At 41.3% G+C, this 144,179-nt stretch overlaps 1 protein-coding gene across 1 annotated transcript; it reads left to right on the top strand.

Moving 5' to 3' along the window:
* Positions 1-62,281: 62,281 nt before the first annotated feature.
* Positions 62,282-141,006, top strand: GAB3 (GRB2 associated binding protein 3). Its single transcript, XM_072124895.1, has 10 exons — positions 62,282-62,477; positions 109,783-110,086; positions 118,702-118,915; positions 124,294-124,727; positions 125,115-125,170; positions 126,442-126,694; positions 129,092-129,173; positions 130,402-130,501; positions 136,094-136,207; positions 138,188-141,006. The coding sequence occupies exons 1-10, from the start codon at positions 62,403-62,405 to the stop codon at positions 138,302-138,304; spliced, it is 1,749 nt and encodes a 582-aa protein (XP_071980996.1). The 5' UTR covers positions 62,282-62,402; the 3' UTR covers positions 138,305-141,006.
* The last annotated feature ends 3,173 nt before the right edge of the window (positions 141,007-144,179 follow it).

Raw genomic sequence — 144,179 nt, 5'->3', positions numbered from 1 at the left:
TGTGACTCCGAATGGAAGAAGAGGACACAAAAGGAAAATGCAGAGAGTAAAGAGGGGAGGAGGGAGAAGAGGAAAAATAGAGAGAGAGAGCAAAGTCAAAGTGAGAGGTTTATTACAGTATTAAGAAAGGACATGTTGGATAAGGTTACTATAGACATAATGTATAAATATAAGGTAAATGAGCCAATACATCAATATGTTAATATGATGTCTTGCCTTTTATTCATGCCCTGCGGTACTCTGCTCTCCATCACAAAAATCCAATAACTCTATTTAATAATTTCCTCTTGATATTGCCCCCTCTTACTGTACGTGAGACTTTTTCAAAACCGGTCCATACAAAGTGGCAAGTGGATTTATTGTGTACCTCTCTAAAGTGTTTAGAGGCTGCCGATATACCTACTGCCTCATTAGTGGCATCTGACAAATGGCGTCGTATGTCCTATATATTGTATATTGCACTCTTTGCATTTAATTGAATAGATTGCATTACAGGTATTACAGTTGAGGTATGATCGAATAGGGTAATTCTTATTAGTAGTACAAGATGTTATACTTGTGTCAACTGCTAAAAACAAGCGTGCTTTACACTGTGTATTACCACATCTAAAACAACCTTTAGTATTGAGCCAGGTAACACTGGAATTTTGGCTTTTAAACAAACTGGGTGAAAGGACACCACCTAAAGTGGGAGCTTTCCTGGCCACACATCTGATGCCATCATCCAACACTGTACACAAACTTGGATCCTGTAATAAAATTGGAGTGAATGTTTGAACTATCCTAGTAATATCCTTAAACTGCCTGCTATAGGCTGTGGAGAATACTATAGGAGCTTTAGGCTTCCGTGTTATGGTATCACCCTCTCTTCTCCTGTTTCTAATCATTTGTTCTTCATGTTTCCTATCCAATAACAGATCTTGTTGTTTCATATTTTTAGTCTTGTCATCTGCTTTTTCAACATTAGACTTATAGTATCCTCTCTGATAGAGTCTGGCTTTGAGACTAGTTTTCTCTTTGTCATAATTGCCCTCATCGGAACAATTCCTTCTAAGTCTTATTAATTCCCCATATGGTATATTTCTAACTATGTGGAGGGGGGGGGGGGGGTTAAGAAGATGCCAACAAAGTGGTGTTCCTCGCCATTTCTTTTCTGTATGGGATACTTCTAACCCTATTGCCTTCTCTAATCAAAGTAACATCCAAAAATGGGATTGAATCCCCTCCAAACATGGAAGTGAACTTTAAATTTATGGGATTGTTGTTGAGATAATCAACGAAATCAGCGAAGGGTGCTTCCGAACCCCTCCACACCCACACCAGGTCATCTATGTACCGACCAAACCATACTATAGATGCCCGGTGTGGGTTGGAGGGTGAGAAGATGTAAGACTCCTCCCATTGTATATGTTCGCAATGGAGGGGGAGAATTTGACCCCCATCAGGGCCCCCTCCACTTGCAAGTAATACCTTGTTTTGAAGCAAGAAACTGGTGGCCAGACCTATATACTCTTTCAGGGCTGTTCTGAATGTGCTATATCTATCAAGGTGCCTGCGTAAAAATTGTAAACCCAATTCATGAGGTATGGATGAATACAGCGCAGTAACATCGCACGATACCCACTTATACTCTTCTTGCCATTCAAAGTCTCTCATAATCTGTAAGAGATGTTTAGTGTCACGCAAAAAGGAGGGAGTGACTCTAGTGATAGGTTGGAGAAAATGATCCAGCCATTCGCCCAGTCTCTCACCCACTCCCCCAATTCCGTCCACAATGGGTCTTAGAGGTGGTGGGAAGATATTCTTGTAGACTTTGGGGAGTGAATGAAAGACCGGCGTGATGGGGTCTTCAACATACACAGAAAGAGAGAGATTATTTGTAAGGGTGCCCAATGAAATCCCCTCATCTAATATCTTGGATAAACGTTTTTGAACCAAAATAGTGGGGTTAGACTCCAGGCATCGATATTTTCGTTAAGGAGTTTGTATAAGGGGGCATTCATAATCACTATAGGCCCCCCCCCCCCTATCAGCTGATCTAATGATCAAGTCAGGGGTCAGGGTCTTCTTTAAGTTGTTGTAAGGCCCTCTTTTCACCCCTGGTCAAGTTGTGATGCACTCGATGCGACCCCCTCTCCTTAACCCTTTTATGCAGCGCTACAAGTTCCCTCTCAACTATGTCTTGGAAATTGTCCAAGACAGGAACGCGTGAGTTGATAGGGTAGAAATCTGCGTTAGAAGTGTGATATTCGCTGTTGACCGAATCATTAACATCAAATTGCTCACATAGTAATGACCGTAAAACTAGTATATTTTTCTGTTCCTGGAAATTACAAATAGTTATGTCAGATCTCATCAGGTCTGCTATGTAGTCATTATGTTTATTTACAGTTACTAAACTCTCATTTGGCTCAGCCATGTCACTGAAATTTCCTAACAGTGATATTACGCGCCAATTTGTTAATGTCCAGTAGGGTACTGAATAAATTAAAGTCGACTGTGGGTGAAACCTTAAGGCCCTTGGCCAATACTTTCAATTGATTTTCAGACAGTATCCTACTAGACAGATTAACAACAGTCTCTGTTATTTGTCCTTCTTTGCACGGGTTTTCACTCCCATATTTCCTATGTTTGCGTCCTGCCCGTCTAATCCGTTTTTTTTCTTTGCATGTACCATACGGCTATGGATGGATTTTTTCCTTGCTCCAGAAGACTCTCAGTGTGTGTACAGCCGACAACGATCTGAAGGTTGGGTGAGCCGGCTTTTCTTTTCACTTTTATCTACTCTGTAGTGGAAGTGTTATATATATTTTTTAAATATAAGCCAAGGCACCTAATTTTACCACCAAAATCCGGGAAATGCTATTGACTAAGCCGAGGGTTGAAAATGCATTAGTCACAGCCTCCCATTATATAGCCCGCCAACCCCCAGTAGCAGGGTCAGACTAGCCCAGTGGAGGACCGAAGGATCCTCCGGTGTGCCCCGACACTGGTCCCGGTCCCCCCCCCCAAATTGAAAATGCACATATAAATCAACCCAAAAAGAAACTTAAAGTGAATTGTCTATTACAGTAGATTCTATAAAAATGCAATAGGTGGCAGTGTTTCATTCACTTTCATTATGTGTGACATGAACCAAGTAGGTTTCGATGAGTCTAAATGCAAATATGCAAAGCATTTGTTAAATTACTTCATAATCCATCTATAGAACAAAATAGTTTACTCTAAGGCTGAGTTTTTCACAGTCCAGAAACCACACTCAGTCGAAACTTTGACATTTCTAGGCATTTCTATAGTGAAAATAATCGCCCTGTAAAAATCCACCTAAAAAATTGCATGCAAATTGTGGAGTTCTCTGTACAGGCTAAATGTAAAAGAATAAACGGAAACGTTACATACAGATGTGCATATAGATGCGTTACTACTCTTAATTCAAGATATTCCAAAATAATTAATATTGTTACGCATATTGCAAAATAATGGCTGTCCGTTTTGTCCATCATATTGGAATATTGCATATTTAAATGTGTTGTCCACTTTCAGCAAATATTTGATATGGTTTGTGTTAGGGAAAGTTATACAATTTTCCAATATACTTTCTGTATGAATTCCTCATGGTTTTTTAGATCTCTGCTTGCTGTTCTGCTAGCAAATCTTTTATTTCTATGACGTCCCACTTGGAGGCTGCCCCTTGACCTCTGTAGGGAAGATAGAAGAGAGGTTAAAGGCCTCCCACGCACATCCTCCTGCCAATGTTCTTCCTCTCCCTATAGCGGTCAGTTTAAGAGCGGTTCTCTCTCCTCCTAAGTGGGGGAGGGAGTATCGCAAGCTTACCTGGGGTTATGCCAACCTTCCGCGGTCCAAATTCCCCTCCGGATCGGTCTTGGTCGGCATGTCCAGTGGCGATGTAGGATGCGGCTTACGCAAGGACGTCAAGAAGACTGACCTTCTCTTTGAGGACTCACCGCAGCTTAAGGATCCTATGGATAGTAAGTCCAATGCTCCAAAGCCTGGGAAACTTCCATGCTTAGCCTTAGCAAGAACTCTTTTTTTTTTTTCTGGTTGAGGGAACTAGAGTTTCGCATCCGGGAAGGAACTCCCAAAGCTACTCTTCTAGAAGGTGTTCCCCTTCTGAAATCCGCTCTAGAGTGGTAATTCCAGTTCCTCACAAACAAGAGAAGTCAGGTTTCTATTCTCCGCTGTTTCTGGTCAAGAAGCCCAACTGTTCAAATCGTCTGGTCATAAATCTGAAGCTTCTCAACAACTATGTTGCCTACAGGAAGTTTTGTATGGAGTCGGTAAGATCCGCTACTCAACTTATTCACACCAATTTCTGCATGTGCACCATAGATCTTCTGGATGCTTACTATCATGTTCCAATTCACCTCTCATCTCAAAAATTTCCCAGATTCTCAGTCCTCTCTCCAACGAGCTCTACTCTTCATTTTCAGCTTCGTGCTTCCCTTTGGTATTTCCTCAGCTCCGAGAGTTTTTGCAAAGATTATGGTGGAGGTTGTGACCTTTTTAAGGCTGCAGAATGTCTCCATGATTCCTTACTTAGACAACCTCCTTATTGTGAGGAGAGACAAGCCAGGTCTAATTGTTGCAAGAGAACTTACCCTGAAGAAATCTCAGATCTGGGGTGGTTAGTCAACACACAGAAGTCAGACTTGGCACCTTCCACCCATTTCTAGGAGTATTGTTGAACTCTACTTATCCTCAGGGAAAGGCAAGCAATATAAGAGATCAGATCCTTCAGGAGGAAGGCTTCTATATCTGTTCGTGGGGCAATGAAGATCCTGGGCCTTCCCATTGGTAGCCTGGAGCCAGAGTCACTCTCGAGTCTTGCAGGGATGGATTGTCCGGTCGTGGAGGAGGTACAGGAGGTATTCAGGCCTGGACAAAAAGGTCATCATTCCGACCTCTGTAAAAAGGGACCTCCAATGGTGGCTAAAGGCATAAAACCTGGAAAGAGGAGTTCCTTGGCACTGCCTCCCGTGTGTCACTATCAGGACCGACGCAAGCAGTGTGGGTTGGGGAGCAGTCTTCCCTACTCACTTCGCCCAAGGATTCTAGACTCCATCCCAGCCAAGGAAACCTTCAAACTTCTGGGAGCTAAGGGCACTTTCATTTACTTTTGAAATATTCACTAGTATCTGACACATAGAAATAGGAATGAGACAGATCAGAGATGATGAGATCCAAGAGATGCCTATTACACACAATAACACACTCCAGCTCTTGCTACATGTTACACACACGATCTGATGTGCTTCCCACTCCATCCCCGGATAAAGAACTTATCTTCCTGTAGCTTGTATTTCTTCTCAGGCTTTGTACTTGCCAGCATGATGTCAGTGTCTGTGTCATTGTGAGCTCCGTCCTGGAATGGAAGGGGAGGGTTGGCTACAGGGAGAGAGAATAACTCAGCTCCGTTGCGACAGGCAGAAAAGAAAGATGTCTGCTGACCCTAATAGAAAATAAAAGCGAAAAAACTCTGAGCACTAGTGGGGCGCTAAAAAGTAATCCAGGAACAAAGTTGTGCGTCCAAATAAAAACAATTTATTCTTAAATCCGCATAAAATAAACAGGCATTAAAATGCCAATAAAATGAATATAAAATGTCCCTATAACGCGTTTCGGGTACTATGACCCTTTGTCAAAATTACGGACAGTAATATAACATAATAATTAATGTGACAGTGGAATAAATACCTTAGGAAAGACAAACTGGCGGGATGAATGGCGCGAAACCGGAAGTGAGTCCCGGAAGTGACATCATCATTTTTTTTTTTTTTTTTTTTTTTTTAATTTAAAATTTTATTAACTTGACACAAAACCAGCAAATAACCTAAAAGATAGCAGGATAGTAGTAAATAGGTAGTAAATCAATAGACCCCCTCCAGACTCTCCTTCAAACCAATGGGGGTAAGGCATTGGAGCTTGAAAATCCAAAACATCTCCCTCCTTTTGAGATGGTTGAATCTCTGTGGGGTAGATGCATCAATGAATTCTATTGGGGTCAAACTAAAGTCCTTAAAACACTTGTTATGGTGAGTAGCAGCATGTCGGGATACGCTGTGTAGGGCAAAACCATTCTCTATATTAGACCTATGTTTATTGAAGCGTTCCCTCAAGGGTTGGATAGTCCTACCAATGTACTGGAGTTTACAGGTACATTCTATGAGATAAATCACATAACTTGAGCCGCAGTTCATAAAACTCTTAATCCCAAAGGATTCTCCTGTAACATTGGATGTGAAATGTAACTGTCTATGTCTAATACTAATGCAACATTTACATCTATTATGGCCGCAACGGTAACTGCCAAGTACCTTGGGAAAGAAACTAGGGTGTGATTTGCTAGATTCAGGCCGGAGCCGGCTAGGGGCCAAGATGTTCTTGATGGTACGTGACCTCCTAAATGTCAGTTTGGGTCTTTTTGGGATGATTTCCTTCAAAAACGGGTCATGTAGCAAAATCCCCCAATGTTTATTGATAATGCTCCGAATTTCTGCACTATCTGAGGAATAAGTAGAGATAAAGTTGACCCCTCTAGTTTCCATGTCATCAGTGGTTGTTTTCAACTTTGGTTCAAGGCAGGTTTCTTGGCTCAAAGAACCTGCTCTTGTTTGTGCTGTAGCCAGAAGATTAGGGGGATAGCCCTTAGCTTTAAAACGATTTGTTAGGACTTTACTTTGAGATATGAAGTCACCATCCTCAGTGCAGTTACGCCTTATTCTTTTATACTGTCCATACGGGACATTGGTTAGCCATTTCTTGAAGTGACTACTAGAGAAATCCAGATAACTGTTACTATCGACCTTCTTAAAGAAGGTCTTGGTCTTAATTTGCCCATCAGGTGTATGAAAGACAGTAACGTCCAGAAATTCAGCATTATTAAATGTAATTTCACAAGTAAATTCAAGGCCCCACTCATTTTCATTGATGTCTCTTACGAACTCGAGTGCTTCATCTTTATTACCCTTCCAAATTATAAAAATATCATCAATGAATCTCTTATAGAGAAGGCACTTACTAAAAGCATTATGTGGGTAGATGAACTCTTCTTCAAAGAGGCCCACATATAAATTGGCGAAGCTGGGTGCAAATTTGCTACCCATCGCGGTACCCCTTTTCTGTAGGAAGATTTTGTGAAGAAAAGAAAAATAATTATGTTCCAAAATAAAAGAAATAGCTCTCAAGAGAAAGTTAGATTGAAATCCAGGAATGGAAGCATCATTTTGTAAAAAATGGGAAACGGCATGGATGCCTAAATCATGGGGGACTTTTGTATAAAGGGAGGAGATATCCATGGTTATGAATAGGTAGTTATCCTCCCATGTCTCCTTTCTAACGTATCTTACTAAATCCGAGGTATCTAGTAAGAATGATTTGAGATCTCTCACATATTTCTGCAGGAAAATATCGGTGTAATGAGAGAGGTTAGACGTTAAAGAATTAATACCTGATATTATTGGTCTCCCTGGTGGCTTGGTGTCATTCTTGTGGACTTTAGGTAAATAGTAGAAGAGGGCCGTTGCTGGCTCTTCTATCTTAAGATATTGGTATTCCTATTTGTCAAGAATCCCTATTTGGAGACCCTCATCTAAAAGGTTATACAATTCCTTTTTGTATTCATTGGTAGGATTGTGGTCCAATTTGGAATAGAATTCTGTATCGGACAGCAGCCGCATTGCCTCTGTAACATAGTCAGTCCTATCTAGGATTACGACCCCCCCCCCTTATCGGCAGATTTAATAACCAAATTCTCATTGGAGGCTAGATCTTTTAGGCTTTTCTTTTCTTTAAATGTTAAATTATCTTTCTTGCCAGGGTGCTTTTTCACATTGTTGGTGTTTGAGTGGAGTTTCCGGAAATCCGTCGACACCAGAGTATAAAAAGTGTCGACGAAATTACCCCTGTGATGGGAAGGATAGAAAAGGGACTTGGGTCTAAGACCAGTATGTACCGGGGCTAAAGTATCAAGTATAAATGGCTCCTCGGAGATAGGAGTGGTTTTGGTATTGTCAATAATATTAAAATGTCTTTTTAGAGTGAGCCCTCGGACAAATCTATTGAGGTCCAGAAATAGTTCGAATTCATTTGACCTAGAAGATGGACAATATGACAAACCCTTTTCCAGGACCTTGGTTTCAAAGTCTGACAGTGTGTGAGATGAAAGATTAAAAATTTTAACCAGATTAGTGCCCTGTACATCCTTACCAGTTGTTGGTTTCGTCAATGCCACGGTTACCTGATTTTCTTGTATTTTGGAGTTTCTACTATAGAGTCCTCCTCCGATACGGACGTGTCTGGGTCGTTTCTTACCGCCTCTTTTGCCTCGCCTGCAAGGTTTTTCCGTTTTATCCCTAAAGGGGAGGCTGGGTGGCTTATTTCCTTCACAAAGGGGTCTAGAACATAATGTTGTACTATCCTTTTCTTTCGGAGTGCCCCTGGTAATCCTAAAAAAGAAACTGTCTCATCTGGTGAGGGTAAATCCTGTGTGTTGGGTAGTTCCAGGGGTATATTCCCTGTACGTGCGCCTGCTGAGGGTGTATAAAATAACTGATGGGATTCTTCAGTATGACTATCTTCATCACAACTGATACTATGTGTAGTGAAAATAGTATCCTCATGTGATGAGGATTCCTCGGGTATGCACCTCCCTGACGGTAAATTAGGTTTTGAAAGATTCTCAATGTTAACCAGATTAGTAGAGTTTGTTGGGGGGGGGGGGATCAACCCAGGGATAACAGAATGGGGATCAACAGAAAGAGGGTTATGCGTAGTAGTTTTATTATTGTATTTGAGTGTCTGTGGAGTGCTCGGCTTGGCTTTTGATGTGGTGGTAACTATATTACCTTCTGGTGGTATTTTCATGTTTGAGTGGTTAGTGTGTCTGATGGTGCTTTTCCATGTCCTATTTGCCCCATCCCTTTTATCGGTCTCTCTGTTGACAACCTTGGGGTCCCTGTTCCTATATTTTGAGTGTTTGGAATTATTGCCTCTACTCATCCTAGTAGGTTGCGTAGTGGGACCAGTCCAAGGAGCAGGGTCCACTGCCGAGTTAGCAGTAGTTTTGCCTCTATTTTAATTTTTAAGCCAATATTTGATGTTCCCGGTGCAATAATCTGTTCTATCTCTATCTAGTTTTTTTAGTTTTTTCTCTAGGATTTCTTTTTCAAATACATCAATAGCTACATTGAGCTTTTTGTTTTGTCTACCATAGCTCTTATGTTGCTCAAATGCTGATAATCTGTCCATTATACCATCAATTTTTTCAGAACAGCTTACAGATAATGCAAGTCGTTTTACACATAAACATTGTAACAGAGTTATTGAACAGTTATGTAAAAGCAGGTCCCATTCTTCAACAAATGAAGGATCATTCCTAAAGGCTGGATCTGGATGTAATCTCAAGCCTCTTGGAATGATACCCTCTTTAACCCCTAGGCGCACCAGGACGTTATAGTACGTCCCCGGGGCTAGATGCTTAGCGCACGGGGACGTTCTATAACGTCCTGCTTCTGGCACCGGCTCACGAACGGAGCCGGTACTAGAAGCAGCGGCTGTCAGCTGTCTAGTACAGCTGACAGCCTGCGCTAACACCCGCGATCGGAGCCGGCTCCGATCGCGGGTGTTAACCCCTTACACGCCGCGGTCAAACATGACCACGGCGTGTAAGGGTGTTTGCGCTGTGGATCGGATCCCCCGTGCCGCTTACCGGGGGATCCGATCCACTTCTGGGCAGCTCCGAGGACTGGCATGTGCCCTGGAGCTGCCCGGTCTCCATGGCAGCCAGACCCCTTCCGGGTCTGGCTGTAAACTGTCTGAGCATGCGCAAGCTTGCTCAGACAGTTTACACTGCTCTACAATAAAATAGTATTGTAGAGCAGTGTATTGAACTTAAACCAGTGATCAGAGCATCACTGGTTTAAGTTCAAGTATGTATAAGTAAAAATATGCAAAAACACTTAACACTACACATTATAATAAATAAAAAATAAATACATAAAAATATAAGCCCCTAAAATGTCACTTTCCCATAAAAACACTTAATAAAGTATAAAAAACACAAAAACACAAAAAACCCCGCATATTTGGTATTGCCGCGTCCATAACAATCTGTATAATAAAACAGAATCGTTACTGGACCCGCACGGTACACGCCGTAGAAAAAAAAACGCAAAAACATTCTGAAAAAAGATAATTTTTAATTATACCCTATCAAAAAATGCTCTAAAAAGTAATTTAAAAAATGTTATGCACTCCAAAATAAGCCCACTAAAAAGAACAACTCTTCTCGCAAAAAATAAGCCCCTAACCAGATTTGTCAGCCGAAAAATAAAAAAGTTATGCATATGAAAAGATGGTGATGCTAAAATGAACAAGATTTTCTCCAAATTGGTTTTTATTCAGTACAATTGAATAAAATACACAAAACCCCACATATTTGGTATCCCTGCGTCCGTAACAATCTGCATAATAAAACAGAATCGTTATTAGATCCGCAAAGTGAACCCCGTAAAAAACAAAACAAAAAAAAGCTCCAGAAAAAAGATCATTTTCAATTAATACCCTATAAAAATGCTCTAAAAAGGGATTTAAAAAATGTTATGCACTCTAAAATAAGACCACTAAAAAGAACAATCCTTCTCGCAAAAAATAAGCCCTTAAACAGATTTGTGAGGCAAAAAATAAAAAAGTTATGCATATGAAAGACGGTGATGCTAAAATTAACAACATTTTTGCCAAATTACTTTTTATGCAGTAAAAATGGGAAAAAAATAAAAAATCTATATAAATGAGGTCTTTTTGTAATCGTGGCGACCCATAGAATAAAAATAATGTACTATTTTTATGGTATGGTAAACGGGCAAAAAAAAAAACCCATAAAAATCTTCCTGAAAAGTGATGATTTTCATTTCCTCCACCAACAAAGAGTTAATAAAATCTCACCAATTAGCCTATAGATTCCCCCAAATTACGTACCAGAAAAGTGCATCTCATGTGGCAAAAGAAATAAGCCCCTATAGGTCCACATTAAAAAAAGAAAAAAATTATAGCCTGTACAATGTGACATAGCAAATCTGATCTGGATGGCGCCTCCTTCCCTTCTATGCCCGGCCGTGCGCCCATACAGCAGGTTACCACCACATGTAGAGTATCCGTGTACTCGGGAGAAATTGGGTAACAAACTTTGTGGAGCCTTTATTCATTTAATCCATTGTAAATGTTTAATTTTCCACCCAAAATGGGTGTATTGTGAAAAAATATTACAATTTGCAGACTGCACCTCCATTTTGTTTTAACCCCTATAAAACACGTAAAGCGTTAACAAACTTCTTAAAAATGGTTTTTCATACGTTGAGGTGTGTAGTTTCCACAATGGGGTAATTTACGAGTCTCACTATTATTTAGGCCTCTCAGTCTCAATTAGAAGTTGAGCAGGTCCATCTAAATGCGGGTTTTGGTGGTTTTACAAAAAATGTGAAAAATGATACCTAAATTCTGAGCCTCATAACATTCTAGTAAAATATGTGGAATCTTAAAAAACCATGCCAACATAAAGCAGACATTTGGGAAATGTAAGTTATGAATTTATTTGGGAGCTATGACTATCTGCATCAAAAGTAGAGAATTTAGAACGTTGAAAATAAAGAATTTTTCCAAATTTTTTCCAAATTTTGTTTTTTTTCATAACTAAACACAAAAGATATCATCCAAATTTTTAAACTAATTTGAAGTACAATGTGTCACGAGAAAACAATCTAAAAATCCCCTGGATATCTCATAGCGTTCCAAAGCTATAACCACTTATAGTGACACAGGTCAGATTTGAAGAATGGGGCCGCGTCCTTAAGGCCAAAATAGGCTGTGTCCCCTAGGGGTTAATATATATATCTAAAAAGAGTTTATCAAGATGATGTTGGGTCTCGAACTTGAGATTTTTCTCCAGTTCAAAGAATAGGTCAGAAATCATTTTCTCATCAGACTGGGTAACAGTTCTTTCTGAGTTACCAACTGGGATAGACTCCTCCGGTACAGATTTAGTAAACACGGCGAAAGTCTGTTCCCTTGTACGAAATCTCTTCTCACCATTATGCATGGTAAAGGTACTCAGTGGATATCAGGTGAGTCAGCCAAAACAGTCTCCAAGTGCCAAGAACCGGAATCCGTATGAAAACCGGGAAAACTGTAGAATACACAAAATCGAAAAGAGGACACAGGAGGCGGCGCCTCGGGTGATATCGTTGAGTGAAGTAGAGGTAGGTATGTTGAAAGGTGCTCACCTTATAGATGCTTCAATAGCGCATGTATATCCCAACCCGGGGTCCAGCCAGAGTCGTCCAGGGGATGAGGAGTTTGAACAGCACTAGTCTCCAGGACACACGAAGCAGCTCCCAGGGCTCAGATGACCTGCTAACAGTGATTGTTTATGAGTAAAACGACTTGCATTATCTGTAAGCTGTTCTGAAAAAATTGATGGTATAATGGACAGATTATCAGCATTTGAGCAACATAAGAGCTATGGTAGACAAAACAAAAAGCTCAATGTAGCTATTGATGTATTTGAAAAAGAAATCCTAGAGAAAAAACTAAAAAAACTAGATAGAGATAGAACAGATTATTGCACCGGGAACATCAAATATTGGCTTAAAAATTAAAATAGAGGCAAAACTACTGCTAACTCGGCAGTGGACCCTGCTCCTTGGACTGGTCCCACTACGCAACCTACTAGGATGAGTAGAGGCAATAATTCCAAACACTCAAAATATAGGAACAGGGACCCCAAGGTTGTCAACAGAGAGACCGATAAAAGGGATGGGGCAAATAGGACATGGAAAAGCACCATCAGACACACTAACCACTCAAACATGAAAATACCACCAGAAGGTAATATAGTTACCACCACATCAAAAGCCAAGCCGAGCACTCCACAGACACTCAAATACAATAATAAAACTACTACGCATAACCCTCTTTCTGTTGATCCCCATTCTGTTATCCCTGGGTTGATCCCCCCTCCCCCCAACAAACTCTACTAATCTGGTTAACATTGAGAATCTTTCAAAACCTAATTTACCGTCAGGGAGGTGCATACCCGAGGAATCCTCATCACATGAGGATACTATTTTCACTACACATAGTATCAGTTGTGATGAAGATAGTCATACTGAAGAATCCCATCAGTTATTTTATACACCCTCAGCAGGCGCACGTACAGGGAATATACCCCTGGAACTACCCAACACACAGGATTTACCCTCACCAGATGAGACAGTTTCTTTTTTAGGATTACCAGGGGCACTCCGAAAGAAAAGGATAGTACAACATTATGTTCTAGACCCCTTTGTGAAGGAAATAAGCCACCCAGCCTCCCCTTTAGGGATAAAACGGAAAAACCTTGCAGGCGAGGCAAAAGAGGCGGTAAGAAACGACCCAGACACGTCCGTATCGGAGGAGGACTCTATAGTAGAAACTCCAAAATACAAGAAAATCAGGTAACCGTGGCATTGACGAAACCAACAACTGGTAAGGATGTACAGGGCACTAATCTGGTTAAAATTTTTAATCTTTCATCTCACACACTGTCAGACTTTGAAACCAAGGTCCTGGAAAAGGGTTTGTCATATTGTCCGTCTTCTAGGTCAAATGAATTCGAACTATTTCTGGACCTCAATAGATTTGTCCGAGGGCTCACTCTAAAAAGACATTTTAATATTATTGACAATACCAAAACCACTCCTATCTCCGAGGAGCCATTTATACTTGATACTTTAGCCCCGGTACATACTGGTCTTAGACCCAAGTCCCTTTTCTATCCTTCCCATCACAGGGGTAATTTCGTCGACACTTTTTATACTCTGGTGTCGACGGATTTCCGGAAACTCCACTCAAACACCAACAATGTGAAAAAGCACCCTGGCAAGAAAGATAATTTAACATTTAAAGAAAAGAAAAGCCTAAAAGATCTAGCCTCCAATGAGAATTTGGTTATTAAATCTGCCGATAAGGGGGGGGGTCGTAATCCTAGATAGGACTGACTATGTTACAGAGGCAATGCGGCTGCTGTCCGATACCGAATTCTATTCCAAATTGGACCACAATCCTACCAATGAATACAAAAAGGAATTGTATAACCTTTTAGATGAGGGTCTCCAAATAGGGATTCTTGACAAATAGGAATACCAATATCTTAAGATAGAAGAGCCAGCAACGGCCCTCTTCTACTATTTACCTAAAGTCCACAAGAATGACACCAAGCCACCAGGGAGACCAATAATATTCTTTAACGTCTAACCTCTCTCATTACACCGATATTTTCCTGCAGAAATATGTGAGAGATGTCAAATCATTCTTACTAGATACCTCGGATTTAGTAAGATACGTTAGAAAGGAGACATGGGAGGATAACTACCTATTCATAACCATGGATATCTCCTCCCTTTATACAAAAGTCACCCATGATTTAGGCATCCATGCCGTTTCCCATTTTTTACAAAATGATGCTTCCATTCCTGGATTTCAATCTAACTTTCTCTTGAGAGCTATTTCTTTTATTTTGGAACATAATTATTTTTCTTTTCTTCACAAAATCTTCCTACAGAAAAGGGGTACCGCGATGGGTAGCAAATTTGCACCCAGCTTCGCCAATTTATATGTCGGCCTCTTTGAAGAAGAGTTCATCTACCCACATAATGCTTTTAGTAAGTGCCTTCTCTATAAGAGATTCATTGATGATATTTTTATAATTTGGAAGGGTAATAAAGATGAAGCACTCGAGTTCGTAAGAGACATCAATGAAAATGAGTGGGGCCTTGAATTTACTTGTGAAATTACATTTAAAAATGCTGAATTTCTGGACGTTACTGTCTTTCATACACCTGATGGGCAAATTAAGACCAAGACCTTCTTTAAGAAGGTCGATAGTAACAGTTATCTGGATTTCTCTAGTAGTCACTTCAAGAAATGGCTAACCAATGTCCCGTATGGACAATATAAAAGAATAAGGCGTAACTGCACTGAGGATGGTGACTTCATATCTCAAAGTAAAGTCCTAACAAATCGTTTTAAAGCTAAGGGCTATCCCCCTAATCTTCTGGCTACAGCACAAACAAGAGCAGGTTCTTTGAGCCAAGAAACCTGCCTTGAACCAAAGTTGAAAACAACCACTGATGACATGGAAACTAGAGGGGTCAACTTTATCTCTACTTATTCCTCAGATCTCGCAGAAATTCGGAGCATTATCAATAAACATTGGGGGATTTTGCTACATGACCCGTTTTTGAAGGAAATCATCCCAAAAAGACCCAAACTGACATTTAGGAGGTCACGTACCATCAAGAACATCTTGGCCCCTAGCCGGCTCCGGCCTGAATCTAGCAAATCACACCCTAGTTTCTTTCCCAAGGTACTTGGCAGTTACCGTTGCGGCCATAATAGATGTAAATGTTGCATTAGTATTAGACATAGACAGTTACATTTCACATCCAATGTTACAGGAGAATCCTTTGGGATTAAGAGTTTTATGAACTGCGGCTCAAGTTATGTGATTTATCTCATAGAATGTACCTGTAAACTCCAGTACATTGGTAGGACTATCCAACCCTTGAGGGAACGCTTCAATAAACATAGGTCTAATATAGAGAATGGTTTTGCCCTACACAGCGTATCCAGACATGCTGCTACTCACCATAACAAGTGTTTTAAGGACTTTAGTTTGACCCCAATAGAATTCATTGATGCATCTACCCCACAGAGATTCAACCATCTCAAAAGGAGGGAGATGTTTTGGATTTTCAAGCTCCAATGCCTTACCCCCATTGGTTTGAATGAGAGTCTGGAGGGGGTCTATTGATTTACTACCTATTTACTACTATCCTGCTATCTTTTAGGTTATTTGCTGGTTTTGTGTCAAGTTAATAAAATTTTAAATAAAATAAAAAAAAAAATAAAAAAAAATGATGATGTCACTTCCGGGACTCACTTCCGGTTTCGCGCCATTCATCCCGCCAGTTTGTCTTTCCTAAGGTATTTATTCCACTGTCACATTAATTATTATGTTATATTACTGTCCGTAATTTTGACAAAGGGTCATAGTACCCGAAACGCGTTATAGGGACATTTTATATTCATTTTATTGGCATTTTATTGTATCTTAATGCCTGTTTATTTTATGCGGATTTAAGAATAAATTGTTTTTATTTGGACGCACAACTTTGTTCCTGGATTACTTTTTAGCGCCCCACTAGTGCTCAGAGTTTTTTCGCTTTTATTTTCTATTGTCTACGGCTATCAATCACTGTTAGCCGGTCATCTGAGCCCTAGGAGCTGCTTCCTGTGTCCTGGAGACTAGTGCTGTTCAAACTCCTCATCCCCTGGACGACTCTGGCTGGACCCCGGGTTGGGATATACATGCGCTATTGAAGCATCTATAAGGTGAGCACCTTTCAACATACCTACCTCTACTTCACTCAACGATATCACCCGAGGCGTCGCCTCCTGTGTCCTCTTTTCGATTTTGTGTATTCTGCTGACCCTAATGTCAGAAGTTCCAGGGTCGGAAACCAGGGGCAACTGAAATTGTGTACATCAGGACTGCTAAAGACAAGTTGGACTGTATTTTTTTAATAACAGTGAATTAGAGAATGTGTTATTTTGGATATCCTGAGTACATTTAAGAAAATTGTCTTCATGGAAATACCCCTTTAACATGGGTCATGCAACACATTTCTATCATACTTTGCATTGTCAACCTGGCGCATGAAGCCCCAACTGAGCACCGGAAGCCCCATTCTGTGCAGAAATTTGTGTCCCATGATGACTGGTGCAGCCACGCCACAAAAGGGTTGTGTTGTGGTTGTGGTGTGGTTGTGGACACATCATGAATACATGTGCAAGCGGTTTGCACTGAAAAGAACGTGAAAAGTCTTCCCATTAATGACTGTGCCCCATTATTTTTTATTTTGATAAAACTATAACCCTGTTACAAAAGTGTCTACTGAGCCGAAAGTCTGTTACTTCCTGTTTCCTGGAGATGGATTATGGCCTACAGACACAATAGACAGGAGCTGTTCTCATTGACTTTGGTGCGAGACTTTTGCAGTCCTGCTGTGAGACCATTGCAGAGGTCATCATGCAGGGAGGGAGAGGAGATAAACTGTGACATATTGTGAATGGTGAATTCTGTGTCTTATCTAAATATATATGAGAGCCATCATTGTTATCACGCTGCTGATGAGTGAGGTCACTGCTGCGAAGAAATCATCTACAGAACAAAATATTACAATGTTATATGGCTTAGTGGCTAATGTGGGAACTGCAGTATTTCCATTATTTATTTTTAACGCAGATAATGGAAAATGGAAAAACATTGTTTAATGAAGCACTTGATTTCAACACAACCTAGTCTTTGCAGATGTGAAATATAGACTGGAAATCAAAATTAGCTGTCTATTCCTATGTGAATATATCGTAACATGCATAAAATAGCAGTATTTTAAGCTTGTTTCATAAATTGTTTATATTCTAAAGCGCAGAATAAAAATCTAAATGAGATAATTGTACAAGGACACTGATAAAAATTAAGGAACATTTTCAGAAACCTGCAAGTTATTGGTGTTAATGTCCTTAATTATCTGACAAACCCTATTTTCACTGACTTTGCAAAAATGTTGTGCCATTCCAAAGTGACTGAAACCCTCTGGCAGCAGGTTGTCCAGAAGAAGGCTAAAAGGGTGACCCTATCAGCCATAGCACGAGAAGTTTGTTTTTACAATTCTGTGATCTTTATCATGAAATTATTTTTTATTTTATATGCTGGCTAAATGCTGAAAACTAAGAGGATGCTCAACTGTGGATGAAGATTGATAACAGTGTGATAACACTCTGCTGTGCAGTGAAAGAATGTGGGCTTTGGATGATTTACGATAACACCCACTCCAAGGAGAACAGAACCTTTGTTCCTGCGATGCCTATGTTATAATTTACCAATTTATAATTATAAATTTATAATTTTACCAATGAACTATAGACATTACTTCTTATTTTTAACTAACCAAGGCCAGGTCCTACCCGACTGAAAGTTATGTATAATCCTTTGTGATGAAAATAAATCATCCCACATCTGCCTAGCCTTCATGGCATCATTGCTTCGCAAATATTGAGATAGTATAACATACTTTGTCTTGGTGGGATTTCTTTGAGCTCATTTTGGGGATTTTATTAGTAATTAGAGAACCTGAGGTTGTGTGAACAGGGGCAGAACTTGACATTTAGAATATTTACAACATCTTTACAACATCACAAACTCATTGGAGATCCTGAAGAAGGCTGGTCACCCTCAAAAGACAAATGCAGGAGAGGACAAGATAATGCAGAGAAGCTCAGTGGGTAATAGTTTCAACGCTGCAACTAAAATTGGTAGCCACTTTAGCACTGGACAAGGCAATGATCTGTCTTGTCATACAGTGTCTTGCTGTGTAAGAGCATTTGGAGTGAAAACCCACACTGCAGTGACCAAACCTCTCATTAGCATATTTGGGGAATATTTTCTGCAGCAAAAATTGGACCTCTCATACAGCTACATGGCAGAGTGAATGCAAGTGTGTATCAGTACCTTCTTCAACAATGTTTTTTCCCTTGTGTTCATCCCTCAATCAGCCAGCAATTTCATGGAAAACAAAAATCACTGAAACAATGAGATTTCCAGCCCGGAGACTTGATGTAACCCAATTTGAAAAGCTCTGAAAAATCCTTGTGACAATGGTTTGGCCAAGAAACCCACAACAGTCACAGAACTGTAGAAGAGTGGACCAAAATCCCACCAGAACAGTTTGCGAGACTAGTGATGTCCTGTGGCTGCAGATGTGCTGAAATCATTCAAAGCAACACATTTCCTACTGATTAGTGACTGTTGTAACCTTTAGAAAATGTAATTATAATATTTCTCAGTCCTCATTGTTCTCTAATTATGATGATCATATTTTTGTCAAAATAAAGGGTTTTTTTCTTGATATACTTTGGTAATTTTTTAAAACTCTGTTCAAGTTGCAGGGTGTTCTCCTTACAAAAAAATCATCAAATGTTGATCAATGGAGATTGTATTATTTCTGAAAGAAATCAAGTATTCATACATTGTTCTTTACTTTTGATCTCACTTGTACCTTACACATGCCAGCACTCCCAAATCTGTGAGGATCCAGTATATTTGAGTTTATTATTTTCACCACCACTTGTTATTCATGAAATTTAAAAAAAATGCTTTTAAAAGGGAATCAGTCAACAGTTTTGACCATACAAGCTATAGACACTATTAGGTAGTAGCCCTGGAGATCTGTGTAACCATCCCTTTTGTGTGTATTTATAGTAGCAGTAGGACTGGGAAATTTGTATTTATATTCTAGGATTGTAGCTGGACATACAAGCCGACTCTATCAGCTGAACAACAGGAGGCGACTCTTGTCTAAGAGCTGATGGCTCATTTACCCCCCACCAAATAAACAGTGAGCTGAAAGAGTCGGCTTCTTTTAGTAAACTGAAATGATCCAGCTCATCATTAACTTGGAGCACTCTAGTGCACAGGTGTGTGTTGACTAAATACACTGCAGGCTTCTGTTGGAATACTACAGCAGTTACTAAGACAGGAGGGATTCTTAGAGGGATTCAGTAAAGAGTTCTTGCAAAATAGTGCTCCAATCCCGATATATAAATTCATAGCAACGCACACAAGTTATGGTGACACAGATCTCTAGATCTTGTATGGTCAAAACTGCCCACAAATTCCATTAGCCGTTTATAGCTAAGTTCACATCTTCAGTCTCCTCCTGTGCAGCTTCCCTGTTCCTGAGTGGAAAAAGTTGGCCCTGGGTTCAAATCCCACCCAGGTCAACATCTGCAAAGAGTTTGTATGTTCTCTCCGTGTTTGCGTAGGTTTCCTCCGGGTCCTCCGGTTTCCTCCCACACTCCAAAACATACTGTTAGGTTGTTTAGATTGTGAGCCAGGGGACAGGGACCAATTTGACATGCTTTGCTGCGTAATCTGTGTGCGCTATATTAATAAAGAATTATTATTATTACATAAAATAAAAGCATGCCAACAGAAACCCATTGGGCCCAATTGTAGTCAGAGGAGTCTTTGCACACAGTTAGTGTCTGGAATGGATTAGCATGAATCGCATAGTAACATCTATCATCCACACCTTACTACATTTTTAGTTTTCTATAGCTAAATTTTAAAAAACACTTTAATCTCTGAAGTATCATTTCTTTTAATGTCAATGGTTTTCTTAGCGGGAAAGAACTGTGCCATAATGACTAAGGCCGTGTGCCTGCCGTACCTTAGCACGGCGGGCACACAGCGGCGCCCAGGAGAGGAGGAGAGGGTGAGAGCTGCTCCTCTCCAAAGCAATACATGGTGCACGGCACCGTATTACAGGGAAAGATAGGACAAGTCATGTTATGACGTTCTCACTCAATTTCTTATGATCCTCGGAGGGTCCTGTTATTGTGCGGCTAATACATTGGCACACATCTAAATGTGACTTTTATTATCTCATTAGAGGGGTTTATGGATATATAGTTATTTATTTGGGTTACCATTGTGTAGGGGAGCATACAATGATAGATCTGTGTGACGCTCAGTGCAATTTTCTGCAAAAATAGTTTGGTGTCCCCTGGTGTTCCCTTTGCTGCATATTTTGGTGAATATAAACATGTGGGGTATGTATGATCTCCTCACATCTTGCTGTTTTAGGAAAGTATGCTTTCTTTATATAAGAATTCTGAATTTGTACATATTTTAGAGGAAATTTTTAATTTTCATGCAATTTTGGCATTTTATTGCCATTTGCTGCAAAGTTGCATGAATGTGGTAGTGTGAATGAATTGAAAAGTTATTCTTGTTTACATGGTGATTTTTGGAAAAATTTTATTTTGACGGAATTGGAGGTTTTGTATTTTTTTGTGTGATATATTTTTAAACACAGTTGTGGATAGCAACCAAATATGTCGCGGTTTTTGTTTTAGCATTTTTGGGAGTGTAAATTCTTGATGTTTTATATTGTTGTATATATTAAATCTGCTCACTTTGTGTTATTTTTAAATCCCTATTTGTGTGTAAACCTCCACTTTGATGTGAGTTTTATGTAAAAAGTTACATTATCAAGGCAATTTCAATGCACTTTTTGTTTAATAATTTGTGTTTGTCACAAAGCTACATGAGGGTGGTCAAAAGTTACCGTAATTCCAAATGCATCTCCTGGTTGTCTGCTTTCAAAAATATATATAGGTTTTACGGGTGCCTATACTTTTTAATCGTTTTTATTGATATATTAAAATTTGATGTCTTAAAATTTCTAAAAGCAGATATTTAGTTTTTTCAGTTTTAGTGATATTATGATGATTTATTCATGTGAACATATATATATATATATATATATATATATATAAGGCATTTGTGAACTCTACACATGTCCATCTATTACATTAAGGAGATGTTAATATTTAGGAGTTAAATATTTTCTGTTAGGAGCACATTTTTTGCCGTCACATTTTAAGTATTTTTTTTATAACATTTTTTAAAAAGTTTCAATTTGAATCAAAATTGCACGAAGGCTCCTCTGTGTATAAACTCTTTAATGCAATTTTAAAAATGGCGCAAGTGTCTGCTTTCAGAAAATATGTTTGCTGCAGTTTACTCTAATTCTTTTTGCTGTAATTTCGATTTTATTGTAAATAATTGTAAAAATTGCTCTAGCCCATAACGTGACAAAATTTCCAGGCAGTGAAAGGGTTAAGGGGTTAACCCCTTGGTTTAATTCCCAGGTGAAGATGCTTCTCATCTATCTCCTGTCTATATATCTTTCTGTCTAGTTAACGAATGGAAAAGGCAGGCAGCACTCCAAGGTTCAAATCAAACGTGAGTGATTTTTATTGAAACGGGTAGCGACTGACAGCGCTGCAAGGCTGTAGTGCTAACCACTGAGCCACCGTGCTGCACATCAATCTTCCTATCATTTATCTATCTCATAAAATTCTCCCATATTACAGTTTGTTTTACCATACTAAAGGCAGCCTCTTACTGACTGTGACTGGTCATAAAGTAGTTTTATTTTGGGGCCCCACTGTTAGTTTTGCCCAGGGCCCCACTTTGTCTAAAACCGTTCCTGAATGTAGCCTATGTGAAAGTAAGTAAATGTAAGTGTGCTGGGCCTAATTCTGAGAAATAACACCCTTACCACCAGAAATACAACACTTTATACAGACATTATTACAGACCTAGGGTTTCTCCAACGCATAAAGGAATTGTACCAAGTGTCACAGTTCTCCTCTATCCACACCCCCATGGTAAGTGGCACAGATTGCCCTACCTCTTCCATAGCAGCTGAGAGCCCCTCATTGCAGCCAGATTGCACCCCCATAGCAGCCTCTGTTTCCCCTGAAGCTACATCCGTCTTCTTCATTACTCTTGTGTTCGGCAGTTGTATGCTCCAGCTCTGCAGATGTGCTGATGTCATCACGTCTTGTCTGCCAGTGTTTTAAACCCATGACATAGTTGATAAATGACCAAAGTTGATTCTGGGATAACCCATTTATGCATGGTTTCAATGTTCTGGTCTCTGCTGTAGTGATATCACTTACTTAATAATGTATTTGCCCCAGTTACTTTTATACAGAGTGCCAATTTTAGTGTAATGATTAACCAAAGTAATGTTATTTTGTGTTTCAGAATCGCACAAATACACTGCATTCACACGAAGGCTATATGCACGCAAATGTATATTATGAACATGTTCTATCTGTTACTTCAATGGCTGGCAAACGTCACCATTTAATTCTATTGGCTGATACCCATGGCTGTGGTTTTCATGCCCCAATGTTTGAGCCACACAACTCGGAGCAGGTCCAATTCCTGCCTGTGTTTGCGGCTTGGTCAGTCCTTTGCTACTGACAGCCCTTGATTGGCTCCAATCAAGGGCTGTCAACAGGGTATGGCATGGCCAGCACCAAAGCAACCCCAGACCATCACATAACCTCCACCATGCTTGACAGATGTAGTCAGGCATCTTCCAGCATCTTTTCAGTTTTTCTGCTTCTCACAAATGTTCTTCTGACGATCCAAACACCTTAAACTTAGATTCTTCCTCTGTCCAATGTCTGTGCTCTTTTACCCATATTAATCTTTTCCTTTTATTAGCCCGTCTCAGATATGGCATTTCTTAGCCAGTAGAGGACCAGTTGAGGACCAATGAGGCGTGGGTTTCTAAAACTAGAGACTCTAATATACTTGTCTTGTTGCTTAGTTGTACAGCGGGGCCTCCCACTTTCCTTTTTTACTCTGGTTAGAGCCTGTTTGTCTTCTCCTCTGAAGGAAGTAGTACACACCATTCTTCAGTTTCTTGGCAGTTTGTCACATGGAATGGCCTTCATTTCTAAGAACAAGAATAGACTTTTAAGTTTCACATGAAAGTTCTTTTTTTCTGGCCATTGTGAGAGTTTCATAGAACAAACAAATGTTCTCAACCAGCTCAAAAGAAGGTCAGTTTTATAGCTTCTCTAATCAGCCAAAATGTTTTCAGCTGTGCTAGCATACTTGAACAAGGGTTTTTGAGGATTTACTAAGCATCTATTAGCCTTTTTACACAATGGGCCTATATACACCTGTCACAATCTCAGTCTCAGGAGAATAGACAGTGGACTCCCTGGACCACTGTGGGAGATAACAGCCACAACCCGGGAGCGGAGTCTAAGTGGACTCCTGGTCTTCGCCAGAGCCCGCCGCAAAGCGGGATGGACTTGCTGCGGCGGGGAGCCACCAGGTCGCTCCACAGGTGTGATTAGGCCTGCGGTGGCAGCCAGGGTAGGGACACAGGGCAGACAGGACCACGGGAAGGCAGGACCTCAGAAGGACGGCTGGCAGGACCTCAGAAGGACGGCTGGCTGGACCTCAGAAGGACGGCTGGCAGGACCTCAGAAGGACGGCTGGCAGGACCTCAGAAGGACGGCTGGCAGGACCTCAGAAGGACGGCCGGCAGGACCTCAGAAGGACGGCTGGCTGACCTCAGAAGACCACCAGGATAACGGACCGCCACAGGACAGCAGGACCGCCACAGGACAGCAGGACTTCCACAGGATAGAAGGATCGCCACAGGATAACGGAACAGAGCAATCACCACAGGACCACGGGAATCACCATAGGAACACGGGAATCACCACAGGAACACAGAGGCGTATGGAAACGCTCAGGAAGGCTTTCACTCCAGTAGAATGACCTGAAGATCCGGCAGGGGATGCTGGGAGTCGCCAGGCTATATAGCCGAGCCAGGAATGCCAGAGCCAATAAGGAGGACGCTGGCCCTTTAAGGCTGGGAGAAGTCCGCGTGCCCCCCCTCTAGTGGCAGGAGCACGCGACTGCAGGGAAGAAGCATGCGGCCTACACGCCAGGAGCCAGAGTAAAGGCCAGAGCCAGGAGAGGTAAGTGAGGACAGGGGGAGCGGGGACCGCGGCAGCAGACACGGGTGCACCCGCGTTCCGTACCCAGGATCACGGGTGTAACCGTGATAGTACCCCCCCCCCCCTTAGGGCCCCTCTTCTCTTCTTCTTCAGCCCGCTGTTCTTCTTTCTTCGCCTCCTCCAATTCTTCTTGGTGATCAGACACCTTAGGAGGAGAGCAGGCACCAGGAAGACGGTTGGGACTCTAAAGCGGCCTTCCCAGGGCTGCTCCAGCGGTGCCTCAACCTCCGTAGCTTCCCAGAGCTGCTCCAGCAGCGCCTCAGCCTTTTGCAGCTTCCCAGAGCTGCTCCAGCGGTGCCTCAACCTCTGGTAGAGGCTCTGGAGCGGCTTCAGGGGAGGCCGGTGGAGGCTCTGGAGCGGCCTCAGGGGAGGCCAGTGGAGGCTCTGGAGCGGCCTCAGGGGAGGCCAGTGGAGGCTCTGGAGCGGCCTCAGGGGAGGCCGGTTGAGGCTCTGGAGCGGCCTCAGGGGAGGCCGGTGGAGGCTCTGGAGCGGCCTCAGGGGAGGCCGATGGAGCTGTGAGAAGCCGCGGAGTCACCAGAGAAGCACTGGCAGGCTGCGGCTTTCGGGTCGCCATCAAATTTGTCTGGCAAAAAATTTTCGGGTCCAATCTCTACTGCCAAAAAACATTGCAGGGTGACTGAAGCAACGGGAGGAGTTGTGGGAGCCTGCTGCTGGGAGGCAATCATCCGAAGAGTGGCAGCTAGTTTGTCCAAGAGTTCCTTTTGGGCAGCAATCTCTTGGGACTGCCGAGCGATGGTGCTAGGGAGATCACCCAGAAGCAGGTACAGATCCTTGGAACTGTCCAGGGCTTTTGTAGAGATCATGACCTTGGTGAAGCCCATGGCCGGATCTTACTGTCACAATCTCAGTCTCAGGGGAATAGACAGTGGACTCCCTGGACCACTGCGGGTATAACAACCTTAGCCGCAACCCGGGAGTGGAGTCTAAGTGGACTCCTGGTCTTCGCCAGAGCCGGGGAGACAGCAGGTCGCTCCACGGGGGTGACTAGGCCTGCGGTGGCAGCCAAGGTAAGGACACGGGGCAGGCAGGACCATGGGAAGGCAGGACCTCGGGATGGCAGGACCTCAGAAGACCAATAGGATACCGGACCGCCACAGGACAGCAGGACCGCCACAGGACCTCCACAGGACTGCAGGACCGCCACAGGATAGAAGGACCGCTACAGGATACACAGAGGCGTATGGAAACGCTCAGGAAGGCTTTCACTCCACTAGAATGACCTGAAGATCCGGCAGGGGATGCTGGGAGTCACCAGGCTATATAGCAGAGCCAGAAATGCCAGAGCCAATAAGGAGGACGCTGGCCCTTTAAGGCTGGGAGAAGTCCGCGCGCGCCCCCTCTAGTGGCAGGAGCGCGCAACTGCAGGGAAGAAGCTTGCGGCCCACGCGCCAGGAGCCAGAGTACTGGCCAGGAGAGGTAAGGGAGGACAGGGGGGAGCGGGGACCGCGGCAGCAGGCATGGGTGCACCCGCGTTCCGTACCGAGGATTGCGGGTGTAACTGTGACAACACCTATGTAGATATTGCATTAAAAACCATAAATAAGGAAATTTCTAAGTGACCCCAAACTTTAAAGCGGTAGTGTATGTGACGAGGATGCAGTCAAATAGTTTACCAGGGAATGCCCAGGTCTTTGGAGCTGAAGGAGTGCACACCATAGTCCACAATAATTTACAGCAGTCTGAAATGGTTCTACTCTATTGAGAGTCCATCTGATCTTGACCAACTTTGTAACTTATACCTATTAAAAGTACAGTGTACATACATCACATTACTATATTTAGGGACAAAGAGACAGAAAGATGCCTGCATTTGTGGGAATAAATATACTATAAAATAAGTTTGGGTGAAGGGATTTATCTTTTAGTGCTCAGTCCTGTGATCCTTTTGTGTTTGGGAGATATTTGTGTCTTTTATAACTTCACCATCCTGTCTGGGCACTGACCCCAGCCCAGCTTTTTCTCTCTACCTTCTGATATTGTTTTTGTACCTGACATACACTGGTCTGCTGCCAACTGATTTATTCTGGTTATTCGCTGTTATGAGGAAAGCAATAATTGGGACACAACAATGTGTTTCAGTATGGGTATCACGGGTGCTCCCGCGACCCACGACTTGGGTCGCAGGTGCACCCGTGCTCCTCTGTGTGCCCCCCGGTCACTCCTCTCACTTCTCCACGATCCAGTGCTGGCTCCAGCAAGCCGATAATTGGCGCTGGCCGGCTGCCAATTCTGATAAATTCTCATCCCCTACCTGTCTTCCCTGACAGATCTTTGTGCTTCACAGATAAAGAAAAGCTTGTTCCCATGTTCTCTGCGTTTATATTGATTTCCCGTTGTGACCTTGATTCCGTTCCTGACTATGCTCCTCTGCTGCTTACCTTGACCTGTTGCTACGTCCCTGATTCTGATTCCGTGCTGCCCATCCTGACCTCCATCCAGTCCCCGACCACGAACCTGCCTTCCATTTCTGTATCGCGGACAAAGTCGCACCTGTGGAACGACCTGGTGGTACCACGCTGCAGCAAGTCCAACTCGCTTTGAGGCAGGCTCTTGTAAAAACTGGGTGCCACTTGGACTCCAGTCGCAGGTGTCGGCTTACGTCATCGTCCGCGGTGGTCCAGTGGGTCCACTGGCAATGGGCAGCTCATTGTTACAAGGGTAGCAGTGTCTGGCAGGCAAACTGCCCTGGGTACCTGTAGGAGGAAAACTTTTAATGGCACAATGGCTGCAATAAAGGTCTGGGGATGACACATGCTGATGAGGCCAACATGGCCACCAATTAACATTTTTGCATTTGTGAGAAAATTGTAGTGATCCCCTACAAACTGCTGGTCTTCAGCAAATACACCTCAATTTAGTTATGCAGGTTTTATTCCTCTTCTGAACTTGGTGACTACAGCTCAGAAGGTAGAATCTGCCAAAATCTCAATAGATCCAGAATGATGCTTTTTGAAGTGCTGGACCAGAGAGGTAAGGACATAAGTAAACGTTGGTTCTTCTTTTTGATTTTATTTTATTTTTTTTAATTATCTGGGGCCACTAATAAAATTCATGTATTGACTAGTATCTTTAGAATATATAGAATATTATAATATTACAAGAATTCTGTACATTAGCATACAAGATAATGCTTTATTGTTATGACCTACCTGCCCATAAGCGGTGACATAATGGGCTAAATATAGGCCTTGACAGTGATAGTTACAGAACACGGATTTGCTGTAATTGAACTGTACTCCTTCAGTTTGCGTAAAGATGACTTCATATTCCTGTAAGGAGAGGGAAAGATTTTTCTGAACAGATAACATACAAGTGCGTATAAGAGACAGCTGGACAATGTCTGCCCAGTTAGGATTTTATAAATTTTTTTCCCTTTCTGTTGGAATTAGACAATAATGTAACAAGAGTAACATCAGTTATTATTGTAACATTTATCCACTAATAGTTTTCTTCATTGGTGTCATGTTTGTGGTTGGAAAATTTGTAAGAGACAATACACGAAATATGGACAATTCTGAAGAATTGGATTAGCAGTATTTTCCATAATACAGGCAGTCCCCGGGTTACATACAAGATAGGGTCTGGAGGTTTGTTCTTAAGTTGAATTTGTATGTAAGTCGAAACTGTATATTTTATAATGGAAGTTTTAGACAATTTTTTTTCTTTTGCCCAAGTGACAATTGGAGTTTCAAAATTTTTGGTGTAATTGGACCAAGAATTATCAATAAAGCTTCATTACAGACATCTTACAGCTGATTATTGCAATCTGGGACTATAGTAAAGCATCCAGAGAGCTTCACCAGAGGTCACATGGGGCAGAGGGGTCCGTCTGTAACTATGGGTTGTCTGTAAGTCGGGTGTCCTTAAGTAGGGGACCGCCTGTATATGGTTTTATATTCTTTTTACTAAAAGTTATGTACTGTACTGTTTGTATTGTATTTAAAATGGGGCAAGTAATCCTATCCAGGGGCGTAATTACAGGAATAGCAGCCACCGTCAGGGGGCCCTGGCATCTGAGTTAATATGTGTGTTTTGGTTATGTATATGCTGTGTGTGTGTATGTGTATGTTTCTTGAACATGACAATGAGTTCACTGTACTCAAATGGCCTCCACAGTCACCAGATCTCAATCCAATAGAGCATCTTTGGGAAGTGGTGGAACGGGAGATTCGCATCATGGATGTGCAGTCGACAAATCTGCGGCAACTGTGTGATGCCATCATGTCAATAAGGACCAAAATCTCTGAGGAATGCTTCCAGCACCTTGTTGAATCTATGCCACGAAGAATTGAGGCAGTTATGAAGGCAAATTGGGGTCCAACCCGTTACTAGCACGGTGTACCTAATAAAGTGGCCGGTGAGTGTATGTGATTTGTATATGTTGCATGGGTGTATATGATACTGTGTGTATATTTGGTGTTTTTATACTGTATGTATGTTTATGCTTTATGTTTGTATATGGTGTGTGTATATGCTATGTTTATGTAAATGAGTATATAATGTATGTAGATATGAGTGTATAAATGGACGTGAGTGTCAAATCGTTTAATTTTTCACAGTGAGTTATGTATTAGGTCGGCATCTTTAGACAGCATTGTCTATCTTTGCACTACCTTTTTGTTTGGTTACTTTGCCACAACTTTGGTGCACCGTGCTGCATATCAAGACATGGTACATTTCCATACAAATCACCAGGCACATTTAAGAATAAATGATTATGTGTGGAACATAATTTACTAAAATAAAAACTCCTCCAGGCAGCATGGTTGACAATTGTACTAAAAGAAAAATTCTGGTTATCAACATAGTCAAATCCATCGTATTCCACTTCATACATACATGAAAGGGAACACACAATAGGGTTTAAAAATGCAGTAAATAAAACAATTTTTATACCGCCCTTTCCAGAGTTTAGTTTAACGTATTGGCCTGGCATCTGTGAGACAGCCAGGTCAACATTAGATACATATAGAAATCAGTGGGTCCGTGTGATGTCTGTCGACAAAAATGACTGACTTGTACAAAGCCCTTGTCTATAGGGTCTCTGATCAGCTGTACATATGGAAGGTCACACAGCTGTCATTTTAGTTCTGTTATTCATTGGAGTCATATGAGTCAAGTAGGGATAAAGTTGCATAACTCGCATCATACAAGAGTTATTTCAGTCCTGAGATATGTCCTATGCTGACATCAGAAAACTGCAGTCACGGTTTAGTCATTGCATAATAACATATGATGTTCATGGCTAATAACACCTCCTTGTATGTATGACCTGTACAATATAGTGTTAAACAAGGGGCCTTCATACCTTCCTAGGAAATTTGCAAAGAATGGCGCAATGTAGCTCCTATATAAAGTAATTTCAGTATCCACATGCTTTGAAGCCTTACCTTCTCTGCTTATAATTCATCAGCATTTGTTACTGTGGCAATCTTATATTTTTTATATGGCCTCCTTCCTTCTAAAATCAACTTTTAAATTATAATAACGAGCTTGAGGGGCTACCCTTGTCCCTCTGTGATCTGACCTTACACTCTCTTAACCTTCGCCTGCTTCTGCAGCCCTTCGGGCAGGTTGGCTTGCAAAGTTCATTTTCTGGGGATAGGAACTATGCATTTCTTTAGCTAAAGACAGTATGGGCAAGTGTTAGTATAGAGCCATGGGAACCTGTCATTAGTCTTATGAGTAAAAGGTTCCTTTTAAGATGTACTTCATCCCTTATAAAACAAAAGTTATGATAAGTTTACATCATTTTTTTTTCTCTCTGTTGGAAGGATACCCAAAGATTACCCCAAGAATCCTTACGACGGAGGGCAGTAGCATATCCCACTGTACTCTCATACAGAAGGATACATCCTCTGCTTCCTCTCTTAATCCCTCAAGCGTGAGGAACTAACATCATCATCAGCAAGTAATTTAGTGCTTCCAATATGTTTCCCTAGTGACATAACTATCCTTATATGGGCACTTACATCATGTAGAACTACATGTAGAAATACCCATAGTTTACACTCAGTGAAGGCAGAGGATAGATACAGTACAGTTTCATCCATCCCCTACTATATTTTAGCCTCTGCTGAGCGTATTCTGTATTTTTTAGCTAGAACCAAGATGGAAAAAGCACAGACTGCTGTACTTTTTCATCCTGTGTTGGCTACTGGATATAATGTATATCAAGCAAATGGAGGGAAAAAAGGGATGCCTCCTTCTGATAGTATAAGTCTATTATCACGTTAAACATATACAACGGGAGCTTTTGTGGTGCACACACTAAATGCAAAAATGTGTCCAGAAATTAAATGTGAATGTAGCCTTAGAAATACCATAAACAATTCCAGGGAAATACTACCATGGCTCCTGACATGTTATGTAATGGAAACTTTCATTTGCTTTCTAGGTCATATTGTCCCAGCTACACACAAGATCCGTTCTTTGGGGTTGTTGCTGGCATATGATGTCACTGTCAGAGCCAGCCTTAATAACCAGTAATAGAGAAAGTGTTGGTTCAGTTTTTTTGGCGTTTAGCTCTTTCCCTTGAAATGTTATTAATTGGTCATATTTCTGTTTACTGTACTGTATATCCTAGAGTATTGTTTGTGCCCTGGCGCTCTGCTCTGTGTGTGGTTTATTCCCATAATATTGCACAAGTTAGCTGGAAAGGAAATTTTCTGCAATAAAAGAACAGTTCCACCAAAAATTAAGTAGTAATTTAGGGATTCTTGAGAAATTAAAACACAGAAATGTTAATTCAAACCAGGGGACTTTTAAATAGTTTACTTTAACACTTTACTTTCCCTCCTTATGCTGGACATTGACAGAAGAGAAATCTGTCACTTGTAAGATGTGAATTTGTGTCATCTTCTTGGTACCTCCAGCTAATGTCAAGCATGAACCTAATGAGGATACCATATTTACCATCCAGATTGCCTAGCCCTACCCCTCACCCCTAGCCATTCTTTCCATGACACTTTGGCACTTTTCGCTTTACTTGGGCTACATTCACATCTCCTTTTATATATAGGTTCGGTGTATATGCCAGGAAAGCACACATGGTATTTGCTGGGAGTATACATAGTATACATAGACTTATACTGGCAATATCTGCACAGTATACAATGTATACTGTGAAAGACACAGAAAGCTACATCTTTCCACCCTGCTCCCTCCTGCTGAGCAACATATACCCTCAGTGGATACCATTGGAGGCAATGGGGAATGGATGCTAATTATTGCATCCCTCTATCGGCCTCTGCTGAGCATGCTCTGTCCTTGTCCATAAAAGGTCAGTAAAATTACTGGGTGAAACTCCCTGTGCAACGGCAGCAGCCAATCACTCCTCCTCCTGCTTTTAGGGCAGAGAAACAGTGCATACAGTGGGATATGTATTAGCCATCAGTTGAAAGGACTCATCCAGAATCCTCCAAATGTATCCTTAAAACATACTTTGAAAACGTGATATAAAGCCAGCCTTCCCTTCATTTGCTCTGAAGTTAGAAGTCCTGCACAGGTTCTTATCACTTTGTAGCAAAGTAAATACAACATCCATGCTGGCCATGCCCACCACCACTTGGCCCTGCCCACCATAGGGTGCTAGAAATGGTGAGACAATCTCCATCTCTACAATATAAATGTAGAAAGCTGATGTAAGTATGGAAAATAGACACAAATAATCTGTGTTGGATCTGTCAGTACAGTAGACCTAATTTTTGAATCTCCAATAGCTATGAAATGCATTTTATGTCAGGGAAAGATGGGAAGAACATCCAAAATTCTGGATTAAAAATTTTTTAAAAGGTTTCGGATAGATCTGCATGAAGGGTCTTGTCACTAGTTCTCCATCACTAAACTACCAGCATTCACAGGAAGGAATGAAATATCCTTTCATAAAATATGAATCACGATAAATGAACCACTAAGCAAATAAAATACATGTACTTTACCTACAAATAAAACCAACACAACACTATTTTATGCAGTAACAGAGGTGCCTATAGATAAACTCCAAGTCTATGGGGCACATCTACTTACCTGGTCCTGTCGCAATCCCCGCTGTGCATTGTCAGACGATAATGCTTTCTGCTGCGATTCACAAAGATCGTGCGCCCGATATCCTGCATGTGTTGCTTTCCCGCTCAGGTCGGTCGGAGTTCACCTTTTCTTACTGGTGCATGTAAGTGCATTGTCTTGCGACACAATTTTAAAGTTAAATCCCGCGCTCAGTCCGAATCCATCAGATCGTCCGACGGCATGCTCCCCAATTTCTATTGCATGAAAGTCAGCACAATTGCACCAAAATCTATTTGCGTGAGACACAATCCCCTTCTAAATACCTGTCACAGGGCCGCAAATGCCGAAAATTTCTAACAGCTGTCGAAAGTGTGATCCGCGGCACCCTTAGTAATTAAGCCGCATATGTCTAAATATGTCAGATCATATGCATAAATTATATGTGTTGGATAACATGAACCAACTCTCTGAGTGTGTATGGCTACCTGTATGTAAAGTTGTGCTCGGCTTCTCCAAAAGTACAGAGTTAGGTGTATTCAAAGGATCCACAAGGAAAGAGAAGTCTTGAAGGTCGCAGCGTCCCAACAATCCACTGTATGTGTATTCACAGGCTATGCAACGTTTGTCACGGTTGGACTGGAGCCCCGGCCGGCAGCTAAAACTCCATTCACAGTCCTTCTGGATTCCGTATGGTGACGTCACTGGACTACGGTAGGTCAAGAGGAACAAAAAACTTAAAAGGAACAAAAGAGAAAGCCATTTCCAGCGTTCCCATACCCTCCTGTGTCTCCAGCGTTCCCATACCCTCCTGTGTCTCCAGCGTTCCCATACCCTCTTGTGTCTCCAGCGTTCCCATACCCTCCTGTGTCTCTAGCGTTCCCATATGCTACTGGTGTCTCCAGCGTCCCTACGCTTCCAAGTCACCAGCATTCCTCCGTGGGCCTGTCCGTTCCTGTCTGCCTGTGTCATGTACCAGCTCCTGCTTGCCTGCCGTGAGTTACAGCTCATCCTTCCAAGCCGTTCTACTGCTGCCACCCCAGGCTCGGATTGTGGCCTGCATCTCCTCCTTCTATCCCTGCAACCTTGGCTGCCACCGTGGGACTAGTCGCACTCGTGGAACGACTTGGTGGCACTCCGCCGCAGCAAGACCATCCCGCATTGCGGTGGACTCTGCGGAAGACCAGGTGCCACTTAGACTCCGGTCTCGCGTGTTGGCTAGTACCATCACCTCCTGCGGTGGTCCATAGGGTCCACAGACTCCTTCCCAGACTCTTCCCTAAGAGACTCTTCTCCTTCCCAGTACTCCCCAGTAGTACCCTCCTGCGTGACAGTCGTCCTGTGTGACAGCAAGCAATTCTTTCATTACAATAGAATAACAATATAGTTATCTGCCCTGCCGATAAAGGGGGAAGTATCATAGTCCAAAACACTTCAGACTACCACAAAGAATCAATGCATCCTTTGGGAGACAAACGCAAGTATTTGGTGATAAAATCAGATCCAAGAAACCAATACAAAAAAGATATAGGTTTGTAAAAATTGTTGTATGCTTAAATATTTTGAATAAAAAGGAATCTCAATACATTAATAATCTCACCCCTGGAATTCCTGTCATGTACCATACTCCAAAAATACAACAAGTCAGAAACAGCACCTCCCAGCAGATCTATTATATCGGGGGTAGCATGCTTAACTTCAAACTTATCAGAATATAATGATCATGTGCTACAGCTTCATGTACAGGAATTACCAGCCTATTTGAAAGACACTAAATACATTCTACAAATTTTATGTGAGATCAAATGGGAGCCACAGTTCATTATGGGCACTTTAGATGTGACATCATTATAAACAGTCATAAAACATACCAATAGAAGTAATGCAGTAGAATATTTTATTATATTTTATATTAAAGAAATTAAATATATAGTAGGCTGTATTACATTTATTCTGAACCATGATTACTTTAAATATGGAGATTCATTCTACTTGCAGACTTGGAGCATGGCCATGGGGACCAGAATTCGCTCTGATCTATGCTAGTTTGTATGTGGGAGGAAGGGAAGATACCCATATCTTTCCTACAGACGGGCTCGCTGCGAATCTGGTCCTCTGGCACAGGTTCATAGATGATATTGCATTTTTATGGTCAGGAGGTGAAGAATCCCTATTAACATTCCTTGGAGATATAAATAAAAATCACTATTTTTTGGAATTTACACCAACTTTTAGTCAAAAATCTGTAAATTTTAAAATGTATTGTATATCGGCACTGGAAAATCCTATCGCAAGATAAAGTGATAGGGTAATTTTTACCAAAGAAAACCAAATTCACTTTGGCAAGGAATATTGGTATACAAGTCGCGCCAACAACAAAGAAGACTACTATTACATGCACTAGTAATAATAAAAACCTTTTACAAAAAAAAAATTTTTCCCATGCAGATATTGCATTGCTTGTAGGACAACTAAAATGAAAAAAGTAGCAAAAACCTTTGGATCCATTTCGTGCATGGAGAAATACTAAATTAAGAGTCATATGAATTGTCGGAGCAAAGGAGTAATTTACTGTATTAAATGTCCCTGTAATAAACTATATATTGGGCGTACTAAAAGAATGTTAAAAGATCGCATAAGTGAACATAGAAAGAACATTATAAAGGGATTTGAGGGTCATCCCCTTTCAAAACATTATAAGTTACACCACCAAGGTAAATTTGAAGACTCAAATAGAAAAGGTTCATCGCAATAGGAGGGGAGGAAATTATATCTATCTATATAGTATATAGTTGTTTGCGTTTATGTAAATAGATGGTGTTTTCTATACATATTTTATTTTTATATATAGAAAATGTAAAAAGTATATATACTTTTTATGCAATATCAGGAACTTTAACGATCTATGTATTTGTTGAACTAGTTTTGAGACACTTATCTACATACATGTATATTTTTTTTTCATACCTATAATAAAAAATGTTTTTAACATTTATGATTGATAACATTTGACTATTAGCTGCTTTGTGCCTATGGATTAGTAGTAAAAGTAGCACAAAAAGTGTGGGTTTGGAATATTTGGTGCTATTTTCCATTGGGGGGTTAAATGCCGAGAATAACCATTATTATATTTTGATAGATCAGACATTTTGAGACATGGAGATACCCAACATGTTTATGTTTATGTTATGATTATAACGCACTGATACCCTACAAGTTTGTAAGGGGTTAATGTGGTGCTATTTAGTCCACAGAGTAGAACAAGATGGTTAATCCTTGTCTCTGATGCTGGATGATTAATCTGGTGCAGTATAAGACTCGCAAGTCCTATTTTGTACCACCTTTTAGTTGGTCTAGTTTGCTGCTCCTGGCACAACGACTAAATTTTCTGGCGCACTGGTTATTTCTGGCACAGACAAACCCTTTTTTTTTTACCGAGGACACATTATATACTTGTCCAGATATTAAGTGAAGAGAACTATCATACTGAACAGTCTGGATTTAGTTACCACTGGCTGTAATTGTGTGTTGCAAACATATTTGGCTACTAATGATTTTGGCCACTACCAATGAAAGTATTTTGTATCAATCAAGTAATAACTCTTGCAATCCACTATACCTTTAGGGTGCGGTCACACGTGGCGTTTACAGTGCATTTACAAACACTGTACAAGTGCCCCAGGGGCGGGCCTTAGCCAAATTGTTAGGCATTTTAATGGAAATGTATGTAATTGGAAACCAGCACCCGGGGTCTTGCATTGTTTTAATGTAAGACACCCCATGTTGGTTGTTGATAGGATGCATCTCCATGGAAATGCAAATGTTTTTGTCTGGAGTTAAATTATAAAATATACCGTTTTGACTCGCATACAAATTTAACTTACGGTAAGTTAAAGAACTTATCTTGTCCATGATCTGGGGACTGCCTGTACTTATACATTTGAGACCATGTACATAAAATGTAATCTTTGTTACCTTTGTACAGAGCGTGACTGTAGTCGGTGGAAGTTTGAAAACACTTCCCAATTTCTATTTTAGTGGAAGAAAGTATAAATATACTGTACTGACCTTAGACTTTACTTTTGACATCTCCTTGTTCTTTTACCTCACCATTACGCAATGAGCAACTGAAAAAACTGATGATGTCCTTAGATTCCTTGCCTGACCTACAAAATGAATGACATTATGCAATACTGAAATGTGAATACATTCATTTTACCAATAAATTGCAAAGAGAATTTTTATTTGTTTTTCAGCTCCACTCTCACGTGATTGCTCGTCTTCTTCATGTTGCTTGGCTCCTTACACTGCCGGCTCCTCTCTGTGCCGGGTTCCGCCTCCTGGCAGGACCCGGCTGTATGTAACTGAGCATGCTGAGTATTGCAGTGTAATGGCTTGAACAAGCGAACGGATGAACGCTTGTTCAAGCCAAAAGGTGGAAAATGTAGAAAAGTAAAAAAAAAAAAAAAGATTAAGTCATTTTATAATATAATTAAATAAATAATTGAAATAAAAGTCCCATAATCTCCCCAGTTGCACATAAAATGTATATAAAAGTATATAAAACACAAAAAAAGTACATATTTGGTATCTCTGCATCCGTATTAATCTGTACAATAAATCTAAATCAATATTGAACCCGCTCGGTGAACGAAATAAGAAAAACTTCCCGTGATATACAATTTTTCATCAGACTCCATCACAAAAAGTGTTCTAAAAAGCGATCAAAAAAAGTTATGTTCCCTAATATGAAAGAACAACGCTTTCCGCAAAAAATAAGCCCTCAACCAGATCTGACAACAGAAAAATACAGAAGCTATGGCCCTGAAAAGTTGTCAATAGTAAAAACAATGCGATTTCCTCCAATATTGGTTTTGCTCAGTAAAATTGAGCAAAGATAAGAAAAACTATATAAATGAGGTATCACCGCAATCGTAGTGAACCAGAGAATAAAGATATAATATTATTTTTACGTTACAGTGAGCTGGGGAAAAAAAGTGCTAAAAATCCAAAATAAAAATTGATGATTTTGTTTGTGTCCCCCTTGAAATAGTTAATAAAATCTCCCAAATAAGACCCCCCAAAATAATTATCTATACATTGTATCTCATCTGGCAAGTAATAAGCCTCATATGTTCGCATTACCAAAACAATTTAATTTTATAGCTTGTACAATGTGACAATACAAATCTGTTGTGAATGGCGCTGCTTTCATTCTATGCCCGGACGTGCGCCCGTACAGCAGTTTCCCACCACATATGGGGTATCAGTACACTCGGGAGAAATTGGGCATCAAATGTTGCAGAGCGTTTCATCATTTAATTTATTATGAAACCATCAGTTTTGGCCTAAATGAATTTATTTCCCAAAAAAATTCAAAAGTTTCTAAATCGCAGGTCCGTAAGGTTTTAACCCATGTGAAACACTTAAAGGGTTAATAGACTCAATAGAAGTTGTTTTACATATGTTGAGGGGTGAAGTGTCTATAGTGGTGTAATTTATGGGGTTTTACTATTATTTAGGACTTTCAAAGTCACTTGGAAGCTGAGTTGTCCCTCAAAATGTGAGTTTTGTGGATTTTCATGAAAATTTGAAAAATCACACCTAAAGTTCTGCGCCTCATAACATCCTAGAAAAATGGGAGGATGCATAAAATATCATCTCAACATAAAGAAGACATTCCGTAAATGTTAATTATAAAGCTTTTTAGGTAGTTTTACTTCCTGTCTGGAAAGCATAACATTTCAAACTTGGAAAATGAAGAATTTTTACGAACTTTTGCCAAATTTTCACTTCACGTAAAACTTGTCACTTAAATTTTACGACTAAAATGAAGTACAATGCGTCACGAGAAAACATAAATCACCTGGATATGTTAAAGTGTTATAACCAAATTGGGCAGATTTGACACAGGGCAGATTTGAAAAATCTGAAAACTAGTGTTGGTGATAAGGGGTTAAAAACTAGGGGAAGCAGCAGAGAGTGTTTACAAACATGCTGAGGTCAGGGCAGTTTGGATGGAGTACAAGACAAAGGTCATGGTGGGCTGCACTTATTTAAGGTCAGGTCAAATGGGAGTCTTCAATAGAACAAGAACAGTGGTCATAGATGTAGCTTAAAAGAGCACAGGTTCGGGAACACAGAGCGCAGGTAACGTTTTTTTTGGGGGGGGTCAACCCTTTGTCAACTCCTGGTAAATAGACCCCAGACAAATTGGGATTTCTAAGGGCCTATTATTGGTTTAGAACCTGGGCCCAAAAAAGGATCTGGTACCTTGGTTGGGCAGTCCGACGTATAGAACGATAGAACAGAAGCTAGAGATCTAGTACCTGTAAAGCTCTGCCGGTGGGGCCAAATTTTTTTCATTATCAGGGGCTTACAGTAATTAGCGGAGAACAAATTAATCTTTGGCACATTGGTCCTTTAAATGTCACTGAGGCAGCATGCACATGCCCCATGAGGGCAGAGGGTCCGCACATGCGAGGCTGAACCGATGCCTGGAGAAAAGGAACAAAGGGCATTGAGTAAGTATGGCCACAACTACCAGGGCTTCAGCAGCTACAAATACTGTATGTAAATTGCATTTAAACCCTTTACTTTTTAATTTTTATTTCAGTGGGTCTAAAAACGTATGCAAATATTTGAATTCATTCATTTTTTACATGCTGCTCGAAACCTAATTTTGCTTTTTTTATATGTAGGGGGAAGATGCCATCTGGCATCGCATATAAACCTAATAAGATATATTTACCCCTTTGTGAATAATATGACCGCTTCTTGCACAAAATTAGATTTACTATGTGGATAGTACTTCTGATTATTATGCTATATCTGTAGGACTAGTACACCACCGGTGTTTAAGAGACCTTTCTTAGTATCATAGTCATCTCTACAGATACCATGATGTATGGCATGTAAGCAAACCGGAGTTAATTATCATCTGTAACTGTCTCTAACTCATTCAGGCCACTCGTGTCTAAGACACCCAGCATTGTTCCACAAGTACATACTTAGTTAATGTATGGTTTACTGATCATTTCAACTAAATATTTGTATATACACAGTATTTAGTATTCACATCTTACATGAGAACTGATCTGCTGTAACCTAGAATGACAACTACACCAGTAATGCCAGTGTCTGCTCCTGTTCTTTTCTCTCCATATCAGCTGCTGAGAACCCATTTATATGTGTGCAGGGCCCTATTAAGGTTGGTGGGGTCCCCTGGGCGCAAAATCTGGTGGTGGCCCCCAATGAATGTAGTTGCGACAGGGAACAGCAATCGCTATATACTGCTCCCCAGCAATAATTATATACAGCTTCCCCAGTAATCACTATATAGAGCCCCCAATAATCACTATATACAGCCCCAAGTAATGACTATATAACATTCCCCAGAAATCACTATATATAGCCCCCCAGCAATCACTATATATAGCCCCCAGCAATCACTATATACAGCTCCCCCAGCAATCACTATATACAGCTCCCCCAGCAATCACTATATACAGCTCCCCCAGCAATCACTATATACTGCTCCCCAGCAATAATTATATACAGCCTCCCCAGTAATCACTATAGATAGCTCCTCTAACAATCACTATATACAGCCTCCCCAGTAATCACTATATACAGTCCCAGTAATCACTATATAAAGCACCCCAGAAATCACTATATATAGCTCCCCCAATAATCGCTATATACATTTCCCCCTGAAATCACTATATATAGCTCCCCCAGCAATCACTATATACAGCTCCCCCAGCAACCACTATATACAGCCTCCCAGCAGTCACTATATACAGTCCCCAGTAATCACTATATATAGCTCCCAGTAATCACTACATACAGCTCCCCCAGCAATCACTAAAGACAGCTCCCCCAGCAATCACTATATACAGCACCCAGTAATCATTATATACAGCTCCCAGTAATCACTATATACAGCTCCCCCAGCAATCACTATATACAGTTCCCCCAATAATCACTATATACAGCTCCCCCAACAATCACTATATACAGCTCTCCCATGTAATCACTATATATAGCTCCCCCAGCAAAAACTATATACAGTCCCCCAGCAATCACTATATACAGCTCCCCCAGCAACCACTATAAACAGCCCCTTAGTAATCACTATATACAGCTTCCCCCAGAAATCACTATATACAGCTCCCAGAAATCACTATACTGTATATACAGCTCCCCCAGCAATCACTATATAGACAGCTCCCCCAGCAATCACTATACACATCTCCCCCAGCAAACACTATATATAGCTCCCAGTAATCACTACATACAGCTCCCCCAGAAATCACTATATACAGCTCCCAGAAATCACTATATATACAGCTCCCCCAGCAATCACTATATAGACAGCTCCCCCAGCAATCACTATACACAGCTCCCCCAGCAAACACTATATATAGCTCCCAGGTAATCACTATATATAGCCCCCCCAACAAACACTATATACAGCCTCCCCCCAGTAATTACTATATACAGCTTCCCCAGCAATCACTATATACAGCCCCCAGCAATCACTTTATACAGCTCCCCCAGCAATCACTATACACAGCTCCCTCAGAAATCATTATATACAGCTCCCAGAAATCACTATATACAGATCCCCCAGCAATCGCTATATACAGCCCCCAGAAATCACTGTATACAGCCACTTCCAGAAATCACTGTATACAGCTCCCCCAGCAATCACTATACACAGCTTCCCAGCAAAAACTATATATAGCTCACAGTAATCACTATATACAGCTCCTCCAGTGGTGCTGTGACGTCATGGTGCAGTGATGTCACATGCTGCACAGCCATCTTGTTATACCTCTGATCAGCTATGGCAGAGAAGGGAACTTATGGCCTGGGGAGCCCATACCCAAATACATTGCGGGCAATGAATCTTGGTACAGATTCCGGATTACTGGAAATTCCGAAAAGTAGCTTACAGGACACATGTTGGAATAAACGAGTACGTTTTTATTCACATTGAAATCTTTTTTCGTAATATATATATATATATATATATATATATATATGTATATATATATGTGTGTTACATTTCCAATGACAGCTTATTATTTCATCCACATTAGTTTATTACAAAGAAAACAAAATTTAGAAGTTGTATTTTATCCTGTGTATCAATCTCTCTTAAACTGAAGATTGAGCAACTTCACAACATGTAATCCGACCTACCATATGCTTGAGACTTGTTGTAGCTGCTTTCTTAATAGTATAGCTTATGTAGCTTATGGGCGTCTCTCCACAAATATATTTAATAAGTAAGCAGAGACTAATTAGCATCAGCAATTATGACTTATCAACTTGCTCATGTCTCTCATGGCTTGATTGGGAAAGTAAAACTACAACTATGGGCATGAGAATAAAAAAAGATTAAAACTCCAGAGTCAAAAATAAATAAAGAAAAAAAATCACCTGGTCCTTTAAAAAACTTCTGCCACTTGTCGACAGCATTGAGTATCTTCTCTGTGCTTGTGCGATATCTCCGCGGACACTGGAATGGGGAGCAGACAGCAGGCAGAGGAATAGTACAGGTTTGTAAAATTTTATTAAAACCACATCCGTTTTTATTTTGATTGGAAATTTGTCTTCTATTTTCTGTCCATGGATAAAGTGCTGGCATCTTGCCTTTAGTAACAGCATTTTGTGATCTACTTTACAGCAGTCTCATGGCCATTGCCAGAAATAGACTGTAGCTGTCTAACACCAGGATGAAGGACACTTACATGCAGGTAAACAACAACAAAAATTGAACAAACCAAATATAGAGAAAACGGGAGTAACATGTGTGTTGTACCAAAAAAGTGTACTGCAAATTATATAATATCCCTATATAGTTTGACACCATGTGGCTTGTTGGTAGTCTTAAAGAAAACCTATTGTTCTTCCTCTCAATTGGGAAGAATTAATCCAACAATATAGCACAAAAAAGTAGTAGTTCAAAATATTTATTTTATTATAACAGAATGACAAATGTCAATAAAAAAATGGCCCCACCGCAGGGGGAACACAAGGCAGAGTTGTGAACCAGACAACAGATCAGGCTAGTAAACAGTGTGAATGTATAATGAGGAATCATTAGTCGTTAACACATATAAGTGATACTAATGGGAAGCATGGACGAATAACAGAAGACAAATAACAAAGAAAAATAATGGTCACAAGTCGCTGCCTGGAAGACAATGGCCCTGACCCGCGCGTTTCGGCTGGTTTGCAGCCTTCGTCTGGGGGTGGGGCAGCGAGCCACATTAAAAATGTGTATGCAGCCAATGGCCATGCATGGTGGTTGTCACATGACCGAGCTGGGGGATGAGTCCCGCTGTGACGTCAGTTTATCGCGAGTTTTGGCCCAAGGAGCAGCGCCGTGCATGCGCAGTGAAGAGAAAACCCGGAGCCGCACGGAGAATGAAGAAAAGGACAGAAGGTAAGTTCATCACGGACAGCGCCCCATGCGGGTGCAGACAGCAACAAAAAAACCAAAGCGGCATGTACAGATATGCGCTATAGTAGATAGCTGTGTGTAGAACCATTTCATATTGAAGTGCCTAAAATGTAAACTTACTATGGATACAGTGCTACTTAAAACATGAGAAATGTAAATTCATCAAACCTATGTTACAGGGTAAGATACATATATTCATCAAAGTTGTACATACAGCAATAAAATGCAAAAATGATGTGAAATATATATGTGAAATATATATACCATGAATCTTATTGATTTCAGGATTTTTGCAATGTAAAAATACTTTATAAAAATTTTTGCAATGTAAAAATACTTTATAAAAATTTTCCATATAGAAAAATAAAAAAATTAATGAATAAAAAATTATTTTACAAATATGAAGAGCTATACACTCACCGGCCACTTTATTAGGTACACCATGCTAGTAACGGGTTGGACCCTCTTTTGCCTTCAGAACTGCCTCAATTCTTCGTGGCATAGATTCAACAAGGTGCTGGAAGCATTCCTCAGAGATTTTGTTCCATATTGACATGATGGCATCACACAGTTGCCGCAGATTTGTCGGCTGCACATCCATGATGCGAATCTCCCGTTCCACCACATCCCAAAGATGCTCTATTGGATTGAGATCTGGTGACTGTGGAGGCCATTTGAGTACAGTGAACTCATTGTCATGTTCAAGAAACCAGTCTGAAATGATTCCAGCTTTATGACATGGCGCATTATCCTGCTGAAAGTAGCCATCAGATGTTGGGTACATTGTGGTCATAATGGGATGTACATGGTCAGCAACAATACTCAGGTAGGCTGTGGCGTTGCAACGATGCTCAATTGGTACCAAGTGCCAAGAAAATATTCCCCACACCATGACACCACCACCACCAGCCTGAACCGTTGATACAAGGCAGGATGGATCCATCCTTTCATGTTGTTGACGCCAAATTCTGACCCTACCATCCAAATGTCGCAGCAGAAATCGAGACTCATCAGACCAGGCAACGTTTTTCCAATCTTCTACTGTCCAATTTGGATGAGCTTGTGCAAATTGTAGCCTCAGTTCCCTGTTCTTAGCTGAAAGGAGTGGCACCCGGTGTGGTCTTCTGCTGCTGTAGCCCATCTGCCTCAAAGTTCGACGTACTGTGCGTTCAGAGATGCTCTTCTGCCTACCTTGGTTGTAACGGGTGGCGATTTGAGTCACTGTTGCCTTTCTATCAGCTCGAACCAGTCTGCCTATTCTCCTCTGACCTCTGGCATCAACAAGGCATTTCCGCCCACAGAACTGCCGCTCACTGGATGTTTTTTCTTTTTCGGACCATTCTCTGTAAACCCTAGAGATGGTTGTGCGTGAAAATCCCAGTAGATCAGCAGTTTCTGAAATACTCAGACAAGGCCTTCTGGCACCAACAACCATGCCACGTTCAAAGGCACTCAAATCACCTTTCTTCCCCATACTGATGCTCGGTTTGAACTGCAGGAGATTGTCTTGACCATGTTTCCATGCCTAAATGCACTGAGTTGCCGCCATGTGATTGGCTGATTAGAAATTAAGTGTTAACGAGCAGTTGGACAGGTGTACCTAATAAAGTGGCCGGTGAGTGTATATTTACATTATATTATCATAAATACATACCCTAAGTGTGACGGATTGCAACAATTTAAAAACGTAAATTAAGTTACTTATACAGTAATATATATATATTTTGTGGAGGCCAAACATACGGAATTTCAACTACGAGTAAGAATTATTGACCATGTCCCACCTCATAGATTAGGGGGAAATAGACTATATAGACTTCGTAGGAAAGAATTGGAGTGGATCCATAGATTGGACACTCTGAAACCCAAGGGTCTCAATATTGAATTTAGAACCACGGAAGTTGCTCTATAATGGGCGTAAACCTATGTAGGTTGGAATCTTTGTCACCTTATCTGAATCAGTGAAACATTGGTGTATGATATTGTATATTTATAATGATTATTTCCTACCAAGCCATATACTTACCACTTTTTCTTCTTTTTTAGATCTCGCAAACACTTCACTAGAGGCACCCCACTGTTTTCTTCACTCTGCAGATGTGATCTCCGCTGATTATCCTAAGGATCAGACACTACATATCATGATTCACCTCCTTCAGTAACCTTTATTGATCTATAGGGAGACTGCACTTATTTTGGGTTGCAAATGGTCTCTATTATGGGCCAGATATAGAGTGATAACCTGATCTGCATTATGCACCCGCTGGACTCCGGTCCTGAAAGGGTTGCTATGGATCGGGCAGTGCTGATAACTCAGTCACGATAATGTGACTGATGTCTGTGCATGGCACTCTGTGGACCCATTGAGACCCGGCACCCGTTTTAGAGACAATAATCTCGTATTTATTATACACTGCATGGTTCTCCCTTTCACAAGATGGCGTCATGTGACTGCCAGCTCTGTTTATATGAGTCACATGATTGTGTCAGAGGCGGTGCTCCATGGGGGCACGCCACTATTCCACATCCTGCCAGCTACTGATCCTTAGGTAGGCGCCAGATCTTCCTTTTATTATGCACATGACTGCACTAGGTCTCTAACTTAATGTTTATATGTAATTGTAAAGTCCTTTTTGTATTTAAATATGTGATTTAAACTTGGTATTGCTGTGATCACATGACCTGTAAGATGATGTAACTTCCTGTGTATTTTGTATAAATTTTTCACTGTGTTACATGCACCTTTGCTTGAGAAAGGCTCCAGATGCAAGGAGTCGAAACGTAGCCTTGACACATGTGTGAATAAATGAGTATGTTTTTCTGATTTCCACAAATCTCGGAGTGCTGCCTTTTTTTTGCTGTTCTATGGTTTGATGGACCTTGGTTCAGGTCCTGGGAATTGCACCCGAGTTCATAACTTTTCCCGAGTGCTGCCTCACCTCTTTGTATCTTTATATTTGAACCGAGTGGCTAGCACCATTTTTTGTATTTTTCTCCTATTTTTTTCTTTATTTTAGTCTCACGACTACATCATTTATTTTTCCAGTACCAATGTTCCAGGTGTCTTCGGTTTTTCTGAGGAAGAGAGGGACCGGATTCTACACAACCTCGAGGGAGACGCAGCTTTTTTGAGCATTCCATCGGTGAAAGACCTCAAGAGAAAACTTGAAACCGAATCCAAAAGGTTGGTCGCATTGAGACTGCATAAAACTACCTTAGGTGAATATTATAAATGCAATCGTATTCCGAGAGGCATGAGATCCACAATGAGACCGAACTTGTTTTCCAATAACGACTTGTTCTGTACCCGTTTTTCATAACTTTCCAACCAATATGCAAGAGATGTTATTTTATTAAACATTGACTTTCTACATCGAGAAATATTGTCTGTTTCGGAACGTATAACCAGTATTGAGGAGAATTTGAAAACACTTTTGAGTGAAGAGGAACTAAATAAAAACAAGATCACACTTACTAATATGTTGTCCAAATTCCAGATTGAGCAGGAGGATACTAAAAGAAGAAAGTGGCACCGTGACCTAGAGGACTACCAGTCGGGTAGAGTATATAATTGGCAATTTGAGGATAAGAAACCTAATGGATACCAGACTAAGGGGAACATCAAAAAACGTAAGAGGCAAAACAGCAAACCTAAATCTCTCACTGATCACAATTCTTTTTTGGAGGAGGTCTCATTGACCCCGGACCCAGGAGAAAAGCAACTAGAAGAGGGGGCAAGCACAACCAGAGGAGAAGAAAAGTCTCCACAGGCCAAACAACCACTGACCCTGACAAGAAGCCGCAACACGAAAAAGAGAACTTAGTCGTGAACATCTCTTCGACCCAACTGAATGAGGTACAACTTAGGACCTTAAATAAGGGCTTATCTTTTTGCCCTAAGAGACACATTGATTGGTTTCAGCTAGAGTTAGATCTACAGGCCTTCATCAGGTCTATTAAACTCAAGGTGTTTTTCTCTGAACACACTCCCAATATGCAACCTAGATTATCTGAATTAACATTGAGAGATGTGGATCTCTCGACCAAGAGTAACTTTACTCCTAACATTTCAGCTCCAGCTATTGAAACCTTTCTCATTGCTGTTAAAAGAGATTTGGATGTACTCAAGTCAAAGGGTAGAACTGGGTTCAAACGCCCTAACATGAGTCATGACGAAAGAGAGTCATTGAGGACTCTTGCCCAGGATGACAACTTGGTTATCAAACCGGACGATAAGGGCGGGCGGTTGTCATCATGGACAAGGCTCACTATATAGCGGAGATCGAGAGACAACTAATGGATGTGAATGTATATCAACAAGTGTCCTCTGATCCCAGATTTGCTATAGAACGCAAATTGAAAATTTTGATTGATGAAGCAGTGTCGGGTGGGATTATAAATGCTGACATCAAAAAATTTTTACTCATTGAGTCACCTAGAACTCCTGTTCTATACACCTTACCCAAGATCCATAAATGCTTGGAGAACCCCCCCGGCCGACCCATCGTGTCGGGGTCGGGGTCCATCTTCAGCAATATTGCGATCTTCTTAGACAAGTTACTAAGGAAATTTGCCATTGAAGCAGAGTCGTATGTGAGAGATACCTCTGACTTTTTGTTAAAACTAGGTGATGTTAGCCTACCCACCGACACAGAAACAATACTTGTCTCCTTTGATGTGGTGAGCTTATACACTTCAATAGACCACGCTAGGGGTATTGCAGCAGTGAAACACTTCCTCATTGAGTCTTCTCAATATTCGGAGGAGTGCAACACATTCATTTTGGTGCTCTTGGAGGTTATACTGACCTGCAATTATTTTCTTTTCAGAGATCAGTTCTTTATGCAGACCCAAGGAACTGCCATGGGGTCGAATGTGGCACCCACTTACGCAAATATGTACATGCGTTTTTTGGAGGAACATCATATTTATGGTTCGCATCACTTCAGACAGGTCTTATGTTGGTGGCGTTATATAGATGACACATTCGTCATCTGGTCTGGAGATGAGACACAATTACATACATTCTTTGACTATCTGAACTGTATTGATCCCACTGTAAAATTCACCTACATACACTCCAAGAAGGAGATTCAATTCTTGGATGTCAAAGTGTTACTTGAGAATAATATACTTACCACAGATCTGTACACAAAAGAAACGGACAGGAACAATCTTTTAGACTTTCATAGTTGCCATCCGAGACGGATGATTAAATCTTTGCCTTACAGTCAGTTGCTACGGGTGAAGAGGATTGTTGATGGGGACCCCCCATTACAAAACAGACTAGATGACATGGCAGATAAATTTCGCCAGAGAGGTTATCCTTCGCACATCTTAAACACCCATAAGAAGAAGGTGACAGATATTGATCAAAAAAAAACTCTTAAGCAGTACACCCCACAGATCGGAGACTGACAGACTCACATTTGTCACTACCTACACCGAGACTAGCCCACTTATTTCTAACATTGTTAGAAAACACTGGCCCATCTTGAGAGATGGTTTAGGTACTCCTACCATCTTTGACCAACCTCCTGTATTCGCATACAGACGAGTGAGGAACTTACAGGACGAGTTAGTAAGATCTGACATTGGCCCAAAGAAAAAAATTGTACAATCCTTCTTAACCACTAGGAAGAAGGGATGTTTTCCATGCTTGAATTGCGTTAATTGCAAAACCATTGTTAAAGGGAATACTTTCATCGACCGACATACTGGCAAGGAGTTCTTTATCAGACACTATCTCACTTGTTCCTCATCTTATGTTATATACCTTTTGGAATGCCCTTGTGGCTTACGGTATGTTGGGGAAACGAGCACAGAACTGAAGTTGCGATTGAATAATCATAGGCAGTCCATCAGGGACAGGAGAGTTGACTTACCAGTCTCAAAACATTTTGTGGAGGCCAAACATACGGAATTTCAACTACGAGTCAGAATTATTGACCATGTCCCACCTCATAGATTAGGGGGAAATAGACTATATAGACTTCGTAGGAAAGAATTGGAGTGGATCCATAGATTGGACACTCTGAAACCCAAGGGTCTCAATATTGAATTTAGAACCACGGAAGTTGCTCTATAATGGGCGTAAACCTATGTAGGTTGGAATCTTGGTCACCTTATCTGAATCAGTGAAACATTGGTGTATGATATTGTATATTTATAATGATTATTTCCTACCAAGCCATATACTTACCACTTTTTCTTCTTTTTTAGATCTCGCAAACACTTCACTAGAGGCACCCCACTGTTTTCTTCACTCTGCAGATGTGATCTCTGCTGATTATCCTAAGGATCAGACACTACATATCATGATTCACCTCCTTCAGTAACCTTTATTGATCTATAGGGAGACTGCACTTATTTTGGGTTGCAAATGGTCTCTATTATGGGCCAGATATAGAGTGATAACCTGACCTGCATTATGCACCCGCTGAACTCCGGTCCTGAAAGGGTTGCTATGGATCGGGCAGTGCTGATAACTCAGTCACGATAATGTGACTGATGTCTGTGCATGGCACTCTGTGGACCCATTGAGACCCGGCACCCGTTTTAGAGACAATAATCTCGTATTTATTATACACTGCATGGTTCTCCCTTTTACAAGATGGCGTCACGTGACTGCCAGCTCTGTTTATATGAGTCACATGATTGTGTCAGAGGCGGTGCTCCATGGGGGCACGCCACTATTCCACATCCTGCCAGCTACTGATCCTTAGGTAGGCGCCAGATCTTCCTTTTATTATGCACATGACTGCACTAGGTCTCTAACTTAATGTTTATATGTAATTGTAAAGTCCTTTTTGTATTCAAATATGTGATTTAAACTTGGTATTGCTGTGATCACATGACCTGTAAGATGATGTCACTTCCTGTGTATTTTGTATAAATTTTTCACTGTGTTACATGCACCTTTGCTTGAGAAAGGCTCCAGATGCAAGGAGCCGAAACGTAGCCTTGACACATGAGTGAATAAATGAGTATGTTTTTCTGATTTCCACAAATCTCGGAGTGCTGCCTTTTTTTGCTGTTCTATGGTTTGATGGACCTTGGTTCAGGTCCTGGGAATTGCACCCGAGTTCATAACTTTTCCCGAGTGCTGCCTCACCTCTTTGTATCTTTATATATATATATATATATATATATATATATATATATATATATATATATAATTAAAATAAAAAACTAAAGTGCTAGAAAGGGATGGGAGTGGGGGAGTGACAGATGTGACTGTGAAGGGAGTGATCGGGAGTGACAGAGAGGGTGAGATATACATAAGAATTGATGCAAAATGGAACATATGTATACATTAATACACGATAAAAATGTGGTTGATGCAATCCTGAACAGAGCGGAGACCCTTTGTAAGAAGCCCCTATAAACAGGTGCCCAATTTTATGGCATGTGCTTGTCAAACAGGATGCCTTCCAGAGGTTCATGAGAACCGCGCGTGCGCTTAACCTGGAAAATTAGATGGCTCGAAAAAGCTGTGGCAAGACAAAATAAAACATAAGTTAAAAACAAAGAAATACAACACCAAATAAGATATATAAAAGGGGGAACCATGGGGAAGGTTACCTCAATAGAACCCTGAGGAATGACTTGGGTCAAGATGGGTGGAATGTGGTACACAGAGCAGGAACAAACATGGTCCTATAAAAAAGGAACAAAGCTAAGTGTTTCATTTAATCCATTGGGTTGGAGTGTGTTCAATGTCCAAATCCAACGGGCTTCCCGTTGTGCAAGTTGTTTCTGTATTGGGCCGTCTCTAATGTTGGTCACAATTCTATCAATGCCATGCACAGTGAACCTACGGGGATCGGCATTGTGATGGATTTTAAAGTGTTGCGCTATAAGTCTGCCCTCCGTATTGTAGTCGTCTTTTTTCGCAGAGACAATGTCCCTCATATGTTTCCGTACGCGAATATTTAATTCGCGTGTTGTGAGGCCTATGTATATCATATCGCATGGGCAAGTGGCATAATATATGACTGCCCTTGTGTTGCAGGTAATTGTTTGAGTAATTGTGAATTCCTTAGTGCCCGTAGAATCATGGAAGGTTGTGGCACGTGCTATATTTGGGCAAGCGATACATTTGCCACAAGGTTTGCAACCCCATGCTGGTGGTTTTGAGTTAAAAATAGTTTTAGGTTTTGCGGTCTCATAATGGCTGCGGACCAACAAATCACGTAGATTTTTGGAACGGCGTGCCGTTACACTGGGTTGGGGATTGATGTATTGTGATATTGTGGGATCTGTTTGTAAGATCGACCAATGTTTTGACAAAAAAATGACCCGGTCCATTGACGACAAACGATCGCCAGCTAGTAGGTCCCTCTCCCACAGCCCCAGGAACAGATTTGCATATGAGGGAGCACATGCTGCCCCCATAGCTGTACCCTGGAGCTGCAGGAAGAAGGACCCACCGAACGTGAAAAAATTATGAAAAAGAATGAATTCCAAAAGTTGTGTTAAAAAATTGGCAAAATCAGGGGACAGGTTTTCCATAGAGAGAAAATAACATACTGCCCGTATACCACCAGCATGTTTGATGCAGGTATATAATGACTCAACATCGCAAGTCACTAAGTACATGTTGTCATCAATATGTAGCCCATCAATTTTACAGAGTAAGTCTGTAGTGTCTTTGGTATATGAGGGGAGACATTCTACAATTTTTTTCAGGTGATGATCAATGAACTTACTCACATTTTCTGTTAGGGATCCTCGTCCAGACATTATTGGCCTTCCCGGGGGTTGTGTGGAGTGCTTGTGGATCTTCGGTAGAAGATAAAGTGTGGGAGTTACGGGATCGGAGACCTGAAGACAAACGGATAATTCTTTACTAATGGTCTTATTATTCACTGCTTGTGTCAATATCTAGTTTAATTCATTTGCGAATTTGGTAGATGGATTGTAGGTCAAACGTTTATAGCATTGTGTATCATTAAGTTGACGGTAAACTTCCTTCTCGTACATTGTGTATGGCCAGACTACTACATTCCCCCCTTGTCCGCCTGCTTAATCACAATGGTTTTGTCACGTTGAAGATTATTTATACAATGCCTTTCAGAGGTCGGATCGAGTATCCGGCGCATTGGCAGTCAGACTTATTCATAAGGGGGCATGCCGACACACCCCCAGTGGACTTATATTACCGGCCGGCCGCGCTGCACTGTCAGCAGCTATGGCCGCGCCGGCTTATTTTCAGCGGCAGCGATGCGATCCGGAGAGCAGGCAGCGATGCGATCGATGCTGCCGGCTTCTCCTACAATGTGACCGCTGGCAGGGGTGTGCTGGGGGTGTGTCGGCACGCCCCCTAATGAATACCACCGACTGCCACGATCCAACCTCTTATTTAGTAAGAGGTCGGATCGGTTTAAATGAATTTACTGGACATAAACCTGGTGCTTTGGTTGCAATTCACGCCTGTACTGGCTCTACGGTTTGGTGCTCAATGATTTGCAGGCACACTTATGGTCTACTGGTGCTCCCAGTCGGCTACTGGTACTGGGGTATTGGTACCAGTAGGTGGCTTTGGAGCCTCATTGTGGCCTCCATGATGTGTGCTGCCATGGACCATGTGGTACTCTACGGAATTCAGCCATTGTCTTGCCATTGCAGCACCCATATGTGCTGGTCTCTGGGGTGAGTGCAGGGGTACATGACTCGTTGTTCCGCTCCGCCTTAGCGAATTGTGCGCCACTGAGACTGCTTATTGCTTTATGTGCGCTCTGTGTGCCGATCTCCGTGCTGGGGGTTGGGACAAGCTGCGCTGGGCAATGTTGGATGTGTTGCTGGGCTAGGATGCCCCCTCTTCTACAGTGTTCTCCTCCACACTAGTGGACACACTCCGGGTAATTTCAACACTGGGTAGCATCAGGAGCCACCAGTTCAGAAGGGAGCCAATGCTCGATCATCTTCCGTCAATTATATAGATCCATAGAGCTCTGTGAGGTGGATAGGCTACTTAGTCCTGGAGAGCCTGTTATACTGGAATAGGACGAGGAAAAAAAGAGGGGGAATTGTCGGAGCACGACATACGGCAGCCAACTGTCAGTGCCATCTTGGAATCATCCACCTGACCTGAGTGTCTGAATGGAGAATTTTTTTTCTATAGGCCAATGCGGTGATGTTTTGGTTAAATTTTGAAACGTTACGGTGCGTTGAATAAAGTTCAAGTTTCACTTCATATTGTGCAGCGTTACAGTCCTTTTACTAGATATTGGATTATATTTGGACCATCATGGCTCTGAGTCCTCTGACCGATGGCTCAATTCGTTAAGACAGCAAGCAGAACTATTCCAAATTAGGACCATTTACTCTGCGAAGCAAAAGTTCTGAATCCAGCCCTTTTATATCTATGGGTGAGTATCTGGTAGTTATGTATTTGGGCATTTGATCCAGGGACTATTTTCGGACATGCCATATTAGGAAGGAATGTTGTTCCTCTTGAAACCAGGACAAAATTGGCAAATCTCTTAGGGTACATTTAGACGGCCGTCTGTGGAGATGTATATGCGGACGCATATTTACAGCCACATATACACTCACCGGCCACTTTATTAGGTACACCTGTCCAACTGCTCGTTAACACCTAATTTCTAATCAGCCAATCACATGGCGGCAACTCAGTACATTTAGGCATGTAGACATGGTCAAGACAATCTCCTGCAGTGCAAACCGAGCATCAGTATGGGGAAGAAAGGTGATTTGAGTCCCTTTGAACGTGGCATGGTTGTTGGTGCCAGAAGGGCTGGTCTGAGTATTTCAGAAACTGCTGATCTACTGGGATTTTCACGCACAACCATCTCTAGGGTTTACAGAGAATGGTCCGAAAAAGAAAAAACATCCAGTGAGCGGCAGTTCTGTGGGTGGAAATGCCTTGTTGATGCCAGAGGTCAGAGGAGAATGGGCAGACTGGTTCGAATTGATAGAAAGGCAATATTGACTCAAATCGCCACCCGTTACAACCAAGGTAGGCAGAAAAGCATCTCTGAACGCACAGAACTTTGAGGCAGATGGGCTACAGCAGCAGAAGACCACACCGGGTGCCACTCCTTTCAGCTAAGAACAGGAAACTGAGGCTACAATTTGCACAAGCTCATCGAAATTGGACAGTAGAAGATTGGAAAAACGTTGCCTGGTCTGATGAGTCTTGATTTCTGCTGCGACATTCGGATGGTAGGGTCAGAATTTGGCGTCAACAACATGAAAGCATGGATCCATCCTGCCTGTATCAACGGTTCAGGCTAGTGGTGGTGGTGTTATGGTGTGGGGAATATTTTCTTGGCACTCTTTGGGCCCCTTGGTACCAATTGAGCATCGTTGCAACGCCACAGCCTACCTGAGTATTGTTGCTGACCATGTCCATCCCTTTATGACCACAATGTACCCAACATCTGATGGCTACTTTCAGCAGGATAATGCACCATGTCATAAAGCTGGAATCATCTCAGACTGGTTTCTTGAACATGACATTGAGTTCACTGTACTCAAATGGCCTCCACAGTCACCAGATCTCAATCCAATAGAGCATCTTTGGGATGTGGTGGAATGGGAGATTCGCATCATGGATGTGCAGCCGACAAATCTGCGGCAACTGTGTGATGCCATCATGTCAATATGGACCAAAATCTCTGAGGAATGCTTCCAGCACCTTGTTGAATCTATGCTACGAAGATTTGAGGCAGTTGTGAAGGCAAAAGGGGGTCCAACCCGTTACTAGCATGGTGTACCTAATAAAGTGGCCGTTGAGTGTACGTCCCCAGAGACGGCAATGGTGGCCTTGCGGTGGTAGGGTGCCACACATGTGTGGCACCAATCTGCGCCATACATGAGGAAAAGCTAGAGCATACTCTATCTTTCCCCGTGTGTGCGGGCCGTACGCTGCTTTTGCATTGTTTAAAAATGCAAAAACCAAGCAGCACTCCAAACGTCAAGGTTATGGTCTCCTTTATTTTCTGTGAGCCTTTTTCAAGCCAAACAATCAGTGAACAAGGTAGGTAAATATGCAAAAAAAAAAATAGCGGTCATGTGATTAATCTTCATCTCAGAATGCGCAGCGGGCAGCTTGGAGGGCGGCAGCGCAGTCTGAGATGAAGATGTGCATGCGCTTGAGTTCCCAAGAGCTTGGTGATGTCACCGGCTCTTGGGAGAGAGAAACGGAGTGAAGGGGGCAGCGATGATGCACGCAAAGGGCGTGCATAATTATGCTAATGCTGGATCGCAGTGTGCGCTCTGTGACACAGAAGCGCTGAAAGATAATTAGCATAATATATGAATCGATCTCCACATGAAAAAAAGTGTTTTTTGGGTCTATTCAAGCCATCTCCCTCCATCAGCTCAAACAAACCTGTGTAAAGGTATTTGTGGGTCAGAATATGCATTTTTAAATGTTAGGTTTCCTTCAAGTGTCTGGGTGAAGACTTGCCTTCCTGCGGCCTTTGAAAGCCCACTGAATGTTCCCTGCTGTCTCTTTTCCTGCACTTATACCTCCCATGCTGCAGGTGGCAGTGTGGTTATATGGATTCTGCCTTCCTCCCTTTCCCTCCCTGTGTTGTTGTTTTAGCAGTCGGGCACATGGAGGAGGAAGCAGCTACAGAACCTCCAGAATGTAAGTGTGCAATAGAAAAGCTTTCTTTCTCCAGTGATCTCTCTGTCTATCTAATCTCCCTCTCTCCTGTCTATGTATCTGTCTACCTATCATCTGTCTAATTATCTATCACCATTAATCTGTCTATCTATGTTAATTTATTTATCTATCTTGCTGTCTATTCTATCATCTATATCTGTCTGTCTCATATAATCTATCATCTTTCTCGTATTTATCTATTTTATATAATCTTTTAAATTTATCTATAATCTATCAATCTAACCATCTCCTATCTATCTATAATCTATTTTTATATCTGTTTCCATCTGTCTGTCCGTCATTTACAATCTATCTATATCATTTACATCTATCATTTAGTTATCTTTCTCATATCTGTCTTCTATCTTTAATCTGCATCATATTTATCTATCTGTAAGTAGAGATGAGCGGATTTAGGGTGCGTTCACACATTGCGCAGTAAAAATCATAAACATGTAAGGTATCGCCACGTCCGAAAATGACGTTCTATCAAAAAAATATAAAAACATTATTATTATTATTCCTGACCGTGAACAACGTAACGGAAAAATAGCTCCCAAATGTCCGAATCGCCACTCCCCCCCCCCCCCCTTTTACGTCCATATTTGAATAAAAATCATATAGGTCCCAAATGTATATAAATTAAAACACCAGCACATAACACAAAAAATTACACTTTATGTAGGTCTGTGAAACAGTTATTGGCCTCACAATTTGGCAAAATAGCGCAAAAGATATTTTGTACAAAACACTAAAAAAAGTTAAATCTTCTAAAACCTAACAAAACCTATATAAATTTGGTATCCATGTGATCATATCGACCCAAAGAATGAAAGTTGTAAAAACAGAAGCCACAAAAAAAGCCGCAACTGTGTTTTTTTTTCTCAATTTCACTGTACTTGGAATTTTTTTCCCAGCTTTTCAGTACATTGCATGGACAAAAAAATACAATTTGTCCCACAGATAACAAGCCCTCAAACATCTGTAAAAATAAAAAATTTATCGCTATTGAAACAATACAACACACCTGGTGCTGGTTACCGACCGCGCCCTAAATGTTTGGGTTTGGCCACCCAAACATATATCCCTAGCAACTAGCCATGGAAGCCATGGAGCTCCCCTGGCCAATCATAGCTATGGATAGTAGCTAGGGGAGTTCATTTACCACATTAGGCTGTTCAGACGCCAATCCGGCAATTTGTCTGTGTTGGGCGGCTGAACCTGGACATCAAGTCTGCTCATCTCTATATATGATCTATCATCTGTCTATCTATCTATCTTTCTCCTATAATCTGTCTATCTCCTATCTATATATCTATTTATATATATTACTGTCTATGTATGGCGCACATTTATCACAGCTTGTACACCCTCTGTACTGGTCGGGTGAGGAGGGGTTGGCGCCAGGCCATGCAAGATCCTGCGCACTACCTGTAACCTGCGCCCGTTCAGGTGCTGGATATGGCGCTCTTCGGATGACGGATTTATCAGGAGTCCGGAGCCTCCTTATAGATCTTGTAAGTACTTTGACAGGCCAAGCATCAGAGGGAGCCTCTTACGAAATGTGGCTGTTTATAAAATAGTTTTTATTTTGGGGCCCCACTTTTAGTTTTGCCAAGGGCCCCATCCTACATCCTGATGGTAGATACCCATACTACAGAGTACCTCACCATATTACTGTTTGGAAACTGCACAGTGCTATTATTGTGTAGGGCTAAAAGGAGCCTCTCACTGAATGTGAAGGTTCACAAAATAGTTTTATTTTAAGGCCTCCACTCTGTCTAAAAATGGTCCTGGATCTTGATAGCCCCTAGGCGCATGGCCGTTGGGCTAATGACTGCTCAAAGGTGGCTAGCAGTCCGAATACAATAAAAAGTGTGTGGCCCCTTTAATTGGAGGTTGCTCTACCCTCTCTCATCTTCATTCATCAGAGGGATGTGCTGGGGGCGTGGCTAGTAACTTGGGCGTTGCAAGAGGTGGGCACATGCTTAAACACTCTAAACAGCAGAGACTCACCCTCTTTTTCATCGGTTTTCCCTCCCTCCCTTTTTATATCTTTTGTGTATTTTTTGTCACGGCGGGCGGTTTTTCAGGGGTAACACTGCCCTACATGCCCTTACATATGGCAGGCATACAGGGTGTTATCTGGTGTTATGTAAAGTGGAATGGTTAAAAGTGTCTATATATTCAAACAAAGAAATGGTTAAATTATCAATGTTTTCAATAAAGCTGTGGCCGACCCCGAGCCAACCCACAATTGAGAATGGTTAAGCAATGGTTTCCGTGTGGTTATTTATATTTGGGTTATACGGTATTAAAGAGGCCAATCCGTCTCCGGGTTAGTAAGTGTTTATTATTTGAGCAGTCTAGCATATCCTTGAGGTATATCGAAAATATACACGTCTTGTGTACTTTAGGTCTATTCATTCTCTATCATATTTCTTGAGTCTATTATTCTCTGATACTCTATGATTCAGGCTGGTGGTATCTGCAGTGGAGTTGCTCCTCTTAGGACCATGTGATCATTGACATTGACAGGTCCTTATGCACCAGTACCTTGAGGTTTTCTTTCCATCAAAATTCTGTGTTTTATTTTAAAGGACTTTTTATGGACAAACTTGTGGAATTACCGTAATACTATGGAGCCACATGTAAAGCTGACATGCGCGATCATGTGAAGAAAACAAATCCACTATTATGGCAGGGTAGGGTTTTTATGCCGCAGCTTACTGTGGTCTATGATTGTCTGCATCGGTAGAGCTACGTAGAGGCAGGTATTGTTTGCATGACAAAGCGAGTATAGGGTTTGGAGACCATTTTTCAGATTTGTTCTACAACACCATCTGCTGTTTGTAATTCCAGTGCAACTTTGATAGTAACCATGGCATGTTTAATACTTACTAGGGGCGCCTTAGTAAGCATTGTTTATATTTTTTTATAGTTTCATAGTTTATACGGTTGAAAAAAGACACTTGTCCATCAAGTTCAACCAAGGAAGGGAAGGGATTGGATGAGGAAGGGATTTAGGGGAAACAATTCTATATAACATAACAATTAATGTTATTTAGGTGTAAAAAGGCATCTAGACCCTTCTTGAAGCTCTCTGCTGTCCCTGCTATGACCAGCGCCTGAGGCAGGCTATTCCACAGATTGACAGTTCTCATAGTAAAAAAGTCCTGTCGCCTCCGGTGATTAAACCTTGTAAAGTGGGAAACTATTTTACAAAGATTAGCCCCTCAGTAGGATATATTCACTATTCAGTGTGTTAGACATCCTTCAGGGAACCTGACAGAAGTGGAAGATTTCCCTTCCTGTACAGAAATTCTTAAAATTAAATCTGAAGCGCCCATCTGTCAACTTCCATTCTATTCCTTGTTTTTCTTTATAAAGTAAGCTTGGTTCTTGTAACAGCAGAATTTTTTTTCTTTAAAATTAGATGTTGGGGGGCCCACAGTTTTAATACAGCCAGGGGCCATAGTAGTCTTAATCCTAACCCTGATTGTGCTAAATGTCTAATTACTTGTTTGTCGCTGGAGGCGTCCTGGATCTTTATATGTGTACCCCCTTTATAAATAAAGAATTATTAAGAAAAAAAAAAATAGATTTCTCAATATTTAGCAGCTGAAATGCAAAATAGCATGTACAGGGCAGTCAATACAGTCTCATACAGACTTGGAGGCCTGCAATGGATACTGATATGTAATAGCCTGTCAATGGCAGGCTATTAAAGATCAGCAGTCAAATCCCCATATACTGCAATACAGTAGTATTGCAGTATATATGAGTGATCAAACCATCCAGGATTAAAGTACCCTGGGGTCTGCAATAATAGTAAAAAAACTAAATGACAAATATAAAAAATAATTGAAACTAATACGATTGCAATTTATATGCCAATTAACATTGTGGTCTACCGTATATACACGAGTATAAGCCGAGTTTTTCAGCACAAAAAAAAACAACCACTCACCTTCCATGTCCGTCGCAGGGATCGTGACATCAGCCGCACGCTGACGTTCTAATGTGTACTGCCGGAGTATCGCTGTATAGAAGAGGACCTGCCGGGGGGCATTGGAAGGTGTTTTTTTCCTACAGGCATTACAGTAAATTGGGGTCAGGAGCTGGCAGGCTATATATTGGGGGGACTGACAGGCTATACACTGGGGGACTGGCAGGATATATACTACAGTGGGCTGGCAGGCTATATACTACAGGGGACTGACAGACTGTATACTACAGGGGGCTGGCAGGCTATACACTAGAGGTAGCTGGCAGGCTATGTACTAGAGGGGGCTGGTGGCTATACACTAGAGGGGGCTGTCAGGCTATACACTAAAGGGGGCTGTCAGGCTATACACTAGAGGGGGCTGTCAGGCTATACACTAGAGGGGGTTGTCAGGCTATACACTATATGGGACTGGCAGGTTATATACTACAATGGCTGGCAGGCTATATGCAGGGGGTTGGCAGGGTATATACTACAGGGGGCTGGCAGACTGCATACTACAGGGGGCTTGCAGGCTGTATACTACAGGAGGCTGGCTGTCTATATACTAAAGAAGGCTGTCAGGCTATATACTACAGACAGCTGGCAGGCTATATACTACAGGGGGCGGGTAGGCTGTATACTACAGGGGGCTGGTAGGCTGTATACTACTGGGGGCTGGCAGGCTGTATACTACAGGGGGCTGGCAGGCTGTATACTACAGGGGGCTGGCAGGCTGTATACTACAGGGGGCTGGCAGGCTGTATACTACAGGGGGCTGGCAGGCTGTATACTACAGGGGGCTGGCAGGCTGTATACTACAGGGAAGGGAAGGCAGGCTGTATACTACAGGGGGCTGGCAGGCTGTATACTACAGGGGGCTGGCAGGCTGTATACTACAGGGGGCTGGCTGGCTGTATACTACTGGGGGCTGGCAGGCTGCATACTACAGGGGGCTGGCACGCTGTATACTACAGGGGGCTGGCACGCTATATACTACAGGGGGCTGGCAGGCTGTATACTACAGGGGGCTGGCAGGATAAATACTACAGGGGCTGGCTGGCTATATACCACAGGGTCTGGCAGGCTATATATAGGGGGGGGGGGCTGTCACCAATGCATTTCCCACCCTCGGCTTTTACTGGAGTCAATAGGTTTTTTCCATTTATTGTGTTAAAATTAGGGGTCTCGGCTTATACTTGAGTATTTACGGTAATTATGTATTCTTAACTTTTACTTTGCATACTATATTTGAATGTATCTCTGAAAACTTTAGAGTTGAGCGCTGTACCACTGAGCCATAGAATTTACTTACTGCAGAATCCAGATTTGGGCTTCTAGATTACTTTTCAACATGGAAACAGAGCATGACGTCTTGTTAGTGGCCATGATCAATTAAGTCACGTCCCAAAAAAATGGTGTGACTGGCACATAAAATGTATGACATATGAAATGACACAGAGCTGTGGATGCAGAATGATTTGGTCAAGATTGGGATGTGTCCATATTCTTCTGGGATTCGGAATGTCGTTTTTGTCTTTCGACATTTCAAGACAATTGATAAGGATGCCTTATGGCTTGTTACCCATTACTTAGACTGGAGGCACAATTCCGTGGTTGATCCGTGAAAAACTTCCAGCACATCTGTCTGTTATTCACAAACTGACCACAGTCACGTACCTTAGCCCAAGCCCTTAGTCCTGGCCCATACACATCTATTTGTGTTCCGGTCCATTCCCATCTGCGTTTTGTTTTCTGTTTTGCAATTTTAGATACATTAATAGCAAAGTATCCTTATTTTTAAAGGATACCTTTAGTGGATCAGCTTAACAAAAATAGGGATACCTTGCTTTGCGTAAAATTCTATTCTTCAATATTTTAATGCCATCTTTTTTTTTTCTAAGCACAAATATTGGAAGGTCTAATGGAAGATGTAAAAAAGGATACTAACGATCACCATTGAAAGCCCATTGAAATCAATGAGAAAACTGATCGATTATTCATCCATTTCTAAACACAAGCAGCAAAATGGTAGCCAAAACTCAGATGTACACTGCTCATTTTGAGGATAGCCATCCGTTTCCCAGTAGATGATGACAAATTCTGATCCAGACCATAATTCTCCGTTCTTGTAACCAAATGATGCCAAATAAACTGATGTAATCCGTAGCTTTTCCATTTTTTATGTGTTATAGTAGATTATGTTTGTATGAAGTTGACATGCACTTGTTTTACGATGGAAACCAGTGCATAGGCTTGTGACCGTCACTTCATACAAGAGCCAGCTTCATAGATCCGTGTGACATGCTGCGGAATATGGCGGACAGGCCAATAACAAAAACCCAGCGGTTTAAACAATGCTCCAATTTGTAGAAGGAATAGAATTGCTACATTCTATGGTGGCAGAGCCTTAGGAAGTCCTCTGTGCTGGCTCTCATTGGTATGCCACCCCCTGCCTCCCACAGCGGTGGCACTATGCGCTGACAATAGGCCTCATTCTTGTGTTGTAAACAAGCAAGTGTTAATGGTGCACGTGTTTGGTTTGTATTTATGAGGCAGCCAGTCCAGAGTGACGTGTAGGGAGGAGGGAGGGAGGGAAGGAGGGAGCTGCCTGTTCTAGTGATGTCTCCTCCACTTCCTTCTTGTGATAGAGCAGCACAGGAGCACAGCTGAAGGAAGCTGATAGCTCGCAGTTTGAAATTCACAGGAACAGGCAGCCACACACTGGATCCTCAGTGTCCTGGAAGGGGGGCAACATGAGTGCAGCAGGGGATGTGGTGTGCACTGGCTGGCTCATCAAGTCACCCCCAGAGAAGAAGCTCAAGAGATATGTGAGTCCTACTCTACAATAATGTAACGCCTGCATGCAATGTCATGTATAGATAGTAGGGATGATATACTACGCTCAGCGTGCACTGCCATGGAGACATGTCTATCCCATCTATTGATGCTGTGCTTCTTCATCCTGATTCTCCCATAGGAATGATAGATGCTGGGATGCATGTGTCAGATGCAGCAGAACCTAGTTTGACATCTGACATGGTAGTGTGTTATCTGTGTACTATAGTATTGTACTATAAGTAAAGAACGCTTTATCTTATCTAATGCGTTATACAATGGGAAGTAAGTGACCGACTCAGCTCTGCTACATCCGCGTTGTGATGTCCACAAGTTATCCTGATGGATGTATGTGCGTTGCAGAGCAGTGCTAGTAATTCCCGGCTAGCTCATAAACTAGAGTAGAGGATGTGAGAGAACGTGCACTTTGTCCAGATACCCTCATTTTTCTCACTGGATCAGCCTGTCTTTTTGTCTGGGAAAATAACAGGGTGTGTGTCTCACAAAGCATAGGAAACTCTATCAATGCTGGCCTGCCAGGAGACATTCCATGCACAAATAACCCAGGGACTTTCTATTCGGCCGATTAGATGAGAACGATGGATAGCGGCGTTCACTAGTGATAGCGCTAACAATAGCCGAGAACAGATACAGAAACCCAGATCTGACTTATTCGGATGTTGATCGATATATTGGGATTGATCAATTGCTAGAATGGACGGTGATCACAGTCCTCTATAATATTGCTATTACATCTTAGGCTAGTTTTTGTTTCACTGTGGTTATTGTGTGTTCTGTGGGAAATGTGTGGGGTGGATAGAGATAAAAGAGTAGAATGTAACAAAGTGCAGCCACAATGTATTCTTCATGTGTCCTCAGCAAGTTGTTCTTTTTTTTTCTGCTTAATAATGACTTGCTTGTTTGCTGATGTTGGTAACTTTGTCATTAGAATTAGGGAACAAATTTGTGTGTGACATGTTGTGTGTGTGACAGCACAATCGCCCAGTGACTCACAGTCATTTGTTTGTCCCATAGACGTGCAGTGTCTGTAAACATGTTCCACCCACTAATCTATTTTTATGATATATGTCTATATGGAAGTCAAAGGAGGCTCATTGTCAGGGATCAATGTCATATTCTTCATCACTGGGGCAGGGGAAGGGGTATGGTCTATCTTACTAAACACTTGCTTGTAATTGTTGATTATAGTAAAAGTATGTGACCCTTCATCCGGGATTATTTCATTTCCTATAAGTAGTCTCGGCTCATTTTTGTGGATTTTGTGTATGTTTTGTGTTTGATAAAGACAAAAATATTGTGGAATAAATTCTCCATATATTTATAAAAATATAAACACAAGAAGCTTATTTGCAGGATGTTGTAAGAAGCAACTTCCATGCTTGATGTAGTGGATGTAGTAACTCGGCAGGGCTGAGTTTGTTACATGTTGCAGTAAATAGTTTGTCTGGAGTATAACTTGTCAGCTGTGTCTGTCACGTCATACTTGGTTACTTGTGTTACATAGTGTCTTAATGTATGCCAAATGTGTGAGCTTATGTTATTTATTTCATATATTCTTTCACTCCATACCTAACAAGACTAAATTTGCGCAGTGTGTCTGATGTAGCAGAGCTGTTGGCATCTAATGTAGCAGAGCTGTTGACATCTAATGTAGCAGAGCTGTTGACATTAATGTAGCAGAGCTGTTGGCATCTAATGTAGCGGAGCTGTTGTCATCTAATGTAGCGGAGCTGTTGACATTAATGTAGCAGAGCTGTTGGCATCTAATGTAGCAGAGCTGTTGGCATCTAATGTAGCAGGGCTGTTGGCATCTAATGTAGCAGGGCTGTTGGCATCTAATGTAGCAGAGCTGTTGACATCTAATGTAGCAGAGCTGTTGACATCTAATGTAGCGGAGCTGTTGACATTAATGTAGCAGAGCTGTTGGCATCTAATGTAGCAGAGCTGTTGGCATCTAATGTAGCAGAGCTGTTGGCATCTAATGTAGCAGGGCTGTTGGCATCTAATGTAGCAGGCTGTTGACATCTAATGTAGTAGCATTCAGTTGGCCATTTGACTCATTCTCATGTTACATCAGGTACATTTAGCACATTATTTCCACTCGCTCTTAAACTAACAATACATATTAGATTGCTCACTATCCCTATAGACATATACACGTGGATCAGCCATTCTTGAACGTTTATTTTAATGGATAATAATATACTGCTGCCAGACACATCCTTTGAGGATACAAATGATTGGGCATGAAGGAGTCTACCGTTCCCAAACCTTGTTTCCCCAATGCTCACGTGCAAATTGGATCATCACCCAATACCCTCCAGGCTCAACACATCCAGCGAACTTTAGTTTACAAATGTTATCATCAAAAACAAACTTCTCTTTATGTGCAATTTTAGATAGGACTAGTTGAGCTGAGTTTGCCACTGCCACAACTTACCGTATCATCATCTATCTGTCTACAGTTTTGTGACTTACTCCAATGTAACCCAAAAAAGTGAATCTTTCATCTGTAGACTGGTAAATTGGGATTATTGACACCTTAACATGTGTAATGGTTGCTACTCGTCTTCTGTCAGTGTCATCATTCTGAGATGTGGTTTCTCGCCCTGTGTTGGTTATGAGTTATATTAACATTACAAGAACTGTGATGTCATTCATCACTGGGAGGTGCTGTGCCAGGCATCACGGGACGCCGGGTATTGAAACAATAGAATGACCACACAGCAGTAGTTGTATTGTTCCGAATTTGTCCACATCATTTGGAAAGCACCATGATAGCGAGTGACTTTCAGTTCCTTCTGCAGAGTACATGTTCTCCTTTATAAATGACATTTTGAAGAAACAAGCCATTCTTTTTATGGAACAAGCATGCGTTTCTGTGAAGGTTTTTCCATGGAAGGAGATGACAGATCATGTTAATTATTCATCATTACGGTTGATGAATATTGGTTTCAATGAGGCAGATGCTGTTCCCGTCTTAAATCTGTCTCATGATTTTTAGATTGAAATGATGACATTAATAATTTAAAGCACCTCTGTCATGAGGCTTCAATTACCGCATCAATAAATTGCCCATGAAGGGTTACAGCACCCACCTTATAGGGACCTTTAATTGTTATTACCCAGAGAAAACATTGCAACAAACTTGTGTCAGGCTGGAGATAATAGCTCTTATAATTGTCACTTGTAAGGTCACGGTGAGACTGCTGAACTCTCTTCACCTTGTCCTTCAGTTCTCAGTTTTAACGTTTAAAACGACTGGTTACCAAAACAAGCTGCTCTACACTGTGATCACAAGCGCTGAAGGACGCCACTTTGAAAGTTTGTAGGGAAAATGCGCTGAGGGGCGAGGTGCTGAACTTTATATTTACATGGTACATTGTCTATTGTTCAAGTGGTGCGATTCACTGCAAAACTAGAGGAAAAACAGAACACAGAGATATATACAGTGAATGTGATCTCTATACAAGCTACATAGAATCCTGTTATAGAGGAGAAAAAGAAGAGCACATGTTATATATTGTCATCTCTGTAGGCAGTGTGTTATAGAGCAGGAGACGCTGAGCACATTATATAAAGTGTATTATCTAAAGGCAGTATGTTATACAAGAGTAGCTGAGCAGATTATACAAAGTGGGCATTTGCAGCAGCATGTTATAGAGCACGAGGAGCTGAGCGTATTTTACACAATGTTAAAATACAATGTTATAGAGCAGAAGCAGCTAAACAGATTATACAAAATGTCATCTTCCGTAATTTATAGTGTAGGAGTAGACAAGCAGATTATACATACTATCCTATCTACAGGCAGCATGTCATAGAGCAGGAAGACCTGAGCAGATTGTACATAGTGTCCTATCTGCTGGCAGCATGTTATAGAGCAGGAGGACTTAAGCAGATTGTACATAGTGTCCTATTGTCAGGCACAATGTTATAGTGCAGGAGTAGCTGAGCAGATTATAAAAGGTGTACTATATGCAGACAGCATGTTACAATGTAGGATGAACTAAGAAGATTGTTCAGATAGCCCTATCTTCAGGTAGCATTTTATAGAGCAGGAGGAGCTTAGCAGATTGTTCATAGTGGGGCACATTTACTAACCCTGTTGCGATCCCCAATCCGGACTGTCCGACGAGGATAAAGTCCGCCGCAATCCATCAAGATCGTGCGCCTGATATCCTGCAAGTTCACCATCTTCTTCCCGGGGCATGTCTTGCAACACAACACATTTTAAATCCCGCGCTTAGTACAAATCAGCCGAGTTGTCCGACGGCCACGCCCCCCGATTTGTATTGCATGAAAATCTGATCGCGTGCACCCAAATCCCCTGTTAAATCGTAAATAGTCGGGAAACCCGGAAATGTGGTCCCCGGACCCTTTGTAAATGTACACCAGTGTCTTATCTGCAAGCAGCATGTTACAGAGCAGGGGGAGCTGAGCAGATTGTTCATAGTGACCTACATGTATTGTATCTACTGCTGTATTCTTATGGAATGATGTTGGAATATACAGGCAGTCCCCGGGTTACGTACAAGATAGGGTCCGGAGGTTTGTTCTTAAGTTGAATTTGTATGTAAGTCGAAACTATATATTTTATAATTGTAGATCCAGACAAAAAAAATTGGCCTCAGTGACAATTGGAGTTTAAAATTTTTTGCTGTAATGGGACCAAGGATTCTCAATAAAGCTTCATTACAGACACCTTACAGCTGATCATTGCAGCCTGGGACTATAGTAACATCCAGAGAGCTTCACCAGAGTTCACAGGGGTCTGTCTGTAACTATGGGTTGTCTGTGTAAGTCAGGTGTCCTTAAGTTGGGGACTGCCTGTATTGATATACGTTTATAAATGCTGATTCTTATTGTACATTTACAGAAAAACAAGAGCTGGGATCTGATAATTTGTGTTTATCTGTAGTATCTGTGATGTACATATAGATTGTTTCAGCAGATGTAATACATACATCTATATATATATCCATTTCTTATTACATCCACTTCTGATACAAATTTTTTATAGCCCCCACTGTTCCTGAAATATCGGTACCGATAGCTATAGCAGCCTTTATGCTATGGAGCCTCTCTAGGCACAGCCAGACATTAAGCTCCTGACAATTAGCCTAAGGCTGGATTCGCACTTCGTTATTTACCAAACATTGTAAGGACACGTCAGGAGGATTCTGACTTGTCCTTCCAACGTATGGCGCCGAAGGATCCCATTGTAGGCCTGTACCAGTGATGGCAAACCTTTTAGAGACCGAGTGCCCAAGCTACAACCAAAATCCGCTTATTTACCGTGAAGTGTCAACATGGCATTTTAAGCAGTAATTTATTGCTACCTGTTCCTTCACATTTTTCAATCGTATAAACCCCTGAAGCCACCAATACATTTGAAAGGAGGAGGGCAAATTCAGACTATCATTGTAGCTTCTCTCCAGGTTCTCTCTGTAGAGGAAGAATGGTTTTGTCGTGCAGGAGGACCTCCAAAGATAATACAGCCCTGTCCACACCTTCTCACTTTTCCTGCAGTTTCAAACAGCCAATAAAGTGTCGCTTTAGTGAGCAGCATCTCTTGAAGGGAATCTACCACCACGAAACTACCTATAAAGGTGGATCAATAAGATGTGAGGATAGCCGAAAATCTTTGGCGCGCAGCTACATGGAGCTGCGCGCCCTTGTCCGACGAATCTGCTGTCTGTGTATGCGCAGAACTGCTCCGGAGCTGCACAGGCACGGGCCTGCTGTTCTGCGCATGCACAGACAGCAGATTCGTCGGACGAGGGCGCGATTGGAGTAGCCGCCCCATGTAACCTCAGATGCGGCTACTCCATGCCCCAGTAGCCGCATAAGAAAATTTGAATATAGGGACAATAAAACTTTTCAAAACATTGCGGGGACATGAGGATTAGCCCTTAAAAGGGCTATCCTCACATCCTATTGAACCACCTACCACCCGATCTACCTTTTATAGGTAGATTCGTGGTGGTAGGTTCCCTTTAAGTTTCCTGGGACTGCAGGAAGATTTGGTGGATTTGTTCCTGGTGAACTCTGTCCTGGGGTGATAACCTGAGTGCCCACAGAAATGGCTCTGAGTGCCACCTCTGGCACCCGTGCCATAGGTTCGTCATCACTGGCCTATACAGTGGCATATATTGGACCTCCCCTAAATGTGGGGGAAGGAGTGTACATCGGTACCGGCCAGCGTTCGGCTTCTGCCGATGAACGGAGCCTTCCACCAGTGATGTCACTGTACTAATATGGATAGTGACATCACCAGGTCCACCCTCTTCCCGAGCGAGGTGAGTGCTCGCGGGGTTGTAGGAAGGGATGCAATATGCTGCATCCGCTCCCCATAGACTTCTATTGCCTCTGCTAAGCGCATACGTTGCTCAGTTAGAGGATGCAGGATACAAAGACAAAGTTTGCTATTGTATTTTCAGAATGTTTGGTGGACAGACGGAGGCAACAACTGCCTCCGCCCGCCACTAACTGTCAATGTATATATGATGTGAGCCCAGTCTAAGGTGTTTACTGCCCAGTTTTGTTTACTGTCTTTCTGATATTTTATATTTGGTTAAAAAATAACAATAAAATGAACGCAAACTTATTTGATATGAACCATGTGTGTTGGATTGCTAAAATATGTATTGTGTGGAAATACTGTTGCATCATTTTCATAGACTCTCCTAATAACACTCGAGTATTCCCCCAAAAATGAAAAGACCGACTTGAAAATAGAAGTGTAAAAGCTGTTCTCTTGTGTGAAGTATTTTAATATTGCTATCACCTGCAGTAACTTCTATAGCAGCCTCTAGGGGGCACCACTCTGAAATGCTTACACTGAAGATAATGGTGTTATGCTGTTATACATCCTTGGAGACCTTGCTTCATCTGTTCCCCCATAAACCCATGTGAACCTGCACAGATATTTGATAGATAAGGGGAGATCTAGAATTGTTTAGCTCACAAGAACTAAAAATTGACTTGCCCAAGCAGGGTCGCCTCCAGGTTTCAGTAGGCCTGTGGATGACAGAGCCTCAGTGGGCCCCTTTGCAGTGAACTCACGTGGCGGCAAACTTACAGCAACTCTAAACAGTCTCATGTTCCCTAAAATTTTCCCTAGTTCATCATCCCAAACAGCCCCCTCTAGGTCATTCAATATACAGCCCCCTCATGCATTATATTATATACTGCCCCACATTGATCTATTGTATACAACTCCCTTATAGTTTAATTTCTGTACATACAGACCCCTCATTGTTTAATTTTACACAGCCCCACCTGGTTTTACTATATACTGTGATTTGGCCGTGTGGGCACCCCCAGCAGCTCTGGTATGCCTGGTGCTGGCGGTGGCCCGGTGCCCAACCATTGCTTCTCCTCATAGCAGATGCTCTTCACATTACATTATCAATGGTTTCCATGATCTAATGTGTGGATCCATGTGTCATGGTAGCCTCATGAACTAGGCAGCTCAGGATGAACAGTGCTTACAGAAGGGTACCCAATGCACATTCTCTCACATCCCCACTATCAGAGATGAGAGAGGAGAGGTTTAAAGGGATGAAAAGAGCAGACCAGAAGTAACACGTTATATTGGAGAAGGCGTACTGTACTAGGGGATTACACAAAGCTATGTTTTAATAGTAAACACATTGAACTTAAAAGGAGATACATGGCTTTATGGGGCAGTTAAGGTCACCTTTAAAGGGGAGTGGGAATTATCCGGCATCAGAAGCGCCAGTAATTAGTCGACACGGTTTTATAATTATTTTGTTCTGTGTTCTGCCCTTAATTTCACATTACATGTGTGTTGCTCGGCAGCCTATACACAAACCTTTTATGAGAGTGACAGAGGGTTTGTCACTGACTTTTATCGTCCCATCTAATAATTATACCCTATGAGGCATATTGTAATGTTTAGATGTGGAGAGATGTCCCAACCTGCAGGTTTTATAGAAAGTCGGGATGATGCTGATGTCGGGGAAATGATGACTTGGCCATTACACATATTGAACAGGTCTACTGTATATCTTTAAAGGAGAAAATCCAATTATATTCCATGCATTGTAGATCAGTGGGATCCCCAGCTATGACAATAACCTGGGTCACCTGCACACTTGTTTGACTAGAGCAACAAGCCAAGCATGCATGCTGCTGCTCCTGGTCAAAGGCCAAGCCCTGCACCTAGCCATTTGTAGTGGTCCATATAGAGGTCATGCTATACCTGCTGCTCCGTACAGTTACACCGCAGTGGTCATATTATCACTGGTTTACAAGTTATCTATTCTGAGCATTGTTTTACTGGAATATACTTGTAATGCAGCAATGTCTATGAAGACACGGTTAGAATTCACAATATTAACATTATAGTGGATAGGACTAGTTTATTTTCCATGACACAACACCAACATATTCTAGAGTGCAGTACATCCTGACATCCATCTATTTTTGCAGCGGGGCTCTCTATGCTTTGCAGTTCCTTGTTGTTGACCATTTCCTTTAAGAGGCCCTTCCCCTTCAGGAGACCCCTTTTTACTACAGTTTGGATGTTTGTCACAAAAGAGTTTTTTTTTTCTTCTTCTTTGACTTCCCCATAACCTCTCAAAGCTTTTATTAACTTTTCCTTCTTCCTCTATTCTTGTTCCGCCCAAAACTTGCCAATTATTCATCCTTCTCCAGGTGACTATGGTCCAGCAGCCGCTCACCTCCAGCTATCATGTCAAAGATGGAGTAAGCAGCTCCATCTCCTGATGAGTGTTACTGACTCGCTATTTTCTGGCTATAGGTTTGCTTTTTCCAGTTTAGTGTTATTCTTGTTTGCCAACGGTTCAGCAATTTTACCTTGTTTAATCCTGAAAGAGGGTTGGTTTTGCATAACAGAGTGCTACCGAGGCAGTTTTAGATGGTTCTTGGGGCAGAAGTGATGATTTTACCACCAAAAATGTGGGTTACTGGGGAACGTTTACTAACCCAGTCCTGTTGCGATCCCTGATCTAAGGATGAAGTCCGGCACGAATCACCAAGATCATGCGCCCGATATCCTGCATGTGTCGCTTCCCCGCTGAAGTCCGCCGGAGTTCACCTTCGTCTTCCCGGTGGATGTAAGGGCATTGTCTTGCGACACAATGTGACATGTTAAATCCTACGCGTTGTCCGAATCCGTCGGATCGTCCGACGACCGCCCCCCTCCCCTTCCCCTCGATTTGTGTTGCGTGAAAGCTGGTGCCGATGTGCCAAAATCTGTTTGCGTGCGACACAATAACCGGCGCGATCCCCGGGAACATCGGACAACCCGACGGAAATGCGGTCGCGGGACCTTAGTAAATAAGCCCCACTATGTATTTATAGTTTGGGTGCTTATGCTCTGAGCACTTTCCTGGGAAATCAATGTAGTATGGAAATAAGCTGCTAAGCTCCACTGAGGCAGGGAGGGACTTGGATGAATATAATCATTGTACAGGGCTGCAAAACATGATGAGTGTAGTATCTGGTCCACAATGTATCTGGTTGTCAACTTTTTACATTTATTCGATTAATTCACACTTGTATTTATTGTAATAACAAACTCCTATCATTATATAATAAGGTGCTTTGTAAACTCTTTAAAGTAGAGCCCCATCCTCAAATAATTTTATATAATATACAGTATTAAGAAACTTTGTTCACGAACAATGAATTTATATAAAGAGAAGCTACTTGAGGTTAATTAAGATTAAAGAAAAATGGTGTAGTTGGTGTAGGTGTAGATTAGTAAATTCATATTGATCCTTTGTAATTAATTGTCACCATGATCCATATGTAGTCATTCTGCCACAGTGCTTGAATATTACATAAACATTGATACCTCATAGACCACCTCAGTTATTCAAATACACTTATATGAGCAGTCCTCCTATTGTACCCACTGACATCTTAGCTCCCAAAAGGACTGACCCGTGCTAATAAATGGAATCTGTGCATTAATGGTCACATTCTTATGTGATTTAAAGTAAAAATAAAAGTTCAATTAAATTGCATAAATGAATAGCGCAGCAGGCGATATTGAACTTTGTAATAGCATCTTTAAGCATTTGGGTAAATCTGTTTTCTGTCCTGGATTGACTAACAGCTGAGAAATAAAGGTCTGATAAAGTTTCTAATGTCCTAACTCTTTACAGACAGAACCTGAATAGTCTACTCTTTAACTGAGCTGGAGAGTTAATCTTTATCCTCCTTTCCTTTTCTCTATACTATTTAAGGAACTTCAGATACACTGCTCACTACAGGAGAAGGAATCAGAAAAAAGACATAGAGATGCTGCCTCACAAGTATATTACAAAGTTACCACCTGTGCTATTCATTTCTGTCATAAAAAATAGCTTCAAAGGTTTAGTTACTTTTAAGAACATTGTATGTGGCAGCAGCAGAATGCCAATCAGAGGATTTCTAACTTATTTTTTAGGATATGTCGTATGTCATTTATGATCCCAGCTATGAATATTAATGGTATTGCACTATTACTCTTACACTTACCTCCCAACCCTTTAAGCGGAAAGACTGCAATGTACTAGACAGCCATAGGGTGCAGATGGGCCAAGTGCCCTTGGGAGTCCATAAGGTTTCTCTTCCTCATAAAAATAGACCAGTACTACAGTATAAATGATACAATGTATTTGGCGGCTGGTACAGGTTTTGCACTCTCCATCAGCCAACCACTGATGAAAAATGTACCCTAACCCTTTAAATGACAAGTGGTTTAGGGTGCGTTTTTGCATGTTTGAATCCGTTTTTCTTTCTATGTTACTATGTTACAGGTGGCTTGTCTTGATGCTTGGTGAACAGACATGCAGAGCACTTATAGCTGGAATATAATGCACATGTGCTAGTAGTGAAGTAGCGGGGCTGGTAGCTTAGCTATTCTTTCACACTAGAATACAAACGAGAAAAAAAAGAAAACAATGCTTGAAAAATGTTGCTTTTCTTGGCAAGTGTGGTATCAGTATTCTGAGCACAATCATTTCCCTTTGATGATATAATTTGGGTGGAGTGGGGTTTGGAATGTCAGCCCAGTTAAGTCAAGCTTAATCTTCTGTTCCACATTCCCCACTGTGTGTTGCTTTTGAAAACAGGAGTTCAGGATTTTCCATTTCTGTAGCATTCCTTAAATTTAATATCATGATGATGATAAAGAAGGCTATAGATTATAATGTGGGGCTCTCTAGTTCCAGTAGATTGTATTGAATTGCTAAGTTCTGAGATATGTCAGTATTGTGAGGTGTACTGTAAGTCATGTACATATGTCCCAATGTGCGGGTGGCTTGTGCGGCTGGTTAGTCTAGCACAGTAAAGGCAAAAGTGTTGCAATTGCTGTCATAAAATAATAGCAACTGGGGAGTAATATACGGTAACTATAGAAGGTTTTTAATTAAATCTGCATACGTTCACATACATAAAATTGTGTAGGGAGCAGCGCTGTGAGAATGAGCAACACGTGTGACATGGCATTGTTTATCAGTTTTTCAGATGCAGTTTTTGGAGCTAAAAGCAGGTGTGGATCATAATGGGTTGAGACAAATAATTGTAAGGTGCTGCTCCTCCTAATACTTTTACTCCATTCCTGGTTCGGGCATCAAAACTGCATCTGAAAAACTGAACGTGTGGTCGCACCCTTAACTGCAACGTCTGAACGCACCCTCAGGGTGCTGGTAAAACGCCAAGTGTGAACACACCCTCAGTGCTACCAGAATGTCAGGTTATTGTCATATGGTCTCTCATATAGACCAACTGTTCGCATCACATTGTGTAATAGTCCCTTCGGGATAAAGGCAAAGCAGTCAAATTCCATGTAATATATCCATTTGTCCATGTGTGTAATATATGTAAATATGTAGAAAATATATGTGTCATTTGCCAGGTGACATAAGGTAATGTTGCTGTTGCCAAGTAAGAAAGCATTCATTTGCTCAACATATAATATTGATTCTGTTCCTTTAAGAATAGTTATTAATCTAATTAACAGACGGCAAGGTATCGGTTGAAGCCCTGCAGTGCCAAACAGAAAAAAGTCTCTCTGGATGATTTGCATAGAATACTTTGCATGCAAAGTGCTTGGAGCATGTGCTTGCTTCTTTGTTTTTATTCTCCAGTTATGTATTCTATGCTAGTAGTGTGTGATGCAAGTGTGTCTGTCACCATTTTTATATAACATAACTTTCATTGAGTAGAACTTCAGTTAAGGATGGAGCAATATGTATGTAATATGTACTGAAACCAGTATGTTACAAGGAGAAAACTCTAAATCTTCAATAGGCTTAGACAACAGCTTCTCAAAAAATCAGCTGATCACCACCGGTTCTTCCTCTGAGATGCTCAGCTCCTTTTGGCTATACATTTCTTTTGCGGCATCTACTTCAAGGGAAATGTCACATAACTTGTTTCAATATATGGTCATCTATTTGCACATGTACACAACAGCCCAAAGACCTAGTGAGGTGCTCATAAAAACAGCCAAATTGTTGTCTAGTGTATTATTCAGCGCTGCAAGTAGCACAAAGGTTGAACAATTTTTGACCCTATTGACTACTAGTAAGACCGGCTGCACAAAACTGTGGTCGGCCCTCAATTAAAGCCCCCAAATACTGGACTCCTCACACAAGGTCTGATTTGGGAGATTTGTGATTTGATGGAGAAACATAGTCCTATGGATTGTAGATGACTTTTTCTCATGTGATAACATCAAGGGTTTGCTTTGTTCTTTTCAGCGAGTTTCCATAAATTCAATGTTAATTAGATAGCTTTTGATGTCCTGGCCAATTAAGTAGTACATGAGAACTGAATTGCATGAATCCTTCACGTACTTGGAACTATACAGTGGTTATATATATTAAACCAAGAAGGGGGCTCTACCAGCAGCTCTATATTGCCCTTTTTGAGGGCAAAATAATATAATGCCTTAAGACCCAGATTTCAGCAATGTGTTACTTCATAGAGACAGCGGACACCACAGTATGCTCACTGCAAGAGGAGAACACTAACCTCGATAAAGTGTGATTTTATGAAAACTCCTCAGTGAAAACATGTAAAAGATGAAGTGGTAGAAACAGGGGGCGACATATATCATATGCTGACATTGTGTGATTGGAACCCTGCATCTCCAGATACGTAAAGAGGCTACTCACTGGTGTAGTTGTGCACAAAAACCATGCAAAAGTTCAAGGTAAACAATAGGGGGGTCTCGATGTCGGCGCAGAGCAAGATCGGCCCGTGGCGTCCCACTTCACCCCTGGCCGTGTCCCTCTCCGCACCCCCTAGGTGTGGAGATGGTGCAAAGGGAATAATTCTAAGTATTTCAGGGCTTTTGGGCCAGTTTTTTGTCCTCCAGAGTTGATTTTCATTGACCTGGTATCAAATTGATACAGAGTGTTATGTGCCCAATACATAGGGAGTGATAGGAGTCCACTAAGGAGTCCACTAAGCATTGTTTAGTATGCATATTTATGCATATTTAGTATGCATATTTATTCAAGACTCTGCAACTAATGGTAACTGAGTAATAGAAATTAAAGAACTAATACTGGGAGTAGACCCCACGTTCCCCATACTACCAATTCAATAGGAGATCATATTAGGCGTTAGTTGGGCAATAGGGGGAACTGGACCAAAGAGCAGAAGAAATCTTTATCTTTAGAGTTGAATAAAACAGTTTTGTTTGGTCTTCGTGCCCCGTCCTTTAGATTACGTCACAATAAATGTTGATACAGCTGAGCATCTGCCTGTGGTCCACATTTTTCCAGAAACTTGTGCTTCTGTCCGCTTGCAGTATGGGAATGACTATAGTATAGATTGAGATAAAAGATCTAACAACAAATTGTATAACCATATAATTTACTTCATACTATTAAATTACATCCTTCATGTTTCAAGCTTTCTGTATGGACCATTATCCAGAAAATATTTTTACTTGCCATATATAACTTTTGACCAAAAAAATAGAAATGGAAATACTGAATCTAAAGAGAGAATAAAAATAACTTATCAGAAAATCATTTATTCCTGTGGGTAGGAGATGATACAAGAGATATTGAGTGAGTATCACTTCTGCCTTGCAGTGCTGGGGTCCTGGTTTAGAATCCCACCCAGGTCAACATCTGCAAAGAGTTTGTATGTTCTCTTCGTGGGTTTCCTCCGGGTACTCAGGTTTCCTCCCACACTACAAAAACATACTGTTAGGTTGTTTAGATTGTGAGCCCCATGGGGACAGGGACCAATTTGACATGCTTTGTACAGTGCTGTATAATCTGTGTGTGCTATATAAAGAATTATTATTATTACATTGGGTTCATAATGGGCCTATAATGGAAATGTGCCCTAAAATGTGCAGGGGACTCATTATAGTGAAGTACTAAATATTGAGCTAGTTTATCGGACTTATGGAAGTCTTTTTTTTTACTACTTAGCACCAAGCACATAAACAAGAGATAAGTATCTAACAATATATAGTAACATCTGTCGTGACACATTCAGGATACATTCTTGAATTCTTCATTGGTGCCAGTTTGGTCTAAAATTACTCCACAGACATCTGAAAGTGCAAGCTCCTTCACATTTTTAGGAGCGAGTCCTGGCATCCTGTTTCCTTTTCCTGTTCACAAGATCCACAAAAAAAGGCGTCTGTAGCTTAGCGCGCGGTGATCTTTGCCGTGCACCAAGACAAAGGCAAGATGCAAGTCTCTTATAGATGAGAAAGCAGATATTGTAGACTGAACCTGTAATTTGTGGCTTGTCCTCTTGGCACTTCTAGATCTCCCATAATGCTGGATAGAGAGTGTGAAGTTGCTTGATGCTGGAGTAAGTCCTAATATTACCAGGATTTAGTTTCTCTAGCCCCACAGCTGCAGTTACAGAATTGTCATTGTCCCTGGAAACTGTAATTTGTACTGACAAGGCTGCCATATGCAATGAACGCTCCTTCTGTGGATGGTGATAATTGTCTTTTCAAACAGTATAATAGGCCATTACGCGAAAGTTAAAGCCTAAAGTTGTGGCTTGTGATTTCCTGATGGGTTTTACGTACTCGTATTTGATCATGGATTAGTAGAAATCACATTTTACAAACATTTACTATCTTCAAAATATTCTTATATGTAGAAAATAAATCATAAGTTATGGTAACTTCCAAAGTGAGCCAATTTCACAGCTCCAATACTAAAGGATTGCCCAGGATTTTAGCTTACCAAACACCAAGCAGCCAATACAAATTAGATGTAATTCAGTTCAATCCACTGGGGGTCCCCTGACTCCCCACCATTGGCAGTTGTCATTAGAGGTCAGTATTTTTTGAGTTCCGACCCCTTAATCCTAGATTTGGTCAGCCAAACGTGCATGTGAATGTGGGAGTTGGCTGACATCTACATATAAGGGGACAATTATCAAATGCTAGTGCTGTCATGCGCTACAGGGGGTAGGATCGCAGCGAGGATGGCACAAATGAAAATTTGCCTCAGCGATTCTCAGCATGATCAAAGAGCAGCCTAAACGCCTCCGTCTCATTTACATTTTTTAAATGCATTTTTTAGCAAAGGTGCCCTTTTTTATGCACTAAAAACTGTTCCAATTAGTGCATACCAAGCGGCCATGTAACGCTAAACTTCTGCTATCAGATGGTAGATGTCCTTCAAGGCCCCACTCAAATTATGATTTAGCATTGTAGTTGACATTTTAATAGAATATAAGGGGACCAACACTACAAAAGGAAAGTGCATCATTTTGGGCATTAGAAACCCAAATATAGACAGAAAAGCTCTTTAAGCAGAGTTCAGACAGGGACTTGGAATGTGTCCTTTGGAGTGTATCCTCGCTAGAAGCTGATGCATGTATTATAGGCCTCACTCTGGGGAAATGCTACACAAATAAAATGCAAGTAAGCATTTCAAATAGCGAAAAGAAGTCTGTGTTTTTCTCATTAAAAATGTATAATGGCTGCACCTGCTCACAGCTGTGCGCTCTCAACCATTACTCTATGCTTCAAAGAGTATTTGGAGGGCAAGCCGACAAATAGGGCGTGTGGATGTGTGTTATGTGATTTATACACGTCACTCATTTTACATATTCCCTTAGCTATAATTATATCATTGTATCTGACAGCACACAGTTGGCCGGGATGGCAACCCTTAACATGACTTGCTAAAACTGTTTATTTTTATTTGCAGAGAACCTGTCTCATTATGTAAGATAAGTGATCACTCGGAGGCTGCTTCTGCTGAGTCACTATGTAAACGTTCTTCCAGTACCACGAATTGGGAGATTTCTTTTAATATTCTCAAAATTTGGAATACATTGAAAACAAATGCATTTCTTGGCAAGGGAAATTCTGAATACTTGAGTTACATGGGTAATGATAGGCAGCTGTAATGCTACCGTGTTGGTCAAGAGGAAGGCAAGAAACCATTAGGCTACCTGCACAATATTGGAACCCAAAAAATCTACCTGTGTGTCTGGTCCGCTCATGCGCTATTGATGCAAACACGGGCAGGGATAGGGACCTGCTCTCACAAGTATATGTATGGCCCAAAAACACATAAATGTGCTAAAATCCATTTGGGATCGGAAAACCATTTTTTCCCCAAGTGTTTTCTGTGTGAAACTGATCTAACAGAACAATTTTTAACGATCGAAAACCTGTGAATGCTGCTAGCTACTCTCTTTATTGCAATGACAAGGCACAAGTCTTGTGAAACCAGTGCATGACACCTAAATTCTGGTGAGGACTGTCCCAAAACTGAATTCTCTCTGATGTGCTGATAATTGATCATTGCTGTATCTGAAAATCTCGGGTTGAATCAATAAGCAGTTTAATTCACACTAAATCTTCATGGAAATTCACATTAAAGTGATGTGGTAATTGTAATATTTCAGTAATTTTCATGAGGGTATACATGTTTATCCATATTAGTAGTTTTGTCTAATAACTGTACTTATATTAGAGAAGCTAAGGCGTACAATGTCTATCCGAATCTGCCCTTAAAATCCTAGTAGTGATTCATGCATCTGAATTGTATTGCTCTTCATATAATGTTATGTTTTTTTGTAACATAAAAGTTTGTAACTTTCAGAGAGTTGTTCAGATGAATCTTTAATTAGCGACTTTTTAGCTTTTGTAACATTTGCTACAAAGAGTGGAACAAGAAGCAGGTTGCTCCGTTCTCTGTTTAGTGGCTAAGCCAAGTCAATGCAGCTTCCAATCACATAAATGGGTGGTGATCTTCAGTAACAAGGTCTTGCCAGTACATAGACCAATGGTTCTCAACCTTTCTAATGCTGCGACCCTTTATAACAGCTGCTCATGTTGTTGTGACCACAAACCATAAAATTTTTTTGTTGCTACTTCATAACTAATTTGGCATTGTTAATAATAATAATAATAATTCTTTATTTATATAGCGCACACAGATTACGCAGCGCTGTACAAAGCATGTCAAATTGGTCCCTGTCCCCATGGGGCTCACAATCTAAACAACCTAACAGTATGTTTTGAAGTGTGGGAGGAAACCGGAGTACCCGGAGGAAACCCACGCAAACACGGAGAGAACATACAAACTCTTTGCAGATGTTGACCTGGGTGGGATTCGAACCCAGGACCCCAGTGCTGCAAGGCAGAAGTGCTACTCACTCAGCCACCGTGCGTTATGGATCGTAATTGTAAACTCATCAGTGATCGGGAGTAACTCCACCACGGTGCCTTGGTACTGCATTTCAAAACACGATTCAAAAGTAGCATGAGAACACAGCATTACCTTTTTTGTTCCTATGAGGGAAGGGCAGACCTAGGCCAAGGGGGGGGGTAATGCTCCATGCTATAGATAGGAAGCGGATGGAAGCCATGGAAGACAGCAAGAGGAAGCTGATCCCACCTCCACATCTCATGGTTTCACTGCGGCTCTGGAGTGATGTCTTCATAACTAAATCCATCGGAAAAACGTGTTTTGACCTCTCAGAAAGGGTTGTTCAACTCACAGATTGAGGGCTGCTGACATGGAGAATAGAGCTGGTTGCTATACTATAATAATGGTTGCTATTACTTTCATCTCCAAAAACCCCTTTTATGGTCACTTCATTACTACTCTGTCATGGCCCTTGTAACTAAACACTACATTCATACCTATTTTTTGGATATGTTCATTGTATACTCCAGGAAAGCTCCCGCTGTATATTCAAAATGTATCCATTGACTCATAATGGCAGATGGAGGTAACCTTTTTACCATCCGCACAGAGTATGTTGTAAACAACATCTTTCCATCCTGCTTCCTCCTGCTGAGTGACGTATACAGACAATGATGGCCATAATAGCCTATGGGTGATGGATGCAAAGTATGGCATCTGTCCCCGGCCTCTGCTGAGTATACAGTCAGGGAGGTCCCGAGTGATGTCATTGCCCATATAAGGACAGTTTCTTCACAAAAAAAAAAAAAAACCCTGAACATGCTCCTCCTCTTGCTTTCAGGGGCGGAGCGAGGAACAAGATGACATATCCTACTGTATGTGCATACAATCCTAACCCTCCATTGCAAGGACACGGTAATCTGTGTATCCTTACAACTGAGGGCAAAAAACACAATATGAACAGACTCATGGACACATTGTAGAAGTTACAGTCACTGTACCAGTACAAACAGCAGAGTGTTTACAAAGCACCCAGTTCATTATGGTAATGACAGTATCTTGGCTCAGATTATCACTGGTCGCTGTGACCGGCGTTAATTTGTGGCTTTGTATGCAAGTGCTCCCGAATTAATGAACACTTTGCCTCCGCTGTCTACGTAGGTTGTAGAAACATCAGCACACGCTGGAGAGGATCAGTAGTCATCAGGATAAATCTGGATCCTTGTTGTGTTCATGCCGAGGTTTGTTCTGGTTATTAAACATGTGATGCTAATCTCAAAATAGATTTCTACCGCCTTTGTTTTCTATAAACCAAGGGGAGATGCATTGACCTTGCGAGGAAGGCAAAGATTCCATTTGTGATTTCTCGCCTTGTATGAACTTTTTTATGAACTGAACTAAGGGTCAAGGACTTCAAGGTGTTGTTCTATGTAAGGTTTGCAGTTCAGTCAACCAACAGACCAAAAATGAAAAAGTAATGTGTGTAAAGCTAATGGAGTCGGCCCCATGAATTAATAGCTTTAAGGGGTTTCCCAAGAAAGAAAGTTCTCAAATTTTAATCCCCTAGAGATGTTTACACAACAAAGATATTAAAACTGAGTAAAATTGTGGTATGGGGTTAAAAATAGCTTTTTTTTGTTCCTGTTTCTCAGTGATGGTCAGTATAAAATTTGGCAGTGGGACCAGGCACTAGCTGAGCAGACACTTCATGGTCTCTCTGTGCTATAAGATACTGTGTGCTGACAATGTGCTTAGATTATCAGGGTACAGGTTTAGCTACACTTTTATTTAGCTTCTGTACATTCTGCTTTTATCTAACACATTGAAAAAGAGAGACGAGACAGATCAGAGTAATGAGATGACACACTCAGCTCTACTGACTCGCCTATAAAACACAGTCAGCTCCTCTATGTAACCTATGCAAGAGCTTATCTTGTTTGTAGAGCTTCTGATGTCTCCTCTCCACTTAGACGCTGGTGCTGCTGCCAGAGAGGAAGTGCCTGTGTCTGTAGTGTGCTCTGCTCTGCAATACAAGACAAGATAGAGGAATCTGCCCAACCATAGTCAGAAGATTTACGGTCGGATCCATGGACATCCAAAATTGTAGACACCAGGAATGATAGACAGGTTGGAATTGTATCTGTGAAATGCTGGGTTTTTGTTAAAAACATTGAATTAGGCAATGGGGCAGATTTCTAAAAAGGTTAGAGCAGAGGAAGACTAGACAGTCTAAAAGTGTCTTATGCTGTATGATAAATCTGGTGCAGTATAAGACTGTCTAGTCGTACTCTGCACCTCCTATTAGTTGGCTTACTTTACGCCAAAAAAGTAGGACAAAATTCTGTCGGGTCAGCAGTATTTCCCGTGAACGCACCTTTTTGGCGCAAGGCCACGCCTCTTTGCCGAGCTAGCCCTAGGAGAGCTAGGAAAGTGTTTAAAACCCTTTATAAATGGTATCCTGAGTATATTTAAAGAGAATCTACCAAGGGGAATCTATTTTCTGAACGGTTCCACGTGGTTGATTCCTCCTCCCCGCAGAAGCTACATCCCATTTCTCCCTAATTTTGGGATGCAGCTGCTGCAGAAAAAAACTTTTAATCCAAGTGTATGAAAATTCATTTCAAAGTCTACTGGGGGTAGCTGGAGTAGCCTCAGACAACTCAGAAGGGGAAAAGCCACTCCACTCCCCCTCCCGCCTAGATGCTCATTGCGTCCCTGCACGTCCATCACGTCCGTAGCACGAGTGGCGCCAGAGACATGTACGTGATGAGCATCTAGGTGGGTATTCAGGGGTGACTGGGGGCGTGAAGTAGCCGCCTCTCCCGGATCTGTATGAGGCTACTACATACCCCCAGCAGCCTCTTACATAAATGTTCATATACTGGAGTTAAAGTTTATTTCTGCAGCAGCTGCATCCCAAAATTAGGGAAAAATGGGATGCAGCTGCTGCAGGGAGGGGGAATAAACCACATGGAATCTTTCAGAAAATAGCTTCCCCATGGTAGATTCCCTTTAACAATCTTATCTTCATGGGAATACCCCTTAATTGGTAAAGGTAGTTATCTACCTATATCAGTCTTTTAGTTTGTTCAGGAAGACTTTGGGCCCACTCTTTTTTACTATGTTGCTTCATTTTCGAGGTTTGTGGGCATTCTGTTGTACATTTTCTGGTTTGCTTGGGATGATTGTCCTGCTGCATTACTCAGTTTCCTTTAGGTTCTAGGTGTTGGATAGATCGACTAGTATTTGACACTTAGAATACTTTGATAAACAGAGTTTGGTTTCACTGTAGTTGCACAAATATTTAATTTAATGTGGCTGAATTGCTCTTTGAATCTACACCCCCCCCCCCCAAAAAAAAAATATTTTATATAAGAATAAGTTATTCTGCATAAAAATAAAAACAATCTTCAAATGCCCACAGCAACAACCAAAAAAGTAGAAATCAAGAATGGAAAAACAAAAGCCAAACAGACCGGGTCATTAAGGGGTTATGGTGCTTTTTATCCCCTCTTTGTTGTTTTTTTATGTAATAAAAATCTGGCATGTTTTCATGAAGCCTGTCTATCGCTGTGGACTATTCCCTTGCCAAGGCTTTGCATTGAAAATGAGCTTAAACATCACATCAATCTTCAGACAGCAAAGTTGGGAGGAGCACTCATGACCTTAAATTGCTTTTTTTTTAGTGTATAATCCAATTATGGTCAATGCAATAAGAATATACAAGAATAATACTATGTGTATCTCCTGAGCAGTGATCTGCTTAGACCTCCCTCCCTCAACAATCACTAAGGCAGAGCTTTTACTCAACTAAGTCTGAAGTTATCAGTTTTGGGTGCTCATCAGTGAAGCATAAGGGGAGGAGGCCTGTATTCTTAGTAAGTGTTTTTCTTCCCTCTTTCTAAGAAAACGGATCAGAGGCTTCTTTTGTAATAGGATCGAGGTTGCTCATTTTCTGCCTTTCATTGAAAACACATAATCTTATAACTTTACATAACAGTTTTATGTATTCATGTCTTTTTCATTTTTCTCTACAATTCATTTTTTAATTTTTTTTACTTGATTCTATAATACTTGATGATCACAGCAGCAATAAGAGCATTTATACTCCTTATATTGTTATATATATGAAATAAGTTTATGCTTTATTAAAGGGAATGTCCTGGGGACTTGTCATCAGTATCCTAAACACTGGACCTGAACCTAACCTGCTGTTTTGGTATCTTTCAGGTTACAAAATGAATAAGTTCCCAGAAAACTCTTTAAACTAATACAGGTATTTGACACAATTTGGACAGGGTATACAGGTATTCTATATATGCTCCAAATTAATGAGCGTGGCTAATACTGATTGATATAACTGGTTACCATAGGCAACTAGAAAAGTTTTACCTCAGAGACCTCACTCCTATTTTTACCCTGTTATGTCTTATTTTATTTGCATATGTCCCCCATGATTTGTAAAGCTCTACGGAATATAATGGCGCTATATAATTATTATGATATTACTTGTTTTTAGAACATCCGTACATCTGCTTACTGAGCATGAGTTTACCAATATACTTTAATTTTGGGAAACAATGGGGCACATTTACTTACCTGTCCTGTTGATGGCGCTGAACTGGAATGTCCGACGACGATTCGGAGCTGCCGCGATTCACTAAGATCATGCGTCCAATTTCCTGCATGTGTCCGCTGCAGGTGCGGAGTTCACCATCTTCTTCCCGGTGCATGTGAGTGCTGATCTTGCCACACAATTTGGTTTTTAAATTCCGCAGTTTGTCTGAATTAGTCGGGTTGTCTGACGTACACGCCCCCCGATTTGTGTCACATGAAAGCCACGCCGATGCGCCACAATCCTATCGCATGTTTCAAAAACCTGGGGCAATTCAGGGCAAATCGGAAAAAATCGCGAAACCCGTCGGAAATGCATCTGACGGAGCCTTAGTAAATGTTCCCCAATGTGTTCTATAGGTACCCAAAACTGCTCCACATGAACATGGTTGTTCTGTTAAAAATGTACATTTGCTGGTTGGTACTTAAAGGCTGCCCACAATGCCGGGATGGGACTAGTATCATATGATGTGTGCAGTCCCTTCTTCCCTGGTGAACATGGTAACTTTTTCAATCCAATCCTGCTGATCCCTGCTAGGGGTGCCCAGATTTTAACCACTGCTCATTTGAGATTGATTGTCTTAATATTGTGACCTTAGAAAATCAAAGTTTTTGGAGACAAAACAATGGCCCTTGACGTCTTTGCAGTTCTGATCTTTTTTTATTGTTGGTCAGGAATTTTACATTTACGCATGGCTACATTTTAAGAGAATCTTTTACATTTCCTACAATGTCTAGTTTAGTAAATACTTGTTTTCCCTTCTGAAATAATAATTCTGGATTATCTTTTCTTATAAAACTCTGCCTTGTGCCTTTTCTATGTATTCCTCCTCGATAGATAGTTTGTCTATCAGTTGTGTCGTACACTGTCCAATAAGTAAGACTGTCTAAGGATACATCCTGTTCACTACAGGAAATGTTACATCCACTTGATACATTTCCAGGTGGAATTACAGGAGACACAAGTTCGAAAAAGAATACACTCCAAAAAGATTGAGGCTTGTTTTTTAAAGCTGAGAGATTGATTTGTTCCGTAAGTAATTTTGTTGCTTACAGAACTGAACACAAACCTATAAATATGGACATGAAAATAAAATGATCCATAAGGTCTACATATTCCCAAAGAGTATCCTTCTATTACAGAACAACCACTCATGGCCAAAATGTCGACACCCAAATATTGACCTTTTCCATTGTGAGCAACCCTGCCCAGCCATACAAAGATTCTGGAGAACAGACAAAACCACCACCCATATCACTTTAGATTTATCCCTATAATGTTTCAAGTGTCCCCTAGGAAAATTTCTCACCCCCTCCCTAAACCCCATAATGTCCATCTTCCATCCAAAACCTTGCTATCTAGCTTCCTATTCCTATTTGGTATCACAGGGATAGCAGACAAAATTTTAAGTGAACAAATTTACAAATGTAATACTTTGTAACCAGGGACTTTGAATATGGTGAGAAACAACCATCAATGGACTAATACAACAAATTATTTTTGAATCTCTAAAATAGTCCCCATATGTCCTCAATATGTACCATTACCTTTGACTTTGCTGCACCTTTTTCAGACGTTTAAAAAATATAGTTAAAATGGCTTAAAATAACCTTTCTTTGCACTCTCGCTGACATATTGAATCTCATGGGTTTAGGTGAAACATCCAGGATGACAACCAAGATTACCATTATAATAAACCAGTATGAACACGTACATTACTCCTCTCTGCAGGACATGCAAAACAGATATTAAAGGTTACTCTTTCCCATAATACGGGACGTGATCCACCTGGAGAATCTGCTGTCGTTTGCATATATTATTTGTCTTGGAAAATATGTAAACGTTTGTTTAACCCAGCCAACGTTCGCTCCATGTTTTTACATTAGAATTTTTACATCCTGCTTTCATTCTGACGTGAAAATGTCCATTGCTAGGCAGCAAATATTTCCTTGAATGAATGTCTACAAGGCTGACCATATACACTAATGAAATAAAACAAAAGGGCTTATTTACTAAGGGTTGCGGACCGCACTTTCATCAGACTTTCCGACGTTTTCGGCAATTGCAGGGCTTTGACAGTATTTAACAGGGGTTTGCTCTGACATTGTGTCGAATGTGATCGGATCTTGGCACAGCTGCACTGGCTTTTATGCAACAGAAATTGGGGGGGTGCCGTTGGACGATCCGATGCTTCAGACTGAGCATGAGATTTAACTCAGAAGAAGGTGAACGCCGGCGGATCTGAGCGGGGAAGCGACACATGCAGGATATCGGGCGCACGATGTAAGTGAATTGCGGCACAGTTTATTATCGTTGGACAATGCACTTTCTGTGAACCAATGGGTGGTAATCCTGGGCTGATATTGGAGGCTGGAAATTGGGATACAAAGTAGTCTCTAGGTTACAATAACCATATGTTATGTGTCCTGGAAAGTCTGCTATCCTGGTGTACCATATAGAATACCGTAATAATGCAATGAAAACATTCCTACAATTATTCCATTGGGACTTCTTAAGGTGCTACACCCCCTTAATATCAGAGAGTTGAGCCAGCATAGCTATGCTACTAACCCTTCCATATAACATGCCCTATCATTGCCTCAGGCTACATTCACATGATGTATGCCCGCCGTACCATAGTACGGGGCCGGGGAGTGGAACAGGGGATGAGCGCTACTCACCCCGCCCCTCTCCATAGGAATACACTGCGCACTGCGCCGTATTCATGTTCTATCTTTCTACGGGCTATGGAATGATACGTTGCCCCACATGTGCTGCACCTCACACGCTCCTGTACGGCGCTGTGAGGCCACAGACGTGTATGGGGGACATATATACGCCGTATATATACGCCGGCAGTATATACATCCCCCATACGTTCGTGTGAATGTTGCCTCACTCTGTAATTTCTGCTGGGCAACACTGCTATGGTCATCCTTTCAGACATGCTGGAGGAAGAGTTAGATGCCACCTGGCAATCCATCTGGCAACTTTTTAACTAGAAGTGCAGTCAGTTGTGGTTATCTATGGGTTAACATTTCGCAACAGTTCTGGACTCCAAGGTCAGTAGTTGTAAATTAGATAATTTAGTCTTGATGTGTACCCAGCTTTCCTGAGATTCAGGTCCAGCTAGTATAAAAACCAGACTCGACCAACCAAAGTGACAAGTGATTTTCTGACAGGGGAAGGCAGTTTTGGACTGGGGTATAATCAGGCTACTAGAGGTGGTGAAATGCTCATGTTTTCCACCTTTACACCACGTAAAGTAGGATAGTGCTAGTGAAAATAGCAGCAGACTTGGCTATTTTTGCTCCACTATATTTGGGCTTCCCGGCATTAATGTGGCTTAATGAATGTGTGTGTAATCGGATTTTTTGTGCTGGTTAATAACATGTTCTAGAATTTGGTTCTAAACTGATTCTAGAGAATTGTGAAATTCTAGAAAATGTTAATACTCTGCCATAGACTTGCCTGTAGGGCTTAGACTTCATAGAGAATTCATGGTAATATTTTATTAAAGGTGTCATCCTAGTAACAAGCTGCATAGAAATAAAAACAACCTGCATTGTCAATGTGATGCTTTCATGTTGTGGCAACAGTGGTCACTTGTGTCTCTAACAGTGGGTGGAAAAGGTGGTACTGTGATCCATCTGGCTGTGGATTTATATAATACACTGTACTAGAGGGGCTCTTTACATTGACATATAAAAGGGGCAGCATAGTAATATGGCAAACATCAAAGAGAAAATAAAAACCATAAACTATAAATTTCTACGTGTAGGTCCATACATACTACCGTATTCTGTCAGACCCCGGTTTGGATTATCTTGCAGAGACAATTGTACACCAGTCTTGTATTCTCCGCCATTGTGATCGCCAGGGGCAAAATAAAAATTAGAAAAATGATCTAATTCATATTTCTATTATCTCAAGTATTGCGCTAGCTGCGCCTAAAATAATAAACAGAGTGAAAATATGGAATTTGAAGGGAATGAAAAACCTCTCCAAACCTACAGCAGCACAAGAAAGGACCCATTGGATATTTCTGGTGCAATGTGAATTTAGCTGTTGTCTTATGTCCATTCCCTTAAACACAGTCATTTTCCCTCTAATCTGCTGTCAGCATAAAAATCAGGATGCCCCATGCACAATATATTGCCAACCAAGCACAATGATATAATTCTCTGTTCACAACACACAAGGGTAAACCTGGAAGTCTTCTCAGTAATGCAGACCACTAAAACGTCTTAAGAAATCTGATGACAAACTTGATTAAAATGCTGCATGGGGCTTCTGTGTTGTCACCCACTTACTGATGTGACTGTTTCTAAGCAACCCCTCAAAAATTTGAGATTAGATACCATTAGATACTAATTGGTAACAATTTTTTTTTTTTTCAAATTTCTCCTCTTTGTAGAGATCAGTAATATATATGTACATTGAGAAACCTTTTACTGGAATCTCCTATAAGCTCCTATTGATGCAATTAAGGTATATGATAACCACATCCAGTTACCCAGTAATCTTCCATCCATGCTTTTCTCATTAAGACTTAATAATGAGAACATAAACCATCAAGGCCATTTTCAGTCCATATATGTACAGTATATGTATACTGTACAAATTCGGACTATCGACTTAAAGAGTTTTTCCCATGCAGCAAGTTAGGCCCTATCCACAGGGTAGGTCGGTGGATCAAAAGAATCCCCCATCGCCCCCCTTGTCAGATTGCTGAGTACAGTTTCTATAATAAAGCTTTATTGATAATCATTGTTACCTTGACAGCACAAAGTTTTGAAAATCCAATTCTCACAGGGACAACAAAGTTACTGTAAAGTTTATAACCCATTAATATGCAAGGTATTGTGTAAGGTTATAATGGAGGTTTGTATGTTTGTATTCAAGCTAAGTAACAAAGAGCTGATTTACCTTCCCTGTAATCTATCCTGATAGGAACATTTCTATCCTTAGACCTAAAAAGGAGATAGATCCCTCATAGTGGGGTATGTTACTGCTTAAAGAAAATCTACCACAATGATGCAGTATTTCACACTAAGCACACTTACACGCTAGTGTGTTGCCGAGAAATGTTTTCCTGTTTCTTTTAACCGTCTAGTTTTGGTGAAAATCTTGCAATTATGCAAATGAGCCTCAGGGGCTCATGTTTATTCTCCAAAACTAGGACATCAGAAGAAAAAAGGAAGAACGGATCCTGTTGTAGGGGACACCCAGCAGCGTGTAAGTGTGCTTGGTGTACAATGCTGCATCGTTTGGGTAGTTTGGGCACATTTATATGAGGACATGCCCTATATTACATTATAGTTTATTACACTGGTCATTGGCATCTCTATCTACATATTTGGTTCGATACCTATCTCACATTTTATAGGTCCAATGCCTCATCTGTATTGTAATATCTGAATATCCTATGTCATAGTGTAGTTCCCTTATAGGCAGCAGTTTCGTCCGAGAGACTTCCTTGTGTGCAGCATACACTGTAACAGCCCCAACCTGTTCTTTTCTGTAAACCTGGATTCCTGTCGTCTCCTTCCATCTACATTCTTTCAGCTCTGAGACGTTGCTTATAGTGGCACAAAAAACTGACTGTACCAGATTGTCACACCTACACGTCAGCTGCTTCATTGCCCTCCCCACCCCCTCCTCCCCTCGCTGTTTCCAATAGCAACATTGCAGCTATAGGAATTGGGAAAGATGACTCTCTCCTCGATTTATCATCACATGTATAACTTCCTGAGTAAATTGTTGGATTTCTGCATGATCAGGTGCTATTTAGTCGCTTCAGCCGCAGTAACCTGGCACATTAGTCCTTAGTCTAGCACTCCATATGTCTCCTGCAGGAAGATGGTAACTAGTATCTATGATTTCTCCGTCTGTGTCTACACTCACCGGCCACTTTATTAGGTACACCTGCCCAACTGCACACCTTAACACTTAATTTCTAATCAGCCAATCACATGGCGGCAACTCAGTGCATTTAGCCATGTAGACATGGTCAAGACAATCTCCTGCAGTTCAAACCGAGCATCAGTATGGGGAAGAAAGGTGATTTGAGGCCTTTGAACGTGGCATGGTTGTTGGTGCCAGAAGGGCTGGTCTGAGTATTTCAGAAACTGCTGATCTACTGGGATTTTCATGCACAGCCATCTCTAGGGTTTACAGATAATGGTCCGAAAAAGAAAAAACATCCAGTGAGCGGCAGTTCTGTGGGCGGAAATGCCTTGTTGATGCCAGAGGTCAGAGGAGAATGGGCAGACTGGTTCGAGCTGATAGAAAGGCAACAGTGACTCAAATCGCAACCTGTTACAACCAAGGTAGGCAGAAGAGCATCTCTGAATGCACAGTACGTCGAACTTTGAGGCAGATGGGCTACAGCAGCAGAAGACCACACCGGGTGCCACTCCTTTCAGCTAAGAACAGGAAACTGAGGCTACAATTTGCACAAGCTCATCGAAATTGGACAGTAGAAGATTGGAAAAATGTTGCCTGGTCTGATGAGTCTCGATTTCTGCTGTGACATTCGGATGGTAGGGTCAGAATTTGGCGTCAACAACATGAAAGCATGGATCCATCCTGCCTTGTATCAACGGTTCAGGCTGGTGGTGGTGGTGTCATGGTGTGGGGAATATTTTCTTGGGACTTTTTGGGCCCCTTGGTACCAATTGAGCATCGTTGCAACGCCACAGCCTACCTGAGTATTGTTGCTGACCATGTCCATCCCTTTATGACCACAATGTACCCAACATCGGATGGCTACTTTCAGCAGGATAATGCGCCATGTCATAAAGCTGGAATCATCTCAGAATGGTTTCTTGAACATGACAATGAGTTCACTGTATTCAAATGGCCTCCACAGTCACCAGATCTCAATCCAATAGAGCATTTTTGGGATGTGGTGGAACGGGAGATTCGCATCATGGATGTGCAGCCGACAAATCTGCGGCAACTGTGTGATCATGTCAATATGGACCAAAATCTCTGAGGAATGCTTCCAGCACCTTGTTGAATCTATGCCACGAAGAATTGAGGCAGTTCTGAAGGCAAAAGGGGGTCCAACCCGTTACTAGCATGGTGTACCTAATAAAGTGGCCGGTGAGTGTATTTACCCAAAGCATCATCACCGATCCCGAGGACAGCTAAGACGTATATTTTCCTTAAAGAGGCCCAACTACTGCTCCTGATGTCTGGTAAATATGTATATTTTACCTGATGGTTGTGATCCATTTGTACTAAAAGCTGTGACGTTTCTTCAAAACATATCCCTCTAGAATATATAATTTAAATTAAAGGGGTTTTCTGGATTCACCTGCTTCGATCCTGTTCCACATTGATCCCGCCCCTGTGACCACCACATAGATCCCGCCCCTGTGACCCCCTAGGCAACTGATTGGCCATGTTAATGGGGTGATAAGGAAAATTACTCTAGCCTCCCAGGAGTTTTCAGATGAACTAAAAGGGGTTGTACAGTCAAACACATTGGCCTTAAACATTACCCTTAACGATAATTAAAACTGTCGCTAATTTAATGTTCTAAACAATTCCTGGGTGTTTATTAGTTATTAAACTCGTGTACCCCCCAATCTGCAAGGATATGACAAGGAGACTTACTGCAGATCCAAGTCGCGCACGTGTCTTGCGATGTCTCTGCTCCGCGGCCGCTTGTTCACAACCACACATGAGGGTCCGGGCACGCTTCACTGCTTTTAGTAAAACTCATGCTGAACAGCCAATTGGGGATCAGTGTGTGCACTGTATACACGCACACAGCTCTGTGGGAGCCAAGGATCCTGAGAGTTGCAGTCTTGGTGGAGCGCGGCAGCCATGTTAATCTTTGTTTCATGCCATAAAGATTAAATGATAAAAAAGCAGTTTAAAAAACAATTTCACACCCATAAAAATTGTTCTGATTTTCATATGTTACTTAGAACAGCCATAACACCCCTTTAAGAAATTCCCTTTTCTTGACAAGATGGTATATTTATTATTGCCACTTTATTCCTTCCTACTTCCCCATACACATGCACATTTCAATTGGCTGAGTGTGTATGTAATTATCAATGGGGACAGGAGAGTAAACCACTTCTACACACTTCACACACTTCATTTCCAAGGGAACATAGGATTGTACATGATCCTTCCTTCCCCAGACATCAGCTGGAAGTCTCTAGATATATCCAATAGTCCACGGGTCCTACAAAAACAATTGGTTTAGCCAACTTTTATGAGTATGGGGGCATTACGCCTATCCCTATAGACATGTATGCACACGTCGGTCATGACAAAATTGGCAAGTTTATTAGATATCGATCTAATGCGTACAACTAGCTTTAGGGTAATATATATTTCTTATACGTTGTATCTCAAAAGGTAATAATGCTCCACAAAAAAATGAAGAGAACAGAACATGGACATGTGGGACTTTCATTAAAATGTGAAGCGATGGAAGGGAAACCGTTCTTACCAAATATTTGAATTAGTGAAGACTACACCTTCAGATGGATACAAGGCTAAGACGTCAGTCAGGGAGTGGACAATGTGATCTTTTAACCTCCTTCTAGCATTGGGCGTAATGTTTTCTATTGAGGTCCCAAGGAAGAGGAGTCAAAAACTGGACAGCCTGCTGGCTGACTCATAACAGGAAGAATGCCTGCATACATGACTCACTGTAATCATCTGCTTTCTAATAGTATTCAGCAACTTTAGGGCTTCCATAATACACCCAGGCCTCCACCCAGACTAAGATAAAAAGCTGCTTAAACACAAGTGTAAAGACAGGAAGCCTGAATGTTCCTCACAAGGTCAGCTGCACACATGTCAAATGTGGCTATTATACATCAGTGCTGAGGTTACCACCGTAGCTACTGCCCATAGGCCAGCTCCATGACCACAGCTGGAGTGTCGCTGCCTCCTATTCCAGTCTATGTAATCCCTCAGCTAAAGATGATATTTAAAGAATTCCTTTAGACTCAGAAATATTTCATTTCACCCGAAAGACCCAGACATATTGCTTAAAAAATTAATATTTAATATCTAGGCTCTTTTTCAGAGACTTTACATAAATAGCATTCCCAGTTCATGTCTAGGCCTATTTATTGTTGCTCATTTCCTGAGAAGCCATGAGGTGAAATTTTTCCAGTTTTGTCTTGTTGTCAGGAAATGACCTGCCTATTTTGTAGTTTTTGATGAAATACCCAAGTAGTTTGTTCGGCACGTGGACTTGAGAACCATGGAGGAATTGTCTGGTGACTGGGAGGCAGGATTCACTGTATTACGGTAAGAATCACAGTGAAATGATCATTAATCGTGCTCTGGCTATAGTGTAGAGGTCAAGTGTTATAATGCGGAGGATTTTATATCAGTATGGTATCAACAATGGTAGTGGATGGAATTTTTGTCCATTCTATTTTGTACAGTAGCTCTTGTTCAGTCAGATTTGTTGTGGAACGTTTGTATCAGCAATTTTCAAGTCAAGCCACAGATTCGTAATGGCATTTAGCGGACTTTGGCAATGGACTTTAATGTAACTGTGGCTGTATTTTGTTGTCCTGCAGAAAGGTGAACCTATGACCCAATCTCAAGTCTTTTGCAACCTCGAATAGGTTTTCCTCCAGGATTTCGCTGTATGTAGCTCCATCCATCTTTCCAGCAACGCTGACCTTCTCCCCAGTCCCTGCTGAAGGAAATCATCCCCCAGCATGATTCTGCCATGGCCAATATGCTTCCCCATGGGGATGCGTGTTCATGGTAATGGGCAGTGTCGACTTTCTTCCACTCATAGTTTGCCATTAAGGCCACAAAAACAATCTTGATCTCTTCTGACCACAGCGCCTTCTTCCTTATGTTTTCTGCATCTCCTACATTGCTGTTTGCATGCTGCAAATGGGACTTCTTATGGTTTGCTTACAGTAATGGATTGGGCCATGGCAAGCCCCCTTCTAAATGAAAACCAAGCGCTACATGTGACTGCATGTGACTACATGTGACTGCACCCTAAGTTTTGAATGCGTTTTTGGCCTGTTTTTAAGCAGTTCATCAAAGAAAGCATGCATTTTTGACAAGTTTGAATTAAGATAATTGGTAAAACCTGTCAAAAACGGATGCGTTTTCAATAAATGGATTGCTTAAATACGGGCCAAAAACGCGTTCAAAATGCCACGTGTGCCATCACCTTTATAGTGGATATAGTGGATTTACTGTGGATTTCTGCTGCTCCACCATAGTGAACCTGGTTCTTTTAGCTAATTCTCCTTGTCTGGGCTGTCATTTTAGGTGGACAAGCCTTGTCTTGGTAGTTTAGCTGTGTTGTCATGCTCCTTCCATAAGTATTTTCTAATACAAAACCATTCTACACACCTTACCACAACTGTGATAAACTGTGCTTGGTTTTTATGTTTGTTCACTAATGTTCTCTAACAAACCACTAAGAGAGTATAAATTACATACAGATGTACTTTATATACTAATTAGATGACTTCTAAGGGTGCGGCCACACGTTGCAGTTACAACTGCATCGCAATTAGTTTTGAGGTGGTTTAAGGTGCCGTTTTGTTAATTTAACAGGTGAATGCATTGAAAACGCGCAGGTTTGTTAACACTATGTTAACAGGTGCCTTAAGCTTTCATTTTGTAAACGCAACTTAATGTAATTAGGCAAATCTCCTCTTTTCAGCTGTTGTGATGCTTTTTAAAACGCATGCTTTATCGCCACGCGTGAACGCACCCTCAAGACAATATGCCATGCTGGGATTTTATTAAGGAGTATTAGAGTACAGGGGGCTCCATATGTATGCAGGCCACACTCTTCATTTTTATTTGCAAAAGAAAATATGATTTTCTTCAGACTTCACAAATTCAATATCAATAAAATATATTTATAATTGTGGCTGTAACTTTTGTAGAAAAGTGGAAAAGTTCCCGTGTTATGAATACCTTTACAATCCACTTTTTTCTATGTACATATTATTATAATAAAAGTGTGTGTCTTTGGGATATCGGCAGTTCATGCCTTGCTGGGTTACGTTATAGCATAGGTATTAAAGTATTTCATAACACCATGGTGTGGGAACTCTCAGGCTGCTGTGGAATTTCGCATGTATTTTAAAACAGAGACACTTCACCAGTTGGCGATTAAACATTCTTTTAATATTTTCTTTTAGCCCTGAACCGGTGCGCTGATTGTGGGCGTACGACAAGCAAATATGTAAAAGTGGAATGTGATTTATGTAGACAAGTGTCTAAGCTTTACCTTATTTACAGCAATCATGTCTGACATAGGTTATATTCAACCCTCTATATATCTTGCATCAATATCATCTGCAGTACTGTACCTGACATGTTTATCCAGCGTCATCATAATTATTAAGTGCCTTGTATCCAGTTATGTCATTATATGCATTACGTGTTCTCATTATATCATCATCATCATTATTTGGTGACGTCAGAAGGGATCTATATTTGGATGGATTCCAATAGATCTTTCACATTGAACCAGACATTATCTTATATTGAAACATTATGGGGAAAAAAATTATCACTGGGTTAGCAGGTTATTATGACAGGTTAGGTACTAGGTTATTATGCAGGGCTAGGTTATTATGGCAGGTTAGGTACTAGGTTATTATGCAGGACTAGGTTATTATGGCAGGTTAGGCGCTAGGTTATTATGTAGGGCTAGGTTATTATGCAGGGCCAGCCGCTAGGTTATTATGCCAGGATAGGCACTAGGTTATTATGCCAGGATAGGCACTAGGTTATTATTGCAGGTTAGGCGCTAGGTTATTATGGCAGGTTAGGCTGTAGGTTATTATGGCAGATTAGGCACTAGGTTATTATGGTAGGTTAGGCGCTAGGTTATTATGCAGGGCTAGGTTATTATGCAGGGCCAGCCGCTAGGTTATTATGCCAGGATAGGCGCTAGGTTATTATGGTAGGTTAGGCGCTAGGTTATTATGGCAGGTTAGGCTGTAGGTTATTATGGCAGGTTAGGCTGTAGGTTATTATGGCAGGTTAGGCTGTAGGTTATTATGGCAGGTTAGGCTGTAGGTTATTATGGCAGGTTAGGCGCTAGGTTATTATGGCAGGTTAGGCGCTAGGTTATTATGGCAGGTTAGGCGCTAGGTTATTATGCAGGGCTAGGTTATTATGCAGGGCTAGATGCTAGGTTATTATGGTAGGTTAGGCGCTAGGTTATTATGGCAGGTTAGGTACTAGGTTATTATGCAGGGCTAGGTTATTATGCAGGGCTAGATGCTAGGTTATTATGGTAGGTTAGGCGCTAGGTTATTATGGCAGGTTAGGCTGTAGGTTATTATGGCAGGTTAGGCTGTAGGTTATTATGGCAGGTTAGGCGCTAGGTTATTATGGCAGGTTAGGCGCTAGGTTATTATGGCAGGTTAGGCGCTAGGTTATTATGCAGGGCTAGGTTATTATGCAGGGCTAGATGCTAGGTTATTATGGTAGGTTAGGCGCTAGGTTATTATGGCAGGTTAGGTACTAGGTTATTATGCAGGGCTAGGTTATTATGCAGGGCTAGATGCTAGGTTATTATGGTAGGTTAGGCGCTAGGTTATTATGGCAGGTTAGGCTGTAGGTTATTATGCCAGGTTAGGCTGTAGGTTATTATGGCAGGTTAGGCTGTAGGTTATTATGGCAGGTTAGGCGCTAGGTTATTATGGTAGGTTAGGCGCTAGGTTATTATGGCAGGTTAGGTACTAGGTTATTATGCAGGGCTAGGTTATTATGCAGGGCTAGATGCTAGGTTATTATGGTAGGTTAGGCGCTAGGTTATTATGGCAGGTTAGGTACTAGGTTATTATGCCAGGTTAGGTACTGGGCTATTATGCAGGGCTAGGTTAATATGCCAGGATAGGCACCAGGTTATTATAGCAGGTTAGGCGCTAGGTTATTATGGCAGGTTAGGCGCTAGGTTATTATGCAGGGCTAGGTTATTATGCAGGGCTAGATGCTAGGTTATTATGGTAGGTTAGGCGCTAGGTTATTATGGCAGGTTAGGTACTAGGTTATTATGCCAGGTTAGGTACTAGGCTATTATGCAGGGCTAGGTTAATATGCCAGGATAGGCACCAGGTTATTATAGCAGGTTAGGCGCTAGGTTTTTATGGCTGGTTAGGCACTAGGTTAATAAGGTGGACTAGACTATAGGTTTTTATTCCAGGATAACATTATCATGTTAGGTAAGACACTAGATTATTATGCCAAGATAGGCGCTAGGTTATTATGCCAGGTTAGGAGCCAGTTATTATGAAATAGCAGCCATATTGGGAGTTAATTTTTAATAAAGGTGCCCGTTATTTGGTGTCACTGTAGTTTGCAGTGCACTGCATTACTAGTGTTCTGTATATGGTGGAATGTATATTGGCATTTAGTTGCTTTAGTAAATAAAGGTAGGGTATGGAGTTTATAGTGAATTCACTAAATACCAGAGGTGGTTTGACCACATATCACAAATGATGACATAAATACACGTAAAGACACACACCCTTATATATAAAAAGATATTATTTTAGTACCCTACATACAGCATTAAGTCAGACTGTCCAATGTTTTTTGAGTGCCTTGTAATGTATTTATAATTTTTTTTTTCAGTTGTTTTTTTTTTCCGCAGTGTTTCATCTTTATTGGGTTTTTGGATTACTACCTAATCCAACAGTATCGGTGTAATATTTTCCAAATAATTCCGCTGATTTATTTATCTTTATTTACCGGAATTATAACTCCTGTAAGCTACAAAGATACCTCATGATGTTCCTAAAGAGGTTTTATGAGGTTATAAAGAATTATAGAGAATGAAACAGTGCGAGACAATGTACAACTGTATGAAATCCATTAGAGGCATCTGTTTAACATATACACCCCCAGATTATACATTAAATGTGATAAATGCCATAAACATGATACTAGCAAAGACTTTAAACGCTTGTAGAACAAGATCCATGGCCTGATATGGTTTGGTAGGGTGCCTGCTCATCAGGGGTGGACTGTATATAATGCATTGTGCAAACCTTAAAAGAACGGTCATTTGTACCTTTTTTTGTTTTTAGAATTTTTCATTCTGTAGCTGAAATAAATTGATTAATAACTGAGAAAATTACACTTGCCAATAAGGCAGATTTATCAGAGCATGCACCCCCTTACTCCAAGTGGGTATAGATGGGCATCAGTGTATGCAGAATAACCCCCCTTCTATTGTCATTATTGTTGGTGGATTTTTTTTTTTTTTTTACAAACTTATGAGAAAACTAAAGTGTGAACTTAATAATGTAACAAAGTAGAATAGATGTTTGTAATGTGTGGCCACAAACACGTTTCTATAAAATGCAATAGTTGCAGAGACCTATTTCCTCACAATAGGCCGTCCAGTTGTGGGTATCATCTTTTGCAGCTTCATTTTGCCCAATTTCCTGTTTTTGCTCTTTCTCTTTTCTTCTTCTCCACTTTGTGCCATCATGTGAGGCCTGACGGTTAGATATGCAGTTTGACTGTTACTGACCTTTTTGGGTTTTGTGGTATTACCAAAGTGAAACAAACTTAGTTTCATGGAATTCTAAACTGCTGTCTTGGCTCTTTAATAGCAAAGGTCAAAGTTGCTAATGAGGTAATGCTACTTAAAGGGGAAATTGTATCTAACTTATATGTTATATGTAGTATACTTTTCAGTATGATGTGTATAAGTAAATACCAGTAACATAAGGATATATATTAACCAGTATAATTCCTATAATGATAAAAGTCATACTTTACATCCTGGTTAAATATTTCAGCATTAGATCTATGTCACGGGTGCTCCTGCGATCCATGTCGCGGATCACAGGTACACCCGTGCTCCACTGCAAGCCGGTCCCTGTCTACCTGCCCCCACTTACCTCTCCTGGCTCCTGTCTGTGCTCCGGCTCCCAACGTGTAGGCTCCTCCTTGCCTGCAGTCGCTCGCTCTCACCACTAGAGGGCGCGCGCGCCGACTTCTCAAGCCTTAAAGGGCCAGCGTCCTCCTGATTGGCTCCTGCTAATCCGGCTCGCCCTTATAATCCGTCACCTCCCTTCACTCCCCGGATCTCCTCCTAGGATCTCCTATGGTTTCCATGCCAGGCTTCCCTAAGCAGTTCCTGTGGAAGAGAAAGCCCATTAGCGTTTCCAGGCGCTTTCCTATGTTCCTTTGTGTCTCCAGCGTTCCCATACGCTCCTGGTGTGTCCTGTCTTCCAGCGTTTCCAGACGCCTCCGTGTCTCCTGTCTCCTGCTGTGCCTCCCAGGGTTCCAGTCCAGCGGTGTCTGCAGTCCGTGCCAGCGTTACCAGTGTTCCTCTGTGTTGCTGCTGTCATCCCAGGCTTGGACTGTTTCCTGCACATCCCTGTACCTTGGCTGCCACCGCGGGCCTCATACCATCTCCTGCATTGGTCCAGAGGGTCCACCGGTCCACAGACTCCTCCCTCCGGACTCTTCCCAGACTTTTAGTTCTGTTGTCTGTGTGATCCGTTACAATCTAGTTAAGGTTCCCACTCGTTTTCTTCATGCGCTTCAGCATTTACGGCAGGAAACCTCCTGACTTAAAAGATAAGTGTAGCCATTGACATATACTGGCAGGTGGAGGCATAGTTTTTGCCTCTGTCTACACAGTATGCGTCGTATAGTGTGCAAAATAATGGCTAGCTGCATCTTCTCACCTTGCTACCTCCTGCTGAGCGACATGAGCCCTTGGGGGATGGATACCACACTACTGCACCCCCCCCCCCCCAGCCTCCGCTGCGCATATACGTTACTCAGCAGGAAGGAGGTCCCCATATCAAGACAGTAAAATCACTAGGGAAACAGCCCACCCAAATGTTCACTCACCCCCCTCCCCCCCCCCCATTTTCATTATTTCTGATTCTTTCAATCACAGACTCACACTACTCACATTTCTAGTTAATAGGATTTTTTTAAACTTACTAATGCTCCATTTTCTGTGTAGTGGTCAGTCTGAGTAATTGCAAGTAAATGAGATAGAGATGCATTGATTGATTCCAATGCCAGAGGGAGATAGAATCAGCTGATCGTGTAGGTCTTGAGTGTTTGACCTCCAAAAATCTGTTGTTGATGATTTACCTATGAATAGGTCATCAATATCATTTAAGTAACAAACCCCTTCAATGGAATATAATGGGTAGATTGGGTAATATGGGTAAATCTCACCACTTTCAATCAGTTCTGTCATTTACAAGCAATGTTTCCATTGCCTCTTTTTGAGTTATAGGAGAGTTGCCGAGATTTCAACAAATGTGTCATGTGTAGAATTATCTTAATTCCCCTGATGAAGTCACCGTGAGTGACGGAACGCGTGGGGTGGACACGCACGTTCCCTGGTTGCCTGGGTGCCTTGCTCCCCTTCCCACAGCCCTGCCAGCTTTAGGTTCTTGATACAGGATGGATATTGGGGTTACCATGTCTTGGCTGTGTTAAGTATATATTGGACGGATCTGCACTTACTTTATTGATTTAAGCACTATTGCATTTATCTTCTTCTTGTATTGAATTGTGCAGATTAGGGACACTTTATCTTTGTCTTATATGATGTGTTTACTGGTGAGCAGACATCCCTAAGATTAGTGCAATCAGCACAAATAAAGCAGTCTGACCGGAGCTCCTTGTGTGTCCTTTTATATATCCTTTGATAAATTGACGATTTCCCTCCTTTCCCAACTATGTTCCAAATTCTTCAGTACACTTCCACACAAACGGTATTTGGATGGGAATAGATCGCTATTCAGACAGTTTTAAGCTGCGTTTTCTTGCATCCTGTAGCCAAATAGTGTACAGCTACTATAGAAGAGATTAAACAGCAGATAGGGTAGTATGTTCAAATATATGGAATTTATTTTATTAAAACATACTCACAAAATAGAATAAAATCATGCGCATATAAAATCCACCATGTGGACGCCAGACTCGCTAGTTCGCCCAATCAGGGATAGATGTTGGTGAACTTCCTTTACTCACCACATCGAGTTTCTAGTGTAGCCTGCCACACTTTTTAAATGCTTTTATATTTCATGCCTGGCCTTTGTCGTTTTTGTATGAATAAAGCATGTTTGATAATTATTTTTGGGTTGTTATGGCACATCTTTTTCTTGTGAATTAATATGTTCGATTAGTGTCCATATACCCACTGTTGATATATAGCCGTGTAGGACCCACATTTCTTTGTATATGTGTAGAATTATCCTAACTATTCATTCATTTTATTCATTGGTGGGAATTGTGAATTATTAAAGAAACATTCATTTTACTGGTGAACTTTTTTCTTCCGTATCCAACTTGATGAGTGAGTGCTGCACCATCTGTAGTTGCAATATATAGGCCCTAATAAAGTTCTTACAACACAGTCTATAAATTATCATCTCGTTTACATGGCTGATTTACCTAGCTGGGAGAAATAAGTTCAGCTGGATACTATTCCTCTGCTGTTGGAGAGATTCAATGCTATATATGGAGATTATTTCCATTCTGAAAAGATATGCACTACAGAATATTATCTCTCAAAGTTTCAGGTGTTTCAAGCCTATTTTCAAATGGTGTGTATGGCTATTAACTTTTCTAAGAACTTAGTGTTTTGAATATTTAATGTTAAGATCTCTGCTTGCTGTCAGTAAGCAGAAACATTGTTGTGAATATACTTAGGCTTTGTTCACATCTATACTGGAGGCTGATTGGGAAGCTTTCATAGCAGGTGCTGCTTAAAATCTAAAGCAGCACAAAACCTTAACCCATTATAGTCAGAGTGGTCTTAAGGTAAAAATTGTTGTCCGTTATATGATACTGAGAGGTTTGTTAGAGATGCTCTCCTGGAGTATCGCAATGCACATAAGCGGGTTATGAAGCATCAGTCCTGTCCGAATAATCTGATCAGTTTCTATGAGGAGGTAAATTCTAGGCTGGACCTGAGGATGTTGTGTATCTAGACTTGTGGGGAAAAATATGTGTATTTGGGTTAGCAATTGGCTTATTGATGGGTCATTATTAAAGCAGTTTCTCAGACTGGGTTGTAGTTACGTGGGGTCAGTACTGGACCCCCTTCTTTTTGATAGGAGGTTAACACGGTAGAGTTTCAATATTTGCAGATGATACTAAGCTCTGTAATGTTATTAATACAGAGGCGGATAACATTTAAAAGGGATTTGTGGAAACTGGAGGAATGGGTGGAGAGATGGCTGATGAGTTTTAATATAGATAAATATAAGGTTATGCAATCGGGCCATGGAAACAAAAGTTAAAATTATGTTCTGAACAGTTTATTACTTAAGACTTGGGGGCATTGGTGGATGGTATAGTTCATTTTATGGACCAGTGCAGCTGCTTATAAGGCAAATAAAATGATGGGCTATATCAAGAGAGGAATAGATTCTCAAGAACACAGTTTGGCCCTTATACAAATCTCTGGTCAGAGAACACATGGGGGTACAAGAGCGCATCCTCTACGAGAGACAGTTCTACCAAAGACAGGAATTCTTTACTGTAAGAGCAGTGAGACTATGAGACTTTCTGAGGCAGGTAGTTGTTATGGTGGATGCTTTGTATTTGTTAAAGAGAGGATGCCTTTCTTAAGACCAAAAATAGTGTTATGGTAAGAAAAAATTTGTTAAATCTTAAAGGTTGTATTCAATGTACCTACGCCTTTTTCCAACCTTATATACCAGGGGTCGGGAAGCTTTTTGGCTGAGAGAGCCATGAACACCACATATTTTAAAATACAATATGCACATGCCCCCCCCCCCCAGTAAATAGGTAGCCCCATGACATGGCCCCCAGTAAATAGGTAGCCACCGCACATGCCCCCCAGTAAATGGGTAGCTCCAGTACATGGCCCCCAGTAAATAGGTAGCCACAGCACATGCCCCCCATTAGATAGGTAGTCATAGCAAATTCCCCCAATAGATAGCTAGCCACAGAACATGCTCCCAGTAGAAATGTAGCCCAGGCACAAGCCCTCAGAAGACAGGTAGATACAGCACATGACCCCCCCCCCCCCAGTACATGAGTAGCCACAGCACATGCCCAAGGTAGATAGGTAGCCATCGCACATTCCCCCAGTAGATCGTTGGCCACAGCAAATACCTCCTAGTAGAATGTAGTCCCAATGTACCTGCTCTCCCTTCAGTGGCTCCTCATCACTCCCGCGTTTTTCTCTATGACCCAGGCACAGCTGCCATTAGCATACCTAGGCAATGGCGCCTGAGTCATAGAGAGGAGTGGATGCTGCTCTACGCTATAACACAGGCATTGTCACCTAAGCAACGGTGCGGCGATGGCACCTTGATCACACAAAGGATGAGGCAGTGGTAACATCCCGGCCTGCATCCAGTGGTCATCGCTTTGTGTGTCTTAGATATACACACTGCCAATCAATATAAATCAGTGATTTGCCTGAGAGCCAGATGCAGCCATCAAAAGAGCCACATATGGCTCCTGAGCCATAGGTTCCCTACACCTGTTATATACAGTACTATGATGCTATGTCACTTTCTCTTATGGGAGGTCACTTTCCCAGGAGTAGGAAAAACTGCCCCATTACTCATCACTGATAAGTAACCTCTTACCTAAAAGACTTTGCGGTCCATAGTTCTTATGAAATATTATGGTGTTTGAGGTATTGTCCATCATATTTTGTAGTTATGGGAAGGCTGTATCAATCGGCACATATGTTGTTTGTTCACAAAATGAGGACATAACTAATGTGTCAGGTAGGAAACTACCGTAGTTAATTTATGAACAATCTCTCACCAAAAAGGCCCCAGCCTTACAGTGATAAACATATAAATGGGGATTGACTATAAAATGTAATCTGTACCAGGGAACATTCTTTAAATGTAACTTCCCCTTTAACTAAACATTCTTCAGTTTGAAACCCTTTTTCCCGAGAGGTCAGAAGAAGAGGATGCTTTATCCCAAAAGCCACCTGCATGTCTTCTGACCACTTCCTCTACAATCAGCTGCATTTTCAACAAGACCCTTAAGCCGAGGGCAACAATACTGCTCTATTACTTGTATAAAAGCTTCAAAGCGTATACATGTATGTTGGAGCCTTTCCATGAATGCTATTAGTTCTGAAAGCTAATTCAATTTTGTCCAAAGGGTGAATTTGGATTTTCTCAAAAACATCTGTTCAGATTCTGATTCAACTACACGTACAAGTGCATTGACTACACAGAACTATTAGGAAAATGATGGCCTGGTCTGACCTTATGTGAATTGCGCATAATACTTTTTGCAGGGCAGACAAGGGATCGGAAGCCGGACATGTTGGTTGTTGGCTCTTTATTTACTTTTCAGGCATACTTTGTTAAATATCCTCTGTAAAGATGGTGAGCAAATATTTTGGGGGATGGTCAAGCTCCCTTAAGTACAGTAGATTGTCAGGCTACAGATATTATCAGTCAATGGAATAGATGCTAAGAATCCTGACTTTTTCTATGAAGAGGAAATAGATGTAGATGTGCTTGTGAAAATACATATCTATTTATACATTGGTGTGGGGGCTTTTCCAGTTTTCTGAAACCTTATCTGTCGGTGATGCACTGACGTCTGCTTTCCAGGCCCACAGATTTTTATCTTTTTGCCACAAATATCTTAGTCATTACCCTTCTCAGTTAGTTCCATTACTTTAACCGCTTTGGGGCAGCTACCTTTCCATTTTTGCTTCTTTATTTTTCACTTCCCGCATTCCATTTTTTTATGTTTTCTATTTAAAGAGAAATATGGGGGCTTGTTATTTGCAGGAGGCAAACTGTTAGGTCAGTTTTGTGCAGTGCAATGATGACTGCATGTGTTTCTTTAGAGATAACCATGGTTAACAGAAGAGAAACAATGATGCCAAGCACCAACCTCGTTTTAAAGTGTCCAGTGGTGTGATTCTTACTTAATCATGACAGATTGATCTCCAGCCCTGTCCTCATAAGCACCCACACCTGTGTTACTGGAGCAATCACTGAAATGATGTTAAATACTCCTTTTAAGGCGCCTGCAATGAAGTTGAAATGTGTTTTGGGGAAAAAGTTCATTTTCTGGCATCAGCCTTCCTGCTGGATTTTTAGGCTGTGCTTGATGGACTGCTGTCATTTTCCAATCTTCTCTACTATGAAACTATGAAAAAATGGGCAGGAGCAGACCTAAGTAGTAACTGTGTAGATGTTTTTGTCATATAGACAGTACACAGTGTACTGTAATTGTGACTTTTAATAATCCTTGTGCATCTGTTAATGTGCAACATACAAGTCCTGCTTTTGAAATACAACCAGGATAACAGCACTGAAATAGTCAGCGGTTTGTTAGATATTCTGTAACCACTCACAATGCAAATGTACTGACCCCAAATGGCAATGTAATATAGTATGTGTAATACCCTGCAGCATTTATATCAAAGGCTCCAACAAACAGACTCCCCCACAACTGCTTGCAGGGGGGCTTCACATGAGAAGTGGGCTGTCATTGCCTAACAAGCTGTATAATAGGGAATTAGACTTTCAATATTTTTCGCATGTTCAGTTACATCAGATTTCAAGGTATCGCTTTTTATATTATTATGTGGACTCCATGAAAATTAGGTTCATCTGATAACTTGAAGTATATGCCCATGACATAGGGCAGAGACCACGTGAGCACACTCTTAGATGTGTTGGCATCATATGAATATGTACCATTTAGGATTGCGTAAACAGGAAACTAGATGAAAATGCTTGTCCTTATCTTACTTGAACATAGAGTACTCAACAGAGTTATGGGTAACACATGTATAAGAACAGTTTCTTCATATATGACATGATATCCCACATGACCGCTTTATAAATAGTATAGGATTTGTCACAATATACTGTTAGAAATATAAGATTTTGTCAAACACTCCATCTACCCAAACAGGTTGTGAAACCTCTGTCTTGTCCTCATAGTGACCAACAATTATTGGAATGGATTCTGTTATTCATTTGCATTTCTGGGTTTCTCAAGAAATAATGTTTACCACCATAAAAGTAACAACTGACATGACTTGGTTTCTTATTCTTAAAAGATCTTATCCTAATTGTATTCAGTCATTTATATGATAAGCAAGTAATCGTGTGGTACCCCCACAGCCTTTTAAAGCGAAGCTGTCACCACACTAACCCCATATGCCCTCTACCAGTCCCTCCTTCTGTAACATGTACATCCCCTGGAGGTGTTTGGATGCAGCATGAATTTAAAAAATCATCTTTTATTCTTTTGTAGGATGCAGACGTATATAACATCATCTCCTGCAGTCAGGTAACCCCACCTCCTGCAGTAAGGTGGCACCCCCACCTCCTGCCGTCAGGCACCCCCACCTCCTGCCGCCAGGTACCACTACCTCCTGCAGTTATGCAACCCCACCTCCTGCAGCTATGCAACCTCACCTCCTGCAGGCAGGTAACCCCATCTCTTGCAGTCAGGTACCCCCACCTCCTGCAGGCAGGTAACCCCATCTCTTGCACTCAGGTAATCCCACCTTTTGCAGTCAGGTGGTACCATCATCTCCTGCTGTCAGGCACCATCACCTCCTGCCGTCAGGCACCATCACCTCCTGCCGTCAGGCACCATCACCTCCTGCCGTCAGGCAACACTACCTCCCCCCCCCCCCCCCCATCTTCAGTCAGGCACCACTCCTTCCTGCAGTCAGGCAATCCCACCTCTTGCTGTCAGGTAACCCCATCTCCTGCAGTCAGGTAACCCCACCTCTTGCTGTCAGGTAACCCCATCTCCTGCAGTCAGGTAACCCCACCTCTTGCTGTCAGGTAACCCCATCTCCTGCAGTCAGGTAACCCCACCTCCTGCAATCAGCCAGCCAAACCTCCTGCGGTCAGGCAGCCCCACCTGCAGGTCCACAAAGGAATGGATATACAGATCTCCAGGGCCAATACTTTCCATTTGATGTCCATATTTCCAGAACTTGGCTGCACAATACTATTCGGATATTGGAAGTGACGTTGTGTCTTTTCTCTCTAGGAGGGTCTGTTTCATGTTTTTCTGTTTGTAATGAAGTTCCTAACCATCATAACAGACACTGCATTATTTGTGGTACCTGTGGTCTTATTCACCTGGTTACTTATTGATTTCCACTTCCCTTTTTTTTCACATAATATTTCTGGGAAATCACTTTTCTGTTCCTCTTGTACAGGTTCATTTCTATTTTGGGCTTGATCTTTTACTGTCACTAAGAGTTTTATTTTTATCCTTTGGATTGGTCTGGTGAGCAGCTTGTAAACACGTTTCCCATGTAAATATGTTTCCAATTGTTCAGTAACCATATTTGTGTAAACTTGTCTCACAGTTTCTGGTTCAGATCAGTCAGTGTGAAAATGTTAGCCCAAGATCTAAGACCTGGGGGCTTCTTAAACCTAATTTCTAACATTGTATATTATGTAAAGATTGTCTATACGTCATCTATTAATGTACACTCAAAATAATGCTGTATTGCTGCACAACTCGGCATGTGGTTATATGTCTATATGTAAATAGATAAGACACTTAATATGAGAGGGTGTAGAAGTGCTTCTTCTGTTTCCCTATAAATAGGTGCTTACAAACTACTTTAGTTTACCTTTTAGGCCTTCTACATAAAAATGTTTATTTTGAATCTGTGCTATGATATATGTATTTCTATGGGCTCACATACATGGAAGTAGTTTATACGGTCCTGTGTGTGATCTGACTTCTGGGGAAGTCTTTTCTGCTGTCATCAGCACATGAGTGGACCTCACCAATGACATACAGACAGCAAACAATGGACCACATCCCATGTAAATTAGGGTTAGTAAGACAGTAAATAACAATATAGGGGCACATTAACATTTAAGAACAATGCAGTTTGCCTGTGTATAGTGCACCAGATTCAGGATTTCTGACACGCGTTTTTCATGAATCGACAGAGTGCAGCAACTTTTTTTGGTGAACCTTTAACATAGGGCTTGCAACACAATTCTATCAGACTTTGCATGTTGAGTCTGGTGCACGGTCCAACAGAGCTTCTGAACGCCCCCTAATTTGTTCCGCATGATGCTTTGTGCCTTAGTTAGTATTAGTTTCTAATGTAATTCAACAATGGTAGGGTTTGAGCATGGAGGCCCCATGGGCAAGCTCTCTTTGGTACATTATCTTGTCAATGACTCTTATATATCTTTGTCTCTGCACCAGTTTTTTGTTTGCACCACAAAACGTTTCTACGGAACTTGCACATGTATTAATGAAGTGTTTGCGCCAGGTTTGAGTTCAATAATCTAGCGCACTTGCACTGCTTGGAAAAAAAAATCTTTTTTTTAAGAGGCACATCGCGCAAAACAATTCTGTTGAGTTGCTGTATTAAATTTGTTGAAAACCCCGACTAAGCACTGACATTTTTTCTTCTTGGACACTGTGCAGCCGAGACACAAAACTGGCACAAACCTGTGCAAGCTCCAACGACATTTTATTCAGTGCAAAGTCAGATAGAAAACTGGCACAGAATAAAAGATCCGGCCATTATATTTATATACAGTAAATGGTTTCTGCAATAGTTTTAATTTGTGTTTTTGCAAAAACTGTCCAAATGTCTCCATGTGGGACTGAGCAGATTGGTACAAAAAATTCTATAGAACTTTCCTTAGTTATACTGAGTTTAAGAGTATGAATAAATGTTATGGTATACTGTATTTTCCCCACAATGCTACTGTATATAATATCTCAAATATGATTCCAGCAGATCTGACAGTTTTTTTTTTTTCTTAACAAAACATAAAGTTTATCATAAAAAAATAAAGTTGACTACATGGTCACATTTGCAATATAAGAACTATCACATTAACCTTGTTATGATTTTCACTGAAATGCCATGTGATGCAATAGGGTTGTGATCTGCCAGAGCCATGCACAGTGTAAGCTGAGGGGATACAACATTATGAGGAAATACTAATGTGTAAATGACTACTGGTCTAATGTTTGGTTACAGACTATCTTTTGTTTCTTCAGGTATGGAGAAAACGCTGGTTCATATTACGACGGGGGAGGATGAGTGGAAACCCGGATGTATTAGAATATTACAAAAATAATCACTCCAAAAAACCCATCAGGATTATAGACCTGAATGAATGTGAAGTGCAGAAATACATTGGCGTCAACCTGATAAAGAAGGAATTTCAGAACAGCTTTGTGTTCATAGTGAAAACCACTTTTCGCACATTCTACCTTGTGGCCAGGACTGAGGAGGAAATGCAGAGCTGGATGCATAATATCAGCCAAATCTGCAACTTTGGACAGCTGGAAGATGGCACAGGTGAGCCTGAAGGTGGTGTCTACAGAAACCGTCATTTTGTGAATGATTCCAAGAACTGCCATTAGGTCTTTCCATAAATTGTAGGTCCCGCTGCACACAAACGTGTTCAGCCCGTGGAAACTGACCAGTATGTTGGTCCTATACTATTCAATGGACATACAATGTAATGTAATCCCTGTGTGCTGGCCGTACTGCAGTGCCAATTATGTAACATTTCTTACAGTATTAAGTATTTCTGTATGACGCAAGGACTCCCATTCTATGGGTTCGTTTCCATGTGCTGAACACCTTTGGGTGCAGCTAGCCTTAGATCGGGGATCTTTGGGCCCACAAGATTAAATAATTTTGGTAGCCTACTCTCTTGTATCCCCTTGGGAATAGACCCTAGCAGCCTATAAATTTGGTTGTCCTTTTCTGGTACCCCAGTGGTCCAATATTGGGTTAGAGTCTGGGCCCACTAGAGGATTCTCTGGTACTTTGTGGGCCATTCTAACACTTTTTCCATAAAATGATTTTTCGATTCACAAAGAGATGGAACTTATTGCCATCGTTACGGGGGTTGCATTATGATGGCTGTTTACAACTGGACCATGGGGGGAAGCTCTTCAACAACAACTTCTCCACTTTAGGGGTTGAGGGTGGACCTATATACAGGCAGTCCCCGGGTTACATACAAGATAGGGTCTGTAGGTTTGTTCTTAAGTTGAATTTGTATGTAAATCGGAACTGTATATTTTATCATTGTAATCCCAGACAGAACTTTTTTGGTCTCTGTGACAATTGGATTTTAAAAATGTTGGGTTGTCATAAGAATCAATATTAACACTAAAGCTTCATTACGGACACCTGTGATAATTGTTATAGCTGATTATTGTAGCCTAGGACAAAAGTACAATAAATTACCAATATCCAGAGGTCCGTTTGTAACTAGGGGTCGTATGTAAGTCGAGTGTTCTTAATTAGGGGACCGCCTGTATGATGGATATCCGTTGAATATACCAGCAATGTCCTAGATACTGAGCCATCAGTACTAGACGGGTTGACATTTGATTCCCATAAATACAGCCTCCTTATGCTTTCAACATGACAGCAGTGTATATTATGTAGCAGCTGTGTCTAGTGCTAAAATTGGGTCTTTGCTTTAGTAACATGTCGTATCAGGCCGCGATACTTACTACAAAATAGAGGGAAGTGTTTCTGCTCAACAAGAAATGGGCTACAGTGATGCTCCATCAGTATCAAGGTCTGAAAAAACAGTGTGAGGCTACATAATTTGGACTTTGCTACTGGCGGTTTTATGCCTCTGTCCACAATGGGGCACATTTACATACAAGGCCACTTGAGTTCACTAAAAGTGCATTGTACATCTATAATGCTGTGTGCGGCGATTCCCTAAGATCGTGAACTAGAAATCATCAATCTTGCGCTTCCCCGCACTGGTCCGACAAAGTTCACCATCTTTTTTGTGGTGCACCTTTAACATAGGGTGTGCGTCACAATTTGAAAGTTAAACACGGCGCTCGGTCCGAATCCGTCGAAATGTCCGCTGGAATGTCCCCCTAATTTGGAACACATGGAGAACAGTGGAGGCAGTTGCGTGCAACACAATCTCAGCGCAGACACTTCTTAAATACCTGTGCAAGATGTTTTAGCCATGAAGAACGTGCATGGTCCAACAAAAGTGCAGCACACGACCCTAAGTAAATTTGCCCCACTGTGTGTGTTTATCGAGCCAAAATATGACGTTGATGAAATTCAGTTTTCTGATTTAATGTACATTTTCTGAGGGGGAATAAATGTTGTGTGCTCTATTTCATACCAAACTATGCCAATTTTTTTCTGAAGCTCAAGTTCAGTCTTCAGTTTCTTAAGGATATTTTCCAGCACAGCATTTACCATTTTCAGATACCTGTATAAGAGCATCCAATCCAAAAGTGTGCAATGCCTCTTCCCAGTTATAGATTATTGCTTTGCTCGTGCCTCACTATTAGTAGTTATCTCCATTCTGGTAAGTGCATGCTCTCACTGCCAGATATCTCCAGCTCATCAATTGATTATCAATACACATTATGTACTGGGATTATGTACAAATTCCCAAGGTATTACAATGGCACAATCACCAGAGTTTACTATTCCCAATGTTTTTCTAGTGGTGACACTTGTTTCACAAGTGACCTCATTGGAATGCTTGTTAATGATCCACTTTTGTAGAGTCTGGTACTTTTAGGAGGCAAAAAGATTGTAGGGACAGACCAGTTTAACCACATAATTTCCCAGTCTGGTCTACATAGTAGCTCTGGTAGCTTATGTGGTAATATAGGAGGCTTTCCAGGTAAAAAATGAGGTGTATTACAGAATTGCCATGATAGTGGATCATAGTTGATCACATACTGTTTCATACTTTCATAAAAGAGCATGTGTAAGAACTGTTAAAGGAGATTTTAGAAGTATAATGTCTATATCTGCATCTTGACAATTGCCATAATTGGCAATAATCACCAATTATATAAACCTTCTAGCACCGACTTACCGGTAGCTTCTCTTAGTTTTGATCCTGGCAGCCTTCACCTTTTAACAATCTGGAAGAAAGGTTGTGGAACAGATATGCTTTGGCAGTGGATGTGACCATTTAGCTGCACATATTGGTAGCCATGCACAACTTCCTGTTGAGCAGCCAATCAAAAGAGGCAAAGGACTGTAGTGCAAAGGACAAATACAGCAGCTAGAACCAATGAGGAGACCAGAGCTGTAGTGCAGACTAAATTGGACTCTGTAGACATTGTAAGCATCACCTAAAGGTGCTCAGGATTATTCAGTTTTTTGAGGTGTTACTAATGGGCTTAGAGATGTCTGGGATATTTTTCAATATGATATACTTCATGTGCACAACACATGTCCCCACTATGGTTTAGTGTTTGCATATTTGCATTCCACTTGTTCTCTCGATGCCATTTCTATTCTGCATATGAAGCTGCACTAGAAAAAAGAAACCCTTTCCCTTCATTCTTTAGTTGGAAAATACTTATACATAATTTATTCAGCCAGCTGCTGCAATATAACATTAATGCACACTGATACTATTACCATAGTCTGAGAAGAGAGTGCTGGGTCTGCTCTGCACCCAGGGGAGGCTCTGGCAGATCTGATGAGACTGAAGGTTAGGTAAAGGGTAGTGAGCACCAGCTACAAGCTGTGGGTAATGGAAGGGTTTGTAGTCTGAGACATTTAGGCTAAAAGGAATCATTTTTGTGTGTGGCTAGTGAAGCAATAGCTGAAGCAGAAATGTGCTGTGTGGTTTGCTTCAATGTCTTCATGTTATCGGTAATGCACCTTGATAAATTAGATAGGAAGTTTTTGTTCTTTGTACAGTCGTAGGATTAGCAATAAAGCTGCATTGCAGACACCTTTCATAACTCTTCTGTGGACCATTGCAGCCTTGGGCTAAAGATCAGTAGATTACCTGCATCACCACAGGCACAGCGGGCAGAGAAGTCAGTTTATAACTAAGGGTCATCTGTAAGTTGGGTGTCCTCATGGCGGCCACTGCCTGTGCAAGACCCCCACCGGGGCCTAGCCTTTTCTTGGGGCCTGGAGGCAGCCGGGCCCAGAATACCGGAGTGGCTGGCGGTTGTGGCCTACGGCGTGCTGTTGTCACGTGCTTAGTATGGGGACCGGAGGGAGAGGCTGATGCACTGGTTCTCCCTGGTTCAACCCCTGAGTGTCTGTAAGATATGTCCCTGGGTAATGGATGGGGAAGCCCGTGGTGGTAGATAGCCATATCCAAGGATCAGACACAGACAACGTTGTGCAAATCAACATTTTTTTATTAAACAGGAATAGTGCACCAGCTTGGTAGTAGATGCAGGCTGGAAGAATTGAGATGGAGCTGTGTGCTGCACCGTACCACTCCCGTGCGGTGCCGTGAGCCCATAGAAGTGTATGGGGGACGTATATTGGCCGTATATATACGTCCCCCATACATGTGTGTGAATGTAGCCTTATATGGACTTACCCACACACTCTATTCCAGTGGTGATGGCCAACTGCCAGCTCTGTAGATGATAAGCCCTCATATGTTCATATTACCAAAAATAAAAATGTTATAGTCTGCACAATGTGACAACACAAACCAGTTCTGAATGGCGCTGATTTCATTCTATGCCCGGCCATGTGCCCATACTACAGTTCATCACCACATGTGGGGTATGCTTACACTTGGGAGAAATTGGGTATCAAACTTTGCAGAGCGTTTCATCATTTAGTTCATTGTGAAAGTGTCATTTTTGGACTAAATTAATGTATTTTCCCCTAAAAAATTCTAAATTGCACATCCATTTTGTTTTAACCCATGTGAAACACTTAAAGGGTTAATAGAAGTTGTTTTACATACGTAGATGTGTGTAGTTTCTATAGTTGGGTAATTTATAGGCATTTACTTTTAATTAGGCCTTTTAAAGTCACTTAAAAGCTGAGTTGTCCCTCAAAACGTGAGTTTTGGCAATTTTAATTAAAATTTGAAAAATCGCACCTAAAGATTCATCACATCCTAGAATAATGAGAGGACACTTAAAAACGGTGTCATCATAAAGCAGACATTCCAGAAATGTAAGTTATTAAGCTATGGCTGTTACCACTGTAGTTACGCCCCTGCTTACACCTAAACACGTGTGATCAGAAACAATCACCACGTGTATAGCATGTAAACAACAAAGCATTTTGCATGGAAACACATGGTGCGATCCAGAGTAACTCCGCCTTGTTGCGTTTGAATTTCGCCATGTGTGAACACAGTCTTTGTCTTGGTTGATCTCCACCAGCATCTATAACGCATGTGACTATGCTACAAATGTTCAGGTATCAATGAATAATCTATTTGAAAATTCCAGACAGCGTTTAGTAGTTGACCCTTGTGATGATTCTGTGGTTCTCAGTAATTGAAGACGTGACACATATTCTGGTAAGAAGCGGAGGGTTTAGCAGCCGGTCTGCAGGGAGTGGAGCGAGCCCGTACACTAACTGCTGGGAGAATATTGTGAGGACATCTGCAGCGAGACACTTCCTGACAGGACGCAACTGTTCCTGCCATGTGGTCCATCTGGTGTAGAAACACTGCAAGGGAAGAATTGTTGTGCTCGCATTGTCATTTCTTTACTTTCCCTTCTGCACAGACCTATAGATATTTTCTAGGGGCATATGAATATTTTGGTTTGTAATCTAGATCACATAGGCTATTTAAAGCAATGCCTATGGGTGGTGAGATATAGCAAATATCTGAGGACCTACAGGTCCTTTTCTCTATTAAGCAGAAACAACATAGGTGTACATTGAATGAGCTTGTATTTCTATATATGCCCTTATAGGACCCACACCGACCAGCTGCACTCTACCGCTAACCTCCTATTCACATGTAGAGGAATCGGATGCCCTTCCACTTGCGGAGGTGGTCTTCCAGCTCATTTCAGCTGAGTGGGTCAGAGGGACTATCAAGTGCTGGATCCCCACTGATCTGATATTGATGACCATTATCAATGTATTTATCTTTAACTGGAAAATCCACTTTAAAAAGGAATCTTCCGGGAGAAGGAAGTGATACGAATAGGGTATTAGTTATGCAATGTCGTTTCTCATCCATGTGTAGTGTGATACCACATACCCCCTCTTAACTCCTTGCTTGTCATTGTACTATATGAGAAATTACTTATGAATACTTTTTTTTGGTTCTTGAAATATCAGTATTCCCCATTAGGTTCCAGTGCCAGCACTCCACTGGGTCCCTTTTGACCCTTCAAAAATGATGCAATGAGCTTCATTCATGTGAGTGCTGCAGGGTTTAATGGTGACACATCCAAAGAAGTCAGTATTTGGCTGCGGCAGTCACCTGTATGGTTGTACATGATATCCTACCCCTTTCTTTCATTATCTGGGAGATCATGATTTAGTGCATGTGCACCACATTGTGCATGTAAAGGGGAAAATTGGTTGTCCAAGTGTTAGCTGTTGACCAAGTTTTCAGTTTTGCCTGCTTGTCCATATATTGGCCTAGAATTGGTAAACCAGTAGCCAATGATAGTTTCTCCCGGTCTTCGGCTGCATAGCAGTGGTGATCAGCTAGGGTTGTGCTGCTGCAGCACTGCTTTATCGTTCTGCCAAGGTAGCAGCTTCCGTTAATCCCAGGCTAGTCGTAATGGGTTTAAATTTTTAGGACACTAGATGGGTAGATAGATGGATACCCCCACGTGTATTACTCCTAATCTTATATCAGGAGCTTCTTATGAATAACGATTCTATCTGCTTTGTGTACTTGGCCGTCAAGGGGGGTAATACTAGGGTGTGCCCCCTCCTTTCACACGTGTTAAGTGGTCATTGTGTAACACTTCATGATCCCTGCAGTGAAACAGAGCTAGAAACCAGGTGCCAGCAACTTACACCACCAGGATGTTTAGCAAGTAGACTTGGATCCAATGAGACTTCAGCAGGGAATTATTAAGAAACAGAAAGAGCAGTTTCTTCCTATTACTTTTGCATATTTAATATCATAATCTCCCATGCTCCTTTCCAAGAACTTGGCAGATATAGGGGAGTAATGTTTGTAACACTAATACAGAAATTCTATTAGAGATATTATCAGATATTATATATTTACCCTTGTTAAACAGTCCAGACCCTATCAGATTTCTTTGTTTATGTGTATTATGGTAATTGTAGATAAGTTACATCATTCACTGGAATAGACACTTTATCTTTAGTATGTTGACTTACAGTATATTAAAAGGCACGCTGTGTTTTCTTGTTCTCTGCGTAAGAATTCAATTCTTTATAGGCTTCCAATGGCTTACAGTCTAAATAAAGACAAGAATATGGGTTCTGATTTATTGCTGTAAAGCCATAGGAATCCACGTCTCAGTGCGAAAATCACTACATGTTCTTCCCCTCTTGTAAACCTTTTCTTGTGAACAATGTAGTTCAAAGGAAAGAAATAGCTTACAAAACACTGTTATCCAGGATGAGTCTGAGATCCAGGCTGTGCTGAGAAGTAAGAAAAAAATATGGCTTTCCCTTAAAAGGGATTGTTTTTAGATGGCCATATAAATAAGACTTGTATTAGCCAAAAATGATGATTTCAACAAGTTCAGCCAACCATGCCATGTGTATGGGGATTCCTGACTCTCTGCCATTGGCTGATCACATGTGATAAGGATTGGGTAGTTGGATTTCACCTGCCCGATCCTTTTGTACTCTGGGAGTGAAGGAGGACCGATTTAGGCCAAATGCAATCTAAAGTGTACGGCCATCTAAACACATACATAACAATCCAGTAGTAGACTCAGGTGACGTATGGAAGAATCTAGCACATGGACGTATGGAAGAATATAACAGTCTTTATTAGTGGTTTAGCTCAAACATCGGATAAAAAACATATGCGAACAATCAATGCATTTATGGGTCAGCCTGATCAAGAAGCGCGTTGATCATTGTGTTTTTTTTTTATCCATGTTTATGTTTGAGTTTAACCACATAAAAAACATATTTAACAAAGGATTCATATCCAATTTTGGACAATCAGGTAGGTTGTGTAAGTACATTAACGCAATCCATAAGTGGTAAGCCAGGTAAAAAAAATAAGTGCAACTAGCAGATATCCATACGGTGGAAGGACAAGAGAAAAGAGAGTAAAAATATGCTAAATAACCATTTATTTTCATCCTTCGCTAGGAAACGCATGTAATTTTGGGAGTCATTTAAGGGGTATACCAATCTCAGGTGATAATGACATATCAACAGGGTGTCATAAATACCTCATAGGCTGTTTGTTCAGCTACTTCCACTTCTCCTATAGACTTCAATGGAGAACAGAGCCACCTCTTCATTCCACCCAGTCATAAGACAAGGATCAAGGATATGGTAAAGCCTGTTTTCAAGAAAGGTGCACGTCCCAAAAGTAGTACCCGTATATATTTTATGTATTTAAAAAACATCCTGGGAATATGTCATTGATACTGTGTATAATTTATGTCATTGTGTATACCCCAGTCACCCCTTTATGGGTACAAGGAAATATTTCCTTAACAAAATATGTTTAACATAAAAACTTTGTTTAAAAAATAAAACAATTTTTTTGTTGTTGACACACGCTCTGTTTGTTTGAGCTGCAAAAACAGACACAGCCCAAGTGTGCAATTTGTCAAACAACGAAAAAAATCTTAATATCAAACAACCCCTTAAATGCTTATTTCTGAAATGCCGCGTCTCTCGGCTGTATACTGACCGCCCTGTGCTATGCGGTGGGCAGCTACTGTAGACACAGCTAAAAGTCTGCCCCATTCTTCCATGGGAATCTGATAGAATCTGGAGAGATCTCCGTACAAACTGCAGCAGATTTTCATCCACGGAGCTTATTATGTAAACAGGCTTGTTCTGAGAATCATTTTTTAGCTCATTTGTTGGCCCCACTCCCTGCGCTCTGTTTATCAGCCAGGGAAACAGTGTTCTTAGGAAATATAAACACCTGGTACAATTTGGACTTTGCTGTGTCCTGCCTCGATACTTAATAAATGGCATGTGTACAGTCTCCAGACATGTAAATATGCTAACACTGGGATTATTCTTTTAAACAGATTCTGTGGAGAGCCTTTCTCATACCAACTCCTCCGTCCAAGCTTCCCCAGCAGTCTCCACTCACACGTCAAGAATCGCAGACCCGTCCTTCTCTGTGGACAGCTCAGCTGCTGATACCTCGACAGAAGAGAATAGAAGTGAATCCGAATCATTATTCATTCCAGATTATCTCTTTTTATCCAATTGCGAGAGTGGGAAGTTAAATACAGCCAGGTATGTGAGCCAGACGACGAGCATCATCAGTTAAAGGGTATTGTGTAAAATATTTAATAAAATATGGGGAGCAAGAGATGAAAAATATATTTTTTATGCACTTTATTTTTACTCCACAACATACAAAGCATAACTAAAGGGGGCCTGTTCTGTATAGATTGTTTCATTTACACGCTGTATACATAACACTGTGATGCCCGTTTCATGATAAATTGATTTTTGTAACTAATTGAACATTTATTTTAATATATCTTCATTTAAACTTTTTGAGTTAAGGCCTATTGCCCACGAGTGAGTGTGATCCAATTTACTCGCAATTTCTGGTCGAATGCTTAGAGATCTGAACTGAGTGAATATTAGAAAAATGTTAAATTAGTACTAAAAACGACTTAATTAGGATACATTCACACCATGTTTTTTAGATACGTTCAGTATTCAGAGTTGATGGGGTGGAACCGGACAAACTGATCATACAGCGGAATACGTCCTTTTCCTTTCCGTTGTAAGGACACTTCAGCAATCCACTAAGACATCCTTACAGCTGAGGGCTGCAACGTGGTGTGAATGTAGCCTAATGAAGCCATAAGTTACATGCTGTAGACACCCAGTAACGCTCTAATGACACATTGCTAAGTAGAGACTATACATACAGTTTTTTTTTTATTTTTCTTCGAAAAGGTTTCAAAACTTTTAACAAAATACTTTGCAAATGTCTATATGATATCCTCCACAGGTCTATATGATATCCTCCACAGGTAATCAACATTTTTGATATAACTTCTACCCCATAAAAAAGAAGGGTCACTATTCCTGACATAACTCTATTAGTAAATACTGTGAAATTAAAGTACTAGGTTGTCTTGTATTAGAATAATTGAACAATGTTAAGTTCTGTTATTCCTTAAATATACATAAATAAATTGACAGCTGGGCGTTACAATTCTTCATTTTTGCTTTGATGACTGTGTAGGAATAACTGTCCAAGTGGAAGGACCCAGATGTCATTGTATTCATACATTTTGAGACGCGTGGCACAGCACAGAGATCTCAGAAAGGATGCTTCAGGATTGTTTCATAGGTTACAGTTATTTTCTAAAGCAGAAGTCTGAATGTAAATGGGACTCTTCAAATATACCTGAATCTACAAATATTATTATTATTATTATTATTATTATTATGGTTGAGATCCCGCCACCATGACTTTATACAACGAGTGAACACTAGGATTGAAAGTCAAAATTTACCACTATGCAGCCATGAAAACCAATAGCAGGAGGATTTGAAACTGATAGGGGAACATTTACTAAGGTTAGGTTTCCCGACTATTTCTGCTCTGCGCTGAATCGCACAAGGGATTGTGTTGCACACGATCGGATTGTGGCGCATCGGCAGCGGCTTTCACACGACACAAATCGGGGGGCGTGGGCGTCGGAGAACCCGACTGATTCGGACAAACCACGGAATTTAAAATTCAAATTGTGTCACAAGACACGCACTCACATACACCGGGAAGAAGATGGTGAACTCTGGCGTGAATCGCGGCAGCTCCAAATCCTCGGCGGACGCAACGGGATGGGTAAGTAAATGTGCCCCATAGTGTTGGATAAGATAATAGTAGTAGTTCAATATGCTCATTAGTGGTGATAGTTTCCCTTTAAATATTACATACACAATTAAAAATATTACAAACACAATTAAGGGCTTATTTTTACTGGACTGTGTAGAAATTCACTATATGTGAGCTCTATTTTAGTTTGTAATCGTGAACCAAGCTTACCTGTACAAGTCTATCAAAACGGACAACATGCAGATGATTTCTGTATTTTATGGATACGTCTCTAAGTGTTGCTAGAAAGAAACCACAAAGTGTGGGCGAGTTATATAGATGATATGCGGATGGAAATATCGGACACAAAGACATAACTTGGTCCATTTCTATGAGAAATGATTTGCCAGAGGCCTAACCCTTTTAGCATTGGCCCTCGGATTTTTCCAGGAACCGCACTGTATGAACCAGACCTCTTTTCTTTTTCCCTTGTTCCCTATGATGCATTTCCATCCCTCGAGCCTTGGCTTTCCTCACATTCACAGTTGTCATATGGAGCACATTCTACACTCCGCACACAGAGTTAACTCGCTGTTTCCTTTTGAAGCCTGAGAAAATGTGGGCACTGACCCAGCGATGGGAAACTGCCATAAACCATTTCAGAGTAGATTAAATTTAATTGGACTTTACATTGTGATATCTTTTATTACACCATAAAATGATGTAAAAGCACATGCAGTGTATAGCAAGATCCCCCTTTGCAGGTCACGAAACGCTGAAGGAAATTCTTACAAATTACCTTAACAAACATGTATGGAAAGTAATACGCAACATATCCATATCCTTGTAGTTTGTGTTTCAGATTAAAAATTTGCTCTCATCACATGTTGTGTTCATTCACAAATGTTACATATACAGTATCTCTCTTTTTCTGTAGGACCCAGCAAGCCTGTACAATATATGATTAACCTATTTATCTCATGGGGAATGGTTGTAATGTTAAAAATGTACATTTGGTTAGATGGCTGTTATGGTTTTGGGGAAAAATTGCAGTATTAGTAGCCAAACCATGCAGTATATAAAAACCCACTGAGCACTGCAGCCCATTCTTAGCTTGACAGGTGTAGGACATGTTAACACAGATTACCTTACTAAACTTACAAAAATTGATACGGATATATCTTTATTTAAAGGAAATCTACCAGGATGAAGGATTGTAAACCAAACACGCTGACATGCCGGTGTGTGCCCCCTCTGGCAGGGTCCACTTTTATTTAAGCTTCCTGTCCTGGTTTAAAAAAAAAGGTCTTTAAACATTATGCAAATGAGCATGAGGGGCTCCAGGGTCCATAGATGTTAATAAAGCCCGGAGCACCTTAGGCTCATTTGCATAACTTTTAGAGCCTTTTTTTCTTAAAAACCAGGGCATAGGAGCTTAAAGAAGGAGTCCATCTTGCCAGTGGGGGCAATTACACAGTGATACAATATGCAATCAGACCATCAGCAATATACCAACAATATATACAAAGTCAAAATCATATGTAATAGATGATAATACGGTATGTATGATGATAAAGTGCGGAGTAAAAGTAGTAATGGACAAAAAGATAATAATGTACAAATAAATATCATGGTAGTGTCCCTTTATGTAACACACTAATGGCAACCCATCAACTACTAACTACTGCTATAAAGTGCAAATCCAACATCACATAAATAAGAAGTGCCAGAAGAAAGCTCAACGCCTACCCATAGTATGCTGCACAGTCAGTCTGTACACTGACGCGTCGGCTTTCCTGGGGGTAATATTGTACTTTCATTCATAACCATAAATGATTTGTAACTCTAAGATGATTCCCAACCTCTATGCCGCAGGTTGACGGCTTGGACAGTCCTTTCTCTATTGCTATAGGCACCAGTGAATCTCAGATGCCAATGACACACGGCATCAGATAATATGCAGGGGGCGTAAACCTGATGGGCCCCATTCTATTAGCCCATCGCAGCAGTTTCGATGTAGCTTATGACACTTTAACTCAAAACTACACAGAGAAAGTCTTTATACACAGCAGAAAACTGCATTACATATCACATTTTCCCCACATGTATTACTATTTTTTAAAGGTACAAACACGGCTAAAAACAACATAAAAAAAAGCATTTGAGATAAATGTACATTTTGCTTGGTGAAGATGTTTCACTTCATCTTTGATCCAAGCAGAACAGAACTGAGTGTTCTTACTTAATGACACTTAGAAGGATTGTGCAGTCCCTCCCACTTGGTATCATCTGTGAGAATCAGATGGAGGACGGAAAACTCTGACTTTAGTTTAAAAATAGCCAAATGCCTCTTAAACAGATGAGGAGCGCGTTCCATCATATAAACAAGAGCTTTGCCATCTTGTGTGCTGACAGCTATGGGAATCTTTAACATGGACATTGGCACAATAGGCCATTTTCCCCTCATCAATAAAAAATTGTTGTGTCAATGCCAAATCTTAACCATATTCCATTAAAAGTAATGCTTTACTTTACTATTAGGTTAGGCAAATGTTTACAGCTACTATTTTATGGTGGCAAAAATGCATTCTTTATCTTTTGGAGATGATGCAATAAGCCAGATACCCATATACTGTACTGTTAATATAGTTAGTGATTGTCACAAAAAAATAATGCTGAGATCATTACATAGTCATGTTTATATTTGTTTAAAGGGAACACGGCAACCTAAAAATCGCTTTTTCGTCGACAGGTCACATTCTTTCTGAAAGTCCTGTCTGTCACTACCTAGTGCTTTGTAAACAGAGTGTGGGGTTGACATTACATAAAGGTCATAATGTAAGTAATTTGGGCTGTAGCCCAAGGCCCAAGCCTTCTACGGTGCAGATGGTCACCCAAACCACCCACTAAATTTTATACTGAGAAGGACCTTCACCCATTAAATCCTCATACATCTGTTTCTGTTCTCAATATACATGTGCACAACAGCCATTTCAGGACCTTTTGAAGGTCCTCCAAAGATCCAGAAACCGCAGACAGAACGGATGCATCCTCTATTCCCCAAGAAGCCTGATCCTAGTATTGTATGTACAAACTAAATTCCAGACTTGGGATTTTCATACGGCCCATGGCAGTCTTAATCTACCCCTGCCAACCACTCCTTATACCCCTAAGTCATTGGTTAGTGAAGACGAGCGCTGATGAAACTACAGATCACAAATCTGTATGCCTGCAGAAGTTGTCCCAAGCCATGTGTCATCAATGATAGTAGAAAAGATGATCTGAGCCAGAACTGTTCTGAGTTTTGCGGCACAGGCATTGGATTCATACATGTGGTCTAAGTATGAGCACATTGAAATGTCCGCTTGCTAACAGTGAATCAGCACGTTCAAAAACTATGTCCTTGTGCAGGAGCCTTATGACACATTGAAAAGAAAAAGCTGGGCGTAAGCAGAAGGGTCACCCCAGCCAAAATATGTCAGGTGGGTTCCTAATACATTGACTTTCTTTTACAGAGTACAAAGGTTCTGTCGTTGCCCTGCTCCTGTAACTTAATACCCCTACTGTACACCCTCCCAGGGGACATTTCTGTAATGTGACAACTATTTATGACTATTATTACATGACCAGAATGTCCTCACACTGTTACAGGGCAAACCATAGTTACTCCTAGCTACACATTTTTCTCGCTTTTGTTTGGTAGTTATGATATTTGAGGTCCAGGAAGCTTCAACTTGTTACCCAATACTATATTAACTTAATATACTGCCATTTTTTATATATTGACAAGTAGCATTTTCCCAGATTTTTAACGTTCTCTTTTTCACTTCAGGTGCGACGCTTCCTCAAACTCGGAGAAGTCACTGGAGCAGACGTCTTCTGATGACGTGTTTCTTGACTGTCTACCATCCCAGCACTCTGTTAGTCAGACCCTATACAGCGTTAACTTCCACCACAATCACATGCCCCCCGCCAACTTTATTTTCATCAAAGACCTAGAATCAAACAGCTCATCCAGTGACTTTTCCTCCTCTTCCCCGCTGCTGGGACCCTCTTCAGCACAGACATTTCCAGTTGATAAAAACCACAGTGACAATGAAATATTACCCATCACCCCACCACCAAGACCGCCTAAACCAAACCATTTTCCTGACGCGAGGCCTGAGGTGATTTCCAGTGGAATTATCCAGAATGGACATTGTTTATCTGGAATGGTGCCCAGAAGAATTTCACTATCCAGTCTGGACAATGTTAGGAACTGGAAAGGTAAACATAGTATTTTATGTGTAAAAAGGATAAGCAAGTGGTTTATTTAAATGGTCATTGATGGTCACTACACTACACTTATGTTTCATCATGAATCTTACAATACGTGTATACAGGAAACTGAATGTAACCGCACTGTTGTGTCTTCATATAAAGTTACTTATTCAACCTCAGTTATTATGAATTTATATGAAACACATTCTCATGATAGGTGGGATTCCCAGTGATCAGACCCCCCACCTGCCATACTTTAGTGTTTCCATGCTAACACAAAATTATCATCGTAAAAATGTACATCAAACCCTGACTGGAAGCTGCAGGAAAGCCGGCGGTTTATTATATTAGTAATGATGATAAAATGGATTAAACCTCATTTCTGCTTTTCAGGTGACTTGGAAGACGGCTCACTAAGAAGTAGAGATAAGAGACTCAGCCTAAACCTGGTTGGTATTCTACAGGAATTCTCTTCACTTAAAAGGGAACCTGTCACCAGAGGGCTATGTTTTTACCAGGGGACAGGTTCTCGCAGACACAGTACAGTATTTTGCACACAGGTTTTTTAATAAGTTCTACATTATATACTTTCTGAAACAAACTATATCAAGCTTACCTGGCTCCATGGGGGGACTTCTTAAATAGCCCCCTGGTGACAGGTTTCCTTTAGGTAAGGGCTTATTTTGATGGTCTTTATTGTTGTATTATATGGACGATATTACAGTTCCCAAATACTAATGATAGGATAGTGTCCCTGTCATATGCTCCATATTATATAATATAAGCTCCATGTCATGTTGGACAATCTATGCTTGTAAGGGGTTTTCAAGCTTCAACGAATACATCTCGAAACCATGATGCCAGTAATATGGCACGTCGTAAACTACAGGAGCCCACTGGATTCTGGGGGGGATCTTGAAGCTTTGGGGAGTCATTCCACTGCTGGTTGGACATGCCATATACTACAGAGGGAGGGTAAAATACAATGTATGGCACATCATATAAAAATGTGGTAGACATCAGAAGGCCTGTAGTAAACATCTGTGCATATGAGCAGCATTAGCACAGTAAAAAAAAAAAACTCAGATAATCGCTTTGAACAATGTGTGCGTTTCTATATTATAAGATTAGACCTTACATGTTATTTCATGTAATGAGATCTTAATCTGCCATACTGGTAGGAAGCTCTGTGCAAGCTCTGCAGACGGGAATATCATCCATGATATATTACTCAGCATTTACTGAGTCACTGCTTAGGTAACCCTCTGTATATCCTCATCATCACATTACACTAAGACTAATGATAGAACCATGATTCCAATACTGGAGACACAATAGTTACTATGGAGGCTCCCGGTGGACAGCGGTGGTATTACATGGATGAGAACACATTAAAATAACGGACTACATCTTCAGCTCCCAACATTCAGAATTTGCTCCCTCATTATCTGAACTTGTTTGTCTTTTATGTGAAATTGTGTAAAATTCTGCAGTGAAAAACACACTTCCTATTTTAATGAAGCTGAAACTCTGTTTTGCAATAATGTTATCAGATCTATGGACAAATAGAGCTGGAAAAAATTTATAAGATGGTTTGTAAAGCGCTGCGGAATTTGATGGCGCTATATAATAATACAGTGTATTATCTACATCTTGTTGTGATACTTTTGTCTTCTCTGTTTTGTAACATTTTTTTCTGTTTTTCCCCTTTGTCTTTTAGCCAAGGTTCACACCATTGTACTCCTTAACATCAGACTGTTCAGAAGACAGCTATGTCTCCATGAACCCAAATGCCTCCCCTCCAGTCTCAGAGTCAGACTGTAGCACGGATGGATATATACCAATGAGTCCGGTCACTGCAGCTTTTACCTTCCCAACATCAGTCAATTCCAAGGTGACCAGTCCGTTACCAGAGCTCCCAGCAGACCTGGAACCTCCTCCTGTAAACCGAGACCTCAAACCACGACGAAAGAGTAAGACCTATAATGTCATATTAACCTTTCATGAATTGTGTTTTCTTTTCATTTTTAACAAGACATTGGGGCACATTTACTTACCCGTCCCTGCGTGTTCCCCCGATCCGGAGTGTCCAACGAGAAGGAACTCTGCCGCGATTCACTTACATTGTGCGCCCGATATCCTGTGTCCTGTGTCACTCCCCGCTCAGGTCCGCCGAAGTTCACCATCCTGGTGCATGGCTTGAAACAGAATTTTAAAGTTAAATTACGCGTTCTGTCCGAATCCATCGGATCGTCCTAAGCCCCCCCCCCCCCTTCATTTTGTGTTGCAACACAATCCCCTCCTTAATCCCTGTCCCGGTGGCGCGATCCCCGAAAAGTCGGAAAACCCGATAGAAATGCAGCCGCGGGACCCTTAGTAAATAAGTCCCATTGATTTGTAGGAATTGGTTTACTATCTGATTATATAGCTAGACTCTTAGAACATCCAGGACCGGAGCCCCAATGCATATGTACCATGTTTTCAGTAGTAACAGCCTCCCTACATTAACATCTCCCATGCACCTAGGAAAAAACAACTAAGGCTATTCACCATACCGTAGCACGGCGGGCATACGTCGGCGCCTGGGAGAAGAGGAGGGGGTGAGTGCTGCTCATCCCAGTCCCTCTCCATAGAGATATATGGCGCTGTTATACGGGAAAAGATAGGACATGTCCTATCTGCACTGTACTGCACTGTACGGCGCCATGCACCCATAACCGGCCTATGGGGGATGTATATACGTCCCCCATCAGCCGTGTGCATGAAGCCTAATTCTGAGAAATCCGAAACGTATCACATCCACTGACTGCAGCCGACATGTCCTCAGATAGTAATTGTTCTCATTTCTTATCATCCCGACTAGGCCCACTATCGCCATGTCTCTTCTCTCTGCCTCAGGCCTTCTTTTGTGTAGCTTTCCACTCAGATATCTTGTGTTATTTGCTTTAATTTCATTCCCTAGTCCCTTAACAATGCCACCCTGCTGCTATCCCTTATATTGTACCTAAATACTGTAATAGAGCCCCCATGAAAATACCTGTAGCATAAATATGGTAGCAAATAGTGCCCTCAAAAAATTGTGCCCAAATAGTGATCCCAGAGTAATAATGTTCCCCACTGTTTCCCCATAGTAAGTATACCCCTAATAGTAATTCTTTCACAGTATTTACTTGTAGTAAGCCAGGTCTTTAACCTTATGGTCTCCATACAGTGTTATACCCACAAGCTTAGTGGACACAGTATCATGACCTCTTTTGGCCCCACATGGTATAATGTCCCCTGTGTGATCCCTATGCAGAATAATGTGTTCCCTACACCTTAGAATACCCCATCACTATTATATCCCACAGGATACAGATATAGTTGAGCTATGGGAATGACTTGCAGATATCTGAGCCCACAGTAAATTGATCCAGGGCCCTTGCCCCAATATTTTTGGCTTGCGACACCCCCGAAACACAGCATCCATGTTCCTATACACTGCACACTGAAGCAGAAATGGAAGGAAGTATGACCATAGCTGAAAAACTCCCATACACTTTAGAGGAAAGTAAACCAACATCACCGATTGAGGAGGTATAATAGCCAACCATCTATTCATGTTTGTGAAAATTGATGAAGTGGGAAGGAAGAATCGGGCATGATGAACTTTATTATGCCTAGTTCTTTGTTTTATTGGGAAATAAACAGCGGCCACGGGAGTCTGAAAGTGATTTACTCTCCTCTCCCCATTGAGAAGATTTACATAGTGGACAAGACAAGCATGCATGTTTACTCGAGAGTAGGGAGGAATAGCTGACTCCTTCTGCAGACAAATATTGAAGCTGTATGGACACTTTTAACAATTGCTAACTTTAGTACCAATACATATGGGGCTACTAATCGACATTGAGCACTATCTATAATCCAAACATGAACACAATCATATCATTATTTCTCATGGAAAAGTTTTACACAAAGTTCCAGAAGGTTCTACTAATAAGGCTGGATATATGTATGTGTTGAATGCATACAGAGTCACAGGTGCAGGTAGGTGGCAGCTAGGTGGGTTGGCACCCTGCTCATTCCTAGTGGCACCTCTCTGTGGGAATATGTTTCCTCCTCCATGTCTGGAAGGCTGTGCTGCAGAGCACGTGGGCCCAATGTTGTAAAGCAGCCAGCTGCTTCTTCTACCTACAGACTGGATGAGATGAGGTGTGCAGATGATTTCTATTATGTAAATCTGACATCCCATCCAGAGGAGAAGGATCAGCATGAACCCCTCAATGTCGGGAGCTAGCATTCCCGTGGGCAATCCCTGAATACCATGTTTCAGTGTAACAGGTTTGAGTCACTTTTATCATTAAACAAATGAATCTATGTATTTCTAGTGCGTCCACCACCCCTGGATCTGCGTAACCTTTCCACGATTCGAGAACATCCTGCGGTGACCAGGACGTGGACAGTGCCTTAGTAAGTAATCGCAAGGGCTTACCTACACATACACGGAGGGTGAGAGATGGCAGACTGGTGAAATTGTACACCGCCGACTAGATATTTCAGAGAGATTTTTTACAATCATGCCTAATCCACTGCTATAACAATATATAAGGAATAATGGGCAAGATTGCCCTTCGAGTCTGCATCATAGGGTCAGGTGATGTATGGATTCTGGAGCTGTCGCTCTTTTGGAACAAATTATTTGACTTTTAAGCCAAATCGTTTTTTCTTTATTCCTGGAATGTTGATCCAAGATCTCAGACATTGCTCACATGGTAGAATATCTTAAAGTGACCAGTCTACTGTGACTATGCATAGCCAATATACAGCAGAGATACCTGCTGTCCTTACTTGTCTATTCTGGATTCTAGTTTTTGAATATGTTTTGTCTGAAAGTCCAGGATACATCCCCCTGGGGAGATGTAAGATCCTAGGGGGCCGGAGTAGGATAGCGTCATGACCATGTGATCAGTCTCCGCCAACACACGATCATAAAGATTGGGTCAAACTCATCCAGATGATTTTTTAGCCTGTCCTCAAGCTTAATGCACTTTTAACATGTGTCCAACCACCTGTTAGTCATTGAGGTTGTCATGTATTATTAAAGTGACAGAACAGGTAGTATGAAATGAATCCACCACCCCTCTTCCCAAGCTGGTAAAGGCCCATAAAATCTGCCCCCATCCCACTACATCTTGATAGAGGGGGGGCTCCTATTACCACTAACATTTATCATGTTTTAGTGCTTTGTAAACATCATATCATAGCATTTCGTGCGTCACTTTTCAGCACAGCTGCAAACCTAAACATTGGCAGGAAAATGATCAGCTCCGTAACACAGCCCCCGGTGTCTCGTAAAGCAAATATGACAAAGAGAGGAGAAATAGGCTAAGGTATGAATCAGACCCAGCCTTTGGATCAGATGCAAATAAATATTACATGAGGACGCAGCTGTTCGGCACATACTAGACAGACATATCACGTCTGCCGGGTGCTGTGGCGGGTGGACGGTCTTTGTCTGGTGTTTACCATCTACGTGCCTATCCCTGCTAGCCAGAGCTCACCTCCCATCCATACTGTTATTCTTACCCAGCCAGCACAAGGCCATGTTTATGGGACATATGTGCTATGTCAGGAGTTGGCTGGGATTCAGAGCATCTGTAACATGCTTGTCTGACCTCTTCTATGTTTTTCTTCCTAGCAATCGGACCAGCTTTATCTCCCCAGAAAGTGACTGTAGCTCAGCAAGTATGTTTGCCAGTTCTGTCTCAGGAGAAGAGGAGGAGAGCTATATTCCAATGGTGAATGTCTTATGTCTACACCGGTTATATACACTGGATACTAAGGAAGTAACAATTGCACATGATAGGGTTCTCATTTTCTCAGGAAACAGTGCCCCTCTTATTCATGGCTGTGTCTGGTATTGCAATTGAGACTCATTCAAAGAATGAACTGTGACATCAGACTTAACTGTTTGTATTACAGATAAGTTAGGGGTCCCAAAGCAAAATTTCTTCCCACAAGACCACCGTCAGCAGAAAATATACAAATTTCTCCACTCTGAGTCAAGTGTGTCCCCAATGTACAGGGATAATAAAATAGTGATGGCCCAGACAAGTATTAATGCTATTGGTGATGCCATATTATAAGGATGATGGATCAAATGTCATAGTCATATGTTATAGTAAAGCAACAATATATAGTACTGGCACAGTAGTGTTGTGTGCCCTGTGATGTCACAGTAAAAAGATATTGTGTGTTGAAGTGTCACAATAGCAGGATAATTTGTGAAAGGACGTTACAGTACTGGGATAAATGTGCACAGTGATGTTACAGTACAAGTATAATACACACAGTGATGTCACAGAACATTAAATAATATACACAGTGGTGTCACAGTACAAGGATTATACATTCAGTGATGTCACAATACAAGGATTATACATACAGTGATGTCACAGTACAAGGATTATACACACAGTGATGTCAGAATACAAGGATTATACATACAGTGATGTCATGGTACAGGGATTATGCTCACATTGATGTCACAGTACATGGATAAAACACACAGTGATGTAGCATTACAGAGTTTATGCACACACTGCTGTCACAGTACAGGGAGAATACGCAGGGATGTCACAATACAGATATAATAGACGTAGTGATGTTACAGTACAGGAAGAGTACACACCGTGATGTCACAGTAGAAAGATAGTACACACCGTGTTGTCACAGTACAGGGCGAGTAAACACTGTGATGTCACAGTACATGGCGAGTACACACAGTGATGTCACAGTACAGGGCGAGTACACACAATGATGTCACAGTATAGGAAGAGTACACACAATGATGTCACAGTACAGGAAGAATATGCACAGTGATGTCACAGTATAGGAAGAGTACACACAGTGATGTCATAGCACAGGGATACTGCACACAGTGATGTCACAGTACAGGGATAATACACACAATGATGTCACAGTACAGGGAGAGTACACACAATGATGTCACAGTACAGGGAGAGTACACACAGTGATGTCACAGTACAGGATAGTACACAGTAATGCCATAGTACAGGAAGACTACACACACTCCTTACATATCCTGGTTCTTCATGCATAGTCATACTAGCTGCATCTTCCCTTTACATGGAGCAGGACCCATTGGACCCATAGAATCTGCTATGTTTGCTACAGCCTTTGATGATTTGTACTGAAAATATTTTTTAGGAATTGTCTAATGGGGGAGCGCTAGTAGAAGAAATTGCCTGTGGATTTTTTTTTTAAGTTACTGGGCGCCTCCCTCCATCAGGAGTAATGTTTTCAGATAAGGAAATTGCTTTTTATTTGCAGATTTGCTTTCCCTGAAATGTGAAATGCAGAGTTATAAGAGCAGGGATTGCGGTGTGTGGTTAGCAGCTATGGCTGCACTTACTACATATGGCGCTTTCCTTACACTCCCATACATTTACTTAGTTCCCAGCCATCTGCATGTACATTTCATTGAATATGCATGGCCTATAAATAAAAGATATGTTTTAAATATTTGGCAATGACCTAATTCATATCCTGCTGCCTTAAGTGTTCACCATCTGTCTGTAGTAATTATACTTTAGCGTGTTATGTAAGACATATATACAGCGTTCATGTAGGTAGATCTCATGGGGGTAACTAGAGGGGGTGCAGAGGCTGCAGTTGCAACTGGGCCATAAGCTTTACATTGTAATTGGGGGCCTGGCACACATTTTGCATCTTATCCCAACAGCTTTCAGTTACACCACTGGTAAATCCTATTGTAATAATTCTTATGGCTCAAAGTGAGTGTCTGTTATGCCACATTTTTAACCTAATATATTTATAAAAGGCAAAGTACAGAGGTGCATTAGTAATTCCAGGATAAGCGATTCCCCAAGTGTACCAAACAGTTAATGCATTTAGCAAAAATGTCAGCAACACAAGCTCCAGCAAAATTCACTTTAACAATTTCCCAAGCTATATATTGCATCTTGGGGTTAAAGGAAACCTACCATAAGAAATCTACTATCAGAAGAAGATCTAATGGTAGATTCCTCCTGCTGCCTCTGCCCTAATCTGTAATTTAATAATCCTGGAACCTACTTTGGAGGACATCTACCACCACATTTAGGGGTAGTAGACAGTCCCCAAACGGATGCTCGTTACCTTACGGGTGATGGGGGACTCCTGCTGGTATGCTCTGTGCCGTCTTTTATACTCAAATTTGCAGTCATATACTTAATGCAAATGACCTGATGACTCTCGGCAAGCCAAGCACCTCCTAGCTCCATCGGAACATAATTTATGAACGCCCTCTCATTGATATTCATCCATGTAGCCCACAGAAAGCGTGCAGACAGCTGTATGACATCACCGGCTGTCTGCTGCACTTTCCACTGGTGATGTTGATTAACATCAATGAGGGGGCGTGCATAAATGAGGCGCTCAGCTTGCCGAGAGGTGAGCGCCTCCAGCTCACTTGCATAACGTTTATAACTGCATATCTCGGTATAGAAGACGGCCTGGGGTATGCCAGCAGGAGTCTCCCATCACCCCAAAGGTAACAAGCATCCGCTTGGGGACAGTCTACCACCCCTAAATGTGGTGGTAGATGTCTTTTGATATGTAAATTAACTGCAGAGGCTACTGGGGTGTGGAGTAGCGTTAGATCCAAGTGCCTGGCCAGGCCCCAGGAGCCTCTGCAGTAAATTTACATGTAACAAAAATAATTTTTTTTTAGCAAGTTAGGTAAAGTTCAAGGATTATTAAATTACAGATCAGGGCAAAGGCAGGCAGGAGGAATCTACCATCAGATCTACTTCTGATAGTAGATTCCTCATGGTGGGTTTCCTTTGAGTGTTGTCCCACCAAGAATGGGAACTATAAGTCCCCTAAATGTTCTCTTTTCAATTTTAAGAGATTGTGCAATTTTTTTTATCTTGATCTTTGCTGTGTGTGACAGCTGTAGTATCCAATCAGGTGATTGCTACAACTGTTTAGATATACACTCACCGGCCACTTTATTAGGTACACCTGCCTAACTGCTCGTTAACACTTAATTTCTAATCAGCCAATCACATGGCGGCAACTCAGTGCATTTAGGCATGTAGACATGGTCAAGACAATCTCCTCCAGTTCAAACCGAGCATCAGTATGGGGAAGAAAGGTGATTTTAGTGCCTTTGAACGTGGCATGGTTGTTGGTGCCAGAAGGGCTGGACTGAGTATTTCAGAAACTGCTGATCTACTGGGATTTTCACGCACAACCATCTTTAGGGTTTACAGAGAATGGTCCGAAAAAGAAAAAACATCCAGTAAGCGGCAGTTCTGTGGGCGGAAATGCCTTGTTGATGCCAGAGGTCAGAGGAGAATGGGCAGACTGGTTCGAGCTGATAGAAAGGCAACAGTGACTCAAATCGCCACCCGTTACAACCAAGGTAGGCAGAAGAGCATCTCTGAACGCACAGTATGTCGAACTTTCAGGCAGATGGGCTACAGCAGAAGAAGACCACACCGGGTGCCACTCCTTTCAGCTAAGAACAGGAAACTGAGGCTACAATTTGCACAAGCTCATCGAAATTGGACAGTAGAAGATTGGAAAAACGTTGCCTGGTCTGATGAGTCTCGATTTCTGCTGCGACATTCGGATGGTAGGGTCAGAATTTGGCATCAACAACATGAAAGCATGGATCCATCCTGCCTTGTATCAACGGTTCAGGCTGGTGGTGGTGGTGTCATGGTGTGGGGAATATTTTCTTGGCACTCTTTGGGCCCCTTTGTACCAATTGAGCATCGTTACAACGCCACAGCCTACCTGAGTATTGTTGCTGACCATGTCCATCCCTTTATGACCACAATGTACCCAACATCTGATGGCTACTTTCAGCAGGATAATGCGCCATGTCATAAAGCTGGAATCATCTCAGACTGGTTTCTTGAACATGACAATGAGTTCACTGTACTCAAATGGCCTCCACAGTCACCAGATCTCAATCCAATAGAGCATCTTTGGGATGTGGTGGAACGGGAGATTCGCATCATGGATGTGCAGCCGACAAATCTACGGCAACTGTGTGATGCCATCATGTCAATATGGACCAAAATCTCTGAGGAATGCTTCCAGCACCTTGTTGAATCTATGCCACGAATAATTGAGGCAGTTTTGAAGGCAAAAGGGGGTCCAACCCATTACTAGCATGGTGTACCTAATAAAGTGGCCGGTGAGTGTATATGTGTAATTGAAAAAAGGAGGTCAAAACTTCTAGGTCAGGCCAGTAAGGGGTTAAATTGACCTCAAAGATAGTGCTGTTAGTTGTTGTCCTTGAACAAATTGGTGACAAACTTCCTTTAAAGGAAGGATTTAAAGGAAATCTACCATCAAGCATGGATAAACCGGGGGCACTTGCTCATCGATGCAGGCACCAAGACTGTGGTAATTTTCTTATAGTTGTAATCCATGGTTGCTTTCCTTCTAAAATCAATTTTAGTAATTATACTAATGAGCCAGGAGGGCTCTGAGGAGCTGTTACCCCCCCCCCTCCCATGCTGCAGCTTCACAAGCTGTTACACCGTGCAGAAGCACTTCCCCCTCCCACCGTGTGAGGTTACAGCAGGCAGAGGGTTTGAGGGTTTGTGGAAGTGCTGAAGGAGCAGGTGGGGAGTGTGAGGCAATGTAACAGTCTATGAAGCTGCAGCAGAGAGGGGCATTGATAACCCGCCCAGAGCCCATTTGGTTCATTAGCATAATTTTAAAGGTTGCTTTTAGAAAAAAAGAAGGCCATGGTTAACAAATATGAGAAGATTACCACAGTCACCGTACCTGGATCCCTGGTTTATTAAGCTTGATTTTGATGGTAGATTTCCTTTTAGTTAAAATGTTCTACCAGATTGACATGAAATATAGTTGCAGGATTTGTAAATACTAGAAAATTGATTTATCATATATTTTTACCGATTTTTTTTTTTAGTGTGACCCCTGTAGTATGTAGCTATTGAATAATGCAGCTCATCCCGAAAAAACAAGACCCCTCATACAGTTTTAGGCCGCATTCACACGACCGTCAGGGGGATGTATATCAGGCCACAGATATACGTCCCCATAGACGGCTATGGTAACCCACACCGGACCGTCCACGGGGAAATGAGAGCATGCCCTATCTTTCCCTGTGTGTACGGCCATGCAAGCATATGTTCGTGTGCATGTAGCCATACTGTTGTGAAGAAAATGTGGAGATTAAGACCAAAAATAGCCGTAAACAAACAAAGGATTTATATGTTTGCTACTTATGGTTATTAGAGGCATCAAAAGCAGATTCTACACAGGACACCATCGCACACATGGACCCCTTTAATCATGTTTCCCTTACCATTGTTTAGGAGCAGAGACAAGGAATATCCCCCAGCAATGGCAGCTTCCCGTGGCCCAGAAAGTTCAACCTCGATTATCTGGCATTAGACTTCAATTCTGCATCTCCATCTCCTGTACAAAAGGTAAGATAATGTGATGTATGACGAACCCCCCTCCCCCCTGACTCCATGTGCCAGTCGCATTACTTGTGGCAGGGGGTCCCTAGGACCCAGGTTCACCTGCGACTTCTGTGGAGAATCAAAATCATTGTAAGAAACTATGATTTCACTGAAAATTTTTTTGAGGCCTGGGAAAAACTTCTAGCGGGTTGTAAGTCAATATAAACATGTCTGTGGTAAACATCGATCTTTCCTAATGGGTGAAATAAACCAGGCTACATAAGGTGGACATGAAGGACATTTTGTGACGTCAATCATCTACGTCTCTTATAGGGATATTCAGAGAATAGCAGTGTTCTGAGAACTGGCGCTGAATTAGGATCCACAGGCCTTGGATATAACGTTGTCTGAGGGTCCAAGAACACGATGAGAAGCCAAGGACTTTTATAAATTGATTTATAAACTGATTTCTAAGGTTACATTCACACTGATGGCAGACTGCCTCTTGTTTTTGACTAAAAGAGAACCAGAACAACGGAAAATAACGTTTTTGGGGATTATTAGCAGGGTTGATATAAAATGAAGAAAGCAGTTACTTACCTCTCTATTCCACTTTACCTCCTGCCACCATTGCAGCCAATTGGTAAAATCAAACAAGTTCTCTTGTTTTGCTCATTAATGTACACTTTGCATCCCATCTTGACAGAAAGAAACAGACATGTGGATATTTTTGCTAATTTATTAGACAAAAAAAACAAAATATCAGATGGGCATTCATGTGATATACCAGGCCACATTCATCTTTCCTTTAGTTGCAACAAGTCGTCTTGTCCCTGCCTCCATAGCATGATGCTGCCACCACCATCTGTCACTCTTGGGATAATATTTGCCAGGTAATAAGCAGCGCCTGATTTTCTCCACACATACCACTTAGAATAAACACCAAAAAGTGAAATCTTTGTCTTATCAGACCAGGGAATCTTATTTTGCATAGTCTGGGAGTCCTTCATGTGCTTTTAGCACACTGTATGCAGCTTTCATATGTCTTGCACTGAGGAGAGACTTCCGCCGGCAAACTATGTCATAAAGCCCCGGCTCGTGGAGGCTGCAGTTGACTTTGGGGACCTTTCTCCCATCTGTCCACTGCATCTCTGGAGCTCAGCCACAATGATCTTGGGGTTCTTATTTACCTCTCTCATCAAGTCTCTTCTGGCATGATTGCTTAGTTTGGCTGGATGGCCAGGTGGAGGAAGAATTGTGGTCGTCCCAAACATCTTCCATTTAAGGATTATGGAGGCCACTGTGCTCTTAGGAACCTTGAGTACTGCAGAAATTCTTTTGTAACCTTGGCCAGATCTGTGCCTTGTCACAATTCTGACTCTGAGCTCCTTGGGCAGTTCTTTAGACCTCATGATTCTCATGTTCTCTGACATACACTTATATAGACAGGTGTGCACCTTTCCTTGTCAAGTTGAATCAGTTTGATTAAACACAGCTGGACTCCAATGAAGGAGCAGAACCATATCAAGGAGGATCAGAAGGAAATGGACAAAATGTTTGTTGAATGTGGGTGACACAGCAAAGTGTATGAATACTTATGGCCATGTGATATTTCAGTTTTTCTTAATAAATTAGCTTCATTTCTACATTTTAAGTTGGGGTGCAGAGTCTACATTAATGAGCAAAAAAGACCTTTCTTGATCTTACCAATTAGCTGCAGTAAAACAAAAACTTAAAAATGTAAAGGGGTCTGAATACTTTTGTGGTTCAACCCTTCAATAAAAAAAACTTCAATGTCTATGGTTATCTGATGGATCAGATTAATAGACATTTTGCTATAAGCTAAACTAAACTTTGTGTGCAAATAACTAATGCCAAAATATATTAACCTACAAATATAGTTCTGTAGAGCACAGATTTTGATATTACACTGGGTTTTACCATAAGACAAGCTCGGCTAGATATTGTAAGATCTGGTGTAACCATATTTCTCGTTGACTACAGAAACCTTTCTTGTCTGAAGAGCAGAGAGTGGACTATGTACAAGTGGATGAGAAGAAGACCCAAGCTCTGCAGAACACTAAGCAGGAATGGTCTGATGAGAGACAGTCTAAAGCGTGAGGCCGTGGTCGTGGTGTTTTTTTTTTATGTTTTGCACTAGATGAATATATTTTCTACAGCAGCTAAAAGGACAGTTTCATCACTCGCGTTTCAAGCTGCAAGGGAAAACAGGAACGCCAAGGGACAAACTGTATTTATTTGTATGTATATCCGATGTGGGGAGCTCTGAGAGGTTTCCACTCGTATCCATGGATCTAATGCAGGCAATGATTGTATCCATGAAGGTATGCTACAGGTAGCGGCATTTATACTGAGCACCTCACCAGTATGAAGGAGGACATGGATCTGTACCCATTACCACTCTATTAATGATAAGCCATATGCAGCTCATCCACTGATGATGCTCTTCCTCCAGGGTGAAAGGATGAGACTCCCATCACAAGGGGTTGTCTCGTTTTCTCCATTTTTATAGTGCACATTAGAGCTCTTGGATTTAGTATAGGTGCAATGAATTCCAATCTTTTTATATGTTTATATTTGCGGCACTGTAGTTTATGCACTGCACTCGATTTTTTTTAATTATTATTGTAATCTATTTTTATGTTCTCAATGAAACTTTATGTCTGATATAGGGGCTGAAAATGGCAGCACTGTGTTTAGCTATAGCACTGAAACTAATGACCACGTCGGGGTTGTCCGTCTCAAGGTTTGGACTCAATATGTGAAGGAGAAACTTTGGCATTATGTATCAATTTTTCTATTATTAATAATCTATCCATTCCAGTCCACTGTCAAATACTTAGAAGGTAGGCAACTCCTTCTATATAATGTGTTGAACAATATAAGGGCATTGACCCGGAAGCCAATAATTCTTAAGGTTCCTAGGGAAGTTTATTCTGGTCACTGCTGCGCTTGATGGTTGCATATACACGGAGCAATCATGATTGTTAGTTAGTGGCTGCTCATGTCATACATAAGGCTGCAGAGGCCGCACCATGCCTGTGCGCAATACAGGTCTATAGGGAATGTGAGCTGGAAACAATGCAAGTGTGTATGAGGCCTTAAATCGCAGCTTAACTTACAATTAGAAATCAGTAATCAATGTGTGTTCATGAGGAGTAACACTGTTTCTGGTCATGATGTGACTTGTAATCCTCATTTTCAGGAAGCTTTCCTCCCTGCAGTAAATTGCTGTTGCCTCCAAGCTGCTGTATGGAAACCTAGCTGCTGTGACTCACTGCTCCCCCTCTCCTCTGCATAGAGTATTTGTGAAACCTCACTCCTCAGCGAGCTTCTGTCAATCTTGCTAGAATGAGGGAATTCAGGGGAATTTCTGAGAGAAAAGCATATTAAGGCCACTGGCATACAACTCTGCTTGGTCCATAAAAACCAGATGGTCTGATGGTCAGATCCCAATGACGTAATATATATACATAATATAATAGATATGCTGTATAATGTTCATACTGGCAGAAATGACATCAGTTCCCACCCAGTGCCCTGTGTCTGTACAGTGTTTCCAATGGATCACACTGGGAGTTATCTTAGCCATATCACAGATACTGATTCAGAAACCTGATGAAATGAAGTAAATCTCTGTGCAAAAACCTGCTGTGTGGTAACGTAGTATATACCAATGTATATTCGCAGACCTGTTACTAAATTGAAGGGCTGGACCTCTGGACCCTGAGGGTTTTAGAGGCCTATTTAAAGGTAACAGGTTGCTGTCAGAAATAATGGGACTTGCTACATGAACATCATAGATCCAGCTGTGCTTTACTATAAAAACACCCAGCGTGGATGCACTATTAGTACATAACACAATGCAGGTCAGGTTATACATGTCGTTTGTGTATTTAAATTTAGTTGCTGAGCCAGTATTGTTGTAGTCGAATCGGTTCTAAACCTAAGGGCTTTGGATATTGTCTTGAGAATTTATAGTGAAAATCTAGGTCATATGAATCCCATGGGGATCTTCAGTGCTTGAAGCATGGGTATGTCAGTGCTGTGATGGATTTTCGTATCATTTGCAAATTTTCAGATTCTTTGTTAAGGGCATCTACCACTGGGATGACCAAAAAAACATATTCCTGTGGTATACAAAATGGCAGAGTATCCCATATTGAGGCCTTCCGGAATTGTGCCTATGAATAACTGTGATGGGATGTCTGGAAATCTTCCTAACATTAACTTGACAGCAAGAGTCTGACACGATACCAGACACATCCAGAAGCCAATTTTTCCTTATCCCCAAGGACCTCTTTAATACGACTTAGTCCTCTGTGCTGCTTCTTTTATATTGTCTAGAGACATAATATGAAATTATGCAAAGCAGAACCCGGCTCTAGTCATGGCTAAGCTGTTGTCACTTTCTGCTGCTGGTTTTCATGGCCACGTCTAGAGATGCATTCCTTACACTGTGCTGTTACATTCCCACAAACAGTGTCCCATCTAGTTGAATGTGTTTGCCAAGATTCCAGTAAGAGAGACTACCGGCAATATCCAGTTGGTTACTGTCACTTTCATTATGGTGTGGAATGCTGAAAATGTATCTGAACTTTTCAGAATTTATTGAATTTGTCTAGAACTCTAAAATCTGGAATGTGCGTTGGCCTCCTACACACTAGAAGTGGAGCTGTCACTGGTCCTGGTAGCAGTAATAAATCAGCACTAAGGGGGTATAAAAAAAAAAGATAAGGTCAATTTAATATTATTTATCTAAAGACTCTAACTTATATTATATCAACTGCTTTGAATAATACGTCCACCTTCCTAATGTCACATTTATGTAAATGCAGCCTAAAAGGGTTAGTGGGATAAAGAATATTGTTATCTGCTATACAAGGGGTCCTCAATAGATGTATTTTAGAAAACAGGTCCTTCTGGTATTCCAGCTTTCACTTGCTACACTTGCAATGTTTTCCACCTTTTATTAAACATCTGTTAAAGATTTACTTAGCATTGATTTATTTTCAGTGATTGAACCTGAGGTTATGCCATAGTTTGGTAAGAAAGCTTTGCACTCCCATATTCACACAGCTGCCCACTGGGTACAGTACCAAAAATCATATGGAAATTGCATCTAAATACATGTGCAAACTGGTTGCGCATGTATTTATGAAGTGTCTATAACTGTGCAGGGTTCCCCAGATTATTGAAGACTGTGCTCCGGACTTCATGAATAGGGTGGCCAACTGCACTTGGAACATGCACGTGGCCATGTATAATAAGTAGATATAATGGGAACGATTTATCAGAAGTGTCTGAGATCGAAACTGTTCTAGATGCTCATGGCAACCAATCAGAGCTCAGCAGTTTATAAAATGAAGCTCATTAGCATCATTTTAAAAGTTGATTTTAGATGGAAGGAGGCCATGGATTACAAATATATGAAGATTTCCACAATCACGGTGATTGGTTTATCCATGCTGGATTTTGATGGTAGATTTCCTTTATGTCAGTAACGTTTTATAGATGTGTCTGTTCATCCATTTTGCAATGCATTATGTTTAAGACATTTCATCACAAAAAAAGAACGGGTAGAATTTTGAAACTTTTGTGTACTTTGTTATGAAATGTGATGGTACAATGGAGCAGTTCAAAGGTTGTTAACAGAATGTGATGTGTAATATACAAGCAATACTGCTGTGGAATATCATCTGCCTGTACCTATGGCCAGGCATCTCATGTTAGAGTATGGATCTTATGCCTCTAGATCCTGCTGTCCTTACAACACTGATTCTGGGACCCACTTCTATTTTGCATCCTTCATTGAAAGTTAACTTTTGGGTTATTTGGACCACAGTTTGCCAGTTTGGAATTATACAGCCTTAAACAACACTAAATGCTATCCTTATATGAACTAGTCCTGAGCTATTGTTACAATTTAGGTCTAGCCATATTCTTCACATATAATACAAGTAAAAAAAAAATCAGTATAACCGTATCAAAAATATCCTTTATGATTAAAAATAACCCTACAAATGACAGAGGAGGTCACGTGGCTACTATGTGACATCCCAGTTGTCTTCTTAGTGCTGTGAGATATTACTGCCTCCTGGCTTCTCATTACAGGGTATCACTGCCTATATCTTATGTACAGGGATAGAAGTTTTCTTCTATGATAATAAACGTGTGCCTAAACCTGAAGCAGCAGATAGCTACAACACATGGAAAAATCCGAGGGCCACTCTTAGCATGTTCTACACTCAACCAAAGGCTCTGGTGACAATCAGGGGCTATTAATAACAATCAAAGGGGCTATTAATACCCAGCATGTGATAGAATACAGCCAGACATATCAAGATACAGCAGAGGTTTCCGTCACAGCACTGGTGCCTATGATGAATGTATGTAAGCTCTGCCTTCTACTGACTGACAATAAGGGCTATATTTATCTCCGAGGGCGGGCCGCATTGTGTGCAAGGCTTTATTATCCTACCGACAGTATATTTCTACTCACCTTTGCCTATATATCATGTTTTATAGTACATATAAGTAAAGGTGATCCTTCACTTCTCCTCAAATGTTTGTTTTTTGTAAAAATGTGTATTTTGTATAAAATACAAATTCCGGAGTATCATTTTTCTTAAAACTCTGTATTATTTTGTCCTTGTGTTATTCTCCCTGGCAATATATGACTAAATTGGCTATTGTGTCTTTGTATAACTTTGTAAAGGGACCAGGGCTGATGGTGTTAACGTGTTTTTGAGGAAGAAGAATGATAAGATCCAGTTGTCAGGAATACAAGTTGTTACTTAGAGCTGACTAGTCCTCGATAAGATATGTGCACAAGCAATAGGAGGACTGTCACTAGCAGAGGGCTGTAATAATGGAGGGAATTCTATTAAGACAGGCCTTTAAAACGTCTTTCTTAATATTCCCCCCACCGGCGCATAGACCAGGTCTGACTTGGTGGAGATTGTAGCTATGGTCTCTGGTGTAAACTATAGTAAATAAGGAAGGTCGCAGCCTTCAAGCCCCCATCTGCCCTCTCCCCACCCAAAAAAAAAGATGGATATGGGGCTTTGTACACGCATAATAGATCTGCCCCAATGTATATTCCTGCTATACCGCTGGGCAGTTCACAGAGTGAAAGCAAGTATTCATTTTTCCTGTAATTATGCAAATGAAATACAATATATTGTAAATTTTGTACATAGTATAGAAGTATTGTCTTCTGACATTATGTTACTAAGATGTCGGATTGCATAGTAAAAGAGGTAGTTCAACCAGTAGTGGGCAGTAGATCTCCCAATTCTTACTGAACAGGAAAAACTTTCAGCTTTTTCTAGGGAGCTGGCAGTATAACAATGTCTTTTTTCGGACCATAACTTGGCGTTATGGCTGCACAATTGTCAGATACATATGGCCGCCCTAAGTGCCTAGCAGATATTTTCCTGACAAAGTGTTGCACCCCACTGCTGCTCTTTACTTCCTATGTTCTCTTGCACACTCTAAAAAAAAAAATCTCTAAAAAATACCAGTAAATTCAGTCCGCAGCCTTAGTAGTGACAAGTCTCATCCACCAATTGGGTAAACGAGCATCTGCAAAACTTTCTGTCGAGACATAGGGATATAAAGACCAGCAGGATCCAGGCAGCATATGGTGAGTGTGAGTTAGGTATAGCAGGCTGTATTTTTCTACTTAGGTCATTATTATGTCATTATTATGTGTATTTATTTACTTGTCACATCCCTTCAAACCTCCTCAAAATTGCAATAAAACGCTTAGTGACTAATCCATAATCCTCAGCCCATCAGGAACATCTACAGATAATAGAGCATCTAAAAAGACACATTGTCCACTACTGTCTGGGCAGCTAAGCAGGCAGGAATTTTTTATTTTTTTTACCAGAAATTTTATGTTGCATACAAAATGTTTTAGCAATCCTGTATGTAAAACAATGATACTTAAAGGGAACCTGTCATCATG

The sequence above is a fragment of the Engystomops pustulosus genome, chromosome 9 (assembly GCF_040894005.1).
Source record: "Engystomops pustulosus chromosome 9, aEngPut4.maternal, whole genome shotgun sequence".
Lineage (NCBI taxonomy): Eukaryota > Metazoa > Chordata > Amphibia > Anura > Leptodactylidae > Engystomops > Engystomops pustulosus.
This window is presented reverse-complemented; position numbering and strand designations above follow the sequence as displayed.

What these genes read in the sequence shown, in the direction of transcription:
- GAB3 (XM_072124895.1), top strand. Translation starts at nt 62,403, where the DNA reads ATGAGTGCAGCAGGGGATGTGGTGTGCACTGGCTGGCTCATCAAGTCA. An exon ending in AGGAGAGCTATATTCCAATG is followed by an intron (nt 130,502 to 136,093) that starts GTGAATGTCTTA and finishes ACCATTGTTTAG; the next exon opens with GAGCAGAGACAAGGAATATC. An exon ending in CTCCATCTCCTGTACAAAAG is followed by an intron (nt 136,208 to 138,187) that starts GTAAGATAATGT and finishes CGTTGACTACAG; the next exon opens with AAACCTTTCTTGTCTGAAGA.